Consider the following 128704-nt stretch of genomic DNA (forward strand, 5'->3'; position numbering starts at 1 on the left):
CTACTTTCAAGTGCCGTCGTTGCGCATGCTGGAGATGGAAACTTTCATACATGTATTATGTTCGATCCGAACAATGAAGAGCAGCGAAAAGAGGCAGACAGATTGAACAACCTTATGGTCCACAGTGCACTGTCCATGGACGGTAAATGCCTTTTTTTCAATTTTAAGTTCTAACAATGCCATTTGTTTCTGAGAATACGCTTTGGCTCCATTGATCAGGAACATGTACTGGAGAGCACGGTGTTGGAACAGGAAAAATGAAGGTATATATCTCATGTCTTAACCTATTCAGGTCTCTCTCTATACTAATGATCTGAACTGTTTTTTTTTTTTTGGTTATGACATGGAATGGTGGTAAGTATCTGGAGAAGGAACATGGAATAGAAGCACTGCAAACTATGAAGAAAATCAAGAAAGCGTTGGACCCAAACGATATCATGAATCCAGCAAAGCTAATTCCCCCTCATGTCTGTTACTAAAAAAACGCCTTGGTCAAAACATTTATGTGGTCACTGATGTTTGGTTACACTTAGTGAAGTAATAATAAGTAATAACAAGAGGGAAGAGATGTTGTTTGTTATGTTGTTTGTAGTATACATTGTATCTTTTGGTCTTTATACTGTTTTTCTTTTGTCTATAAACACCCAAAGTTTTTATTTAACTACAAAACAACTGATGGGAGAATATTCTTTTATCGTACTGCGTTTACATTGTCATCAAGTGGTAAACGCATAACAACAAGTCATAAAGAGGAGAAAAGTCTATTTGGATGACTTGGTCACATGAGATGAATCAGCCGCAAAACTAAGATAGCGTTTAAACCATAATTATCGCAAGGGTCCTTGAAGGGTTTTTTTTTTTTTTTTTCTAAAATAAAAAATAAAAAAAATAAACCAATCGCGGACCGCCACGTGTCGGTGGAGTCCGCAAACAGTACCAAAACCCCCAATTACCGATCCTAATTTGGTGATTTTGGAAAGTGGTTTTTAAATTTTGGTGTGATCCACGCGTCAGTGGGGTCCAAATTTTGTTAAAAAACCTTCCTAAAGACCTTGGGATTGGGATGTTCATGCTCTTATCACACTCACGAGCTACCGACTTGTGTTTTACAAAACTACCCCTTTGTTACTACCATAACCTTTCTATAAATATATTTCAGTTATATTACATGATACTTATATCCAAAAGGCTTTAACTAGAAGAGGAATAAAATGGGTTCACTAGGAGAAGAGCAGCCACAAGTAGCAGAAGACTGCATGGGTTTGCTTCAACTCTTGAGCAACGGCACCGTTTTGAGATCCAAGAGCATTGACCTTATCACTCAACAAATCCCACTCGCTAACCACGAAACCGTTCTCTTCAAAGACTCGGTCTTCCACAAACCAAACAACCTCCACCTCCGTCTCTACAAGCCTGTTCTCGTCTCTAACCGTACCATCCCCGTCGTGGTCTTCTTCCACGGCGGTGGCTTTTGCTTCGGCTCACGTTCTTGGCCTCACTTTCACAACTTCTGCCTCACTCTTGCATCCTCCCTCCACGCCCTTGTGGTGGCCCCTGACTACCGTTTAGCACCCGAGCACCGCCTCCCGGCAGCCTTTGAGGATGCAGAGGCTGCGCTTGTTTGGCTACGGGACCAGGCTGTTTCCAGTGACTGTGACCACTGGTTCGAAGGTGGACCGGGCGTTGACTTCGACAGGGTTTATGTCCTTGGCGATTCCTCCGGTGGGAACATAGCTCATCACCTTGCTTTCCGGTTTGGGTCTGGTTCAGTCGAGTTAAGTCCGGTTCGGGTTCGCGGTTACGTTCTTTTGGGACCATTTTTTGGCGGGGAGGAGAGAACCAAGTCAGAGGATGGCCCCTCTGAGAAAAAGCTAAACTTGGATTTGCTTGACAAGTAAGCTAACACATATATTTTAATTTTTCTTTAGCCGTAACAGAATATATTTTATGTGTGCATAAACATTTTAAAATATATACAAGTTCATTGAATTACTACTAGTCATGCATGACTTCATTGCTTTTAAAATTATAGCCTAACTATTAACAATATAAATTATCTAAAATTATTAATATTGAGGTATATGTTTAGATGTCGTTTTTCAGTTACTTTAATTTTTCATATTATCTTTTATGCGATGCCAATCGCTGGAATGAATTTGCCGAGTCGCATGAGAGAGACATCTAGAGTCACGGTGCCTCTTCATGAAAACACAAGACTAGATAGTACATGTCTTTATTTTATTTATTATTTCGAAAACATTTTTCTTTTTACATTACTCGAATGAATATCATACATAAAAACATTTTTTCTCTTTTAATCCGGCTATAGAGTAATTAAGAATAGTTTTTCCTTGAAAATCATTTGTTTTGAATACGCAAAACATATTACAATATGGTATATAAAATTATAATTATACTTTTGAATTTTGCCAACTAGTTCAAAGGAGTACCGATTCTCCCGACATAGAAAAACACACAAACTTTATAAAGAAAACGACTCTTCTACCAATATACTTGTTTAGAAACGTATACACGAATAGACAACACAAAGTGATATAGTACTTCATCTTTACTCTTTAAATTTTAATAAAAGAGTGAAATATAATAATAATTTTGATTGGTTTAACTGGCTAAGACGTATGATTTAAGCCCATCATATGATTGTTATGATCAGTGTGCTTGATCTATGCTATTATGTGAGGAGTGAATTTGGTGATTTGTCATATTCTCCATATTTTAGTTAATTTTGTTTATTTGTCATGTTTTTATTAAGTTTTAGCTAAATCATTGATTTATTATTAGTTTTTAGCTGAGTCAGTAATTTGTTAATTTAAAAATACCCTTAATAAACTTATATATAATTAAAAACGAATTTCATTTTAACAATATTAAATTTATATGTTATATTAAATATTTAGTTAGTTTTTCTTCTTTTTCATATTTTAATTAGGTTTTAGACTTTTAGCTACATTATTGATTTATTATTATTTTCTAACTGATTCGCTAATCAATCAATTTAAACAATACTCTTATTGAATTTTATATATAATTAAAAAAATTTATTTTAATTAGTTTTTTAGTTAAATCACTAATTTATTAATTTAAAAAGTACCCTTAATAAATTTATATATAATTAAAAACGAATTTCATTTTAACAATATTAAATTTATATGTTATAATTAAACATTTAGTTAGTTTTTCTTGTTTTTCATATTTTAATTAGGTTTTAGAATTTTAGCTAGGTTATTGATTTCTTATTAGTTTCTAAGTGATTCTCTAATCCATTAATTTTAACAATACCCCTAATGAATTTAATAAATAATTAAAACGAATTTTATTTTAATAATATTAAATTATATGTTATATTAAATAATTGATTATAAATAATATTTTATTAAAAAGGTTAAAAATTTAGATACAAAACAATTTATAATTAAATATTAGTCAACCGGAAATATTTATATAAATATATTTTCTAAACTATTTCAAAAATATGACTGTTTTGAAAATTTTAACACAAAAATAAGTATGTATTTTGATAAAACAGTATTTGATATATATAAATACTTTGATGTTTTATTTAACTAAAAACTTAAATAATAATTTATTATACTAGTTTTAGATTAATAAAATATAAACTAATAAGTATTCAGAAGATTATATCCGCATGTGCAGACTGTACAACCAGTACCCCACTATTTGACTAGTTTGTGTCGAGTTATTCAACGTTTAAATAGCTTTTCAAATACATGGATCTCCGATCCACATTGGCTATTTGAATCGGTCTTCGCATAAACAGCCAGTAGCTGGACGACAACTTAGAAAATATCTTGTATGGAAAGGAGTCGAATTAAATAAATCCTAAAAGAAATAAAAAAATCATGGCAAACAATAAGAGACCCTACCATAACTGATTATAGATGATACCAACACAGGAATTTATGATTCAAAAAAAAAAGTATAGAACCAAATTAGATCGCAGCACAAATGCTTAATCCATAGCTTCAAAAATTGTTTAAAATGTGTAAAACTACGCAAACACTAGTTAATCTTTTTTGAAAAAACTAAATATTGTTTTATGTTTAAACTTTCGAGCTTTACAAAAGTCCACTTACTGAATATTATCTAGTTTGTGTATAATTAACCGGACGAGCTAGCTCAACTGGTAACACCTCAGGCTTCGGTCTGAGAGGTCACGAGTTCGAGTCTCGGGCGGGGAGGAGTGTCCAGGGCCCGTAAGAAGGTACAGACGCAGGCTGGCTCCGAACCTAAGTGGTGGGCTGGCCGAAAGCTGGTCTAACACCTGGTTAAAAAAAAAAAAAAAAAGTTTGTGTATGGTTAATTAGTTATAGAATAGTTTTATAAACGACAGTATACGTTAGCGTACATGTACATTTAGGTCATCTTTAATTTGTGAATATACGGAGTAGTGACTGCTGGAACAAATAGATAATGAGATATCAAGAACAGTAGTGGATATATCTGGGAAGAGATAGTGCATCATGCATTATCCTGGTTTCCTTAATTATCTCAGCTTAACTTTACTTATGATTCTCCTGAGCCGTGACCATCACTACACACGATATAGATAAAACCACAATGCAAATAATAAATGTGCATATTCATTTTTGTGTTATCAACGTGGAGTCGTGATCACATATCATTCAAGTCTTCTCTCCAATTGATTGTTTCTCTTTTTTTTCCATTTGAAAAATGAGATGATTGACCCGTCGTGTTCATGGCCTATCGTGTTCATGGCCATTGTCATAAAGCCATATGCATAGTAAAAAAATATGGTATAGTCCATATCAATGTGTGTTTCAAAAAAAAAAGTCCATATCATTAATGTAAATAAAAAAGGCCTAAAGTTAACTTGTTGAAGGTTTTGGAGACTTTCACTACCAGAAGGTGCAACAAGGGATCATCCCATGGCTAACCCTTTTGGGCCGACGAGTCCTGCACTTGAATCAATTAGCATAGAGCCAATGTTGGTGATCGCCGGCGGCTCGGAACTTCTGAAAGACAGGGCCAAAGAGTACGCATATAAATTGAAGAAGATGAGAGGGAAAAAAGTAGATTACATTGAATTTGAAAACGAGGAGCATGGTTTCTATAACAACAGTCCATCTTCAGATGCTGCGCAACAGCTTCTTCGTATCATTGGAGACTTTATGGACAACTTCTCCAATATAATTTAGCACTTCGCTTGTTGTAGCTAGGTCACTAAATAAGAGTTTACATCAATTAGGCTCTTCAACCTCAATAAGTTTGCTTGGTGAATCATACATAATATAAATACATAGAACGCATATAATGTTTTTGGTTTCCTTGTATCCTTTTTTTTTTCTTTTAACATAAGTTTCGTTGTATCCTTATTCATCGTAATTAATTATCTTCTATATATGTTTCTTTTTATCGTTATGTTAATGTTCTTTACCTCTTTTCCACAAAGAGGTATACCTAAGTTTGTCTCAGTATCCTTCTTCATGTATCCATCTCGAATGGTGTATTCTTCTATTTATGATTTTTTTCATTCCATGTTGTTCTTTAACTCTTTTCCATAAGAAGTATGTCAAGTTTATCTTAGTATTTCGACATAGTAAACTCGAGAACATTTATATTTATTTACTCACACATATACCAAGTATTCACTAATATATATATATATATATATATATATATATATATTCTAGTATTTATATTGAGTGATTTAGTCAATTACATAAATATCAAGAATTTGGTTAATTCAACCATTCCTATGTTTTTTTTTGGTAAAAAACCATTCCTATGTTCGTGAGCATCGTTAGGCGTTAGGTAAATTAATATTTTCTTTCTTTGTGGGAATAAACTATAATGTAATACTTGTGAGATTGAGATATAGAATGTTGACCTGGTAAGCTTCAACATCGACGGTCCAATACTTTCACTCGGAAAGACCAGCCTTTTTTTTAAGACTTTTTCTTGGGTTCACCCCTTAGGGTGAACCTTTAGGTTCACCAACCAATAGAAAGTTGTTATTTTAGATCTAGTATCTTTTAATTAAGGAAACAAAATAACTTGCCAAATTATATTATGCTTTTAAAATAAAAAATAAAAAATTAAATAAATAAAAATAACAATAGTTCTAAAAAAACATTATTTAAAAAAAAATATTTATTTTTAAGATTTAGAGTTTAGTGTTTAAGATTTATAATTTAGAATTTATCCAAATGTTTAGTGTTTTTCCAAGGGTTTAGGGTTTACCTAAGGGTTTAGGGTTTACCCAAGGGTTTAGGGTTTACCCAAGGGTTTAAGGTTTTCCCAAGGGTTTAGGGTTTAGGATTAGAGTTTAGGGTTTAGTGTTTTGTTGACAATATGTTTAGTTTTTTTCCAAGGGTTTAGGGGTTTACCCAAGGATTTAGGGTTTACCCAAGGATTTAGGGTTTAGGATTTGAGTTTAGGGTTTAGTATTAGAGTTTAGGGTTTAGTGTTTTGTTGACAACATTTTTTTTTTTGAATTCGTTTTTTATATATTATTTTTATTTATTTTTAAATTTTATTTTGAAAAAATAATATAATTTACAAGTTATTTGGTTTCCTTAATTAAAAGATACTAGATTTAAAATGACAATTTTCTATTGGTTGGTGAATCTAAAGGTTCACCCTAGGGGGTGAACCCAAGAATAACTCTTTTTTTAATAATAACAAAGTAAATTGTTTATAGGCAACTATCCACCACTAACACGTTGAAGTTTTCCACAAACAAAATATTCAACGGTTCTTTTATAGTCAAAGTAGTTGATCACCACTTAATCCTTTATTTTATTTCTCAATGCTCTTAATCTATTATACCAAGTTTTTTTTTAGGATTTAAACACGAGGTATAAGTAAAAAACAAATTTTTGTTTCAAATTTTAGAATTTCACTTCGTACAAGTTACAAGTAATATTGTTATTTCATTCTTGATAACATCCGCATTAAAAAACCTAAGGGCATGATTATCCATGTCTCTATTTTTTTGGTCCTTAGTGTTTTTTATTATTATTTCTAGCTTAGGACAATGTTAAAGAATTTTAATGAAAATTAGGATTATTGGTGGGATTTAATGTTGGTCCTTAGGTTAAATTCATTTGTTGAAAAAGGTGAAATTCATTTGTTGAAAAAGGTGAAATTTGTGAAGAAGCAAAACTTGTATTACGTTTGATTCTGAAAATAAAACGAACCAACTCTTGGAACATTCCTTGTGCTCTATCTTCTTGTACTTATCTTTCCATGTTTTATAAAAACATTCCTGCATTTCTAGCACTTCGTGGCCAGCAAAGTTCATCACACCCACAACAGATAGCAAACTTGCATTCTGGTTCTTGACAAACTTGACATCACCAACACCTATCACTCTCATCAGCCAACCATATACATGACAAGTCTCCAATCTATTCCACTTAGCTAGCTTAACGAAGACACCACCCGGTTCCCACACTCTAACACAAAGAGATAAACCCGAGAGTCCCTTTCCCATCAACACCTTTTGCATTCTCCAATGTTCCCATGTGACCCTTGATTATTATGGTCAAGTTGTGGCCTGGTTCCAGTCAACTCCTTTCTTTTGAACTTATATTTCCATATCTTTAGCATTTTACTCACGATTTTCTGATGATTCTCTCTTCTTCCTCTTAAACACATTTGATCAAACAGCTGGTGTGCAACTAAATCAATAGCCCCCACTGACTTTTGAGCCAACTTCTCCACCGAATCCATATCTAAAATGTATGCTTGTTCAACCTTTGGAGCACTCCAAACACCAACATCGTATGAATCATTGACTAGAAGCTGTGAGCTACTGTTCTTAAGCAAAGCAGAAAGCAATTCATCAACCCTATGGCTTGGTTCCGTAAGAGAGTTTAATACCTGAATCGAATTTTTTCGGGTTTTAGAAGGGTTTAAGGGTTTCGAGAAATGGGTAGATAGAACGCCATTGTTCAATCATCAGAGGAGGAGGAAGTAAAAAAGCTCGCCAGCTGTTACTAAGGACCATCTCAAAAAACTTCTTAATTAAGGACAAATGACTTCTGTTTCTTTGTAATTTCTGTATTTTTCATTTATTTCTCAACCCAATATAGTTTAGGACTCTGTCTAAGGACACCAATAAAGATGGTCTAAGTAATATGTATATTCATCTTTGTCTTGTTATAAAATCACAGTAATCGAAAAGATGAGATAATTTGGAAAACTCGTTTAAAAATTACAAATTTAGTAATTGGTTAGTACATGAGGCAGGCAAGAAGATCAGCTGACCTGTACTTCCCGCAGGTAAAAAATACACCCCATCTAAACCAAGATCTCATCCGTCCATCTCAACCAAAAGAAACCAATCCTCGCCGTTGATTCACCTTTCTTCCACTCGAAGTTACCAAAAATAACCTTACTCGTCATTGTCACGAGACTCCATGGACGAACAAAAAAAAAACATAACCTTTTAGGGCTTCAAAAAAAAAAAAAATCCAGAGGGAAAAACAAAGACCAATTCTCTCTCTCTCTCTCTAGTCTCTCCTTCTTCTCTTCCGTTTCCACGATTCTGTTAGAGATAGAGAGAGAAGAAGAGATATTATTATTATTATTAGCTCAAAAGAATAGAAGATATTTTCCTGGGAAATTTCAACTTTCTCCCGTTCCTGGTGATTGAAAAGGTAAGTTTCTCCGCGGCGCTATCGCTTTAGATTGAGACGAATTGACTTTTCTTTACATGTGCCTTTGCAGAATTCGATTCAGCTGGTGAAATCCCCAAATTCAATTTTCAAATCTCTCTTAAGGATTTGGTTCGATTCTTACTATGTTTATCCTTGGATTGTGAAATTGGATACAATACAAGCTATGGATTTAGTAAGATGCTGTGATTGTGGATGCGATTGCTCTCTCAACGCTTCGTGGATTCGATCCGTCAAGAGAAAACACGAGGAGCTCGAGAACTACATACCTGAGCTTGACTTGGACTCGTCTTCTTCCAACGCGAAAGTCCAAATCGAGAACGAATGCGAGCTCCTGCGCGAAACCGTCACCTCTCAGCAGGAATCGATTCAAGAGCTCTACGCCGAGCTCGACGAGGAGAGAAACGCGGCTTCCACGGCTGCGAACGAGGCGATGTCTATGATACTGAAGCTGCAGAGGGACAAGGCTGAGATTCAGATGGAGCTGAGGCAGTTTAAGCGGTTTGCGGAGGAGAAGATGGAGCATGATCAGCAGGAGCTTTTGGCTCTTGAGGATTTGGTTTATAAGAGGGAGCAGACTGTTCAGGCGCTTGTTTGTGAGGCTCAGGGTTATAAGCATAGGATGATGAGTTATGGGGTTGATGAGTCTGAGTTTGATGGGGAGAGGAATGAGTTTGAGTATGACCTCCCTGCTTATGATTATCCTCCTCTTAAGTGTAGTTTGAATGAGAATCCAGATCTGGAGGCTGATGTTGAGGATGTTGAAAAGTACGCACTGACTGATTCTTCACCTCATGGTAGAGAAGATTTGAAGAGTTTGGAACAGAGGATAAGTCAGATGGAGAGCTTTACTCCGCCTCATGGTGATGTATCCGGAGGAGGGAGAACTTATTTGGAGAAGGAGGTGGTTGGTCAGAGTCCTAGGCGTCAGAGACATCTCAGGGGGGTCTCCACCGGTAGTTCAGGTTCACTATTGGGAACAAGCAAGGATCAAGGGCCTGGCTTGTATGCAGAGGGTAAGGGTGACTTATCAGAGACGGGAGATAATGAGATGGATGATAGAGTCTATACCATTGATTCTATCCATCACAGTGTATCTCAGAGTGATGTTTCTGAGCAGAAGTTTAAGGATGATGGCTATGGAGATAAATTGAACCAGCCTGATGATCATAGTGATCCTGGGATAACGAAGCTCTACGCGAGGCTTCAAGCACTGGAGGCTGACAGGGAATCGATGAGACAGGCGATTGTGTCTATGAGGACTGAGAAAGCTCAAATGGTTCTTTTGAAAGAGATTGCGCAACATCTATCGAAGGATATTATTCCTGAACGGAGATTGCCTCTGCAGAAAGCGTCTACTGTTGGAGCATTCAGTTTCATATCTCTCTTTAAGGTGATTTTTTTTCGTATGCCAATCAATGTGTTGTTGTCTTTAAGAAGCAGGTTGTGCTAATTATAGTTTACTCCTTAGCTGATTCTTGTGATTGTTCCTTGTGCAGTGGATTACATCTTTTCTTTTCTGGAGAAAGAGGGCTCGTAGAAGCAAGTAAGCAACACACAGTCTTGAACTTTGATTAGCTTTTTGCTTCACCTGAGTTTTGAGATTTGAAGTTGTATACTTATGCAAGCATCCTTGTGTTCAAAATGGTTAAATGCAGGTACATGAACGGGATGCAAGGGAGCACGATGGGGTTGCAAATGCTTCTAGAGAAGACTCCACGGATACGGCAATGGAGATGTCTTTCAAGAACGCAAGTGTGAAACAACATATCACATTCTCCAACTGGTGAATCTGAAGGCTCTTAATGTGAATATACTGGGAGTAACATCACTCTCCCATCATCATTCATATGGTTGCTGAGAAAAAAAAAATGTTTTTCTCTGTGTGCAGTTTCTTTCTTTATTTTGCATTTGCCATATATATATTTCATTTGTTGTTTGGGGTTTGAATGGGGTTTGATTATTGTCTAAAAGCTTGTTTTTTTTATACAGTAAGCTGTGTATAATTTTCCCACATTCTTGTTTGGGTTTTCTCTGGCAAAGAATACAAAACTTCCGGTGATCGGAACTTGGTGTTGTATTGAATGTACTCAAAAGTTATCGATCCTTTAAACGAAGCTACCATCAATCAAAGTTTATTTCTGTTTTTGTTTTTCAAGGTCTAATTGATTAATCAACATCTAATCAATTTCGGTTTAACCGGTTCGACCCAAAGAGATTGCCCAATCGAATTTTCTTATTCCGGTTTAGTAGTCACTCGTTAAAACCCAAAACCCTCGCCGCATAAGCTGATTGAAGCTCCGTCACAAGATGCCGAACTCGCTTCTAGCCTCCAGTCTCCGTAACCGGCGGCGCAGATCCAAATCCAAAAGACAAAAGCTCATTCAGAATCAACCTCCGTCTCAAGAGACGGCACTAACAGAGGAGGAAGAGGAAGAAGAAGAAGATGAAGGAAACGGGTTCAAGCTCAAAACTTCAGCAAAGCACGGAGTCCAACCTCTCGGAAACCTCTACTTCGTCAACAAGGGCGCCGTCAACGTGCGAAACACTGGTCTAGGCAACCTCCAGGTCCTCACCGACGAGCTCGTTCTAGAAATCCTAGCTCTCCTCGACGCGGCTCATCTCGGCGTTTTATCCACCGTCACCAAATCCTTCTACGTATTCGCTAACCACGAGCCTCTCTGGAGAAACCTCGTCTTGGAAGAGCTAAAAGGAGACTTTTTGTTCGCCGGGTCGTGGAAAGCCACCTACGTAGCGTCTCGTTATCCAAAGTCGCAGCCTTTTGGAGGAGATGGCGAATCGGTTTTGAAGATTAGAGATTTCTATTCTGATTACCTCTTCCAGAGCTGGCTATGCGCGAATCTCGAGATGAAGCGGGAGTGGCTTGAACGGGATAACATCTCCCGTGTGAGAGGCCTTTCCGTTGAGGAGTTTATTACTAACTTCGAGGAGCCGAATAAGCCTGTTCTGTTGGAAGGGTGTTTGGACGACTGGGGTGCGGTTAAGAAATGGACTAAAGAGTATCTGAGTGACGTGGCTGGTGACGTGGAGTTCGCTGTTGGTCCGGTTGAGATGAAGCTCGAGAACTATTTTAAGTACTCTGACGGAGTTAGCGAGGAGAGGCCGTTGTACTTGTTTGATCCCAAGTTTGCTGAGAAAGTTCCCGTTTTGGACTCGGAGTATGAGGCTCCTGTCTATTTTAGGGAAGATTTGTTTAGTGTTTTGGGAAACGAGCGGCCTGATTATAGATGGATTATAATCGGACCGTCCGGGTCTGGTTCTTCTTTCCATATTGATCCTAACTCGACCTCTGCTTGGAACGCGGTGATCACGGGTTCGAAGAAGTGGGTTTTGTTCCCGCCGGATGTGGTTCCTCCGGGTGTGCATCCGAGTCCTGATGGAGCGGAAGTGGCTTGTCCCGTTTCGATAATGGAGTGGTTTATGAACTTTTATGGTGATACTAGGAGTTGGAATAAGAGGCCTGTTGAGTGTGTGTGCAAAGCTGGGGAGGTGGTGTTTGTACCTAATGGATGGTGGCATCTGGTGATTAACTTGGAGGAATCTATTGCTATTACTCAGAACTATGTTAGCAGGTAAATGATTTTTTCTATACTGGCTCCTTAGTTGGATCATGGATGCCTCGTTGAAATTAATAAAGTTGACAACAGATACTACCATTAGCTATCAACACAAGTTTACAAGTAGCAAAGATTTGATGTAACTAGAATATCAAAAGTATATTAAATGTGTTTTTTATACATTATTTGGGAGTTGTCTGTGCATAGGTTGCAGAAACTGTTGATTTTATGGAATTTAATTTCGTATTTGTGAATTGAGTTGTGGTCTAATTGTGGTGGAACATTACTTGTGCAGGAGGAATCTACTGAACGTATTGGAGTTCTTGAAGAAACCAAATGCTAAAGAGCTCGTCTCCGGAACAAACGACAGAGAGAACTTGCATGACAAATTCAAGAAGGCCATTGAAGAAGCCTACCCTGGAACCATCCAAGAGCTAGAGAAGAAAGCAGAAGAAAAGAGAATAGCCGAAGAACAAAAAGTCACATTCTGGGACGCTGCAACAGATTCCAAATCTGGTGCCTTCAAGTTTTCTTTCTAAACAAACACAAACATAACTCCAAATTTTTTTTATTGTAACATTTTCTTTTTCATGAGTAACAACAAACAATCTATGTGCTCTCTCTACTCTGTTTCATTAAAGTCAGAACTTTGAATACAAATGAAACAGACCGTTATTATAAAGTTTAATCCTTTATCGTTAACTTACCTCAGAGAATGAGTAGCAGCATCGTGCTCAACACACTTCGCTCAAAACACCCGAAGCTAGCTTTACTCCAAACCTGCTCTTCCTTCACCGACCTCAAGATCATCCATGGCTTCCTCATACGAACCCATCTCATCTCCGACGTCTTCGTCGCCAGCCGTCTCCTCTCTCTCTCCTTCAAATCCACGGAATACGCATACAGAATCTTCTCCCAGATCCAAAGTCCGAACCTTTTCGTCTTCAACCTCCTCATCCGCAGCTTCTCCACAAGCCCAGAACCTAGCAAAGCCTACAACTTCTACACCCAGATGCTGAGACTTTGCATCCCCCCAGATAACATCACGTTCCCGTTTCTTATCAAAGCCTCCGCTGAGATGGAGTGCGTGAGAACAGGAGCGCAGATTCATTCGCACATCGTTAGATTCGGGTTCCACAACGATGTTTATGTGGAGAACTCTCTTGTTCACATGTACGCCACTTGCGGCTCGATCGCCTCCGCCGGTAGAGTCTTCGGAGGGATGCCGTTTCGAAATGTGGTTTCTTGGACTTCGATGGTGGATGGGTACTGCAAATGCGGGCTGGTTGATGACGCGCGAGAGATGTTCGACGAAATGCCTCACAGAAATTTGGTGACGTGGAGTATTATGATCAACGGGTATGCGAAGAGTAACCGTTTCGAGGAAGCGGTTGAGTTGTTCGAAGTGATGCAAAGAGAAGGCGTTGTCGCGAACGAGACGGTTATGGTGAGTGTTGTTTCCTCTTGTGCTCATTTGGGCGCGCTTGGGGTTGGAGTAAGGGCGCATGAGTACGTGGTTGAGAATGGGATGAACGTGAATCTTGTTCTCGGGACGGCTCTTGTGGAGATGTACTGGAGGTGCGGGGAGATGGAGAAGGCGGTTCGTGTGTTTCAGGAGTTGGATGAGAAGGATAGCTTGAGCTGGAGTTCGATTATCAAAGGCCTTGCGGTGCACGGAAACGCTCACAAGGCGGTTGGTTACTTCTCTGAAATGGTTAGGTTAGGTTTTGTGCCTAGAGATGTTACGTTCACAGCGGTTCTTTCGGCTTGCAGCCACGGTGGGTTAGTTGAAAAAGGTTTTGAAATATATGAGATGATGAAAAGAGATTATGGGATTGAGCCTAGGTTAGAGCATTATGGTTGTATTGTTGACATGCTTGGCCGTGCTGGAAAGCTAGCAGAAGCTGAGAGGTTTATCGAAAAAATGCCGGTGAAGCCGAATGCTCCTATATTAGGAGCTTTGCTTGGAGCGTGTAAGATTTATAAGAACGCTGAGGTGGCAGAGAGAGTAGGAAACATGTTGTTAGAGGCGAAACCAGAACACAGCGGCTACTACGTCCTGCTCTCGAATATCTACGCGTGTGCGGGAAAATGGGAGAAGATCGAGAGCGTGAGGGAGATGATGAAGGAGAAGCTTGTTAAGAAACCGCCAGCGTGGAGTGTAATAGAGATTGATGGGAAGATAAACAAGTTCTCCATGGGAGATGATCATCCTGAGATGGGTAAGATCAGAAGGAAGTGGGAAGAGATTTTGGGGAAGATAAGATTGGTAGGGTACAAGGGGAACACAGAGGATGCGTTTTTTGATGTGGACGAGGAAGAGAAGGAGAGTGCAATTCATATGCATAGCGAGAAGCTTGCTATTGCGTATGGTATGATTAAGACTAAGCCTGGTACAATTATTAGGATAGTGAAGAACTTGAGGGTGTGTGAGGATTGCCATACGGTAACAAAGCATATCTCTGAGGTTTATGGTAGAGAGTTTATTGTAAGAGACCGGAACAGGTTTCATCATTTTAGAAATGGATTATGTTCATGCAGAGATTATTGGTGACAATTGCTTCACTTCTTTGTTTTTGTATTTCTTTTGGAGGATCTGTGATTTTCAGTAGCACTATGTTTATTTTGTATACCACCTTTATTGCACATCTCTAATACAGATATATCATGTGATATCAATATTTTACAAATCAAAACCTACCTCTAGTAAGTTGATGGAGTAGGTACAGTCATAATACATATAAATAGCAGTTTTAGACTTTTTGTCATTTAAACATTATAGTCCATGTATATAAGCTATAGAAGAAAATATCTAGCATATTAGTGTAATGTAATGCAATTGACTTGAGCATATAGAGTACTTCCATGTAAAAACGAGAGAGGGGCGGTGCCGTCCTTTAGGAGAAGAAGCCACGTGACAAAGAGAGTCTTTTCTGTTGGTCCCATTGCCAAATGGAAAACTGATTGAAATTGTATAATTAAACATTAATAATGATTACATATCTCGTTGTGTTTTAAAGGCTGGTTTGATATTTTCTTAAAATTTTCTTAATTGGAGTTGTTTGACACCAGATATGAAAATTGTTTCTTGACCAAAATAAAACTACAACATATTATGCTAACTTCGCTATATTATATGCTATGTTTAGCAGTTAGTTATTCAATCAGTCAAAGATTAATCTACAAACACACCAGTTCCAAAGTTATATTCACTAATTATTTATTCATTAAAATTATTCATTAATCATTAGTCCTTCCGTTTTGCAAAATTGTCATTTTGAAATATTTTATTTTTGTTTCATAAAAGTCTCATTTTATGTTTGCAATTTATATATATTGTAAAATTATTTATTGCAAAATTCATTAATTTTATGAATATTTTTATTTATCCTAAACACTATTAGTTAAATAGTTATAATTACAAAAAAAAAACATTAATGCATTCTATTCATTTTTTAATTTGTGTGAAAAAATATAAAAGTGACATTTTTTTTTTTAAAAGAGAAAGATTATTGTTTATACCCTTTTTATTATTTATGTAGATTTGTTTCATTGACCATTTTATTAATGTTCTAAAGGTTTAATTTAAATTTATTTTATAATCTATATTATAATGAGGGAGTTTTTGCTCACTCTTTAGGCTATCCACGTCGGCATATTTATGGGTCTCACATAAAAATATTTTTTTGAAAATATTAATTTTATTCGTAATTATGTGTCTTTGTTGTTTGCAATTTCCCCATTGATTTTATCTTCCAAGTTTATTTCAGGTTAAATCAATCGTCAACCGTTGTGAATCTGAGACTCATCAGTCCTAACTTCACTATCTTTAGCCATTATTGCCCCTCTTAAAAACAAAATAGCAACCTCATGAATCTCTGTTCGTTCAGACGGCCACAAAAACTACGCAAATTGCTTATTCTCCATCGTTTCATATTCTTCATCAAATTTTCCCAGATTTTCAGTGTATCAACAGAAAACAATACAGGTTTGTGACTGCTTAAATCATATCAATTATTCTATGCTGCTCAAAATAATAGTCTTTTTCAACAAAATACTAATATCCTTTGAAATCAGGAGAAGAATAGGCATGTAAGTAATAATCTCTAAGCAAAGCTTTACCCTTTCGGATTCTTGAAACATTGAGATAAAACTGTGTTGAACAGAGTCGGCATTGAGTTACCAATTAGGCAACAATAGAATTGAGTTACAAGAGTTAAAAAGTGAGGCCGAGTGTGAGATTGTTGAATGGAATGCACTTCCAACACCGTGGAACACTGGTAAGCGTGTTTTGTTTGTGAGTATATACGCTAACAACTTTTGCAAACTCACAAGGCTGTTGTTGTATTGATATGTGCTTGCTTCATGACTTCTGAGTTTGAAACTTCAATTTGTTTCTTTTCTTCAGGAACTGGTGAAGCTCCTTGGCCCAAAAAACAAGAGAAGCCAAGATAAGCATTCTTAATGATGTTAGTGGCATATAAACTGGGAAAGTTAGTAGTTGTCTTCTCACAAGTTTTGATCAAAAATTTATTTGTTTAGTAATATTCTTGCTGCTGTAGGTTAACACTGTTGTTGTGGCTCCTGGATGTGGAAAAATGTCTTTGTTAAAGGCTTTATCAGGCTTATTCATGATCCATCTGTAAAAGACCTTTTCAGGTGGAAAAAGACACTGTTGTAGCTTGCTTCAGATTAAAGATATACTCGAGTATACTAGTGATTCAGAGCTTAACCCTTCAAAAAGACTGGAAAAACAGAGCACTGTTAAGTGTTTACACAGAGGTAACCATGATTACATTCACTTCTACTATATATAGAATCGTCGTGATATGTGGCTATTTACTAGAGAGAGAATGCTCGACCGTGTTACTATATAAAGAATTGTCATGCTCTGTGGCTATTTACAAATCAATGTTTTTTTCATATCTTAGAAAGATAAATAATCCTTGAAAACTGATCAACTTGACAATCGAGCCAGTGAAAGCATGGTAAGAAGTTCTATACATCCCACTTCCAGTTAGTTTTTCAGTATCTGGACTTACAACAGTATAGCTTAGCTTGGGATCACTTAAAAATACAAATAATATATGTTTGGGTTGTTTTGTTCGGGTCGTAGAGATTTATTTTTACAACTGTTTTTGATATTGTAATAGCGTTTTTGGAATTTGAACATATTTAGAAAGAGGGGACTTGGGGGAATTAATAGCAATATCAACAATTGGGTTACTCGAACATGGATCTAGGTATTAAGGATCTTGAGGTGGGTCATTCTCATGAGTTGTGGTATCGTAGAAGAGATCAAATTGACTCGGCAAGTGATTTCTGATCCAAAGAGTTGTTTGATAATCAACTGAAGAGACAGTAGCTGAAGACACGTTTTACACGGTTAGCGAAGATTAAACCAATGCTAAAAAGCAAGGCGCGTTCTTGAGTGATGGCGACAAAATTTGATTCCAAAGGAGTTGCGTTGCATTGCGAATGATGGAAGAGAAAATGGCTCACCTGGAGAAGTATACTGATGCATGGAAAGCTACACCACCAGAGCTTGAGGATCTGAATCTTTATAAACCATCGTTCATGTAAATGTGAATGCAGTGTCAATGGTGGTGTAATCTGCTGTGAAGAAGGCAAAGGAGTCATGGAAATATATCTTTCACGTCGTGACTACTATTGGGGCAATGCCGGTTATTCCGAAGCTAAAGGATTATAATGGAGCTCATGTAAAAGTGTAAACTGTGGAGGACTGTATGTTTTTGAACTCCTCGTATGTGCCTATTTTGAAGCAACTGGAAGTAAAAAAAAAGTTCTTTGCTGGGCAAGAAATGACAGAGGAAATTTAAAACTCATGTTGCGTTTTTCACACTCTTCTCGCATCGACTAGAAAAGCAGTGTCTAGAGGTAGTGTTCTCCAATGCTCGGGAACACAACTTGGAATCAAGATTCAGCATCCATAAAAAGATTAAATTTCTATCAAATATGAGGATATGTTTCTCACGTTTTTACCCAAGATTAGATACACATATTTTGATCCATTTCCACTTTGGGATTTAGTATTGACGTAGTTATACTACGTTCAAGTCCCAATTTATATATGTCACCGTAAACACCCACATGATGTTACTTATAACCTCATTTGGGCTATATGTGGTAGTTACTTAACCGGCAAACCGACCAACCTTTGAATAACATAAGCAAAAACCAAATGTTTAAACTTGAGTCACTAATAGGCAACCCAGACAATTAATAAACTCACATAACAAACAAACAAAAAACACAACTTCTAAACTAAACATAAATAACAAAGGTTTTCCAAGTTTAAAAACCACACCTTAGCTCTATTATAATACATACAAATCATGCAAAATTAATGACCACGGCAAAACGCCAAGCGCAACAAATACAACATCACATAAATACATTGACATAGAACAACAACTCCATCCACGACCCCGTGCTTGTGCAGGGACTTTGCCCCTAGTGTATAAAATTTTATAGTTCATAGTGCAATTTTAAAAAAACATATTAAGTATACACGTTTTAGTTTTTCTACATTAAACACCATTTGAAGTTAAATAAAACGTTATTTACAACTCATAAAAATACTGTAAATCCAATTAGTCACAAATAGTCCTATGTAGTCACAAAATCAAAATATTTAATTTTTGCAAATAGAATTATAAAACTGTATTATAAACATTTCATATTATTGTAAAACATAGAGAATAGTACATGTTATATGTCTAATTTGTATTATTAATTATTGTAAACGAATAAATAAAAGTAGGAGAGGGCTCGCTAAGTCGACAACTAACGTTTCAACTACCGACCAGACATTGTGGGGGAAGGACAAGGGCTACTCCTCTCTCCCCATCTCTTTGAGTCTTCTTGACTCATCTTCGCACTCGTCCCACCACGTGTATGCACTCTTATTCATCTCTCGTGGCTACTTGTCCCCACTTAGACATGTATCCTCCTGATCAAGACTATTTTATTTTGTGAGTGTGTTTACTATAGCTAATTAATATTTAACGTGGATTTTTCTTTTCCGAACGCAAATAAAAACTGGAATTTTTGCGCTATACAGGATCCAATGACAGAAATGAACAAAATGTAGGTATCAATAGAAGCCGCTTATCATTTCAGAAGGAAGAAGAAAACAAAATATTGGGTTTGCTGCATTTATTGGCTTTGTAATTTAACTCAACACATCGATCTTTTGGCAAAATCATAACATGTCCGTAGCTTTCCCGCACCACTGTACGTGACTATACACGCTGAGGCAGTACAAACATTTACACATAACGTACCAAATTAAACATTTGGCCTCACATGACAATTAATTTATTATTGTACCTTTGGTAGACGTACGTAAGTCAATTGAAAGTCTATTTTAAAGAAAATACTTATTCGAAAACTAGCATGGGTTGGAACCATCCCAGTTTTAGAAAACCAATATACACCACTTAAACTAATCACTATAAACTTTTGACAATTTTTTTTACTACAAATATACTATTCATCCTTGTATAAAATTAGGGTTTGCAACAATATCATAGTCGGGTCCTTACATATAATTATGCCTTGCAGCAATTATGTCAGAGGCGGTTAGATCCAACGTACGGTTGATTTTTATTGGTCGGATACATACAAATTTGTCAAGCTAGCTTTTTCAATTGTAAGGGAGTTGTTACTATGAAAGAAACTAATCTAGACACAAGGACAGTGCACTGGATCTAGTACCTTCGTAAGTCATTTTGTGCGGCGTCAAATTTAATAGATGGAAACAATATTTAGAGGCTATATACTCTTGCGTACTTCGAAGTATCATAGGGGAAAAAAGAACGGTCATAGTACAAGTCCTTTTTGGAGTCTTATTTCTTAGAAAAAATCTCTACTTACTGTGTCTACTTAATTGGTGACCTGAACTTTCACTGATTTAATTAATTATCATCAGTGTTTTTAAAACCGGACCGATCCGATGGTTGGACCGGATTCGACCGTAAACCGGTTATATAGCCGGGTTGGTCTAATAATTGGTTCGATCATGAACCGGCCACATAGCCGGATTATATTTCAAAGTTATTAAACCAATAAAAACCACTAAAACTATCGAAAATCTATAAACCATCCATATAAACAAGAAACTAATTTATATTTATAATATTTTATGTTCAAAATTGATTTATATTTTAACTATGCATCATGTTTACTAATATTACTTTTATATTTACATACTAAAAAAATATTAAACCATATTATTGAACCAGGTTTGACCCGGTCCAACCATATTGAACCGTGACCCAAAATATTTCCGGTTCAGCTTCCGGTCCGGTTTTAAAAACACTGATTATCATCGATTACATATGTGATGTTGATATGGTAAAGATTGCATCGTCAAGAGAATGTGAAACCTGATTTACAGTCAATGTGTCTCATTATGGTAAACTATATATACAATAAGGACTATTTTTCGAGTCACTGATTTTCTTTCTCGTTATGGTAACTCAAAAAGTGCATTGATCTATATCAACTATGTATTACTTTGGTTTCATCTCAAACTTTTTAGTGTAGGATTTCTAACAATAACTTCTTGAAAAATGATTTGACTAGCGCATTGATGTGGGTTCTCCAGCTCTATTGGTACGATTGTTTTACTAAGAGTACGAGGGAGTAGGCAAGAAATCTTAATTGGCACTTCACCTAGATTTCCTTAGGTTGATTTGGAGAGTGATTCGATCGGTCAAGTGGTCAGTAGCTACAATATCACCGATTATGTGTATATTATAGCAAACACATGCATGTGTATATTAATCTTCGTCCATACGTACGTGTCTATTAATTATTTTATATTTTAATGATTTGAGAAAAATAAATATAAATAATACATATATCAAAATATCATTTAAATTTATTTTTAATTCAAAATTTACTTTTATAATTTGAGCACTTGTACACACGTTCAAGATACAAACTTTACATATACATGATATATCATTAAGACGAAAAAAGTAGTAAGAAATAATCCAATAATTAACGCAGATGAAAATGCAAAAAAAAAAAGAATAATGTGAATGATATATGAAATTGATATAATTTACATAGATGATAGATGTAATAAATATAGAAATACATATGAAGAGTATGTGAATTATCATCAAGATTTACTGATCTTGGTGGCCTAGTGGTAGGCGGACACCAGTGAGCTAAGCGACCTGGGTTCGAAGGCACCCTACTACGGTTAAATCATTAGGTGGCCACCCGGACCCACCCTGCTACTTCTGGGGTGGAAATGACGTGGCTGCTGCGGGCCTCGAGGGATGTCTGGACCCCGGCGTAGGACCCTCGGTTAACAAAAAAAAAAAAAAAAAAAAAACATTTACGAAGATGTGAAGATAATACGTACGAAAATCCCTAACGAAAGCTAAATAAATCTGAAAACTAACTAAATAAAGAAAAACAAAACAAGAAGTTTGGGTACACAAAGCATAATTGACATGAAGAAAGCATCCAAAACCAACTTTTTATAAGAAGTGCCCTCTCCCGTAGGTAACATGAGATGCAACCAAAGCCTCGCAATATTTTCGTACATTTTCCAAGAATACAAAACTAACATGTAAAACATAACTGTCTATTTATTTTATCTTTCGTCATGGCTAATCTGATATAAGCTAATAAGGTTAAAAGGAAATTAATGCTAAAAATACAGAAATTAATGCTAAAAGTTTTGTAGTCGGGAAAAAAAATAAAAGATAAATTATTACGTCTTGATTGACACCTTTTATATATTTTTTGAAATGTCAACAAAAAACTCTTCCATATTCATGATATTTGTGTGTATATATCTATATGATAGATTGTATTTTAGTAAGGTGTAACTGGAAAACAATAAGGAATTGATAGAATGAAAAAAAATGGAATGATAAGAATGAAATACATAAAAAAAATGGAACTGGATTCATTCTATTTATTCATAACCAAATTTGTTTTGGAATCATTCATTTTTTTTTTGTGAAATTGATGGAATGAGTATTCTATTCTATTTATGTCAAAAGATGAATTTTTTTAAAAATTAATGGAATAAGGTATTCCACGTCGTTCCATTCCAAAAATTAAGAATCTAGTTGCAGCCTGAATTTGCCGCACACGTCTGCGGTTTGATTATTCAATAAGTTGGTATAGACGAAATTGAACTTTAAAAACTAATGTCCAAAAAATAAAAATAATCTGAAAACGAGATGTTATATGGAGTGGTGCATTTCTGACCATGAATTATGTACTTTGAATAGTCACATAAATTGAGATAAGTTGTAAATAAGATTCCATGTTAATTTATGGGTTTCTAATCATGAATTATGGAGGATATATATCGTACTAAAAGAGAGTCCGAAAAGATGATTGATCATTAAAAGAGCTTAACATTTATATACGAGAAAACATGCATATATATGCCCCCCCCCACGTGTACGGTCAGGATGCCACGAAACTTCATACTTAGCTGGAGACACGTGTCCGCAAACTATCGCTATTACTCGTCAAATTGTATTCATATCAAAAGCATCTGAACAAGGCTAGGGGTGTAACATTGTTTTGAATATGTTATCCAAATCTAATCAGAACTTATGTTGAAGCAAACCAGACTGCCATGTAAATTTTGACATGAATAAAATTTAAGTGCAAACAGGTTAATGATTGTGAATAATAGCGTTGATTTCATCTCACTAGAACTGAATTTGAATACGATTTTTTTGTTCATACTAATCCGTTGTAGTTCTCTGAGAGATATGTGTGTACATATTACAAACATAAATATTTTTAAAAGTCTTCGATATACTATTATATCCATGCAAACTGTTACGGCACCAGCATTAGGAGTTTATAAAGGGGGTTCACACGTTTCCCGAAAAAAAAATTATTAAAATATGCTACAGTCACGACTCTGTCTCGCAACGCTCCTTTTGCATGAACCCGGGTCGTTACTGTTCAACGGGCCCCACACCACGTGGCGGCCCGCTATTGGTCAATTTTTTTTTTTTTTCAAAAAAAAATCAAACGAAAAATGAAAAAAAAAATAATAAAAAATTCACATGATGAACTCCAACCGGGGTTCATTAATGCGGCTGCTCTTAAGGCCATGATTATTGGGGTTCTTAGGATGTAGTTTTTATTGTAATATAAAAACCGTCTCTTAACTTTAACTAAAAAAACTAAAAACCGTCTCTTAAAAGTTAAATAGCTATTGAACTTAAGGGTATTATCGTAATTGGAACTGACCCACTCATAAATGCTACTATATATAGAAGGTTGATGAAGCAGCTTCAAAAGGGTGTCACAAGTTTCAAGCCTTTACATCGTCTCTTCCACAAAAACAAACATCTTTCAAACAGTGGAACATTAATTACTTTTATCTTTTAGTTTCCGAAAGGTATTGATTCTATATCCTAATTTTAAATCTATACATCTTCTTATAGTCATTCCTGTTCTGTTTCTCTTTACACATGTTTAAGTATGTTCATTTGACATTGTTCTATACGTATATGTACATAAGCTATATATCTTGAACGTTATTATTGGTTATAAATTTTTGTTAAGGATAATGATTTATGATTTGTACTCGGCAGTTCTTGAAAAGACCAACATGTCAACAGAGAAGCCACCGTTGGCCTCAGGTTTAGCTCGGACACGGTCCGAGCAGCTATATGAGACACTGGCTGCTGCCATCAAATCACCTTTCGGCTCCATGGACGCTAATGGTGTGCCTGCAACGGCTCCGGCATCAATAAGTGGTGGAAGAGAGACGCTGTCTAGAAAATCAAGCCGGAGACTGATGATGTCGGCGTCTCCAGGGAGGAGTGGCGGAGCTGGGACACACATTAGGAAGTCTAGGAGTGCTCAACTTAAGCTTGAGCTAGAGGAGGTAAGCAGCGGCGCGGCGCTGAGCCGTGCGTCCAGCGCGTCGCTAGGGCTCTCGTTTTCGTTCACCGGTTTCGCTATGCCGCCGGAGGAAATCTCCGACTCGAAACCGTTCAGCGACGACGAGATGATACGTAAGTCGTCGTGTGAACCTTTTCTATCATCACTGTTTGCTTGTATAAGGGTAGTTTCGTCATTATCTTACGTTGTTCCCATACTGTGAGGGTGCTTTGGTCATTTAAACATACAAATAATGATACAATAATAATGATAACAACGGGTATATGATTGGTGTGCGTTGCTTTGCTTTTTTGCATGAGAGTTGGATAAATTATTTAACAGAGACGCAAGCAATCGGCCTTCTATTTTGTTCCACGTGTTCGCTTTCTCGTGCAACATATACTTTCCACCACTTGTTTTCTTTTCACCTTTTTTTGTTTTTTTCCTTCACTTTTCAAGTTGCATATTCGGTGGTGCGTACAATTAATATACTTATATAGTATGTAATGAGAAAGCATTAAAAGATACATAAATATCCTTCTTCTAAAAATAAAAATCCTTCTTGTATAAAAAGTTTCAGACTAATCCGAGTATTTTACAAACACCACACATTAACTACAAGAATACTTTAGTTTGTTAGTCCTCATGATTTGAAACCATGATTTGCTTATCTGAAAGTTATGGAATGAATACTGCAACTCGAGCCTAAGATTATCTTCAATGTATTTTGCTATTTTCATCTCTAAAATAGAAGAATTCTATAATAGATATGCTCCAATGTATTTTTTTTTAAATATCAATCTCTAAATATAGAGTAAAAAATTAGAAGAATGTTATTTTTTTTCTTTTATAAAGAAGAAAAATATAAATATCTATTATAAAAAAAAAAATAGAGGTGAGTTGGAACAATTTCACCCCTAAATGTTTATTATAGAAGTAAAAATAGTAATGAGTTGGAAATGCTCTAAGATATTCGATCAAAACGACAAAATGTTTCCAATATCTTACTATTTGTTTCTTTTATAAACAATTATACATTATTAAAATTTTGATTTTCTTAAATTGAACATTAATTAGTTTGCTTTACAAATATAAAATACTTTTGTCAAAGATGCATGCGTAAATCGTAATGGGTATTAAAAGTTTACAGTACGTTTTCGTTCCTTTCCATTATATTTAAGTCAGTCCAAGTGTTGTTTTAGGAAGTCGATGCTTTACCACTACTTATTGTCACCACTTAATAAACGCTACACTCATGCTACAATCTTGTACGTTTAGTGCAATATAGGTAGAATTTTTAAAATCTAAGTAAACACTAGGGAAACAGCGTAAATAGAATAAAACAAAACTAATATGTGATTGGTATACGTCACGTAGTGATTGATCTCTCCAACTTAACAGCTTTTTAGTAGGTAAACAATATGTGAGAAAATTCTATAGATCACTACTAAATTAGTCAAAACCGTGGGCCCCAATTAATGAGTTGTAGTGTTTGAACTACTAGCACATGCGCACCTAAACTCTAAATCTCCGAGAATGACGGTTGCTAACAAAGAATGGCCAACAAACAGTTCAATACATCGTACGTTATAAATCTCACTTACCACACCTTGTTTAGGTGTTAATATTCTCATCTAACTTTAAAAGACTCATTCACTGCTTCACTGACCTCTTTTACTTAGTTTGATTGTTAACGATGAATCACCTAACTGTTTCAGCGGACGACAATGAGGCGGGAAACAAGAAGCCTAAGTTTCAAGCAGAACCAACATTACCTATCTTTCTCAAGGTAAGACAATCATAACAATTCAGACAAGAGAAAAGAAAAAGCATTGGGGTTGTTATGTTTCTTTAGTGTTACGTTTCAAATAAAAATTGCATTGAAGTACTTGGTTGGTGGGAATGATCTCTTTTGGTACTGATCTTCTCTGTTTGCACAGGCACTGAGAGGAGATCAAAAGAGTATCACACATTTGTCTCTCTATCTCTGTGTATCTACTTTTCCACCAGGTTAAAAGTCTTGTACATAATCTCATCTTACATGACTTTTATGTACAAGACTAATTAACATAGTCTTAAGTCATGCATGTAAGAACAAACACAGATACAAAGGGGGGAATAAGTGTAGAATATGTTATAAGATTTCTGAACTTAGGTTTTGTTATCAGTGAGGTAATATCAAGACTTTTGGTTTTGTGATTTTGATTGATGCAGTTCAAGGAAGTTACATACAAGGTGTCGATAAGGAAACTCATGACTCCATCCCCTGTGGAGAAAGAGATATTGAGTGGGATAAATGGGAGTGTGAGTCCCGGTGAAGTTCTTGCTCTCATGGGTCCTTCAGGAAGTGGCAAAACAACTCTTCTTAGCTTACTCGGTGGCCGAATCTCTCAATCCGCCACTGGAGGCTCTATTACTTACAATGACAAGCCTTACTCTAAATACTTGAAAAGCAAGTAAGTATATTTTTGCCCTAAACCCTAAACTCTCTTGTATTATTGTATATATGGAGACTCAATTTTTTGCTGGTTTGGTGACAGGATTGGGTTTGTGACTCAAGACGATGTTCTCTTTCCTCATCTTACCGTGAAAGAAACTCTGACCTACGCAGCTCGTTTGCGTCTACCCAAGACTCTTACAAGGGAGCAAAAGGAGCAACGTGCTATTGAAGTTATCCAAGAGCTAGGTCTGGAGAGGTGTCAAGACACTATGATCGGTGGAGCTTTCGTGAGAGGTGTATCAGGTGGAGAGAGGAAAAGAGTTTCCATTGGAAACGAGATCATCATTAACCCTTCTCTACTACTTCTTGACGAACCAACTTCCGGTTTAGACTCCACCACTGCTCTAAGAACCATCCAGATGCTCCACGACATCGCTGAGGTTTGCTTGTTTCAGACACTTTGTATCTCTCTACTCTCTTTGATGGTTGTCTGAATCTTGATGTGTTTTGGAACAGGCGGGGAAGACAGTGATCACAACGATACATCAGCCATCTAGTAGACTCTTCCATAGATTCGATAAGCTGATACTACTCGGAAGAGGAAACCTTCTCTATTTTGGGAAATCATCAGAAGCTTTGGTTTACTTTTCTTCCATTGGTTGCTCTCCTCTTATCACCATGAACCCTGCTGAGTTCTTGCTTGATCTCGCCAACGGTAACATCAACGACATCTCTGTGCCTTCTGAGTTGGAAGATAGAGTTCAAGTAGGAAACTCAGGCAGAGAACCTCAAACTGGCAAGCCATCTCCTGCTGCTGTTCATGAGGTAATCACAGAAACAAGAAGTTAATATTGTCTGAAACCAAATTGAGTTAAAAAAAACTTAATGAAAGATGTAAAAAAAAATCATTCAAAAAATTATATTAAATTTAGCAAACAGTAATGAAATATGTAAAAAAATTCATTCAAAAAATCATATTAAAGAACTTTTTTTCTAAATTCTTTAGCAAAACAATACATCTATTGTAACAAGGTTTTTTTTTATGTGAATAAATTTAAAATTCATTAAAAAGGAACAAACTGAGTTTTAATATATGTTGGAACATTCTAAGCAGTATCTGGTGGAGGCATACGAGACTAGGGTTGCAGAACAGGAGAAGAAGAAACTATCTGATCCTGTGCCACTAGACGAAGAAGCTAAGGCTAAACTTCTGCGTCTAAAGAGACAATGGGGAGCTAGCTGGTGGGAGCAATACTGCATACTCTTCTCTAGAGGACTCAAAGAGCGCCGTCACGAATATTTCAGCTGGTTGCGTGTCACACAAGTTTTATCCACAGCTGTTATTCTAGGTCTTCTCTGGTGGCAGTCAGATATTCGGACTCCAAGAGGACTACAAGATCAGGTAGGTATCTTGATGCGCACTCCTCTCTGCCTTGTACCTCAAGAAACATGAAAATTATTTGATTTGTTGTTTACAGGCTGGTTTGCTCTTCTTCATAGCGGTTTTCTGGGGGTTCTTCCCTGTTTTCACAGCGATATTTGCGTTTCCGCAAGAGCGAGCAATGCTGAATAAAGAGAGAGCAGCTGATATGTATAGACTAAGTGCATATTTCTTGGCTAGGACCACGAGTGATCTCCCTCTAGACTTTATCCTGCCTTCTCTCTTCCTCCTCGTGGTCTATTTCATGACTGGTCTTCGTCTTAGCCCGTATCCTTTCTTCTTGAGTATGCTCACTGTTTTCCTTTGCATCATTGCATCTCAGGTATGTTCTGATTGACCAAAACCCACATTTCTATAATGGGAAAGTAAAAATCAAAATGGTGAGTTTGATTTTGTTTCATCTTTTCTAGGGACTCGGACTTGCTATTGGAGCAATATTAATGGACTTAAAGAAGGCTACGACTTTGGCTTCAGTTACTGTCATGACATTTATGCTCGCCGGAGGATTCTTTGTTAAGGTAAATTCTCTGTTTCTTGATTTCCTTTGTTTCTTGTTTTCCTCTGTTTCTGAGTTCTTTTGTTTTGTGTCCTTCAGAAAGTACCGGTGTTCATCTCCTGGATACGCTACCTGTCCTTCAATTACCACACCTACAAGCTTCTTCTCAAAGTGCAGTATAAAGACTTTGCTCAATCCATCAACGGGATGAGAATAGACAATGGACTGACTGAAGTGGTTGCACTCGTTGCCATGATCTTCGGTTACCGCCTCCTCGCTTATCTGTCTCTAAGGCAAATGAAGATCACAACATAACACTTTTTGCTCAAGAAACCAAAAAAAAATAATAACAACAACAAGAAGAAGCACTAAGACATAAAGTGATCTTGATGATCTTGATTGACACGACCAATCCGTGACAAAATATTAAGAGATTGGTCCTAATGTACTTCTTGCTTAATTAAGGTGTTGTGAGTTTGATAATGATTGGGGTTGGTGATTGGTGAAAGAAGTCTTTTGACTGGAGAAGATATTTGTTTTAGTTTGTATTAGTATATCGAAATCTAAAATGGTTCATGTTTATTAACTAGAAGAACCTTATGTGTTTGGATCTTCTCAAATCAAGTTCCAATCATTTCTAGCTTTTGTGTCTTTAATGCAAGTCTCGCCACTTTATTAAGGTTGTTGTAAGCTTGTTGTTAACCATTAACGTTGTGGTTACATGCATGCGTGTTAACGTTGTGGTTAAATCCTTAACGGCCTAAGGTTAGCTTCATTTGGTTGACAATTGGGATTTTAGACGTCTCTAATGATTAGTCTTTCTTTTCTTCAAAATTTGAGTTTTTCAGACAATGAAGCAACATGTTTTCAATAGTTTATTTCATTATTCTTTGTGAAATGAATATTCTAAATATATTTCATCACCAATGTATAACTAATTATTAAAAACACTTTTATCGCAAAGCCTTTGGTCTATTTTCCATCGGAGTTTGTCGTCTAACATGGAGCTGGAAGGATCGGAGATGGCGAAAAAGACAGTGATGTGTCTGTTAACAGACGCAGAAGGAACTCCATTAGGTTCTGCTATGTATATCCCTCACAACGTAATATCAAGTAAAGAGATGTGTAAAAAGAAATTAAGCAAATAAGATATGCATTAGATTTTCATAGTTTTCCATATATTAGCAAATAAACATTCCATTATTTAGGTTTGAGACACAACAACAAACATGACCGTCGCTTGACCAAATTAACAAAAACTCGAAATACGAAATGTGCATGGAAAGACACAACAACAACTTTATTTCAAGACAACATTAATTTTATTATTCGACGGCTGCTTCATTAGGCATCATCCACACCACCAGACTTGCTGCTCTCTCCTTCATTGGTCTTCTTCTCATCATCGTCATCAGATGGTTCCATGTTTCCCTTTCCCGTTGGGCGGAAAGAAGGTCCCCCTTATCTGAAGCCTTTGGGACATCATCCCCAAGAATTGGCTCGTTGATACTTGTAGACGGATGTTGCGTACCTAAATTACCAATCTTAAATTATCAATCTCAATCTCAAAAAAAAGAAAGATTTTTTTTTTTATCAATATCGGTTTGAGAAAGCCAGAAAGGTGATCAAGGCTACGACCTTTTTCGGTTGGGGACATGATCTGAGTCTCCAACTCCTTAAGTATCTTCAAATTACGTTCTTCTTCCTCCTCGATCTCTTTAATTCTGTTCTTTCTTTTATATTTGTGATGTTGAAATATAGATAGACATGCATGCACTTGTAATCTTATTTATAGAGAGAGTTGAGAGGATGGGATAAAGACACAAAACTGAAGTTTCTGAGTTGTTGTGTTTGAACTACTGTTAAGTGTGTGTTTTTTTGTTAACTACTAGCACATGTACCTACCTACCTTTAAATTAAAGTCCAAATCTCCGAGAATGACAGTTGTATGCTAACAAAGATTGGCCAACCAACAATTAAAGCCCACTTACCAAAAAAAAAACCACACTGTGGTTAAATCCTTTGCAGATTAAAATCTCTAATGTTAAATGCGTGTTAACCACGTCGTGGTTAAATCATTAACGGCGTTACATGAAAACATTTAGGTTGGCAATTGGGATTTAGGGGTTATAAGACTTCAAAGGAAAAGTTGGGGTTTATTTATAAATAGAGGGTTAATTTGGAGGATTTACTTAAATAAATAACTTTTACTTTTAGGGTTTATATTTATATGGCAAAGCCTTTGTCGATTTTCCATCGGAGTTTGTCGTCTAACATAGAGCAGGAAGCGTCGGAGATGGAGATGAACACAGTGATGTGTCTGTTAACAGACGCAGAAGGAACTCCACTAGGTTCTGCTATGTATATCCCTCACAACGCAGGGCATTTGCAGCTCACCAACTTGGTCAATACGTTTCTCAACAATGTATATTCTTCTATCCTTTCGAATCTGATATTGATTATACTTACCGAACCTAATATTGAAATGACTTCATGGGAAATTGATAATATCCAGGAGGAGAAGTTATCTTACAGCTTCTATGTATCAGATGAAGAGCTTCTTGTCTCAGTGGGAACTTACATGGAGAGAAATAGCGGTAAAACCCTAATAATAAGCAAAGCAGTTTGGTCTCTTATGATTCGATAGAAAATATTATCTTAGTATATTTTTATTAACACTTTGACATGAACATGTGTGGTTTAGTGTCCGTGGAGAATGTTTTGAAGATTGTTTATCGACAACAAGCTGTTTTCAGGATTCGCCCGGTTTACCGTTGCTCACAGACAATAAGTGATGGTATATATATGTTAAAGTTAATCTTGATTTTTGTATTTGAGTTTTAGAAGAGATGGTTCGAGTGATTATGATTGGCTTTTGTCTGAAAATTAGTTCATGAGGGTGAGATTCTCTGTGTTTCGTTTAGCCCTGACGGTAAGCAACTAGCAAGTGGTTCAGGTGATACAACTGTGAGGCTTTGGGATCTCAACACTGAAACTCCAATGTTTACATGCAAAGGTTCGAAACGTTTTATGCTTTTCTTTTTAATGATGTCTATATATATTTAGATTTCTTGTAATAAATATAGTTCCTGTAACGTTTGTTCAGGGCACAAGGAACATGTTCTCGCAGTTGCATGGTCACCAGATGCAAAGTGTCTTGTGAGCGGTGATAGAGATGGAAAAGTCTGTTGTTGGGATCCAAGCAAAGGAGAATTACAGGGCAATGCACTTTCAGTTAAACTCTTCTTTACTTTATAAATGTTTTGTTGGTTATGTTTTATAAATGTTTTGTTGGTTATGTTTTTTTTTGTGTGTTACTGATAGATCTTCAACTTTTTCTTAGGGTCACAAGAAGTGGATTTGTGGTATCGCGTGGGAACCAGCTCATCTTAGTTATCCAAGCAGGAGATTTGTGACTTGTGGCAAAGATGGGGATGCAAGGATCTGGGACTTTACACTGAAGAGAACTCTTATTGTCCTCAGTGGACACACACGAGCTGTGACCTGTGTCAAATGGGGTGGTGATGGAACTATATACACAGGGTGCATTTTATAATAACCTGAAATGTTTATTATTGGTGTTTTATCTTGTTAACATGTTATTGTGTGTTTGCCAGTTCCCAAGATAGTACCATAAGGATGTGGGAGATCACTCAGCAGGGTCAAGGAATCCTCAAACATATATTGAAGGTGACATTATTTTGTCTCCTAGGTCGTTACTTTAAGATAACATTTCTCAAGTTACTTGCTTCTTCAGGACCATGCCGGTTGGGTGAACTCCCTTTCATTGAGTACAGAATATGTTCTTCGGACAGGAGCTTTTGACCGCACTAGACAAGTAACATGTTCAGATGAAGAAATGAAAAAGGTAACAATAAGCTTCTGATGATTCTACTAGCTTTGCCTCGTCTTTTTGTAGCCTGATTCTGATCCTCTCCCTATATGTTTGGTAAGATTGCACTTGAAAGATACATCAAAGCAAAAGGGAAAATAGATTCTCTTGAAAGATTAGTGTCTGGGTCTGATGATTTCACAATAATCCTTTGGGAACCATCCGTTAGCTTACAACCTAAACAAAAAATGGTTACTACAGCCAGGTTAACTGGTCATCAACAGGTTACTACTAGCTACTAAACTTTTTTTTTCTTTTTCTGTTTTTTTCTTTTAACTCTTACATTTTGTTTGGTGTCAACTCAATAAACAGCTTGTAAACCATGTGTATTTCTCACCAAATGGGCAATGGATTGCAAGTGCATCGTTCGATAAATCTGTGAAGCTATGGGATGGTGTCACAGGAAAATTTATTACAGCATTCCGAGGCCACGCTAACTGTGTCTATCAGATCAGTTGGTCACCTGACAGTAGGATGCTTTTGAGTTGCAGCAAAGATTCAACTCTCAAGGTGAAATCCTGTTTTTACATTTGATAACACAGTAGAGAGTAGAACTACCAAATAAACCTCAATATGTTTGACTTTGACAGGTATGGGAGATTGGAACAAAAAAGCTAAAACATGATCTCCCTGGTCATGAGGATGAGGTATTAAACTACTTCAAAGCTCAAGTTGTTGGTTTTGCTTTTTTTTATTTACACTCTTTTCTCTCATAATTTTTCGTTTTTTTTGTTGTGTTGGAAAGGTTTGGGCTGTGGATTGGAGTCCAGATGGTGAGAAAGTAGCTTCTGGTGGTCTTGGTAAAGCTCTTAAACTATGGAAAGGTTAAAGGAAGAGTTCTTTATTCTTTTTTTTTTCTTCAAAAACACATGCACACAAGACAACATCATTAATCTGGCAAACTGAGTATTTTTATCCCACAAACACAAACTGGTTGGAACAAGAGGGTAGTAGCAAACCAATCATTGTTTCTTCAGTAGTTCTACTTGAAACTGAAGCTAAACCATGGTTTTACTCACCAGTCTTGAAGATGTGTATAAGAAAACAGACGAAGTAAACAAACTTAATGAAAGGATGAGCCAAAGATGAGTTGCCTGTTTACAGCCAAACCAAATCTCATTGTCCCTTTTTGGGACAAGAACTATCTCTTCTTCGTTTGGCTGAAACATAAGGGAAAAGACAGTTTGCTTATCAGGTTTTGAGTTTGCAGCAGCCAATATCCATTGCTTCTGCAATCCACTTGCTAGGCATGACCATATTACCACCAATAGAATGAACCGACGAACTTAGAAAGTGATTCATACTTGTAACATTTGAACTTGAGACATTTGGTCCGTATGTTTCCATCGATGAGGTCATGGTCCTGTTTTTGGGATGAAAGACTTCTGAAATCTGAGGATTGCTTGGCTTAGATTGTAAATCAGCATCTGCTTTCTTGGTGTTCAAGAAACGCCCGCCGGATCCTCTAGGACGACGCATAGCATGGAGATGGCGCGAGTGATGCATATATGGCTGCTGCAACATCACAACATACGGCAGCATATATGTGAATCGATATTGCAAAAAACAATATCAACTAGTTTTTTAAATATGGTTTACCTTGCGGCAGCTGCTAATTTTGTTCTTGAGGACAGCCTTAGCACGAGACTGGCGTCGCCTGATGATTCCATGGTACTGCTTTGAGTTCACATAGATCGTACCATCTTCTTCTGTCTCCATCTTAAGAGGCAGCATGACCCGGCCTGGTGATATCTGAGATCCATAGCCTGAAACAACTCCGTAGTACTGTTCCACATGATCAGGATGCTTTGTGTAGATCTACACGAAAATGAAATAATATCAGGAACGAGATAAATGAGTTGTTAGGTTTTAGAACATGTTTAAGTACTGCAAGAAAACTGCACCGTTGGCTGGGCAAATCCAAACTCGAAGCAGGAAGATTGCATTGAGAAAGCAACATGAGGCTTTGACACATGATCTCTTGAACTCTTTCCACCACCTAGATTAAATTAATTTAGGAAAGTTACCTTGAAAAACATTATATGATTCTGTAATGTGAAAGAGTTGCAGAGCTTTGCTTATACACACACCTTGCTCTGACTCTGTCTCTGGAGTAACGACCTTAACTCCGGCGAATGAGACAGAGGAGAGGCTCTCCGTAGTCAACGCCGGAGGTCCAAAAGCTATATTCCACAAACAAGAAGCCTGTGGAGGCGAGAAAAGCTCCCCTCTCTCCTTGCAATACTCAGTTTGCATAGCTTAAATGCTTACTGTCCAAAGTCTAAAGTAAATAAGGTGAAAGATCTGTTGAACAAGATCAAAATAGTGAACAACTAATGCTTCTATCAGCCATAACAAGATCTCCAACAGAAACTTGAGGATCCAAAGATAGAAACCTACCAAATCTTACAATAAGAAATCAATATTGGGACAAGAAAACATAAACATAGAAAACTTACACACAAGGACTCTGAGACTGAGAGAGAGAAAGCTTAAGATTCCTATGTGTTGGGAGCTATGTCGGTTCTAAAAAAGAAAGAAAGATTCAGAAAGAGAGAGTGTTGATGGGTGAACAACTAAACTACAAGTGTTATGTAAACTAATAATAGCACGCTCTACCAACCAATCACCTTCAATTTTCATGGTGAATCTTTTTTAACGTTTTCTTTTTTTTTATTTATTTATTTACTTATTAGGTGACACATAAAAATAGACAAAATTATTGCTCTTGTTAACTGTAGTAGCGTTGGCTTGACGTGCTCTCTCCACAAGCTACAATTATGATCCCACTTCATATCATTTTCATTCCCCATCTCCATTAACTAACAGTACTATGTTGTCTTCAAGTTCGGTTTTTGTTCCCATCTTTTTTTTCTTAAAAAAAGAGAGTTGAATCTCATTTTATTTACAAATTATTTTATATAGTAGCTACACAGTAACTTATGCAGTTGTTATAACGAAAGTTTCAGTGTTGAAAAGAAATTGAGAAGATTGGTAAAGAATGTCTAACTAGATTTTGATCTACCTTTTACGTTTTTATAAATATTTGTTAATAATAACATTATGTGTTTCTATATAAGATTATATAATCTATTTACAATTGTGTTGATTGTTTATTTTTTTTTTTAAATATTCATATATGTTAAAATTTATATAACCAGTTGTAGATTTATACACATAAAAGTTAATTTTAAATGTGAAAAAATATAAATATAAATTTTATTGTATAGTAATTTCTATGTAATGTATTTGTTTTCTATGCTTAAAAATATTAAAATGTTTCAAATGGCTTTAAAAGTAGTCTTTAATATTCTTCTATATTTATTTATTTTTGTTCTTCTATATATATTTAAAAAAAAATATTCTTCTATATTTTTCAAAAAATATTGGCTCAACCCATTTATATTTATCTCTACTGACAACATTAATATTTATTTATCTTTTATCTTCTTCGACTCTTTAATTTGTTTGAAAAAAAAATAAAATAAATTAAAGTTCTCTTTTATTGCCACTGGATTTCTTGGAAGATTGCCAACGACAGACCGGTAAGACTACTCTCCCTTATTCTTTCTTAATACGAAGTGAGTTTTAGGGGTTAAAATAGAGAGGATCATAGATTCATAGATTATAACTTTAGTGGGCTTTGATAGGGCCCGTCATTGGTCGGTATAACACTCTTATTTCTGATTGGTGGTCGGTATAAATTAAAATTTTCAAAAAATGCAGTGGCATGGTAATTACCATGAAATTATCTCTATAAAGTAAGAGCAGAATCCTAGTAATCATTATGTTTTAATAGTATAGATTCAAAACATAACGTAGTGAAGTCCAATACAATCTAGGGCCGGAGACTCGGTTGGGTAATAACTTAGGTCGGATTAAACTGCCCGTTTAATTGCAAAGGGAAAACATTGCATTATTTAGGTTAACAACTTAACATATGCAAACAAAGACACAAGTTTAAAACACAACACGAAACATACCAAAGCTTGACCAAAACAACAAAAACTAGAAATATGAAATGAGAATGCAAAGACACAACAACAACTTTATTCCAAGACACATTAATTCATTAGGCATCGTCCTCACCACCAGACTTGCTGCTCTCTCCTTCATTGGTCTTCATGTACTCCTCATCTTCATTAGAAGGTTCCATGTTCAGGTTAAATCGAGATCCCATATGAGTCATCCCATCGCCATGTTTTTGGACTTCTGGATTATCCACGAACCACTTGTCCATTAAATAGACACCTCCCCTTCGCATCGGGCGGAAACAAGGTCCTGGTCCCCTTTCAGGTGCAACAGCAACACCCGTAGCCTTTGGGATGATCTCATCCCCAAGAAATGGCTCGTCGACACTTGTATACGGATGTTCCGCACCTAACTCTCTCGTCAAAACCGTGATCTTCTTACTTGCATATGACATTAACTTCTCAACCTCGGTTTGAGAAAGGTCAGCAAGCATTCTACCATTTTGGATTTGGAGCATGAGATGATCCATCTCCAACTCCTCGACCACCTTCCGAGAATGCTCTAGTTTCTTCTCGATCTTCTTGGTAATGGTCTTGATGTATGACTCTTGATCATCCGCGTTCATGTTCCTCTGGTTTTCCGGTAATGCGTAAAAACGCTCGATGAGAGATTCAGCCTCCTCCTGAGATGGCCACGCCACCAGCTTACCATCATCACGGTTGAAAAAGGTCAAGCAAGCCTTCGTATCAGACAAGATGGTTAGTTCTTCAGCCATTTTCATCAATCCTTTCATCCTCTTCTGGCAAGCAATGTTTCTTTTCTTTCGATCCTCGATCCAAGCAAGCTTCAGTTTTGGTCTTGCCATGGCCGCTTTTAGTTATATCTTTTATTTGTGATGTTGAAATGTAGACATGCACTTGTAATCTTATATAGAGATAGTTGAGAAGAAGAGACAAAGACTCAAAATGGACTACTTTGGGAATGTAGTCAATTACCATTAATTTTCAACAGATTTCATATAGCAGTATGGTAAATAATAATTTGACTATGATATACCATTATTTTTTAGTCTAGGGGCGGTATTATATTCCGGGGGGCTTAGGCGGAAAAAAATTATTTGTAAAAGGATAAAAAATCAAGAGCCCAATTATAATAAATTAAGAAATCGGAGGTCCATTTATTATGATTTTTTGTTGAATTGTTTTTTTTAAATTGGGTTCGTAGGCGGTCCTTTCATCCCGCTCCCCTCAAAACTGCCCCTGACTAAACTATTTTGGTAGTGTATTAAATATATTGGTTGTTCTAATTATTAAGTTTAATGTTTATGTGTCATCATAATTTACTTGGGTTTACAATTTTCATAATAGGCAATTTTACTTAAAAAAATTATTCTTGTTAATTATTATATATTGTAAGTCTTTGCTAATTCTCTTTTAGCAAAATACTTTTAATCAAATATAAATATAGTTAGAGAGTAGGTAAAAGTGACATTAATATAAATACTTGTAATCTTAAATACAAATTGATTAACTGAACTAAAAACTTAATTTGGAATGACAAATTATATTTTGTAATTTATAAAAAATGATTACACTACTACTAAAAGTGTTATTAAGTGTCCTGCAAACATCTGCTCATTTTTCAAAATCATCATTTTTCAATACCAAGAATTCTGAACTTAAATCACAATATAAGATATTAATTTGGTTTCCTGCATTATCCGATTTTGTAATTTGTACACTCTATTTTTTTTATTTTCTGGTTGAATTAACAATGCTTGAGATTTTTCATTTAAATATGCTTTTCCAGCCATTCAGTCTTAAGAGCATCTCCAAAAATGAACTCTATTTTGAAGTTTTCAAAACTCTATATTTGAAGTTTAAAGGTGTTTTTATCCAAAAGCAAAACTTCAAACATAAATTCAAAACTATTTGTATTTTATAATATGGTCCTTATATTTTTCATAAATAATTTAAATTCATAAAACTTTTGTAAATAACTAGCACATATATAAACATATTACAACAATATTAATTAACAAAATATTATATTAAAATATAAAATTTTAAACAAAATAACTTAATTAATATTATACTTCAAGCAAAATACCATATTATTCCATAAAGTGATTTTTGTAATGCATATATAATCTACTAGTGCATTTCGAAGTAAAAATAGCTCTCCTCATTTTTAATTTGTAGATTAGTGATAAAAATTGTTGAAATCGGAAGATATTAATACTTGTAAATACATTAGATCATAACAAGAAAGTAAAAGAGAAACATAAAATATTACTAACAGTCTAATTTTTATCGATGATATTAATATTCGTGAATATATTCAATATGAACAAGAAATAATTGTACGAAAATACATCATCAACAACAACAACCATCTTAAATTACACCAAAACAAATTAGACAATATTTGGAAATTTTGAAGGTTTCGGATCAAACTTACTTGACTATTTTTTTTTTTTTGATGAAATTTTAAATTTATTGATCATCGCAAAAGAATGTATGTACAAGACCTAAAGCTTTTTAGGTTTTAAAGAATAGAGACAAAACTTAGAAAAATTAAAGAATATGTGCTTCAAACCATCTTCTCATCAGACCTTGTAGCCTTGGCTCCAGAGCATATCCAGTGGAAGTGATACGGTTCCTGACCGTTTTATCAATCAGTTTAGAAACATGATTGACAGGTCGGGCTGAGTTATTGTGCTTGCGGTCATTCCGCTCGCGCCATATATAGTAGATCGTAACCTGCAACACAAGCCGCAATAGTATGAACGTCAACATGTCAAAAGATCCCATGAGAAGATGCGCCATAGTTGTATCCCAGTCGGGATCAGGTTCTTGTCCAAACAGGTTCCCAACCACCTTAATCCAGAGCGTGAAAGTGTAGGGACACGCAAAAAATAAGTGATCTCTTGTCTCGTTAGGCTCACCACAGAAGAGACAACCTTGAGGATGGCCCCATTGACTCGTACGATGGCCAGTTGAGAGTCGATTCCTGATAGCTAACCAAGTGATGAAAGCAAACCGCGGTACACCCTGTGGGAACCAGACCAGCTTGCTCCAGACCACATTCTCCTTGCGACATCTAGTGAGATCCCAAGTAGCCTTAGATACAAACCGCTCTCCGTAGGTGTTTCCCCATTCCTCCATTGAACTCCATCTCGTACATTTTCCACCAAGCTGACCGGAAAAGCTCGAATGTCAAGAATTAAGTTTTGGATACGTTGGTCACGACAACGGCGAAATCACCAGTCTCCATCAAGAAAGACTTCACAAATCTTGGCATCTCTTCTTATACCCAATTTTTGTGTACCTAGCTCCCCAACAATATCAATGAGCCGGCCACACGGGTGCCACAGATCAGTCCAGAATCTCACGTCGAGTCCATCATGAATATTCATACGAATAAACTGCTTAGCAAGAGGGCGGTACCTCAGAAGCTTCCTCCAAGCCCAAGAGCCTATCACCGTGTCCTTTGCATCCCAGAAAGTCTCATGTTTCAACAGGTTCTGCTTCACCCAAACTTACTTGACTATTAGTGTTGTTGTAATATTTAAATATGTGTAATAATTATGTCTATGTAATTTTTTAAAAGTTTTCTTGTTAAGTTTTTTTTTTGTATATTTTTGTATATTTTTGTTATCTAAATCTAGTTTTAAATATTTTAAATCTTCTTTTAAAGTTTTATTTAATTTTATGTGTAAACTTAAATCTTCTAAACAAAACTTGAAATATTTATGAGATATAATTTTTATAAGGATTAAAATAATAAACAAGAAAATATTTATGAATTATAAATGTGATGTGTAATTGTAGGGACCAAAATACAAATAAAAATATGAAACTTCAAATTTGAAGTTTTGAAATTCCTTTTTGGAGAGCAAAAAACTTCATATTTGAAGTTATAGACTGTCTTTTGGAAATGCTCTAACATCTTGAAATTTTCGTTGGTGCAATGGTGCAATTAGAGAAGCATTATCGCATGGTTTTAGGAGGGTTTTTACCCAAAAAGCAGGGCATGGACCACCACAAAAAAGAAGAAACGAGTGGCAAAAGTCGCAGGAGAAGAAACGTTTGTTCATGGTGTTTTTACTGTTTGCGGGCTCCACTGACACGTGGCGGCCCGCGATAGATTCACTTTTTATTTATTTTTATTTTTTTAATCAGACAAAAAAAAATTAAAAAAAAAATAAGAAACCTAATTGGGTTTGTGGTATAAAGATGCTCTTAGGACATGATTAACCTCAGTCTCTTAGCCGGGATTCTTAACTTATGATTTGACATTTTTTTATAATTATTTTTTTTTACACTTTTCAGCTAAGAAACGGCTCTTATATTTCTTATCTAAGAGAAGGTTCTTATTTTTTCTTACTTAAAATCTAAAAAAATATTGAGAACCATCTCTTATCCGAAGCTAAGAACTCCAGTTAAGAGACTGAGGTTAATGATGGTCTAAGAATCTAATGCTAAAGAGAAAATTAGCGAAGACTTACAATATATAATAATTAAGGGGAAAACTAATCGATGCTGACATTAAGTATTCAAATGTTTGATCAACGTCTAACAACGTTTTTATACTTGTGAAAGGTATTATACATGACATACGCCACTAGAAGAAAACCTAATCGTATATAAATCCACCCTAGCCATAGGAAATCTATATATGACATAACTCAAATCAAAACGTTTACTCTCGAAAATTTCATCAACGTGATGACCAAAAACAAACGTTCACTCCCTTTCTCTTCAGATCAGTTATTTACTTATCCAATGGATCCAACGGCCGTGCCACCTGACTCCAACCAGTGGCTACCGGCCACAGATAGGATCGGTGGATTCGCTCAGGGGCTCGTTGTCGCCATTGGTATACTTCTTCTAATTACCACAATCACCATCACTTCTTATTGTTTAACTCGAAGCCATATCTTCGCATCTTCCCCGAGGACAATAAGACGCCGGCAAAGACAAACCGATGCAACTTCAGGAAATGGCGATGAACGGTTTCACTTCGACGGCGATGATCAAAACGACACCGTGGTGGTCGAAGTCTTAGGGCTAGACGATGAGGTTATCAAGAACTTCCCTAAGCTTCCTTACGAAGAGGCTCGTGTGGGTTATAGCTTGCAAAGGGATGCCACTGCGACGTCATGTTGTTCTATATGTCTTGCGGATTACAAGAAGACAGATATGATTAGGGTTTTGCCGGATTGTAACCATTTGTTCCACGACAAGTGCGTTGACCCTTGGCTCATGATTCATCCTACGTGTCCAGTTTGCCGTACGTCTCCATTGCCGTCTCCGGCGAAGACACCAGTCGCCGACGCTGTTATCGGTCGATAGATCTTTGACTTCGTGTCTTTTCTTTATTTACTATATTTCTATTTCTGTTGACATTCTATACCTTCAAGTTGTAAAGTTTCGCGGGTGTTATTTGGTTCGTCATACAAACAAAATTTAATGGTATATTCTTGAGACAACATGAACAGTTTAATCAGATTATAATATTTATTTATATTTGATATAACAATTATAATCTTTAGTAAACCCTTTGTTCAAATAAAAAGGTTTTATTATTTCAACCGGAGGAAGAAATTAATTATATTGATACATGACGCTACTGAATACATTAATGCATTTATGCAGTTTATAAATAATTTTCTCTCAAGTTATTACAAATACTAGATTTGTATTATTTTTTTTCAACAAATACTAGACTTTTATTGAAGCTAAACGTACGTGCTTTGCTGGTTCTTCATCAATAATTTCATGAACATTACATTCTTGTTAACTAGATTGCGTCCAAGTATGGTCCTGGTCCCCCTTCAGGTGCAACAGCAACACCCGTAGCCTTTGGGATGATCTCATCCCCAAGAAATGGCTCGTCGACACTTGTATACGGATGTTCCGCACCTAACTCTCTCGTCAAAACCGTGATCTTCTTACTTGCATATGACATTAACTTCTCAACCTCGGTTTGAGAAAGGTCAGCAAGCATTCTACCATTTTGGATTTGGAGCATGAGATGATCCATCTCCAACTCCTCGACCACCTTCCGAGAATGCTCTAGTTTCTTCTCGATCTTCTTGGTAATGGTCTTGATGTATGACTCTTGATCATCCGCGTTCATGTTCCTCTGGTTTTCCGGTAATGCGTAAAAACGCTCGATGAGAGATTCAGCCTCCTCCTGAGATGGCCACGCCACCAGCTTACCATCATCACGGTTGAAAAAGGTCAAGCAAGCCTTCGTATCAGACAAGATGGTTAGTTCTTCAGCCATTTTCATCAATCCTTTCATCCTCTTCTGGCAAGCAATGTTTCTTTTCTTTCGATCCTCGATCCAAGCAAGCTTCAGTTTTGGTCTTGCCATGGCCGCTTTTAGTTATATCTTTTATTTGTGATGTTGAAATGTAGACATGCACTTGTAATCTTATATAGAGATAGTTGAGAAGAAGAGACAAAGACTCAAAATGGACTACTTTGGGAATGTAGTCAATTACCATTAATTTTCAACAGATTTCATATAGCAGTATGGTAAATAATAATTTGACTATGATATACCATTATTTTTTAGTCTAGGGGCGGTATTATATTCCGGGGGGCCTAGGCGGAAAAAAATTATTTGTAAAGGGATAAAAAATCAGGAGCCCAATTATAATAAATTAAGAAATCGGAGGCCCATTTATTATGATTTTTTGTTGAATTGTTTTTTTTTAAATTGGGCTCGTAGGCTGTCTTTTCATCCCGCTCCCCTCAAGACCGCCCCTGACTAGACTATTTTGGTAGTGTATTAAATATATTGGTTGTTCTAATTATTAAGTTTAATGTTTATGTGTCATCATAATTTACTTGGGTTTACAATTTTTATAATAGGTAAGTTTACTTTAAAAATTATTCTTGTTAATTATTATATATTGTAAGTCTTCGCTAATTCTCTTTTAGCAAAATGCTTTTAATCCAATTAATATAAATATAGTTAGAGAGTAGGTAAAAGTGACATTAATATAAATACTTGTAATCTTAAATACAAATTGATTAACTGAACTAAAAACTTAATTTGGAATGACAAATTATATTTTGTAATTTATAAAAAAATGATTACACCACTACTAAAAGTGTTATTAAGTTTCCTGCAAACATCTGCTCATTTTTTAAAATCATCATTTTTAATACCAAGAATTCTGAACTTAAATCACAATATAAAATATTATTTTGGTTTCCGGCATTATCCGAATATGTAATTTGTATACTCTATTTTTGTATTTTCTGGTTGAATTAACAATGCTTGAGATTTTTCATTTAAATATGCTTTTCCAGCCATTCAGTCTTAACATCTTGAAATTTTCGTTGGTGCAATGGTGCACTTAGAATCTTGTGAAAGCCGTAGCTAATTAATTATGTGCCTCTCTAGGAATTTAACACACATCAGCACAAGCTTGAATAAATGCTAAAACATTACAATGAAAACTAGTATGTCTTGTTAAACCATTTTTAACGATCTGATTGAGACTAATTAATCCACAACTGTTGTTAAAGAAGTTTTGAACGGTTTGATTATCTTAATTCAGTTGTATTTTGGTGACCTTTATGGTTTTCAATAAATGAATTTAAACAATGAAAAAAAAAGTAAATAGATAAATATTTAAAAAGCAGTGAGAATAAGCAGGCAACAAGACGTCACGTACGTCATCTGATCATCTCATTCAAGCACTCAACATGCCATGACTCGATATTTAATTAATAAGCCCTATGCCATTTTCCTATAGTCTGAACAAAAGTCTAGTACGACAAATCCAACTTGTTTTGATCAAATCCACCATCGTACACTAAGATTGGCTAAAACCATGCATGCTCCAGTTTTCTACTGATTCGAGGGATTATCTACACTTTGGCCCTTTTTATGCCGGTTATATAAAAAGGTCAAATAAATCATTACAAGAAACATAGAAGTAAAGTTGAGATCATATTTGTATTTTACATCTTCCATCAATGTATTTTTTTAAAACAAGAAAACAAATCCGTTATATAGCATTGTAAGAAATGCATTCACACTATAATAGATACGTGGCAGTCTCACAATGATTTGATAATAAATATGCTAACGCGTTTACGCTATATTCAAAAATGTGTTCACGCATTTTTTTTAATATAAAACTCACATACATGGTTCCAATAAAATTCTGGATTTTTTGGTTCGGATAAAAATAGATAACGAATCAAAAGCCAAACTATATATATATATATATTATTTTTTATTGTGTACGGATAAATTAGAGCAAAATATTCATAAATTTTGATTCGATTCGTTATCCATTTTGATTTGAACCAAAAAATATAGATATCCGTAACTTTACGAAACAAATCAAATACTAAAATACAATATCCAAAAAAAAAAGCAAATCACAAATATCAATATTTTTAGGAACGTATATCTAATTCGATCTGTTATATGCATATATATATATATATATATATATATATATATGTAAAGAATTATATATATATATATGTTATATATAATATACTTTATATCAGTTTTACAATATTTTTATGAATTAAATTTATTATATTAGGTACTAGAATTTAAAAAATTAAATAATGTTTTATTTTTGTAATAAAATATTATTATTAAAATTTTCAATTATTTAAAAAAATTTTATTTGCGGATCAAATCGGATATTCTCTAAAATTCTAAAATATTTCGGATATCCGAGTCACCGAATATCTAGGGGGCTAAAGATCGAATCGACACGAATGCTTCCAAATACCTAGATATTCGATCTGTGTCCACTCCTATTACGGATACAATTTTATTTTCTTTATATGAAAAAAATGACTAATGTCAATGCCTTTTTTATTTTAAATTAATTTTAATTTTATTTTTCATGTATTATTTTGAATAAAAATATCATTTAATATTAATTAACAATATCTTTATACATTTGTCAACTATTTTTATATATTTTTTACATACACATACATGTGCACCTTGATGTGAGGACCTTGTAACTAAGTATTCACCACAACTGAAGTATCTAATTCTTTTGAAAGTTGAAATATTTTTTCTTAATACTTCTTTCACCACCGACCAAATTGTAGTGAAATTATTTGTCTTAATAATTTTCTTTTTTTTTCTTAAACTATTATCTGTTTAGAAACTATAATATGAAACTATTGGTTCGACATGGCGACTATCTAAAATTCATAACATGAAAATAAATAAATTAATATTAATTTTTGGTTTTTACCGAAAAAAATCAAAAAAATCAAACATTTTAACTGAATAAACTAAAATTAATAGTAATTTAAAATAATAGTTATATTTTAGAAGATTAAAAAAAAAAAACTTAAAACCGAACCAATGTCCAGCTTAAACAGATTTAATGTTTTTTATTAAAAATAACGAGAATAATAATCACATCCCGCGCAAGTATTCCCTACTCATTTTTGTAAATAAGGGGAAAACTAATCAATGCTGACATTAAGTATTCAAATGTTTGATCAACGTCTAACAACGTTTTTATACATGACATACGCCACAAGAACATTATATGATATCATATGCAAATCCACCCTACCCAAGAAAACCTAATCGTATATAAATCCACCCTAGCCACAGAAAATCTATATATGACACAACTCAAATCTAGACGTTTACTCATCACCATGATGACCAAAAACAAACGTTCACTCCTTTTCTCTTCAGATCAGTTTTTTACTTATCCAATGGATGCCACGGCCGTGCCACCTGACTCTGACCTGTGGCTACCGGCCACGGATAGTATGGGATTCGCTTACGGGCTTGTTGTCTCCATTGGTATACTTCTTCTAATTACCACAATCACCATCACTTCTTATTGTTTAACTCGAAGCCATATCTTCGCATCTTCCCCGAGGACAATAAGACGCCGGCAAAGACAGACCAATGCAACTTCAGGAAATGGCGATGAACGGTTTCACTTCGACGGCGATGATCAAAACGACACCGTGGTGGTCGAAGTCTTAGGGCTAGACGATGAGGTTATCAAGAGCTTCCCTAAGCTTCCTTACGAAGAGGCTCGTGTGGGTTATAGCTTGCAAAAGGATGCCACTGCGACGTCGTGTTGTTCTATATGTCTCGCGGATTACAAGAAGACAGATATGATTAGGGTTTTGCCGGATTGTAACCATTTGTTCCACGACAAGTGCGTTGACCCTTGGCTCATGATTCATCCTACGTGTCCAGTTTGCCGTACGTCTCCATTGCCGTCTCCGGCGAAGACACCAGTCGCCGACGCTGTTATCGGTCGATAGATCTTTGACTTCGTGTCTTTTCTTTATTTACTATATTTCTATTTCTGTTGACATTCTTAGACTATGCTATACCTTCAAGTTGTAAAGTTTCGCGGGTGTTATTTGGTTCGTCATACAAACAAAATTTAATGGTATACTAATTCATGTCCCGCACCTTGTGCAGATTAACATATTTATACATCTAAAAATTTTTAATTTTAAAATTTATTTTTATAAAATAATAAAAATTAAATTAAATTACATACAAATTTTAAATTATTATAAATTATAAAATTTCAATATTCATATTGGTAATCAATGTATTAAATTATGTTATTTTGTTTCATATTTTTATTTATGTGATGTAGATTTTGGATCAAATCTTTTTTATAGTAATAACTAAATTAAGAAATTTTGTATGCGATATTAACACATATTGTATTTGGACTGAAAAGAAATCGTGTGGTACAAAAAGGATTATAAAAAAATCACAAATATAAAACATTAACAAAATAACAATAGTTTAGGAGCGTTCAATCTGGTAAAACCGAACCATTCAAAACCGAACCAAACCGAAATAGAGAAAATAGTCTGGATTTGGAAGTAACGAGGATGTTATTTAAAAAAAACAGCAGTATATGAATATAGTTCAGTATATTAAGGGATCAAACCAAATAAACAAAAGAAACTGATTAATTTGGATATATTAGTATACTTATATATAAATTTTATAATAATTTGTATTTGATCAATATTTTCAATAAAAATCAGAAAAATTAGCTATAATATTAGTCATTAAAATTATAAAATGAGAAAAAAGTAATGATGATATTATAGGTAGATATTGTTAATATCTATTTATTAATTCCTAAATATCATGATAATTATATTATATATATATTAGTATATATATATCGGTAAAATAGGTTAATGTTGATTAAGTATTTTAAATATCATGATAAATATATAGATATCAAAATAAATAAATTAAATAATAATATTAATTACACTAATGATTTATCCTAAAATTATGGAAAAGATGAAAAATAAGCAAATTAACTAAAGAAACCGATTAATTCAGATATAATAATATACTTATATATAAATTTTATAATAATCTGTATTTGATCAATATTTTCAGTAAAAAACAGATAAATTAGCTATAATATTAGTTATTAAAATTATAAAATGAGAGAGCAGTAATGATGATATTATAGGAAGATATTATTAATATCTATTTATTAATCAAATGTCCTAAATATCATGATAATTATATATTAAAATATATTTTTAAAAAATATCAGTATATATATCGGTAAAATAGGTTCATGTTTATTAATAATTTTAAATATTATGATAAATATATAGATATCAAAATAATAATAAATTAATAATAATATTAATTAAACTAAAGATTTATCCTAAAATTATGGAAAATATGACAAGTAAGCAAATTAACTAAAATCATGGATAAAATGACAAATAAGTCAAATCACTTCATAAATAATTTTAAAAAAATATTAGTATATATATCGGTAAAATAGGTTCATGTTTATTAATAATTTTAAATATCATGATAAATATATATATATATCAAAATAATAATAATATTAATTAAACTAATGATTAATCTTGAAATCGTGGAAAAGATGACAAGTAAGCAAATTAACTAAAATCATGAAGAAAATGACAAATAAGCCAAATCACTTCATAAATAATTATAAAAAAATACTAGTGTATATATCAGTAAAATAGGTTCATGTTTATTAATAATTTTAAATATCATGATAAATATATAGATATCAAAATAATAATAAATTAAAATTAATATTAATTAAACTAATGATTTATCCTAAAATCATGGAAAATATGACAAATAAGCCAAATCACTTCATAAATAATAGTATAGATTCTTGAGACAACATGAACAGTTTAATCAGATTATAATATTTATTTATATTTGATATAACAATTATATTCTTTAGTAAACCCTTTGTTCAAAAAAAAAGGTTATATTATTTCAACCGGAGGAAGAAATTAATTATATTGATACATGACGCTACTGAATACATTAATGCATTTATGCAGTTTATAAATAATTTTCTCTCAAGTTATTACAAATACTAGATTTGTATTTTTTTTTCAACAAATAATAGACTTTTATTGAAGCTAAACGTACGTGCTTTACTGGTTCTTCATCAATAATTTCATGAACATTACATTCTTGTTAACTAGATTGCGTCCATCATTCTACAAAGTGAAGTGATTTTAGTGAATGTGAATACCACAATGAATGTTAGATCTTGCCAACATGAGAAAAATATAATCATATTCAGTTTTCATTTTCATGTAATTATCTCAAAAAAGTAAGAGCAGAATCCTAGTAAAGATTATGGTTTAATAGTATAGATTCAAGTTTTAACATAACGTAGTGAAGTCCAATACAATCTAGGGCCGGAGACTCGGTTGGGTAATAACATAGGTCGGATTAAACTGGTCCATTTAATTGCAAAGGGAAAAACATTTCATTATTTAGGTAAACATGCAAACAAAGACACAAATTTAAAACAAAACACGAAACATACCAAAGCTTGACCAAAACAACAAAAACTGAAATATGAAATGAGAATGCAAAGACACAACAACAACTTTATTTTAAGACAACATTAATTCATTAGGCATTGTCCGCACCACCAGACTTGGTGCTCTCTCCTTCTTTGGTCTTCATGTACTCCTCATCATCATTAGAAGGTTCCATGTTCAGGTTAAATCGAGATCCCATATGAGTCATCCCATCGCCATGTTTTTGGACTTCTGGATTATCCACGAACCACTTGTCCATTAAATAGACACCTCCCCTTCGCATCGGGCGGAAACAAGGTCCTGGTCCCCCTTCAGGTGCAACAGCAACACCCGTAGCCTTTGGGATGATCTCATCCCCAAGAAATGGCTCGTCGACACTTGTATACGGATGTTCCGCACCTAACTCTCTCGTCAAAACCGTGATCTTCTTACTTGCATATGACATTAACTTCTCAACCTCGGTTTGAGAAAGGTCAGCAAGCATTCTACCATTTTGGATTTGGAGCATGAGATGATCCATCTCCAACTCCTCGACCACCTTCCGAGAATGCTCTAGTTTCTTCTCGATCTTCTTGGTAATGGTCTTGATGTATGACTCTTGATCATCCGCGTTCATGTTCCTCTGGTTTTCCGGTAATGCGTAAAAACGCTCGATGAGAGATTCAGCCTCCTCCTGAGATGGCCACGCCACCAGCTTACCATCATCACGGTTGAAAAAGGTCAAGCAAGCCTTCGTATCAGACAAGATGGTTAGTTCTTCAGCCATTTTCATCAATCCTTTCATCCTCTTCTGGCAAGCAATGTTTCTTTTCTTTCGATCCTCGATCCAAGCAAGCTTCAGTTTTGGTCTTGCCATGGCCGCTTTTAGTTATATCTTTTATTTGTGATGTTGAAATGTAGACATGCACTTGTAATCTTATATAGAGATAGTTGAGAGGAAGACACAAAGACTCAAAATGGACTACTTTGGGAATGTAGTCAATTACCATTAATTTTCAACAGATTTCATATAGCAGTATGGTAAATAATAATTTGACTATGATATACCATTATTTTTTAATCTAGGGGCGGTATTATATTTCGGGGGGCCTAGGCGGAAAAAAATTATTTGTAAAGGGATAAAAAATCAGGAGCCCAAGTAAATTAAGAAATCGGAGGCCCATTTATTATGATTTTTTGTTGAATTATTTTTTTAAAAAAATTGGGCTCGTAAGCGGTCTTTTCATCCCGCTTCCCTCAAGACCGCCCCTGACTAGACTATTTTGGTAGTGTATTAAATATATTGGTTGTTCTAATTATTAAGCTTAATGTTTATGTGTCATCATAATTTACTTGGGTTTACAATTTTCATAATAGGCAAGTTTACTTTAAAAAATTATTTTTATTAATTATTTTATATTGTAAGTCTTCGCTAATTCTCTTTTAGCAAAATACTTTTAATCAAATATAAATATAGTTAGAGAGTAGGTAAAAGTGACATTAATATAAATACTTGTAATCTTAAATACAAATTGATTAACTGAACTAAAAACTTAATTTGGAATGACAAATTATATTTTGTAATTTATAAAAAAATGATTACACCACTATTAAAAGTGTTCTTAAGTTTCCTGCAAACATCTGCTCATTTTTCAATACCAAGAATTCTGAACTTAAATCACAATATAAAATATTAATTTGGTTTCCGGCATTATCCGATTTTGTAATTTGTATACTCTATTTTTGTATTTTCTGGTTGAATTAACAATGCTTGAGATTTTTCATTTAAATATGCTTTTCCAGCCATTCAGTCTTAACATCTTGAAATTTTCGTTGGTGCAATGGTGCACTTAGAATCTTGTGAAAGCCGTAGCTAATTAATTATGTGCCTCTCTAGGAATTTAACACACATCAGCACAAGCCTGAATAAATGCTAAAACATTACAATGAAACCTAGTATGTCTTGTTAAACCATTTTTAACGATCTGATTGAGACTAAATCCACAACTGTTGTTAAAGAAGTTTTGAACGGTTTGATTATCTTAATTCAATTGTATTTTGGTGACCTTTATGGTTTTCAATAAATGAATTTAAACAGTGAAAAAAAAGTAAATAGATAAATATTTAAAAAGCAGTGAGAATAAGCAGACAAGACGTTTACGTACGTCATCTGATCATCTCATTCAAGCACTCAACATGCCACGACTCGATATTTAATTAATAAGCCCTATGCCATTTTCCTATAGTCTGAACAAAAGTCTAGTACGACAAATCCAACATATTTTGATCAAACCCATCATCGTACACTAAGATTGGCTAAAACCATGACTCCAATTTTCTACTGATTCGAGGGATTATCTACACTTTGGCCCTTTTTATGCCGGTTATATAAAAAGGTCAAATAAATCATTACAAGAAACATAGAAGTAAAGTTGAGATCATATTTACATCTTTACATCTTTACATCTTTCATCAAGTTTTTTTTAAACAAGAAAACAAATCATTTTTTGTAAATAAGGGGAAAACTAATCAATGCTGACATTAAGTATTCAAATGTTTGATCAACGTCTAACAACGTTTTTATACATGACATACGCCACAAGAACATTATATGATATCATATGCAAATCCACCCTACCCAAGAAAACCTAATCGTATATAAATCCACCCTAGCCACAGAAAATCTATATATGACACAACTCAAATCTAGACGTTTACTCATCACCATGATGACCAAAAACAAACGTTCACTCCTTTTCTCTTCAGATCAGTTTTTTACTTATCCAATGGATGCCACGGCCGTGCCACCTGACTCTGACCTGTGGCTACCGGCCACGGATAGTATGGGATTCGCTTACGGGCTTGTTGTCTCCATTGGTATACTTCTTCTAATTACCACAATCACCATCACTTCTTATTGTTTAACTCGAAGCCATATCTTCGCATCTTCCCCGAGGACAATAAAACGCCGGCAAAGACAGACCAATGCAACTTCAGGAAATGGCGATGAACGGTTTCACTTCGACGGCGATGATCAAAACGACACCGTGGTGGTCGAAGTCTTAGGGCTAGACGATGAGGTTATCAAGAGCTTCCCTAAGCTTCCTTACGAAGAGGCTCGTGTGGGTTATAGCTTGCAAAAGGATGCCACTGCGACGTCGTGTTGTTCTATATGTCTCGCGGATTACAAGAAGACCGATATGATTAGGGTTTTGCCGGATTGTAACCATTTGTTCCACGACAAGTGCGTTGACCCTTGGCTCATGATTCATCCTACGTGTCCCGTATGCCGTTCGTCTCCATTGCCGTCTCCGGCGATGACACCTGTCGCCGACGCTGTTACCGGTCGATAGATGTTTGACTTCGTGTCTTTTCTTTATTTATATTACATTTCAACTTTTGTTGACATTCTTAGAGTACAGTATTACTTTCAAGTTGTAAAGTTTCACGGGTGTTATTTGGTTCCTTATACAAATAAAATTTAATGGTATATTCTTGAGACAACATGAACAGTTTAATGAGATTATAATTTATTTATATTTGATAGCAATTATATTTCTTTAGTTAAACCCTTTGCTAAAATAAAAGATTATATTTTTTCAACCGAAGGAAGAAAATTAATTATATTGATACATGACGCAACAAATAAAATAATATACAATAATGCACTTATACAGTTTGTAAATGAATCAGTCTCTAATTATTACAAATAGATGTCTATTTTTAACAAATAGTTTTATTTATATTGAAACTTAACGTATGTGCTTTCATGGTTCTTAATTCATCAGTATAATTTCATGAACAAATGTACATTATTCTTGTTATCTAGACTATACATTATTCTTGCTATCTACAAAGTGACGAGGTTTTAGTGAATCTGTATACCACAATCCATGTTAGATCTTGCCAACATGAAAAAAAGAATTGTATTCAAATTTTATTCTCCTTACATAAATATCTTTAAGAAAATAAGGAAGAAGAGGTCAAAACTAAAATAAATAAGAAGGTATGCAGTCAAAGTTGGTTAATCCTGATGGTTCGTTATGACGGATAATCAGGTGCAATCATTCATATCAGATAACTTCTCTAAACGAAATCTAGCCGTCCGTTTTACTGTAAAGGCAAGAATGACCTAGCTAAAGGAACGGTCACGATGACGCCTACATTCCATGAGAATATAAAAGAGAAAAAAGTATACAAAGTTACTCTGCTCCGCTCCTGGTTTAACCTCCTTTGGGCTTTTGATCATCGATCACCCCTCCGAGATTCCATCAACGATGTCGAGAATCGCGATTCTTCCTCTTCTCCTCGTCTTCTCAACGATTGTTCGAGCCACCACCGATGTCCAATACTGTGGTACCTTTGACACTCTTCCTTTGTGACGGCTCTTGTTGTTAAAGTTCGATTCTTTTTCGCTTTTCACTCGTAATTGATCGTTTCGTAGTGTCAAAGTTTCGATTTTTATTTTGTTCTGGGGAGCTCTCTGCCTTGATAGTGTGATGATGTATTTGTTAATTGCAGAGGAGAATGCAGAGTATGAAGTGAAAGTGAAAGAGGTTAATATATCTCCTAACCCTATAGCTCAAGGCGAGCCAGCTACCTTTACCATCTCTGCCACCACAGGTTACTTCTTTTTTACTTTTTTTTTTTATTTGATGCCAATGATAGAAAGATGTTTCCTTTGTGATGATAATGAATGTGTTAGTTATGATATGTGTTTTTTTTTTTTTTTTGTAATAAAGGGCGTGGGATTACGGGTGGGAAGCTGGTGATTGAAGTTACATACTTTGGATGGCACATTCACTCCGAGACTCATGAACTTTGCTCTGAGACAACTTGTCCTGTTGAAACCGGAGACTTCTTGGTTGCACATTCTCAAGTTCTTCCTGGTTACACTCCTCCTGTAAGTTCCATCCGCTTTTTGTTTATTGGTTCTTGCTACCTAATCTTGAAGCATCTCTTGTATCATATTGGATGTCTTAGGCTTAGTTTAGTGGTATTTGACCAATGCATAGAGACATTGAATGACTAGTTTGAATGTGCATATTAAATCAGGAAAAGATTGACAGATTCTCTACTCTTTTTATTTTATCTTTATAGGGTTCATACTCGCTGCAAATGAAGATGCTGGACGCGCAAAAGAAGGAGCTGACATGCATCAAATTCTCCATAGACATTGGATCCGTACCATCTGTAGCCGACATGTAGAGCAGCAATTCACTTTATTTGCCTTTGTATAAATAGTTTCTTAGATATGGTTTTTCTTTTATAGCTTCATCAGTTATGTTACTAGACCCTGGATTGCATAATCTCCATCATAGATATATAAAATACATGCTTAGGTGTTTTTTTTTTTTTTTGCTGCTTCAATCAAACAACATATCACCAGGTCTCATGGGCACTAGTCAAATGCTCGTTATGATTGACGATTTCTTCTTAACCATCATCATATTAAGTAAGCTGAGCCATATTGCAATGTGAAAACATATCAGTGGAAGCATATATGATGATTAAATTAGTTAATTTTGACTAATTCGAATTTGCTTAGCTAAAGCTGAGCTACTTTTACCAATCTGACATCATTGCACGTTTACGGAAATTGTAAAAGACAAGACAGGCATGATGATCATTCTTACCGAACCCAAAAAGAAGGAATATAAACTTCTAAAAATCAATCTACCACTCTTACCAGACCGATTTGTAATTTTAATTTTTTTTTTTCTTAAAGCTCTATAACATCTTTTTGTTTGGGTAAAAAATCATGACTAATGAGTGTTGTTGTTTGCCTCTGTGATTGAGGTCTGAGTTTTATCATCTTACATTATTGTAGCAGTGACTCATCAAAACAACTTTTTTTTGTTATGTTTCTGAATAAAAACCCATCAAGAAAGACTTTTGAAAGCTAACCCGAGAAAGTAGCTTTTAAAACCTTTTTTTTCAACCCCACAAGCTAACCAAAGAAGAAACCTGAAAACGAAAAACCCATTACGTTTTGTTTTCACCCTCGTGCCCCGATCTTATCTTTGTTTTGATCTTGATTCTTAAATTTGGTTTTTCCCCAGCAAAAGATTTTAAAATAGCAATGAAGGGAATGAAGGAGAGATTGGCGAAGAAGATCAAACTCATCACCATTGTTTCAACCTTGAAGCAAGGCCTTGCTCATCACAAGAGTAAGATTGACCGGACAATCCATCATATCAGAGACGAGATAGTTGCTGAATCTGGTCAACGCAAAGGTTGTGTTACACCAACGCTACCAGAGCTTGAGTATGTGGATGTGTCAGAACAAGAACACGATGTTGAAGAAGAAGAAAGAGAGATACTGTCGGAATTTGAAGAGAATTGCCCACCTGGAGGCGAAGATTCTGTCGTGTTCTACGCCACGGGACTGCGAGGAGTTAGAAAAACTTTCGAAGCGTGTAGAAGAGTGAGATTCTTGTTGGAGAATCACATGGTGGGGTATAAGGAAAGAGATGTTTCGGTTGATTCAGAGTATAGAGACGAGATGTGGAGGTTGCTTGGTAGGAAAGTCACCTCTCCGAGGCTGTTCATTAGAGGTAGGTACATTGGAGGAGCTGATGAAGTTGTGGCGTTGAACGAGAACGGGAAGCTCAAGAAGCTTCTACAAGGGATCTCACGTGTTCATTCGCCTTGTGAGTGTTGTCTGAACGAAAGGTTTTTGATATGTTCTAGTTGCTACGGAAGCTCGAGATTGATTGCAGACGATGAAGAGACAAGTAATATGTGGACGAGATGCAGAGAATGCAACGAGAAAGGGCTTGTTAGATGTCCTCTTTGTACTTGAATGTTGCTGTAATAACTACTTTTTTGTCTATGTTTTGTATTCGGTTCCTGTAGAATAATAAGTTGCAAACACTGACTCATGTTTATTGTTCGCATATTCAAACAAGACACCAACAAAAAACTCTGTTCTGTAGTATAAAGACTTTTGGGAGATGTTAAAGATTCTGATCAGGCGTAGTAGACTGATACCAGAGGGATGTCAACGTCATTGTCGTTGTCATCCTCACAAGCCACCACAACATCCAAGTGACGTCTGTAAGCAGGCAGTTCAACTTTAGCAACGTCTCTTGCAAGATCCACCACTCTCTTGTCCATCCTCTCTTTGTGCCTTGGGAACATACTGTTGTACAGCAGACAGCTTCCGACCGATATGCTGTACGCGTTTAGCCCTTTCTCTTTTAGCCATTTTAGCAGCTCCTTTAGAGTTGGGTTTCCTTTGATGACCCATCGGTCCCAAACAGTCCAGCTTTGGTCTTGGTGCTTCACTACTTTGGGTGGAACCGGCTCAGCTATGGAGAAGAGTGGAAGCGCTAAGTTAGCGAAAGTGTTTCTGTAGTCTTCCACTTTGTGTGCACCGTCTAACACCTTGTACAGCTCCAGGCAAACGAAACCCGTTGCCATGGCCGTTGATGTTGCGATGGCAGGTATGATTCTTCCGGCGATGAACTTGGCTTTAAGCTTGTCTACCTCCGGAACGCTGTAGTTCCTTGCTCTCATGTTGGCTAGCCCAGCGATCATATCCATGTGGTAGTTGGTGTCGTCATCCTACAAACATCATAATGTTAGAAACAGACTTTGATAAGAGTTGGGATACAAATTACGATTCACCTTTTCAAACTGGATTGGCTTCATCCTGAAGTCTGGCTGCAAGCTAAGTCTGCACCGCTCTAGCTTTGCGATTAGTTCATCGATTATTGCTGCATCATCGACTGAAGCTGTAGACAGAGTTGTAGCCTTCTCATCTGTCACAATCTTTGCGTCTTCCCTAGGCTCAAAGTTGGGGACTATCACTCTTTCCACAGCCTCGGCTAGTCCGGTTGGGGTTTTAGCCCACTCAGGAGTAGGGATTCCGAATGTCTCTGCACGCAAGATAGCAGCAGCCATGACAAAATTGGTATGGCTGAGGTCTGTTGAAGTGAACTTAAGCGGGCGAGGGAATCTCTTTGGGGCGGACCAGAATGGAGCTCCGGTACTGGTGTTAGCATCCTCAGGAAATGTGAAAATCAGCTGCTTCACACGGTTGACGAAGTAATCTTCAAACCTGTAAGCAAAAAACATGTGTTAAAAGAAGTGAAAGAGTACACAATCACGCTGAAGGGTTCACAACATCAGGGAATACCTCAGACGAGCCCAAGTTATACAATCCTGGAAGGAATTGCACTTCTCTTTCTCGAGGCACTCAACAACACGTCCCAAAGTATCCCTAGCTTGAGCATCGCCAGCACTCCTCATCGCTTTCATGTATTCATCAGGATTTGAGAGGTACGCATTAACTTCTGCTGGTGTTTTCTCAAGCAGGCCCTCGAATTCAGAGCGAGCCCATGTTAAGCAATGGTCAATGTTGTGAGGAAACGAGTGCACCGTGCACATCGGAGCCTGTTTCTCTGGCGGGTCTCTCGAAGCACCATAGTTCTCAGTGAGATGAGGGATAACCATCTGTGTGTTGCACTTAGCACCTAGAGTTCCTGACTCGAGGAGAGGCTTCTGGAAATACACACACCTTGAATCGACATAAAGCCTTGCAGTGACATTGTCCAGTGCGTTGACAACAACTGTCAGATTCTCCCAGAAGCTGTCGTCAAAGACATTCTCAGTCTCTGGTCCAACACGATTTTGAAGAGCATCAATCTTGAGACGAGAATTTATCCCCGCTGCTGCTGTTGCGGCAACTGTAGATTTAGCCTGTCCTATGTTCCAGTCTCGGAAAAGAAACTGGCGACTTAGGTTGCTCTTCTCGATTACATCATCATCGGTGACAGTTAGCTTCCCTTGAACGCCACATGACACACCCATCAAAGCCAAGTTCTTTAAGAACTCACATCCAAGAGCACCAGCCCCTACAACAAAAACTGTGGCATCCTCGAGTTTCTTCTGAAGTGTAGACCCAAATACAGAGATCTGTGCATCGTAACGGCTATTTTGTGGTCTAAACTCTGATGCATCAAGGGGTTCCTTGGGGAGCGACTCCAGCGAATCGAAGTAGAAGAACTGTACAAGGTAAATGCAAACTCATTACAAAATTACAAATAACAAAATAAATACTACCAAGGGGACATGAGACTTTTATTTAGTCCTGTTAGAGTAGATGCCAGTATAAATTGAAGAACAACATTGCTCAACAAGTGGAAATATCACACATGATGAGTGAACAGATGTACATCCTGAAAATTCAAACATATAAGAATTTACCTGAAAGATAGGATGGAACTTCCCAGAGCATGCCTTGACGACCTCCTGTCCAACAATGCCACCAAACACTGCAGCCATGGGATTCAGAACAGCCCTGGATCCAAAGGCCAAATGCCGCAATAGTTTAGAGTTGACATCTTCCAACCTTGCATCACCCAAACTCTCATTAATCTCAATTGCAATTTCCACCAGTTTCTGAGCATCTTCTTCCGAGCCAGCAAACGGGAACCGGCCTGCTTGAGACGAAAACCTATCAAGCGCCTGGAATGCTAAGTGAAGAAGAGGTGGCCGGTCAAACTTCGAAAAGTCACTAAGAAGAAATTCGCCTGGATCTCTAATTGCTTCTCTGAGAGGCTTAAAGTTCAACACCTTTGGTTGTTTAACCTGAGTCACAATCCCACCCTTCACATACGTCCCACAGCTAGTGGTATCTTCCTCAATGACAAACGAATACGGCTTGACATTTTTAACCTTCCTTGGTATTCCATCGTTTAACTCCGCCATCCCCTCGACTTCAGAGAAAACCACGAGATCTCCGTCCTGAAACTCGAGCCTCTCATCATCCACACACGAAACAAAAGCAGGGTTTTCATTGCTAACGGAAGCGATGATGCCAGAGTGCGGTTCCTCTCCATCAACATCAAGAACAGTAAACTGAGGTCCAAAATCACAAAACAACGACCCAAAGAGACCCCTAACGTCAGCCTTGATAAAGGCGATAGGAGGCTGATGGCTATGACAGTAATCATCAAACTCTGTCGCTTTCTCAAAAGATGCATCCACAAATACCACAGCCTGCAACAAAGAAAACAAACCAAACATTTATGTACATTGTACAGAAATTGAATCATAATAGTCTGAAGAGTTTGGATACCTGGAAACCAGAAAGCTGCTCTTTGGTTAACTCGCCAGTCAAAGCCGAGACAGCCACGGCATTGTTGAGTTCTTGCAGCTTGTGAACAGAAGCAAGAGCTCTATTCTTGCCAACGTCCTCCTCGGTGAAAACAAAGTTGCTAGACAAGTCCCATAGCTCAACCACGCTTTCATCGTGAAGCGTCACTGACTTCACACCAGCTAGAATAATATTCTTGGCTATAAACATGATAACAAACTCATCATCACAAATAAGTAAATAAATAACATAGTGATTGATTAATGTGCACAAAATCAACAATACGTTTTAGAGACTCTTAAAATGTGACATGCAAGATGTGATTTAACAACTAAATGAGAATTAAAAAAAAAAAGCGGTTACCAATCTCAACACCAAGGCCTTGGATCCCTGAGATGAGAACGTTGGAAGCGAAAAGCCTCCTCATAGTCTCGCGTCCGTACACGGCGAGCTGCCTGCTGTGCAGATCTTCATCGATCTCGTGATTGGTGGAGCTGTTACCAACCGCATCCACGCTCATCGGCGCCGCCGCGTCGCCGCCACCGGTGCTGTTCAGCTCGATGTTGGAGATCGAGGTGAGGATCGGCGAACCGTCGGCTGTGGACTCGGTGTGATCGATCCGTCGCTTCTTGCGCGGGGAGGAAGCGGATGCGAGAGTGGTCTCCCTTGCAACGAATGGTTCCATAGAGTAACTGAAAAATATATATATAGTGAATAAATAAATAAATCATGATGAGAGGTTCCTTAGAGCTAAAATCGATGAACGAATCTGGAGAAGAAACGAGAATCGGAGCAGAAGGAGAGGAAGAAACGGTACCGTTCGTGCGTTCGGATGAAGAAGAAGAATATCGGAGGCGATAAGCGGCGAATGTGTTGAGAGTAGAGAGAGAGAGAGAGAGAGAGAGGGTAGGCTTGGTGCTTTGTAGGTTGTGTAGAAGCGGCGGTATATGGCAAAATGGGAGAGGGCTGATGGGCTTAGTAACAGTGTGCAGTGTGAGCCTGTGTGGGTAAACCTATACGTCTCTGTTTAGTATCTTCTCGTCATCTGGTTTTTAATGGTTTGGTAAGTATGCACTGAACCAAACCAATTCTAATTTAATTTTTCAAATTATGTTCGATTTCGCTGTTTAAGATTTCAAGTTTGGAAAATGATAATCAAATCAAGTAGTTATTGAGAATAGCTGTTGAATGTTTCATATGCGTGACCTACTTTCTAACACATATTGAGGTTAATAGACGGTTTCGAAGAAGTATTCATAATAACTCTACAAAGTAGAGTGAAATCTTGTCACTGTATTGTGGAAATGTACCTCATGAACATGAACTCAGCCATTTTAGCATTAGAAAGTTTGGTGTGAGCACGTGTTTTTGGCGATTGGTAGTGGGATGCTCTCCATAACTTCTCAATTATCAGCTTTCCAATTAACACAATCTAACACGTTATGTTGATAATATCAACACTGTTTATTTTTTCTCAACTGTGATCAGTTCATTGTTAAGATTATTGGTACAAGGTCAGAAAACCAATAGTTTCTTCTTCGTTTTAGTCCTGATCTAAACAAAGAAGTTACAAAAAAAAAAGATTATTGGTACAAACTCAAATCTTTCGTCCAATGCGTGATCTTTCACCTAATTTAGAATTAGCCAAATGTTTATGATTTTCCAACTGAAATAAGACAAATTTTGCTTTAGGCATTAAAATATAATGTGCAGGGCCATGGCCTCCTTTGATGGGCCAAAATTCCAGATGACTGATAGCACTTACGTTCAGACAAGAGCCCATTGAGGTTGGATCTTCATCAGATTCCGTACCTTTTCTCTTTATCACTTTGTTTGATGTTTGCTATGAGCATCAACAGTCGCATAACAAAAAGTGGTCAGTCTGGGATCGAACATTCGTCATGCGTGTAAATATGTAGGGAATCACAAACTTCAATGTATAGTTCAGCCACCCGTACGAGCATTCAATGCATTTGAAGTTTTGAACATACTAAACTGGTTAGTTACAAAAAAAAAACATACTACTAAAGTGGTTATGTGATATGATTGGTGGCTAATACTATATTTAAAGTTGACAAAAAGAGAATTAATTACTCTGGAGGAGAGATGCCAAATTTAAGCAAAAAAGGACCCCCAAAAATGTTGGGTTTCAGCTGGCATCATCATCATAATCATCTCCCGAGTATGGGCTATTTTTGTCCTCTGCATATACTAGTAGCTATATTAAAAAAAAGGAAAAAAGTTTCTCAGCTACACGAAGTTTACTGTAATATGTTGGAAACTATCCAATCTATGAAAATGTGTCAATAACTATACGGAGTTTATGTTAATACATGCCACATATACGAAGTTAATGATTATATGGTGGGAACATCACAATCGGGTTTAATTGATTTTAATCAAAGTTCTTGGGGTCAATCTGTAATTTTATTAAAATCAATTAATAAATTATTGTTTTTATGAAGTTTATTAAACTTAATAATTTGATAAACTTAATAATTTGATAAACTTAATAATTTTAATAAACTTTAATAAACTTAATAATTTATTAATAAACTTGATTTTATTAATAAACTTAATGAAGTTAATAAATTTATTAATAAATTTAATTATTTTAATAATTTTTGGTTAAGTTTAAAAAATTACAGATTGACCACATTTATTAAGTTTATTAAATTTAATAAATTATTAAGTTTATTAAGTTTTTTTTATTTAAATTATTAGGTTTACTAAATTTAATAAATTACTCAGTTTATTAATTTAATAAATTATTAAGTTTATTAAAAACAAAATTATTAGGTTTATTAATTTAATAAATTATTAAGCTTATTAAATTTAATAAATTATTAAGTTTATTAAATTTAATAAATTATTAAGTTTACTTAAGCTTTTTTAAATTATTAGGTTTACTAAATTTAATAAATTATTAAGTTTATTAAGTTAATAAATTATTAATGTTATTAAATTTAATAAATTATTAAGTTTTTAAAAATTATTAGGTTTACTAAATTTAATAAATTATTAAGTTTATTAATTTAATAAATTAATAATTGTATTACATTTAATAATTTATTAAGTTTATTAAAACTATTAAGTTTATCAAATTATTAAGTTTGATAAACTTTATAATTAAAAAAAACTTAATAAACTTAATAGTTTAGTAAAATGAATAAACTTAATATTTTTTTCCAATTTTAATAAACTTCATAAAACAGTAATTTTTAATTGATTTTAATAAAATTAATTGATTTGATTTTAATGATTTAGGGATAAATTTTAATAAATTACAGATTGACCCCAATAACTTTTATTAAAATCAATTAAATCCGATTGTGATGTTCCCACCATATAATCATTAACTTCGTATATGTGACATGTATTAACATAAACTTCGTGTAGTTGTTGACACATTTTCATATATTGGATGGTTTTCACCATATTATAGTAAACTTCGTGTAGCTGAGAAATTTTTTTCCTAAAAAAATGAAAGAGAGAAGAAGGAGAAGAAGGTAGATAGATAGATGTGATTAAAGAGACAGACAACTTCCCACCTATCTTCTTCGCACTCGTTTTGACACCGACGCTTATCTGTTTTCATAATAAAAACCTGTTATTATCAGTCTCTTCTTCTTCTTCTTATGTCCTAATCTCGACATTAATCTTCTGTCATTTACGCAACGTCTCATCCCTTTGTTGGTAACTCCGAGACTATTCTTGGTAATGGACCACTTTTGAATTTTCTCCATACAAGAAACGTCTCATCTTCTTTCTCCCTCTTGTCGGTCACGTTTTGGTGCTAATCCTTTTCTTCTTACCCTTTCTCTCTTTTCTTTTATTCCAAAAATTGTGATCGGATCATTAAAAACATTTCAAGAAATTAACTTATTCTTCTGGTGGGTTTATACTATTTATAGCTGATTTAATTGTGAATTAATCCTTGGTTCGAGGCTTGAGATTATGCAGAAGAAACGAGAGATCTGTGAGTACAGAGATAAGCTAGACAAAACCTTGTCTTCTCCTGATCTCATCAATGAGCAGACTCTCAAATCCCTTCTCAGAAAACAGCTTTACTCCTCCCAAGGTTCTGTTCTGTTATTTTTTTTATTGTGCTTTTACTGTTATATCAATACACTCTGAGATTTTGTTTCATGTTGTTGTGGTCATTTTTGTAGAGTGTAATGAGAATATATTGGATAGAAGAACAGCTGATGTATCAAAGCTACTTACCAAGCTTAGGAGTGTTTCCATGACCGATCATCATGGAAACAGTGATTGGAAAGTATGTTTTTTCCTGTTCACATATTTATACCAGTGATCTTGGATTGAAAAAAAAAAAAAAAAAAAGCGTTTATATTGTTACAGCTGAAACATGATCTTGAAGATTGCCGTGTCATGTACCGTGAAGGTCTCGATGGGAGTCCTTTTCACACTATGCTCGTTGAAGGTTACATGGATGCCCCTATCGAAGAATGTAAGTTATTTTTCCTTTTTATTAGAATACAAAATCAAAGTTTTAGAAAATATGTAATGATCCACCACTCCCACCATCTCCACTTTTTTCTCCAACCCCACCACTTCCACCTTCTTCTCCACCATCTCCACCTTCTTTCCCACCATCTCCATCTTCTTTAAAGAGAAAGAAAGAGAAAGAGAGAGAAAGAGAGAGAGAAGAAGGAGAAGAAGAGAGAAAGCTCACCTGAGCTCGTCGCCGGAGCAACCGTGCGCCGTGACCACGTTCAGCTTGCCGCCACCGATAAACACCCTAGGTAATCGCCGAAAACCGCATTCCTTAAGCTCAGTTTCGTTTCTGTTTAGTAAATCGCCCATAACTTTCTAACCGTGATGAATCTCGTGAATCCAAGACTACCATCGTGTTCCTCTCGTCGAGACGAATCCGTAACTACCAAAAACGCCTCAATCGGAGTCCGGACGAAGCCGCACGAGCCTCCGGAAGTTTCGACTCTGCGCGCGCGTGAGGTACACGCGCCACCGCCGGAAATCGCCTCCGCCGTCGCGCCGCCTTCGCCGCTGGTAAGCTCCGCCGGTGACCGACACCGGTGACTCGTCGGTGACTCGGTCAACTCGACCGAGTCAACTCAGCGAGTCAACTCGGTTGACTCGGTTAACCGATCGGTTAGCCGGTTTAAATTGATTTCGGTTCGGTTAGGGTAAACCGGTCGGTTTAGTAAAATCGATTTCTGGTCAAAGCTTGACCGGGTTGACTTTGACCAGGGGGTTGACTTTTCCGCAAACCTTGACCAGTCTCGTTTTAAACCGTTCGAAAGGCATTCTAACTCGATTTTTCGCCCTGATTTCAGATTTAGAGTCTATTTGAGCAGCTGGAGTTCATAGATACCACTATTTCCTATTGCTAAGGTGAGGGCTATTCCGTTAAATCCCGAGCTAGTTTAGTACTACCATTATGGAAAGTTTAGTTTCGAAACATGATCCGTCTTTGTGAATCGAGTCTTGCTTGTTCATTATTGATATTGATTGTTAACTGGAATTAGGATAATAGAGGATTCAACGATTGTGTGAAATGATTGATGCTAAGAACTGCTATATATATGTATATACATAGTTATGAGTAGGGACTATGTGATGAGGGCGTGAGTTCAGAGATGTCTGAGCTTCGACGCTACGGTGTGGTATGGACGTGAGTTCAGAGACGTTTGAGCTTCGACGCTACTGTTTGGGGCGTGGTGCAGAGACGTTTGCATTCGACGCTACGATGGGCGGGGGTACAGAGACAGACTGTACTAGCGATGCTTCGAGTATATGTATATATCCTTATGAGGAGATGCGTGGTGCAGAGAGTAGCTATGTATTATAAGCGCATGAGTTGTAACGACTAGTCCTCTAGCCGAATATTGATTGTTATGTGTGGTGTAATAGGCACCGTGTTTGTTTCATGCTAGAGCTAGGCCTACATTTTAGTAGTGCTACGAACTCTGTCTGTGGTTTGCGGTTTAGCATCTCATACCTCGTTGGGCAACTCCCCTATTGCTCACCCCTCCTTCTTTCCCCCTTTTAGGTGAGACCGAAGAGCAGGAGTGATTATCGGACCGGTGTTATTGGGCTTTTGGGCTTCTATCGCTTTTACCGCTTTTATCTTTATCGGACCTTTAGGCCTTTGGACTTTTATCGTTTATGTTATTCCTATTTCAGACTTTCGGTTTATGTCGTATTTTATATTTCAGATGTTATCGATGTTGGGCTTTTAGGCCTTTTGGTACCGTATTGACTTTTATATTATGATATGAAGATTATTATTATTTGATAAAAGCGGAAATAAAATAATAATACAACTCAAATAATAATAATCTTCATATCATAATATAAAAGTAAATACGGTACCAAAAGGCCTAAAAGCCCAACATCGATAACATCCGAAATATAAAATACGACATAAACCGAAAGTCTGAAATAAGAATAACATAAACGATTAAAGTCCAAAGGCCTAAAGGTCCGATAAAGATAAAAGCGGTAAAAGCGATAGAAGCCCAAAAGCCCAATAACACCGGTCCGATAATCACTCCTGCTCTTCGGTCTCACCTAAAAGGGGGAAAGAAGGAGGGGTGAGCAATAGAGGAGTTGTCCAACGAGGTATGAGATGCTAAACCGCAAACCACAGACAGAGTTCGTAGCACTACTAAAATGTAGGCCTAGCTCTAGCATGAAACAAACACGGTGCTTATTACACCACACATAACAATCAATATTCGGCTAGAGGACTAGTCGTTACAACTCATGCGCTTATAATACATAGCTACTCTCTGCACCACGCATCTCCTCATAAGGATATATACATATACTCGAAGCATCGCTAGTACAGTCTGTCTCTGTACCCCCGCCCATCGTAGCGTCGAATGCAAACGTCTCTGCACCACGCCCCAAACAGTAGCGTCGAAGCTCAAACGTCTCTGAACTCACGTCCATACCACACCGTAGCGTCGAAGCTCAGACATCTCTGAACTCACGCCCTCATCATATAGTCCCTACTCATAACTATGTATATACATATATATAGCAGTTCTTAGCATCAATCATTTCACACAATCGTTGAATCCTCTATTATCCTAATTCCAGTTAACAATCAATATCAATAATGAACAAGCAAGACTCGATTCACAAAGACGGATCATGTTTTGAAACTAAACTTTCCATAATGGTAGTACTAAACTAGCTCGGGATTTAACGGAATAGCCCTCACCTTAGCAATAGGAAATAGTGGTATCTATGAACTCCAGCTGCTCAAATAGACTCTAAATCTGAAATCAGGGCGAAAAATCGAGTTAGAATGCCTTTCGAACGGTTTAAAACGAGACTGGTCAAGGTTTGCGGAAAAGTCAACCCCCTGGTCAAAGTCAACCCGGTCAAGCTTTGACCAGAAATCGATTTTACTAAACCGACCGGTTTACCCTAACCGAACCGAAATCAATTTAAACCGGCTAACCGATCGGTTAACCGAGTTGACTCGCTGAGTTGACACGGCCGAGTTGACCGAGTCACCGGTGTCGGTCACCGGCGGAGCTTACCAGCGGCGAAGGCGGCGCGATGGCGGAGGCAATTTCTGGCGGCGGCGCGTGTACCTCACGCGCGCGCAGAGGCGAAACTTCCGGAGGCGCGTGCAGCTTCGTCCGGACTCCGATGGAGGCGTTTTTGGTTGCTACGGATTCGTCTCGACGACAGGAACACGATGGTAGTCTTGGATTCACGAGATTCATCACGGTTAGAAAGTTATGGGCGATTTACTAAACGGAAACGAAACTGAGCTTAAGGAATGCGATTACCTAGGGTGTTTATCGGTGGTAGCAAGCTGAACGTGGTCACGGCGCACGGTTGCTCCGGCGAGGAGCTCAGGTGAGCTTTCTCCCTTCTTCTCCTTCTTCTCTCTCTCTTTCTCTTTCTCTTTCTCAAGCTTTAAAGAAGGTGGAGAAGAAGGTGGAAGTGGTGGGGTTGGAGAAAGAAGTGGAGATGGTGGGTCATTACAAAATATTTCTGCATCTAATGTTTCATTGGATTTACAGGTTTGTGCGTTTCATGGGAATCAACCCTATACAAGAAATGGTTAGTGAGTGTCTCAAGATTTTGGATTGTGAACATGTCTTGTATTTATTCAGTTATATATATGTTTTCTAGGTGGCCACAGTTTGCGTTTCCACCATTTAAGATCATACAAAGCACATGCTTGCAAAAGGTTCGGATCGGTGAACAAGTATGCTTCATAAGGTTTGTTTCAACTGAAAAAAAAACCTCATTATTTCATGTTTATTGTTTTTTTTAACCTTTGTAATCTTACATTTTGTGGGAAGAAAGGATGAAGGTACCATGGCCATTAGCAGAGAGAGAGCTTATTGTTCACTATTTCTTATTTGAATACTTTAAAGATGGCTTGGTCGTCATCCTTCTCAACACGGTAAAAAAATCAACAACCTTCTTGTGTGTGTTTTCCATCTTTCTGAAACTTTTTGGCATGATCTGAAAACGATTTTGGTTGCAACCTTTTAGATATCTGATTTAAATAGCATTGGAGTTTCATCTAAGGAGATCAACGAAGACGTTATGTCAGTAACACCTGGTGCAGTGAGGATTGATGTCGTAGGAGGATTTGTTTTACAAAAGGTTACTCCAGAGAGGAGTTACTTCAGGTTGGTGATCATGACTCATTGTAGTACTAGTGTAACATGTTACTTGTTCTTTTGGTTTATGAAGCTGCTTATGTCTGAATAATTGTAGGACGATAGGGGATATGGATATAAAGCTGGACTTTGTCCCTCCCTCTCTTATGAATTTTGTGTCTAGGCAGCTCATTGGTAATGGTTTCAGATTATATAAAAAGGTAAGAAAACCTTTGTTTTTGGTTTCATTGTTTTAATGTTTTTGTGCGGTTTTGATTGTGTGATAAACGTTTACTGACGTGAATGTAAACAGTCAGTTGCTTCGGTGGCTAAATTTGATGAAGATTACAGCAGAGCTTTAGCTGATCCGTTGTACACTAAGATACGTCAAGCTCTGTATTCAACTGATAAGGCAAGTGAGGAAGAACCAAAGCTGGAAGCCAATGAAGTGAATGGCGATAAGGAACATGATAATGATGAAGATGTTGGTGAAATTGAACATGTACACTGTAGAAAAACCGTTCCTGAGATTGAGGAGGAAAGTATTTCTTCAGAGGAGGGGAATATAAATGGGAAGACCAATGGCGACATCGGAAGACGGTTTTGCATAAGCCCAGAGATTAAACAAGCTTTAGGGACTCTAGATAGAGTGATATACATGGTTAGAACAAATACAACTCCTGTTCAAGAAGCTGAGGAGTTGTCGCCAGACAGAGGAGAGGATGACCACAAAAAGCAAGTAAGTCTGTTAGAACATTTTGAAAATGTTCCTCAAAAATCAGAGAGGCAAGATTTTTCAACCCCAACGGTCATACAAGAGACGAGCGGTTTTAGTCAAGAAGACAAGAGAGAGAAGGTGACAGGAGAAGAAGAGAGTGGGATCTTAGAAAAAGGTGGTAAGAACAAGAGCTTGGGGAGGAGAAAACGTAAGACACGCTGCTTGGCTTTCAGGTCCTGGCTCTGAAGGAAGCTCAAGTTCCTATTGTTCTGCTTCTGCGAAGAGTGTGCGGCAACATACGAGTTGATAAGGATTTGGATTGTGCTTACTTGAAAATCTAATCTTAGATGCATGATCCATGCAAAAGTTTGTGGATTCTTTTTTGTAAACTTGTTTCTCAGGAGGAAAAGATTATATACGCATTTTTCTTTTAACACCAACATATTATTTGATTAAAGACCATACTGAAAAAAACTATTACATCGATAATTTTACGACCAAAAATTCAAACTATTATCATTGTTTACTATAAATCAGTTACAATCTACTACATTTGGCTAGAGGGGAATGAGAGGAGGCACAACAACCAGTGCCAGACCAATCTTTTATATTGCCCCAATCAAAATTTAAAACTATGCCTTCATACATGTTTTATCAAAATCACAAAACAGTATAAAAAAATAATTTAAATTTTCATTAAAAAAATCAAATTTCATAATATGTTCATAAAAAACATTGATATAAAAACACTTATTGCTGAAATATAGATTTTCTTGCATTTTTCCCTGCAAAATCATCCATTAAACTTCTATAGTCAAGTTTTTCGACCATAGCAGTCTCAATTGTTATGTTTCTATTTTAGAATTAGGGTTTTAACTATTATCTAAAATATAAATTTACTAATATATTTAAAAAGTTTGACAAATATTATTATAACTAAATATGCTCAATAGATAATATTTTAACAAAATAATCTACAGATTTTCTTTTTATGTATATACTAATAATTTTTTTTTAAAATATGCCTCACTAATTTAGATGCCCTAATCCTTGGCTTGGTTGGCTTCCCGTCAAGGCCGGCCCTGACAACAACACCTCTAAGCCAAGTAGATCACCTAGCAAGGTTGATTGACAAAATGATCATGAACAAGATTACCTCCCTTGGTTACTCTCCGACGCCTAAGCTACATGGCTTGATGTTGCATTTTTTGTTTCTCATTCTTTAGAACTATAAATAAATAGGATTATACATATATTATCAATAAATTTGAAATTTCAAAACAAAAAATGAATGTTTAACAATTCTAGTTACAGTGTTAAAGTTCTTTTTTTCTTAACGCTGATTTATTATAATCTTACGATTATGATATGAGAAAGATTACATAGACGATTCGACAACCGACAATACTACCTACCTTATGAAGACCTACGCCTAACTGCATCACCTGAGCCGTCCTATGAAGATCCACGTCTGATCAGATTTACTTGCACTATGTTGAAGATCCTTTGTAAACATTTCTTCTTCTGTAGTGTGCATAATTGTTTAGTAAATTGCTCTTTTTGAGATTTGAAACCTAGATTTCCTGTAATCTGTAATAAATTGCATAGTCTGGGATTCGAACCCCAGACCTGGGTGTAAAAACCTTTAAACCTTAACCAGTAGGCTACGGTGCTTCCACACAGTGTTAAAGTTCAAAATCTTTTTTTTCTACTAATTTATTTAATTGTTTAAAAATTGTTTTTATTTGAGATTTGAAAGTCAGATTTTTTGAGATATCCTTTGCTAGTTTCCTTTTAACGAAAAGACCAGAAAATGAGAGATAAACCGATTCTTTGAGATATCGTTTGGTTTGGTTCGGTTAAACCAAACCCCGAATATTTAGCAAACCGAAATCAAATAAAAATCCCTAATTAATAATTCCTTCCACCGTCGTCGCAGAATTGCATTCTTCTAACAAGTTCCCGGCGAGTCAAACTCCTTCTCCGCCGCCGCAACGGCACTTGATGGAATCGAAGATTACGACCGCTTCTACTCCTCCAAACCCTTTCTTCTGCTTGAAATGGCCATGGGACTCTTCAAACAAACAACCCAAATCTCCAAGCGTCTGCGACTTCCAAGCCCCCTGGCTTCTCAGATCTATGCAAAGCCTCGGTTCAATCGCTCTCACCTCCTTCAACTCATTCGGGCTCGATCTAAAACCCCCAAAGAATAAGCCTTTAAGCGCTTCCGAGCAGGGAGAAGCAGAGCAGAGAGCCTTCGCGGCTGCTTTGGCCAGCGAGAAAGACGCGACCGTGCTCGAGTTTTACTCGCCGAAGTGCAGACTCTGCAACTCTCTGCTCAGCTTCGTCTTGGAGGTTGAGAAAAGGAACTCGAATTGGCTCAGTGTTACCATGGCTGATGCGGAGAACGAGAAGTGGTTTCCCGAGGTAATGGAAAAAGATGAGATCTTTGTGTGCGTAAACGCAAATACATAACTGAAGATTTTTGTGTCTCTTTGTTTGTCTGAATATGCAGCTTCTTCATTATGACATAAAGTATGTTCCTTGCTTTGTTTTGTTGGACAAAAACGGACAAGCTTTGGCTAAGACGGGTGTTCCTAGTAGCCGTGCTCATGTTATTGCTGGTATCTCTCATCTTCTCAAGCTGAAGCGCCCACCTAACGTCTGAGATTATGGTTGTGTGGATGATGATGTGTTTCTGGTGCACTATATATATCCTTGATGTTGTGGATGATTGTGGTTTGGAGGATCGAGTTTGTGGTTATGTTTCCAGCGACATAGTGAATCCTAAGTAGAGCTATTGTTTCTAAAACCCCACATTTGGGATCCGAAAAGGTGAAAATCAATTTCAGATACTCAATGTATTTACTCTTTAGGTACTCAATGTATTTACTCTGTTTATTCAAGTATCATTTAGAGAGAGTGTGTGTGTGTTTTCTAAACTGAGAGGTTCAGAGAATGATAAAATTAAAACATGAGCTTCATCCTCTTGATCTTGCATATACATGAACATGGCTTGGACTCACATGGCAGATATATTGAGATGCTCCCTCTAGAGATTCCCCATATAGCTCTCGGCTGACCAACTCAAGTATTAAATATTGTTTCTGAGCTAAAGATCACTAAAAATACGAACAATTAAGTTTGGAGGTTTTAGCTTACCCGGTATTTTTTTCTGCATGAGCTTGAGTATTGATATGTGGATTTGGGTGATATGCCTTCTCTCTCTTCTTGATATACTTCATTGTGCATGATACAATGGTCTTACTCTTGAAGAAAGCGAAGGAAAATATTATAAAAAGGTTTCTCTTCTTAACTTCATTTTTCAGTACTGCTTCTGACTTGAAGCTGAGAAATGGCAGACGTATCAGCCAGATCTGTGTTTCAAAATATCATCATAAATTTGTAAAAAAGGAAAAATAACTCTTTAACTTTACAATACATCATGTTTTGAAACAGATCATGCGTACTAGTAGTCTGTGTCATTTTGAGGTCAGCTTACTTGGGGAGACAGGAAGATGAGCTAGAAAAGCTTGCAGAGGAAACATATAAATGGGTTTGAAATCTTGAGACGCCGCCATGGAAGCTTCACAAGGGAATAAACTCATGGTTGTTGTGGGGTGACGTAAGCCTGCAAATAGGATCCAAAAGTAAGATCTCTTTTAATCAAAAGGCAACCAATTGCCAAGCAATTCATCAAGCAAGCTTAGCTCAAAAACTCATATGCATAGTACGTAAGGAAAAGAGAGTCGAACTATCAACTATAAAGATTCATCACAGAAACAAACCAATGAATTTTCCAGTAAAAAAAACAAACCAATGAATTTTTTGAGCCTTAGCCTCTCGTGTAACTTGTAGATGTGGATACGTGAGAAGCCTGCAAAGTATCATAAGTAAGCTCTATTAGTTTGCAAGCTCTATTAGAGGATTAGAAAGATTTGTTCATAATCAATTAGGAGCATCTATGCCAATTAGCATGCTGGGTTCCGGGCTTATCATAAATGAACGACCCTGAAGATCAGCTTCACTTCCGGGCTTACCATCGGCTTTTCAATAAAATAACGATCTAACGGAAAAAAAGAAAACATGTTCTTTACAATACTTTGACTTAACCAACATTAAATGGGCTCCACAATCCTTAACAAATGCACACGTGAGGAAAGAGCCCCATATGATTCATTAATTTTTAAATGTTTGTCTTATTTTTATTATTTCCAAAACGACAGTATGTTGTGCGTTTAGGAAGGAAACTTGGTCCCCAATTAATAGTTGACCGACCCTGGAGATCCTCCCTCCTCTCTCTGTGTATAAATACAATATATGATTGTGGAGTAGTCTTCTGGTCTAAGAAGATCACAAAACATAAACACAACATTCGAAAACCCCTAAGTAACTGGAAGAAAAGCGTCGCTCCATCTTTTAGCTCGTAACGATGGAGGACCACTCTGATCTGCCTTCGAGATCCATGGACGTTGCAGCAACTGCTCTACCCCTCGACGACGAAGAAGAGTATGTGTATGAGGATGCGCTGAGCGAGTGCAGTGAAGTGCAAGACGCCGAACAAGTGAGTTCCTTTTGACTTCTTTTTCATATATATATATATATATCACTACAAGAAAACATCGGTATTCTGACAGACATTCCGACGGAAAATAAAATCCTCGGAATTTCCCGAGGAATTTCTGAGGGAATTTCCTCGGAATATACCGACGGAATTCCGAGGAAACATCAATCCGTCGGAATATTCCGAGGAAATTCCGACGAACTAGTGATCGATCGATGCGTTTTTGGACATATACCCATCGATCGATCACATTGTTACGCTTTGGTCCATCATAGTGATCGATCGATGCGTTTTTGGACATAAATACATCGATCGATCCGTTTATAAAAAACATTCGAGATTTTGAAACCCCAAACACTAGTTCCTCAGAATTTCCTCGGAATATTCCGAGGAAATTCCGAGGAACACTTGATATCCTTGATCGATCGATGGGATAATCTCATCGATCGATCACATTGTTACACTTTGGTCCATCATAGTGATCGATCGATGCGTTTTTGGACATAAATACATCGATCGATCCGTTTATAAAAAAACATTCGAGATTTTGAAACCCCAAACACTAGTTCCTCAGAATTTCCTCGGAATATTCCGAGGAAATTCCGAGGAACACTTGATATCCTTGATCGATCGATGGGATAATCTCATCGATCGATCACATTGTTACGCTTTGGTCCATCTTAGTGATCGATCGATGCGTTTTTGGACATAAATACATCGATCGATCCGTTTATAAAAAAACATTCGAGATTTTGAAACCCCAAACACTAGTTCCTCAGGAAATTCTGAGGAAGAAAAGGGTTTCCTCGGAATTCCCTCAGAATATTCCGAGGAAATTCCGAGGAAATAGGGTTTTTAAACCGAAAACAACGTTTTGCGGTTTGAATAACACCTATATAACCCTTATTAAGTGTCTTACGTTCATTATGAAGTCAAAAATTTGTTCATTACCCTATAATAAACATTTTTCCGATTGTATGAACGAAATCCCCACAACATAAGAGAAACACTTATACACTTTAATGAACGGTAAAGGGAATACTTACAATTCGTTTTGAAATTTGTTATTTCATGGTTTATGCTCATCTATACAAAGAATCTTCAATGGTATGCATTACAATTGTATAAGAAATGAAATACGGCAAAAAAAAATTGATGTTTTGAAACCCCAAACACTAGTTCCTCGGTATTTCCTCGGAATATTCCGAGGAAATTCCGAGGAACAATATAAATTAATAGAAATACATGCACAGGATATTCTTTTTCCTCGAATTAATGAAAATATTCCGAGGAAATTCCGACGGATATTTAAGTGGCCGTCGGAATTTCCTCGGAATATTTTCATTTAACCGGGCAAACAAGCCGCCAAATATTTCGCGAAAATTGAAATTGAAAATACTGAGGGAATTCCGACGGAAAATATCCGTCAGACCCAAGGTTTTATAAACTCGAACCGCATCTTCTTCCCCATTTCTCTCTTCTTCCCCATTTCTCTCTTCTTCCTCTCCGGCGATCTCTCTCTCCTTCCGGCGTTCTCCACCTTCTCTCGCGACGATCTCTCCGGCGAATCCTTTCCATTCCTTTACAAATCATGTAAGGACCTTATCCCACTCTCTTAGGTCCTATTTGTTAGGTTTTTAAGTAGATTTGATGATTTTAGAAGTTTTTTGATAGATTTTTGTTAGGGTGATTGGGTAGGATTGTGATTTGTTGTGTAATAGGTTTAGAATTGTGATTTGGTTGTGTTGAATTGATTTAGAATTTTTTTTATAAATTGTTTATTATTTTTGTATTTACAAAACGTTTATATAAATTCGATTTTACAAAACGTTTTTGTATATAAATTCGATTTTGGATTTATAAAAGATGATTTCATATTTATAAAAATATTTATATTTATTAAAACTAATTTTGTATTTATAAAACATTTTTTTGATTTATAAACACTATTTTTTTTATTTTTTTATTTATAAAAACTATTTTTAAATATACAAAACGTTCTTTGTATATAAATTCGTTTTTTGGATTTATAAAAGATGATTTCATATTTTAAAATTAATTTTGTATTTATAAAACATTTTTTGATTTATAAACACTATTTTATTATTTTTTGTATTTATAAATACTATTTTGTATTTATAAAAAGATGATTTCATATCTATAAAATATTTATATTTATTAAAACCAATTTTGTATTTATAAAACATTTTTTTTATTTATAAACACTATTTTATTATTTTTTGTATTTATAAAAACTATTTTGTATTTATAAAAAGATGATTTCATATTTATAAAAATATTTATATTTATTAAAACTAATTTTGTATTTATAAAACATTTTTTTATTTATAAAAACTATTTTATTATTTTTTGTATTTTAAATATGTTTTCTATTTCAATTTTAATTTTATATTTTTGAATTTCAATTTAAAAAAATAAATTTATAATTTTTTTTTTGAATTTTGGAAATATTCCGAGGAAGTGTATCCCTCGGAATATTCCGACGACATATTCCTCGGAATATTCCGAGGAATTTCCGACGAAAAAAATCCTCGGAATATTCCGAGGAAATTCATTTCCTCGGAATTCCGTCGGAAATTTCCGAGGGATTTCCGAGGAAAGATGAATTTCCGAGGAGTTATTTCCGAGAACTTTTTTCGTCGGTATGTCGTCGGAATAGCGTTATTCCGACGACATACCGACGATTTTTTCCCTCAGTATGCCGCTGTTTTCTTGTAGTGTATATATGAATCTTAGGGTGTGACAATTGTTTTTTTTTTTTTTTTTTTTTTTGTTTGCAGAAATACTATGAAAACAGATTGAAGGATCTTGATAACGGAGATCAGGACAGTTACCCACACAAGTTTGCTGTGTCGATTTCTGTCTCTGAGTTCATTGCCAAGTATAAAAGTCTATTCAACGGCGACCATGTTGAAGACGACCAAGTTTCTGTAGCCGGTATAATTTTTTTAGCAAAAGTTTCATTCATTTAAAAGGAGTTAGTAATATATTTATTTATTTATGTTCAATCTATTTTTTTTTTCTTTTAAAATTATATTAGGACGGATAATGAGCAAGAGATCTTCATCTTCCAAGCTTTCATTCTATGATTTGAATGATAGTTGTTTAAAGGTCCAAGTCATGGCTGATTTAAGGAAGTCTGAACTAGACAAAGATGAGTTTGCCAAGCTCCATGCCTTTGCTAAGCGTGGTGATATCGTCGGTGTCACTGGTTCTCCAGGAAAAACTAAGAGAGGAGAGTTGAGTATCTTCCCACGATCGTTTACCGTGCTGTCTCCTTGCCTCCACATGTTGCCGAGTCCTGCTAACAATAGGAAGCAAGAAATTTGGTCTCCAGGACACCTAAGACATCCAGAAAGATATCTTCTTAAAGATCAGGAAACTCGTTTTCGCCAGCGGTATCTTGATCTGATGATGAACAATCATGAGATTCCTCAGATATTCAAGACCGTTGATAACATCAACAAATACATTAGAAGATTCCTCTCCCTTCTTGATTTCGTAGAGGTAACATTGTTTGTTATTATTCTCCATCCTTTTTTTTTTTTTTTTGCTTCCTCATTTTGTTAAAATTTTCTTTAGGTTTCGGCTCCAATGCTCCACGCGATACCCGGTGGAGCAGCTGCGCGTCCCTTCGTGACGCACCACAACGACCTCGACATGAAGCTCTACATGCGTATCTCGCCCGAGCTCCATCTCAAGAAGCTTGTTATCGGCGGTATGGACCGTGTTTTCGAGATTGGGAAGCAGTTCAGGAACGAGAGTATCGACATGACGCACAATCCCGAGTTCACCACCTGCGAGTTCTACATGGCTTACGCTGACTACAATGACTTGATGAAGATGACCGAAGATTTGCTGAGTGGGATGGTCAAGGAGCTAACGGGTGGTTACAGAGTCAAGTACCATGCTAAGGGATATGATAAGGATCCGATAGTAATCGACTTCACTCCTCCATACAGGTATGGTAGCATAGCTCTATCTTATGGGAAGTTGGAAACATAATTTAATGTTATCATTTTCTTGAAATTTCTCTAGGAGGATTGATATGATAGGAGAGTTGGAGAAGGTTGCTAATCTCAGCATACCAAAGGATTTGGCTAGTGAGGAAGCTAACAAGTATCTCATTGATGCATGCGGGAGGTTTGGTGTCAAGTGCGCAGCTCCTATGACAACTGCTCGTTTGTTGGACAAAGTAAGTTTCCTTTTTTAGTATGAGTTATGTGAGATATGGTTCATGCTTATTTAGTTTTAAATGCTTTGTGCAGCTTGTTGGACACTTTCTGGAAGGGACATGTGTTAATCCCACTTTCATAATGAACCACCCGGAGATAATGAGTCCTTTGGCAAAGTCGCACAGATCCATCAAGGGCTTGACTGAACGGTTTGAGTTGTTCATTAACCAACACGAAGTAAGCTTTTTTATATATATAACGTTTTTTTCATATATGGTCAAACATTATAGTTACTCTATATACTAAAACTGTTTTTATTTTGTTTGAGTGCAGCTTTGCAATGCATACACGGAGTTGAATGACTCTGTGGTACAGCGTCAGCGTTTTGCTGACCAGCTCAAGGTATATTAATTGCAATACTGATCTAGCCTCTCTCTCTGTATGTTAGTATCATTGGTTTGAAACATTGAGATGATTTTTTTTTTCAGGATCGACAAAGTGGAGACGATGAAGCGATGGCTATGGATGAGAGCTTTTGCACTGCTCTGGAGTATGGATTGCCTCCTACAGGTGGGTGGGGAATTGGAATAGACCGGCTCGCTATGCTGCTTACCGACTCCCACAACATTAAGGTCCCCTCTCCTTTTTTTTTTCTTTCGTTCTTCTGAATCCACACTAGTAAAAATACTACATTACTCATGTCTGAAATGTTGTTGTACGCAGGAAGTTATTACCTTCCCACTAATGAAGCCTCAGGCTCAGGATGCAGCTCCAGAAGCGGAGGATGACAAGCTTTAAAGGAATGCCATTGTTTCTTGAAATAAAGATAGTTTTTCTGATTTTTTCTGCTTTTCTTGTAATTAAACCAAAATAATAATAATAATAATAAAAGTTTGTATTTTGAATAATAAGTTTTTGCATTGAACTCATCTGAAAGGGTTATGTATTCACCAAATCCACTGCTTTATACTTTGATGTAATTTATCAACAAGTCTATCTGAAACAGACACCAAAACTGTTAATTCATAACCAAAAGCTTACTCCAATTAGTGCTGGTCCAAAGCCTATTAATATTCAAACCGGTACACCTAAAACCGGTTTGGTTCGACTAGAGCAAGTATATCTAACTGGTTTACGACGATCTCTCTCGAGAGAACCCTGACCTTCTCTCTCCCTTTCTCGTCACCAATGAACAGAGCAAGGAAGCTGGTGGCTTCAATCTCCACCCTTTCAACAAGACGAAGAACCTATTCTCCTTCTTCTTCTTCTACTTTCCGGACGATTTCGATAATAAACTCACAAACCCACCACCACTCGAGTCGCCGCGAATCATTTCAACCTTCTTCTTCAGCTAAACCCTTGTGCCTCCGATTTTCCGGGAGAGAGTTTTCCTCGGGATCTTCCGACACGACAAGCTCCTCCGTGTGCTGGAACTGTGGCTCCTCGTCCGAAAAAGCTGCCTTTTTGTTCTGTGACTCGTGCCGCAGCATTCAACCCATCGATGATTCCGTCGATTACTTTCAGATATTTGACCTGTAAGTAAACATTTACCGACATAAAGGTTTAAACTTTGAGTTGGATTCTATTGCTAATCGTGCAAAAGATGAGACCTTTTGAATTGGGTTTGGGTTTTTTATTAGGGAGAAGAAGTATGAGTTAGATGCTGGAAGCCTTGAAGGCAAGTACAAAGACTGGCAGAAGAAGCTTCATCCTGACTTAGTTCACAACAAGTCTCAGGTCTCTTCACGCCGTTTACTTTCTTCTTCTCGTGTTTATTTTCTTGCAATTTGCGTCTCTCTCTCTTTTGAATATGAAATTGTTTGTTAAACAGAAAGAAAGAGATTACGCAGCGGACCAGTCTGCGAAGGTGACTGAAGCGTACCGGACGTTAACCAAGCGGCTCTCGAGAGCAATGTATATCGTAAGCTCTTCACTTTAGAATGCTCTTGTTGATAATTGGTTTGGAGAAATATAGATAGGTTATTTTGAGTCTGATTAACAGATTCGTTTTGTAGATGAAGCTGAATGGTAAAAATGTCAATGAAGAAGAAACAATAACAGATCCAACCTTGTTAATGGAGGTAAATGGATCTCTACTCTCATAAAATATTAGTTCTCAATGATGATTTTTTTTTTTTTTTTTGTGAGACTGCAAACACGCTTATCAGTTACAAGTAAAAACACATTTACTTAGTTTTGTTCTATGAAAATGGTGTCAGATTATGGAACTCAGAGAGACCATATCAGAAGCAAATGATTCAAAAGAGTTGGACCAGATCCGATCTCAGGTACCTTGAACATCCTGGCTTCCTTCAGATGCTTTTTTTGGTCTTTCGTTAACTTCTTTAGCTTAGAATCTGCACAGCTTTGGGCACTGGTTGAATGTACTACACTGATCTACACTAATCACTGTGGTTTTCTTTTCAAGGTACAAGAGAAACTGAAGCAATGGTCTGACTCTTTTGTCGAAGCCTTTGAAAGCCACAGGTTTGATGAAGCTGTAAAATGTATCCAGAGAATGACTTATTACGAGCGAGCTTGTGAAGAGATTGTCAAGAAGCTATGAGGAGGACAGTACTCCTCCCTAAAGATAAAAACCATTTTTTTGTTCGTTTTTAAAAGCAGTACCCTTTGAAAGGAAACACGTCATGATAAAAGTATCTTAGCTTCATGTTACTTATATAGAACTGAAGACTTTGTAATAAGAGCATTCACGGATTCGTTATTAAGAATAACAAAAAATTGCTTTGCTCCGTTTCCATGTAAAAAGAATCTACATTGGAATGTCACAGAGAGGTCATGTAGATACCTTTCGCTGTGCTAGTAAAGCAGACTTTTTCTGTAAAACAATCCTGGCAAGGTCTTGCTTCCCTTCTCTGTTCAACCCATACAAAACTGTTCGGAAATTGACAGTACTCGGAGCAATACCCTTATCAATCATCTCAGACACAAGTCTCAGTGCATCTTCAGATTCACCCGCTTGGCACAAACAGTTTATGAACTTACTGTACGTTTTAAAATCCGGCGAAGCTCCCTTCTCCTTCATATCATTGAATACTCTCCAAGCCTCTTTCGCTTTCCCCACGCTCATGTACCCGCATATCATTGCCGTATACGTAACAACCGTAGGCTCACACCTTTCTTCTTCCATCTCCTTACACGTCTCTAGTACCTTGTCTATCTGATTCTCCTTGAAGAAGTGAACAATCAGAGATGTGTAGACATGGACGCCAGGTTTTATTCCTGCTTCCTTCATGGAGTTCACTTTGTCCATTGCTCCTTGTAACCGTCCCTTTTGCAATAGACCATGAACAATGCTTCCGTAAGTAAACTGGTCTAGTAATGATCTATCTCCTTTAAAGCTGGCTAGCTCTGACTGACCTTCCTCTTGCTTTCCGATTCGACAGAGAGCTCTTATGTAAATGGAGTAAGCCACAGGGACTGAGAAACCTATCTTGCTTAGAGAATCCAAACAATGTTTCGCCTCCTTTGTGTTACCAACTTCACATAAGCATCCCAAGTAGTCTTGGACTAGTTCTTTATCTGGAACAAAACCAGAACGAATCATCTCCCGGAATGTTCTGACGGCTTCTTCGACATTTCTGCCTTTCTTCTCGCAAAGAACTGTGATCAAACACTTGAAGGTCGAAGGCTTTGGAGACAGACTAGTATCTTTCATCTCCTTGAACGTTCTGATCGCAATGTCGGTTAGACCGGTTCTACCGTACTGCATTATCATGATCCCCCATGTGTCTTGTGTTATCACGCATCCTTGTCTTCTCATCTCGTAGAACAGGTTTCTCATCTGCTTGAAATCTTTCCCACTCCCTGCTACTTTGATGCTCATGTTGTACGCCTCGGAAGTGTGTTTGTAACCGTTTCTCTTCCCCACCCATGAGAAGAAACGTAAAACAGCGTTACCATGTATCTTGCCGTTACGGAGAACCTCAACTACTAGCTCTGGTGTGAACTTGACAGTCGATTTCTCTAGAGATTCTTGTGTTCTCTCCCAGTCTCTGGAGGAGGATGATAAGATGCGGCAAATCTCTTGCACATCCATTATGTCAACAGCAGATGAAGCTGCTGGAAGATCTGACTGTTGCACTACTTGCGGAAGATCAAGCTCCTCTTCTTGCCTTAGTTCTTGATGGAATTTGCATTTCTTCTGAAGTTCTTTGATATGTTCAATCTTCTCCTTTTCGTCATGTTTCTCCATGCAAGAGATAACCCAAGCAAACATATCATCCCTCACAGCTATCTTAGAGGCGTGCATCTGATTAAGTAGCTTTATAATCTCATCATACTTTGCTGACTTGCATAGCTCCTTCACAAAGATGGAATAAGCTTTCCACGTCGGTTTGATGCTGCTAAACACCTTCCACGCCTCTTCTACTCGGTTCTGGCCCAAGTAACCAGCAACCACGGCTGTGATAGCGACGCTATCAGGCTCAATCCCATCATCTACCATCTCTTTAAACAGCTCGTAGCCCTTTTCAAACTCCTTCTCCTTGAATAGGTGTTGCATAATCTCAGTGTATGTAGAGACTCTAAGCGAACGCTTTGAAGTTCTCATAGCCTCCAGATGCTCAAGTGCTTTAGAAACATTGTTTTGCCTAAGATACCCGCTGATAACGATCCCGTCGATATTCGAATCATCCATGTTCCTCTTCTTCATTATATCAACAATCTCCAGAGCATCCGCCATCCTACCAGCTCTGCATAGTCCTTTAACCAAAATCTCGAAATACTTAGCGTCAATACACACTTCCTTGCTCTTCAACACCCGAATCAGCTCCAGAGCCTCTCTAATCTTTCCAGAAACACAAAAACTCTTGAGCAGATAACCAAACGCGTCGTGCTCCGAAACTTCGCATATCTTAACCATGTCATCAGCAATAGACTGGACTATATCGACCTCCTCTGACTTCGCTGTGCAGTCCAGTAACATCTTGTACGTTCTCAAACCAAAAGTGATACCTTTCTCAATCATCTCCTTGTAGAACTCAACAGCGAGATCGCCTCTCCCAGCGATGCATAGAGACCTAATCATGATGTTATAAGCCGCAGCGTCGGGTTCGAAGCCGTCTTTCCTCATCTTCTCAAAGACGAGCAGGCCTTTCCCAATCTTTTTCGCTTTACCGTACACGGAGATGAGAATGGTCCATGTCTTGATGTCCTTATCACACGAGTTCCTCTCCATTTCTTTGATCAATTCCTCTACCGTATCGAGATCCCTAGCCTCCCCAGCTATGCTTAGCAAGGTGTTGTAAACTCCTACTGTGTGTGAGAAACCATCCTTTTCTTTCACCCAGTTAAAGAACCTCAGAGCTAGATGAGGAACCTTGAAGCACCTTTTGAGTACTTTCTCCACTATCTCTGGTTCAAAGCTACGACTCAGTTTCTCTAACTTGTCCTCCATGGAAAGCATGATATCGTCATCTGCTCTGATGACGCTCGTAATCTCACGAACAAGAGGACTCACGTCGAACTCTTCAGAAGAAACAACCACACCTTTGTTAGCCTCTTCGGAGAATCCCATTCTGGCATTTTCACGAACACTTTGCGTGCAAGAATCCAATGCTCCATCACTTCCCGACACGGGAAGCCTCGGCTGGTTGGTTTCGTCTGGTTTAACAGCATCTGATCCTAAAATCTCAGTGATCTCGTTAAAAAGTGAGTTGATTGATACAGCTTCTGCTTGGATCTTCGATTGGGTCTCACGGGTTTTGGATTTCGATGACTTTGAGAAAGCAGAGACGAGTACAGAGTTTCCTCGTGTTGGGTCAGTTAAGAAAGACTTTGAGCATCGAAACAAAGCTTTCATTGCTGTTTTTTTTTTTCAATCTGAAGTCAATTCTGACAGCAACTGGGAAGAAAGGGGTGAAAGAAAATTAACGGTCGAAATCGAGCGGTTAGATTATCGTTAACAAATTGCTTCGTGCATTTACGTTTACGGTGAGAAGAAAAATACAATTTACATTTACGTTCGAGAAAAAGAAAAAAAAAAAAAAAAAAAAAAAAAAAAAAAAAAGCGCTAAATCAAGTTTTTGTTCCAAACTAGCACTCAAGTTCAAAAGTCACAAAAATAACACTTAATGTTTTATCAAAAGTCACAAACTTAGGGTTTAGAGTTAAAGGGTGGAGTTTAGGATTTAGGATTTAGAATTTAGGGTTTAGGGTTTAGGATTTAGGGTTTAGAGTTTAGGGTTTAGGGTTTAGAGTTTATGGTTTAGGGTTTAGAGTTGATAAATGAGGTTTTGGGTATAAGATTTCAAATTTTGAAAAAAAAAAAATTAAAATTTTCAAAAATAAAAAAATTAAAATTTTCAAAAGATAAACTTAGAAATGTGCTATTTTGGTCATTTTAGTTTTTGAGTGTTATTTTTGTGATATAAACTTAGAAAAGTGCTACTTTGGAGATTTGTCTTTACGTTTCTCGATTTTCTTTTAATTACAGTGATTAATATAGCAAGTTAGGTGAGCAATCCCAATGACAAGCCTTCTTCCTCGTCCATGATGATTAATTGGGCTAGTTAACACAATTTTATTATTTGATTCACTTCAGTAAATAATTGGACTTGAAATTTGGTGGGTTGAGCCAGGCCCGTGCAATAGTGCAACGCATGGGTGACTCGCGAAAGCCCAGATAGCAAGCTATCTTAGTGGACTTCCTTCCTTAAAAAATAGAGTTAATATCGTGTGGCCCGATGGACCACATATCAGATATTAAACTGATAAGAACAGATACTACACTTGATCTTAGCCAAAAGGCCGAGAAAGGTATGATTTGTTTGGTCGCCTCGTCGCTTGTTTTATACCGCTTCTCATGACTTCTATGCTTGTTTCGCTAGCGATGTGGGACTCTAAAATAAAACACTCTCTTTTTTATTAGCGGGTGTTCGACGCTTAAACCGACAATTCTTGGACTCAAAGCCCAATAAGTCTTTGCTGTAGTAGCTGGGCTTCTTCTTACTTACCTTATAAAGCTGAGTGAGAGCGAGCCTCTCTTACATCTCGCGGTCAATTTTTCACCTTTAACTTTAAGTTAACTGATCTTAGATCGTGATAAAAGAAAAAAAGAAACTGATCTTAGATCATTCGATTTCGTTAAAAATAAACTGGTCCTCGCTTTGTAATGACGCTACCCAACTTTTTTTTTTGCGTTTATTCCGTCAACTCTCTCTCTCTCTCTCTCTCTCTCTCTCTCTCTCTCTCTCTCTCTCTCTCTCTCTCTCTCTCTCTCTCTCTCTCTCTCTCTCTCATATTGGATTGAAGTACCAAACGAATAATAGACAGAGCATCGATGACTAACATGGAGACAGCTAAGTTTGTGTTTGTCCTCCAGTCACAGCCACGAGACAACCCATCTCCCATGTCCATGTGAATACTTTTATATTCTACTAAAAAACTCATTATTTATAAAAGAAGAATACATTCTCCCACAATAGTAAACTCAGAGACACCTAATCATAGTATGATTATATTCTCTTACCAGACCAGATGGAAATATACTTTCCCCATAGTTAAAGCCAATGAGACCAACAACGAAACAACCGATCCTTAAGATGAAAGAAAGGTTTTGTTTCCCTTTTTTATTGATTGTACTCACAGTCAAATACACCACAAAAACAAATAAATAAATGATTGGTATAATCTAATTTACAGTATTCATAATCCAAGACCAAGTATAAAACACCCCTCAAAAGATATATATATTTAAGAAAACAAAACAAAACAAAACATCATTTTCACTCCATGGAAGATTATTTTCCTCTCTTCTGTTTACTATTCAACCAATGCCAAATCTTGAGTCAGCTGTGTAAAGAGAGAAATACATGAATTAAGGTAACAATAAACTTAAACAGACCAATGAACATTGCAAAAGGTCCTAACCTTTTCGAATGTGTGTGTATTTGGCGGGTTTGTGGATTCACAGGCATTTGCTGAGGTAACTGTCCTTGCCAATAGCACCAAGCATTCTACATGTTACTTCCAACAATTTCCCTGTTTTATTTCAGTCACAACAATAACACCATTCTTAGGTCCAAGTCTCATCACCAATTACACACTCACACTCTCATCTCTCCATGATTCTCCCCTTAGTTATTAAATTATTTTAACTTTGCTAAAAAAGCTACGTACATACTTTTCTAACAAACCATCTTGAAGATACCAAACGTGACAAGATGCTTATAGCCAGCTTATACACACACACAAAAGCCTCACACTATTTTGATTCTTGCTTGTGTTTACTATCATGGACCAAAATTCACACTTTCCTAGCAGCATCCTTAATTTGCTCGGTAAACTCTACACAGAGTCATTAAACGAAAATGTTGGCTCCTGCTTTCAAGGGCATCAGTTTGATTACTACAAAGATCTTGCATTCTCGAAACCTTAATCTTACTCTTGCTCAGATTGTCACAAAACTACTACTCTCAAGATCTCATTAGTTATTGACCTAAACCAGAACCCCAATTAGATTTGATCATGACTCACTCACTCACTCATTCAACAACTAGTGACTACTTCCATCACACAAATCAAACATCTGATCAGTTTACTAAAACCATTAGTGCTTAAACATCAAAACTTGCAAATTGTAAAACGCAACTATAAGATCAATGAAACCAAACCAAAAGACGTACCTCTTCTCTGCTGAACAACTTTCTTAACCGGTTTCTTAACCGATTCAACAATCTCCTCCACTTCAGGGAACAGAACACCATCAATCCCCTGAACCGAGATCCGACCGTCCGTATAAATATCTGGATCAAACAAATACGCCGACCTCTCGCCGTCACCGAACTTAACCGAACCATCAGCCTCCTTAGCCGCAACCTTATGAGGAAAACGCAGCGTGTCGAACTTCACCTTCCCGAATCTCCTCACAGAGTTATACATACTCTCCTCCGTCTGGTACTCAGGGATGATATGGTAATAAACAATCTGCTCCGGAGCTCCAGGCTCGCTCAGCTGATCCGCCGTCAGCTTCGCCATGGCCTCGTCGTTGGGCGCAAGAACCGTCAGCACGTAGCCTTCCGACACCAGACGACCCATCTCCGTCGCGAGCGACGTCAGATTCACGAGAATGTCCGCCATCTCGTTGTAGCCGCCGTAATGCAGCAGCGTGTGGATGAAGTCCTTGACCTGAGCCTCGCCGTCGAAGTGGTGGTGCTTCCCTCCCGGTCCCGGCGCCGGCGCCGGAGCTAGCGACGGACCTGGAGCCATCGCGGATTGGATCGGGAGCGCCGGCGGGGCTCCGGCGGGGACCGGAGCGGGTTTTTTCTTGAGACGGTTGGTTCTCGGGTCAACCTCCGGAGCTCCTTCGGGTAAGACGGCGGAGATCGACTGGAGGCTGCGGCGGCGGTTGAAATCCTCTTGGACGGAGCGAGGGATGAGAAGCCGCTCGATCCCGTGGATCAATCCGTCGGGTCGGGTCAAGTCGTCGGGTCGGATAATCTCAGCCGAATCGACCATCTTCTTGCCGTCTCCGTTAGTCAAATGGACATGATCGCTCCCTAGAGTGTCGTGCTTGACCCGACCCGACTCCTCGTTGGGCCATTGATCCGACCCGACCCGGTTGGGGATAATGTGGAACATGAGAAGCGTTTGGAGAGATTTGAGATTACCTGGCTCCAGCAAGAACCGTTTGAACTCAGGGTCGAGGTCGCGCTCTAACGCTTCGTTGCGAGGGGCGAAGATGGTAATATTGTGACGACCGACAGCTTCCTCCAGTGTCTGAAGGAGGAGAGCCTTCTCGACTAGCTCCGAGAGCTCCGTGTAACGAGAGTCGAGGAGAGCTACGAGGACGGAGTTGGAGTTGATCTGACCCGAACCGGAGGAAGGAATCTGGTTCTTCTTGGATAATGCAGATGTGGAGGAGAATAAAAGGAGGGAGAGGATGAGATTAATGGCGGCGGAGCCACCATAGATGCGACGATCCATGGAGCTCTGTTGGATCGGAAAGATTGGAACAATAATTTTTCTCTTTACTTTCGTTCTTTTTTTTTTCTGGGGTGAAAGAAGAAAGAGTTTACTTTCTTTTATTTTGTTTCTTTTAATATAATGTCTTCAAGTGTCGGCGATGTCAAGTGGAAATGTGACAGAGAGAGAGAGATGAGTTTGGTTGTGTGTCTGTGTTGTTTAGTTTGGGGGTTTTCGACCTTTCGGACCAGGCTGGTGATGGGACCCACTCATAATTTTATAATGTTTGCTGACTTTAGCTTTGAACTCTCTTTTTCTTTTCTGTAGTCGGATTTTTTTTTTTGTGATTTGGTAAAAGGAAATGATGTAGTGTATATGTGATAATAGTACTTAACTTGAAAGTGAAATTATTGTGAAGAACAATCTAAAAGGACTCATGCGAGTGAATGTGATTGTGAAGCAAGGAGGAGCCGAGGAACACGTGGCTTTAAGAGAGAGTTGTCGGTTTGGGACGTAAACTTCCCATCTAAATAGGCCAACTAGTCTGGTAAGTACGGTAACGCCTTGGGTTTGTGAACTTATGTGCGCGTAAAAGTCACGTCTGAAACAAGAAGCGTCTACCGTGGTTTCTTTAATTAACCAGGAAAAGGTTTTTGATATTCTATTTGGGCCTTCTAGCCCGTTAGGCCCATTTCGTTATAGTCCCCAGGTTTGGGATCGGTATGTGAGGGAGTCCACAAATGTATATCACAACACTAGTTGTATCTTGAACATTGATCGACTCCAGTGAGTTCATTACATCCCATGAAGACTCTCGGTCTTTCGTACTTTTCTCACTTTTATAAAGCTTACAAACGTGGTTCGTGGACTATCCTCAGCCTAACCATGGATTCAACCTTTTTTACATAGTCTATCTCGTTCTCCCATAAGACGACTAGTTATGATTTGAGCAGCAGGGAATCTTCATGATGACACCACCTTGCCCTTGCAGCCAGTTCAGGTTGCTCAAATCTCCTAAAAACAATAGTCTTTTTTCATGATTAGCATCATTTGAGAGTAACATTTTTTATTCGGTATATGGAATTTAATTCGTATATGTTTTACTAGCAAACACGACAAGAAGACAATAGAAAATTCTAAAATTAAATATCAATTGGACTTTTAATACATGGTTACTCGTTTTCAGTGCCGTCTCTTGGCCATGGCTACCTTGGCATTTGCCATGGGTCCATAGGTCTGTAAAAAAATTTAGTGTTATTTTAAAAGTCCATTTTAATCTGTTAATTTATGATAAAAGCCCAAAAATTAAGTAAACCTAATTAAGTAAACTAATTTATAAAACAACAAAAAGTTTGTATTCTCACCTTTACAATTTTTCCGTTGACAAAAGAAAAAAAAACTCTAGAACCGAAGCGGTGACCATTAGGCGTTAACAACACAAATCAAAAACCAAAAATCATATTCTATTCATCGATCTGTTAGTGGAATCCCTTTCCATAGAGGTATGTTTAATCAATTATATTTGTGTCTTAGTTTATTGTTTCAGATTTTTACTTTATTACTATTTCTAAACCCAAACTTTTATGCAGTTCTAAAATTTTCTTTGGTGGGTCTCGTTAAGTGTTTTGGCAGATCAAATCCAGGTGACTTTGTTCTTTTATTTTAAGAAGAGATGGTGTGTGGAAATGATCAAAGAAAAAAAAGAAAACGTGATGAACAATTTGTAGAATCTCAAAGAGGAGCTTTAGATAAATTTATTAAGAAAAAAAGCACAAATAGTGAGAGTTCTAGAGCAGAAACTAATGTTGAATCTCATGAAAAAGAGTCAAATCCCTCTATTGAGAATATTGACACTGATGAGCCACCAATTCTTCCTTTTGATATCTATGATCCTAGAATTTGGAATAATCTTGATAGTAAAACAAAAGATTTGTTGATTGAAAAAGAACCAAAAAGAGACATGAATCTTGAATTTCCTATTGATGAAAAAACAAAAAGACATTTTGCATATAGGCATTATTTTAGAAAGTTGTGTAATGGGGAGACAGTTGATAGAAAATGGTTAATTTACTCAAAGCATGTTGATAAAGTTTATTGTTTCTGTTGTAAGTTGTTTAAATCTCATGGAAACATAAATTTATTAGCAAATGAAGGATTAAGAGATTGGAAACGTATTGGTGATAGACTAAAAGGTCATGAAAAAAGTGAGGAGCATATGGCTAATATGAGAACTTGGAATGAATTCAAAGTTAGATTGCAAAGTAATTTGACAATCGATAAAGAATTTCAACAAGAGATTGCAAAAGAAAAAGAACATTGGAGACAAGTTTTATATAGAATAATTGTTGTTGTGAAATGTCTTTCGAAAAGAAATTTAGCGTTTCGAGGATCAAATGGGAAACTTTACCAAGATAGTAATGGTAATTTTCTAGGAATGATTGAGATGATTGCTGAATTTGATGTGATTATGCAGGATCATATAAGACGCATCCAAACTCATGAGGTACATCACCACTATCTTGGTCATAACATTCAAAACGAGCTAATTTCTCTTCTCGCATATAAGGTCAGATTTTCTATCACAAGTGTTATTAAAGAAGCAAAATATTTTTCTGTTATCCTTGATTGTACACCAGGCGTGAGTCATCAAGAGCAAATGAGTATAATTGTACGATGTGTGAATACGTCAAATAAAAATATTAGAATAGAAGAGTATTTCTTAGAGTTTCTTAAGGTAGATGATACATCGGGACTAGGCCTCTTTAATGAATTACAAAGTGCTCTTAAGTCTCTTGATCTTGATATTAAAAATGTAAGGGGACAAGGTTATGATAATGGTTCTAATATGAAAGGAAAACACCAAGGAGTTCAAAAACGATTGCTTGAAATTAATTCAAAAGCATTGTTTATGCCATGTGCTTGTCATAGCTTGAATCTTGTTGTTAGTGACATGGCACATTCTTGCGTGAAAGCTGTTTCTTTTTTTGGGATTGTGCAACGCATATACACTATATTTTCGAGCTCTACAAAAAGATGGAATGTTTTACTTAAGCATATTTCATGTTTCACGGTAAAAAGTTTGTCTAATACTAGATGGGAGAGTCGAATAAAAAGTGTAAAAGCTATAAGATATCAAGCTCCTCAAATAAGATCAGCTTTGCTAGAGCTATATGATTTGTGCGATGATGCTATTTCGAAAAGTGAAACTGAAAGTTTGGTTGATGCACTTGAGAATTTTGAGTTTTTGCTTGGTATTGTCATTTGGCATGACATTTTATTTGCTATTAGCATGGTAAGTAAGAAATTGCAAGACAAAACCATATGTATTGATAATGCCATGAAACAAGTAGCAGGCGTGATGTCTTATTTTGAGAAATATAGAAATGATGGATTTAGCTCTAGTATTAACATGGCTAAAGATCTTGCTCATGAGATGGATATTGATGCTATATTCCCCAAAAAACGTCGATGTTTTAGAAAAAAGCAGTTTGATGAAGCTAATCATGAAGAAGTAATTCAAACATCTGAAGATGAATTTAAAGTCAACTATTTTCTTGTTGTTGTGGATATGGCAATTACTTCTTTGAATGATAGATTTGAGCAAATGAGAACATTTGAAAATGTTTTTGGTTTTTTATATAATTCGGTGAAGCTTAAGTCACTTGATGTTATTGAATTAAAAAAAAACTGCACCAATTTTTATAAAACATTCTCTCATGATGATTTATCAGATGTTGATTTGGATGATTTTTTCTCTGAGTTAAGAATGTTGCAGGTGAGTTTATCTGATGAAGCAATGACACCGATTCAGGTTCTTGAGTTGGTAAAAGATATGGGTTGTTATCCAAATGTTGATATTGCTTACCAGACTTTACTAACAACACCTGTAACAGTTGCATCAGCTGAAAGAAGTTTCTCTATAAGCTAAAATTGTTGAAAAATTATTTGAGATCATCAATGTCTCAAGAAAGGTTGAACGGTTTATCTATTTTATGCATTGAAAAAGAAATTTTGGAGAGTCTGAATTTTGAATTAATTATAAATGATTTTGCATCAACTAAAACTAGAAAAAAACGTTTCATGTGATTGTTTTTCTTTTCGTTCAAGTTAAAGAAAATGCAATGAAGAAAAAATATAGAAGATATTTTTAAAAGGGTCTATATTTCGTGTTTCGCCTAGGATCATTATATTGGTTAAGACGGCACTGCTCGTTTTATTACTAGTTTATATATAGATGGAATGGACATATCAATAGTTCAATACCATGCTGCTCTTTACATTGTATCCAGGATCCCACATTATAAAATTATAAAATTAAATAATAACCTTGAGAGAGTACCAAAATAATAAACGATTATCATGCATTAAAAGTCCATACTCTTTTATAAGAATTACATGATTGATAAATTCAGACTGGAGTAGGTTTCACTCTACATGAATTTTATTTAGGAATGAACAATAAGTATAAAGTTCGCCTCACCTTAATGTTATAGAAAGACGTAAATGCATGGGATTCACCGCATACTAAAATTCACGAAGAAATGTCGCATCACAAGCTGCACATTTCTATTGTAAGACAGTTTGAAACTAAACAAAAATGTTATTGTAAGTAGGGATAAAAGAGGAAATAATTACGAGTTCAATAAATATGGGAGAGTGAAGTAGTGGCGTGGTGGTAGGAACTGAGTGAATCAATGTTTAGATACAAAAATCAAAAGGGTCCCCACACTGGAGAAAGTAGTAAAGAAAGAAAAGGACAGTTTACACGAAGACACCCACTGTGCTCTGGATTCACATGGAACCCTAGTTATTTAACTTTATTCACTTGTTTCACTCAACCTCCTTTATTATTTTACCACCTGACCTGACCTTCTCTCACTCCCTCTCTAGCCCTAAGCTGTCACACCTACTATGTAGCTATAGCACTTCTATATTCCATATCCCACGCTTCTTCCGAATCTATTGCTGAATTCTGCTCTTTATCTATATCACAAACTTAACACGTCTTAGTACAAAACCAACTCTACTTTTATGTTTTATGTATTTTAGTTAATAGTTCTGATGTGGTTTGTGAATCTTCGGTTTGTGGATGTTATTCACCACACAGTGATTTGATTCCTACTTAAACTATTCATTAGGGTAATGAATGACACGTTCCGAACTCATACACATGTCTTTTCTCCACTTTCTCATTAGTTTAAATAAACTGTATGATTTTTTTTTGTTGTTATCATGTGGAAATTTATAGAATTATGTGTAACCTACACACACAACAACGCTGCCATGGTTTTCTGATCCAATCACAGCCAACTTAGTTCATGAACCTATAGATTACGCATCTTAAATCTCCCATATAAAATTAAATCTACCTTTTCAGGTTGATTTGACTACAATATTCTATTAAAAAAATTGTCGTCAGAGTTCACTCTTCAACTAGTGGTCTACTTGAACGGCTAAACATAATTAACCTGATTATTCCTCTAAAAAAAAATAAAGATTTAGCCAAAATTAACCTGATTATTCCTCTAATACGATCTCGAGTCTTTTGATTTGTTATGATGTGAACTCATTGATCATATATACATTGAAATGGAGACATATTTATTTGAAAATTATGAACAAGATCTCATATGTTTTGATCAAACTACATTTCAAACAGTCTACACGACGCCGTTTCGGCTCGCCAGAAACCACCACTGTTAAATCTATTCCACATCTCTTTCTCTAACGCAATCACTTCGTCGTCGTCTTCTTCTTCATCATCCGACAAATACATTGCTAACTTATCCAAATCTCCATCCTCTTTACTCTCCAACGGATGAACAGCGAACTGCGAGCTCCCGGCTTTGCACAGCTTCTTCTCGCAATCTCCATTCTCCGAAACCTCCTTCTTCGACATCCCCCGTCTCCTCCGCCGCACGCGGCGAATAGCGCCGCGGCAGATTCTCCGGGGGGCCTTGTAGACGGCGAAGACGACGAGGCTCACCACGCTGCAAGGAGCGCAGCAGCACAAAGCGGCGCATCCCGCCGTCGTGCCGCCGCAAAACTCCGCCGCCGTGGATCCTCCGCCGCACAGCGTCGGCGTCGATAGGCTTCGACGGAGGCTCGGCTGTTTCCCGCCGAGAGACGACGATTCAGACGGATTCATAATTTTCCAATCAAAGACAAAAGTAATCAAACACAAATCTCACGACCGTCTTCGTCTTCTCCGCTTGTCTCTGCTCAATGTACATTACCAATTCAAATAAACAAAATCGATTTTTTTTTTTTCTCCGAGAAAATCAGGCGCTTAATCTCAGATTCCCCTTACAGAAAAAAAAAAATGGGAGAGAGACAGATACAGAAAGAAGAATCTATTACAAAGAGACAAAACTAGGAGACAGAAAACAATATTTTGCTCGAGAATCTGAAGAGTTTGTTTGGATAGAGAGTGTGTTTTAGCCTTTTAGTCAGTCTCTCACTCTCTGGAGATTCATTAAAAGGCAAAAGCTTTATAGGCAGAAATGATTTTGGGTTGCTTGCTTCGGTTATGTATGTTGCTAGTACGTATATGAAGACGACCATGATTCGTTATCAATACGTATTTATATACACATATTAATTTATTATATTTTTGGATTTATAGAATTAAGCATTATCTAGTCACATATATCTAAAGAAAACAAAACTTACCTCAAAGAGGTTATTATGTGTTACATTTAATGTTTGACACTATCTTTGAGTAGGGAGGGATACATTATTATTGTTTATCCACTTACATATTCTTATCTCTTTGATTCTTGACTATTCATTCAAAGTTGTGTAAGTAAATACCATTATTGCAAGATTATCATCACATCATCAGGATTCTTACCAGCAATTAAAAGATTTGCTAAAACATGTCGACAAGAGAAAAAAAAAAAACAATACAAAAGTAAATTAATTTAAATAGGTAAGAATATAAATGTGTATTAATTATATTATTTGACTAAAAAGAAATTCAATGTCCCATTAATTTTTTTTGTAAGTATCTCATAATAATACACAAATATCTTTGCCAAATCTTATAAAAATAGACAAATATAGAGTATAATATGGAACATGGTGGACGATTTAGATAATTTTTGTTCAAATCAAACTTGTAATCAACATTTGAATCTCTGTTTCCGGTTTAATTTATAAAACGTAAAAATTAAAAAAAAAAAAAAAAAAAAAAAACAAAATTTAAGAGGAAACAAAAAAAATGGGGCGTATAATATGTCAAAATAAATGGAAATATGAAAAATATTCGTCTGTGGACAAGGGCCCAATTATCTAAAAAACAAGAAACGACCCAATTATCTCTATTCGTGGGGGACCCCCCATCACGGTATCTACTCGATCAAGAATTATCTACCGGGCCAGCCTCCTTCAGAACGAAACGGGATGTTCCGACGTTTTCAAGAACCGTGAGGATTTCGCCATATATTGCAAAACGGGCTTGCTGGTTCTTGAAGGAAGAAGAACAATGGCACAGAGCGGTCAAAGCTGTGCCGATTACTCTTACCAACCACAAGCTGATATATAAAGTTAAAGCTTCTTCTTATCTCACTGTTGTATCTTGTATTTCTATTAAGTAAACTTCTTCTTGTATACTCATATGTTTTCTTGCATTACAAGAACGTAACTGATCTAACATTGTGGATCCTTGGAAAGCTGTAAGAGCTGGTTAATAGGGATGAGAAGACAAAATCACAACGATCCATGAAAAGCTTGGGATAACATAAAAACTGTCGTCAAAATAGAACAAAAGAGAAAGTAACCACCATGATTCCTGCCTTCTTCTCGACTCTGTCCACATCTCTCTAACATTGCTGGAGTTTTTTTTGATTAAACTAGCAAAACCGCGTTAATACATCCATCATTCTCTGGATTGTTCGTCACTTGAGCGTATTTCCCTGAAACAAATGCAAATAGAGAGTTAAAGACACGATTACGCAAAAAACTTCTGTATACTTTGATCACTTACCCCAGACAACTTTTCCAGCTGGTGTAACAAGACCAAGCTCACTCACATTGACCTGCAAATCAACTCACATAGATGAGAATCTCAAGAGATGTTTCAAGCCTTTGTAGCCCAATATGTATATATATCTTGGGACTAACTAACCTCAATGATTGTTCCTCTAGTCATGACACCAAGTGACGTATACATAGGACCGTTGGGATTCTTCTTGATTCCAATAATCTCAAGACAGAACGTGCACCTCAATTCAGGGTGAGTGACGTGAGCCTTGGTGAAACGAAGTCCAGAAGGGCGGATGAAACGCTCGTACTTTGGTGGCTTCCTTGTGAAACCAGGTCCCACAAATGTAGCTTTCGTAACCATCCTCTTCCACTGCTTTGCTGCAAAAAGGGAAAGCATATCAACAACACTCGTAAGCGACAGTCTAGCTACAAAGCAAACTCAATATAATGAGTGGATACATACTCTTCCTCTTCCCAGATCGGATCACCCTGAACATTTCATCTTCAGCCACAGGACGGACCTGGAAAAGCAAAGGGCTATTTAGTTAGCCGAGAGAGAAACTTTGAGCTTACTCATTTCTAGGAAAAACACACTGACTGAACACTAAAGCAGAAACAGTGATAAAGATCAATTTTGAAGAAAGTTTTCACCTTTGGCAGAGGCACCTCCCATTTCCCAGCTTTTTCTTTCCTCTTTTGCTTGATAGTGTTGCTAAGAACCTAAACACATGATGTCATGCACCCAAGAATCATCCTATTATATCAACTCGAAAGAAAGAAAGCAAAAAAACAAACCTTGGCGCGAGTGGTGTTCTCACGATCAAGAAGATAAGCAGGAACAGCTCCTTCCTGAACATCCTCATCAGCTTTACGCCTTGATGAACTCTCCTCGTGCATTTTCAATCTATCACGCCAAAAAATAAAAAAAACATATGTAATTAATCACAAAACACAGCACAACAACTCATGGTGAAAAATAGTAAGCAAAGGCGAGTATATATATATATATACTTACGTCTTCTTCATTTGAGCTTTCTCAGCATAGTTTTTCTTCGCAATCATCTTACCCTTTATACCTATCGACTGTCCACAAAATAGACACGAATCAACAAATAGGAAAAGCATAAATAAGTTGAAAACCAAAGATTTGATGAAGGAGTGACAACATTCTGAGCCTGTTTGGAGCGCTTGTGAACTTGACGCGCCTCCTTCTTGCGCTTGCGCTCTTCGTAGTCGAGGCGGCGTCCATGCCTCTTCTTGTGCAGCTCAATGTAATCTCCCTGCGGCTGTTTTTCATCATCATCAACGCAAAACAACAAAACAACGGAGATAGTCAGTGATCCGATACATTCTCAAGACTCTCAATAACTGAGAAACGAAAGATATGAGAATACTCCGGCGGCGAAGGACGAACCATGGTTTAGAGTTTTAGTCGGTGAGAGAGAGATGACGTTCTGAAGAGGGTTTTATAAATTGGTCGGATCTTGGGTCCTTTAATTCTAATGGGCTTTGTAATAACTAAGCCCATTACTTAAATTAAAGGTAAACTCATTTGAACATATTAAAATGGGCTTAATCATTGGTTAAGCTCATCATTAACTCTAATTATATGACACAGTTTAACTTCATATTTTTTTAAGCTATAATAAACTTTCTATTGTCCAAAAAATGGGCTTAATCATTGGTTAAGCTCTAATTATATGTCACAGTTTGACTTTATATTAGCATTGTTTCATGTTTTTAAGCTATAATCTTTCTTTTGTCCAAAAAAATGGCTTATTCATTGGTTAAGCCCATCATTAACTCTAATTATTTGACACAGTTTAACTTCATATGAGCTCTTTTTTTTTTTTTTTGTTCAAAAAAAAAAGAGCATTGCTTCTTTATTATAAGCTATAATCTTTCTATTGTCCGAAAAAAAAAACTATGATCTTTCTCCGTTTTTTTTTTTTTTTTTGGACAAACATCTTTCTCCGTTTTTGTTACTTAAATAAAGGTAAATCAATAGAAAGCAAAACCAAAGGATTGTAATATAGTTGTCTTGTCATCAAAATTGCTGCTTTTCAAAACAAGCAGAAGCAAATCACATTTCATGTTACAGTCATTGCTAAACATAACTTGTAAACTTCATTATCTGACTAAGCTGTTGGATGCAATCTTAAGCCGCTCTCCCGCCATTTTCATCATATGCTTTCCTTCTACTGTCAAGCTCGTGCTTCCAGAGGACTGCAAGGGACAACAAACAACTAATCAGTCTCCATCACATGGTTTTGCAGTTTGCATAGCGGTAAAGAGAGAGACTAGGAGAATCACACCTGCAACGAGATAACGTCCTGCAGAATCAAATCGATCTCTGACTTGGATGAAGATATTATCTTCCTAACTTTGACGTCGTTGTGCATCAGCAAGACCACAGAGACAACGCACTGTATCAAGTTCAACGAGTTTCGACCGCTCTCCCTATCTTGCACTGATTCAAGCGCCTTAGTGTTCTCACTGACTATGGACTGCATTCTTTTCAGAACCTCTTCTGTGAGTTTGGAGCTCCGCTCGAACACGAAATAGCAAGGTATCAAATAGTAGAGACATGTTTGTATGTAAAGGGAAGAGTTCTGCTTATCTTCTGGTATACACTGCATAGAAGAGATGTGTCAATCCCAAGAAAGGGTTTATTAGGAAACGAAGGGCTCTCACCTTGACTATGTCGATTAAATAACCCGGTAAGTATTCACTTAGAGTGGTTATACTGCTTTCAGAGAGGCTAGTAGGTTTAGAGTCCAACGTGCATATAATCCTAAGTATAGCACATCCGTTGTCAAACCAAGGCTTAAGATTCTGCTACAAGAACATGGATGTTATTATGCATTTAGGTGTACGTATTATCAAAATACAAACTTACAATTTGTTCGAGAAGAACTTTCTCTAGAATCTGGAGGACGAGAGAGCCATCACCCATTTTTGATAAACGTAAGCACACAAGTTCTGTAAGTGCTTTTAATGTGCCACGATGTGTCTCCTGCTCTTTACACTCCATCGAAAACTGGCCTTCCTCTGCATGAATATCAAAACCATAATCATCTCTCAAGCAAGCACAAAAGCCAAGCCTCTCATATCATTTACATATAGAATATTAGTACCTGGAACAACTTTAAAACGTGCAACTAAGGTGGTGAGGAAGCTGAAATGATCTGTGATCTGGATGTATCCAGCGCTATAGGCATCGTGGACAACTTCCACTATCCGACACAACACAGCTGGTTCAAGTTGTGGATCTGCAATACGCATTGAGTTTGGTCAATTAACTTTTTTCATCACTCTATCTATCATGAACAGAGGTGACTTTAAAAGTTGGATTCAAAAGCATATGTATTGATGAAGGAGATGTGATACTCACTCAGACAGCATGAAACTATTGATTCCAGTAGAGGAGAGCTAAAATTGTTTATCGAGAAGTAGTAAAGGAAAGCGAGAGCCAAGTCTTGGGCTTCCCTAGGGAGCCTTGCAAAGCCTCCACCAGACACATCACCTGTAAAATGTTAACATTTTACAACAAGTCCTGTTTCAGTTTAGTCATTACTGACACTTAAGAAACATGTTTTCAAAGCAGTAAGGGTTGCACCTTCTCCCTGACTACAAGGGTTGAAGAAGTTTATGATGTCTACTTCAAATGTGGGGGAAGCATTCAGACACCCAACTCGCCCAAGGTCAAGCAAAAGCTTCAAAACAGCCTGAAGAGAAAAAATACAGAAGATAAATAAGTGAGAACGTGATCCTTGTTGAATTGTATGAGTCATGGGTGTTTATCACCTGTGATGATAATGGATGTTTATCACCCAACTGATTTAGCAGCGATGGAAGTTTGTTGACCCAAACTCTCAGGTAGTTATTTACAGTAGAATCACTTTCACTGAGATAATGGATATCCCCATTCTGCAGATATTACAAGGAACACATTTATTGATCAATATGAGTAGAAAGATAGAAACAGTCAGCCACTATACCAATTAAATTTGTACTTACAGGGATAATCACGTTTCTAACTACTGAGATGCAAGCTAAGGTAAGTGGAGACTCTGGTTTGCAATCGTTGAAGGTAGAAGTAAATGCCTGGAAAATATATACACAATACCATCAATCAGATGAACAATGATGTTACTGCTAGATATAAGATAAACTGAGAAATATATGTCAAGCTCAAACTGCTCTAAGAATCTTAGACAAACCTGCAGAAGATTTTCTCTCCAGTCACTGTCCATCCTCAAAATAAGTTTTGGAATAGAGGGCAGGAGTGCAAGTAAAGTCTTTTCGTGAATAGGTTTAGGAATAGGTTTACGCTGCCTATCGCTCCTGGTGACCTGCAAAACAGATGTTAGCAAATCCTGGTGAGACGTTTTGTTCCCCTTCTAGATTTGCAAGTAAATTAGCAGTTAAGACAGAGAGACAGACATCGTAAGTAAACAAATAAATTAGATGGAATTATAAAAAGTAAAGTAGTGAGAGCTAACCTTGTCTAGTAGAGTATTTTCAATGAATACCAGAAATCTATTGCACAGGTCAGTATGAAGGTGGCTCCAATCACTTACTTCCAAAAAGATTTCTGTTAGTACACTATTGAGGATGAAGTACCTTTCATCAACCTGTCAACAAAAAATCAACTCAGCAGTGTTGTTTCTTAACTAGGCAGGGAGAACATGTAAATAACCATCTATGACATCTTAACATTGGCTAATATATATTGTAATGCATACCTTTCCAGAAAGATTGTTCTCTGGATTAAGGGGGAAAGAACCAAGTAACTTTTTTGATATAAGTGGTGCAATGTCTTGATCCAATAACATCAGAGTATCATCCTCATATGCAGGTAGACACATAGTCTGTCTTTGAACGTGCATACGGATGGAGAACTTGATTGCATGACCTATGCTGCAAAGTATATGGTGTAAACAGCTAAACGATTTCTCGTCGAATCCTCCCGGAGTATGAATCAACGGAATGAAATCTTGGAAACAGTTGATCAAGACTCCAACAATCTCCTTCAATCTCCCGGAGACATGGGCAAAACCTGCAAGAACAGATAGTAAAATGGTCAGCAACACTGTCGTCTTCAGCACATTCAAAACCAATAGACAAAGAAGACAGACGGCACATACGAGCAGATTCGTTTGCCGCATCTTGTTCATAGGCAAGCAGCGGTTCATTCTGTAAAGGTCCCAACATAAGAAAAATATAAGAGCACAAAATGCAAAATAGAAAACTGTTAGAATATGGAAAACAAAGCACATTCCCATGAGGTTGATTACTTGATTTTTCTAATCCATATGGTTCCCTTGAATCTAACAATATAGCTGCATTCTATAATACTTATTTTTCTATCAAGTTAGAGACCAAAACCAACAGGAACATATACATATTGCTATGCTACTTCATGGCATTTGGGAAAGAAGAACTTTGGAGTCATCCAGGGTGAATATGACTACATACCTCTTTCTTTGATTCAGTGTCGCTCTCATCACATGGCAACAGAGAGAGGCAATGTGCTAGCCCAGAAAGAGCTACATTTAGCTTGCTTCTGTCTTGCACATAGAAATGGTTTTTCTGAATAATATCCTTGTAGTTTTCTAGAATCTGCATGAAGTAGTAGTAGGTTGAAAAATTCAGGAACATCTTGCACGTATATAAAGAAACACAACAGCATAAACTGGAAAAGTAGGAGATACCTTATCAGCATACAAGGAGAAGGTGGGAGGGTAGTGCTTAACAACAAGGTGGAAAAACTTGAAAGCCATCAAACGAACTTCAACAGATGACTCGGCCATAGCTTTAAATATGTATGGCATCAAACGTGACACCATAGGGCCCTGGTTATCCTGAATAGATTCAGCACATAGAATAATCGGCTGTTAGATACATACACAGTGGTTCAGATAAAAATGTAAGCAAGTGAAAGAAGAAAGAAGAAAGAGAAGAAGCAATACCTCTAGACAAGAGGGAAAGATCTTGGAATCAAAAAGCAAATAAAAAGTGTCTCTCACAGACTTATCATCATCACTAAGACGTTCCCTGAGTTTATCTACGATAGCGTACTTAAGCGAGTGTAGCTCCGCAGGGTTATGCTCCAAAAGGTCTTTGATACCATGTAACGCATCTACACAACAGACCAAAACCGAAAAACATTTTTATTTTTTTTTTCAACGAAAACATGTAAATTAAAACACGAGGAAAAGGGTAAAAGGAAGATACTTTTGCGAACTTTGGCGTTGTGATGTGAAGTTTGTTTGAGAAGCTCGTCCAAGGTCAGACCTTTCTTACTTGTAGCGAATCCACTCTTGTCTGCTCCCACACTCTGCTCAGGAAGTACAATTGCTGCAAACATAAACAAAAGCAACATCAATCATAAGCAGATAGCTTTTAAAAGTTTGAATTGGGAGGAGAAAGGAGATACCTTGAGACTTAATCTCTGTGTTGGTGGCGTTCTTTGGTGGAGGTAACTTTCTCCCGAGCTTTCTCTTTATTTTCTGCCAAATTCAAAAAAAAAATCATCAGCCAAACAGTGACACGATGAAACTCGATGAAAAGTACCTTAAAGTCGATTCCTTTCTTTTGCTGCTTCTTTCCAGGAGCCTTGGAGCGAACCATTTTTTTCTTATTCAGCTGCGTACAAATCTCAAGTGAGTTAAGAGTAGCTTCTCCTGGAGCTGAGCTTAGAGAGAAAGAGAGAGGGCAGTCGCAGAGAAAATCAAAAGACCTAATAACGAACAGAGGTAGTGGCCGAAGAGAGACGACGAAATCGGTTAAGGCGTTTGATTAGTCCGGTTTAAGTAGCCGCTGTTAACCAAAATCGGCCGGCGAACGTTTTGCAGGAAAAGGAAGAAGTCAATAGGGTTTAAGATTATTTTACATGGGCTTTTTCTAAGCCCACAAAAGGACACAATTACTAGTTGTCAAAGCCTTTTAAATCCTTAAGGTGGGCTTAGTTGTATTAAGTTCCTGATGATGTATAACCAAAGATCAACAGAATCATCGATCTTTATACAAATACAACTGGGGAATAAGAAGGTTTATACTGCTGGATAATTATCCAATGCAATGAAAACTATGAGAAATGAGCTCTAAGAACAGTAGTTTGCATTTCATAAGTACAATTTTTTTTGTAGTGTCTAAACGTAAGAGATATTAAAGCAATTTCATCTATGATGGGGGTATAACGATTGATTGATTTCTTCCTAAAGCAGTATTCACTTTTTTTTTCTGACCAGTCTCGTGTTGGATCATTTAGTCCTTGCACGAGTTCATGGAATCCTTCTCTTCTTCATCCACAAAGTATGGATTGAATTGATTTATGACATGCTCGTAGACAGGTCTCTTGAAATATACAGCCTGCCCATAGAAAAAAAAAGAATGATAAGGCCAACAACGAGTTTCAAGCGCATACAAGCAAAATAACACTAGAGCCAAAGAAACTCACATGCTCAATGACTTGTTCGGGTAACATCCACGACCACACCTTAAACTCTGGTTTTGCAGTACCATCTCCAAGGAGATTTATCTCTTCCTCCTTGCCCGTGAACTTGAAAAGAAACCTGTTATAGTCAATCATCAAGACAGCTAACTAGATTAGATCCACAATGGGGGTAGTCTGCAGATTTAAGATACGTGTATAGAAGCTTAGTTTACCATTTCTGAGCTTGGCCTTTGTAACTTGTTCGCCATTTCCGGTTCAGTTTGTCCTTCACATCCCGGGGGAAATCATAAGTCAGCCAGTTTGGTATCTATATGTAAAAATAGACAAAGCTCAGTTTGGTTGATATACATAAAACCTTTGAAAAGGAAGGAATCTCGTTGAAAATATATTTAGCAATTTACTATGAGAAAGATATGTCAAAAGCGTGCCTCGGCAATGAATTCAGCAGAGGTAACTCCGGTTTCTTCTCTCAGCTCTCTAAAAGCAGCGTTTCTAAGATCTTCTCCCTCATCGGCACCACCCTGTAAAAGCAGCAAGTAGCTCATTAACCTCTAGCAAATTGATAACCGTAGAGGATAAACCGATGATTCTCCATTCTAACCTACTTTGATCAAAATCTATCATACCCTCGGTGAGCCATTAGTACAATATGGACTCAGAGAACATCAATGTCATTCCATTTGATCAAGTATAATCCAAACAACTCTTTAGCTATAAAGATAGATACTTTCTTTACTCAATGCACTACAAAGAGAGCTTTTGCTTAGTGAGAAGTGAGCTAAACAGAGCAATCAAAGTACTTAAAAACACTTCCTTATGGTAATCACAGAGAGAGAGCTATAGAGGATTCACCTGAGGCATCTGCCACGTATCCGGAACGTGAATCTTCGATGCAGTAAAAATCTGCCAAAACCAAAAACCATTTCAATCCCAATCAATCACGTAAACCCTAAATCAACTCTACCAAACTAAAACATCCTAAGAACGAGTTATAGTTGCGAGAAGATGGTGACAAATTACCTTTCTACATGGACTAACGAGACAAATGCCAACGTTTTTCCGGTAACCAACCGGCGGCGACTCAACTGTCCTCGCCGGCGGCGATAAGGCCACGGAACGAGCCACCACTAGAGGCTTCGACGCAGAGAAGGGACGTTTCGAGTATGCGAATTTAGCAGGTTTACAATAGAAATCTAGACGAACGGAGATTGCTGATTTGCCGATGAATCCAGACGCCGTAACGGCCATGGCGGCGGGAACTATTTAGTAGGCTCCCTCTCTCCCTCGCGAGTCCGCTTTAGCGATAATATCTAATTTTCTCCGAAGCGATAAAATGATATTATTACGACACTACCCCCTTTGAACGCCCAAAACATCGTCGTTTTTAGCTCTCATGTTAAAACAACACACAAAATATTTACTACAGCAGTCAAACAGTGAAAAAAACGTATGACCGGCTTACACGTCATCTCAAACCCTATTCCATTTTTTTTCTTCAAACTCAATTTTGGAGTAAAAGCTTCTCCAACTCCACTTCATATTCAACTCCAAAATGGATTAATGGTTAGAGTTACTCCATTTTGGAGTTGAACTTTTTCTATTTATGAAATGGTCATTTTAATCTTTAATATTTTTATTTCATACTTAAAATAATATAATACTCAGCAAAAGATTATTTAATAGTTTACATAAAATATGCATAAACTCATAAAAGTCAAAACTAAGAATAAATAATATAAAATAAATACAATATAATATAAATAAGTAATTTAATAATTACTTCGGTAAATTGTTTTTCGAAACTACTAAAATCGGTGAAGTATTATTCAAACTGAATATATGAGTTTTTTAATCTTCTGGGTCAAAATTTTGATTGATAACATTTGTACTTGTTGAACTTGATATATGCACAAACAATGAGATCCAATACATAATTCAAATTACAAAACAAAATTTTATTTTTTCTTTATGTTCTTTTAATGCATATAAATATTTTTGAATTAGAAAAATTGCATATGATAAAAACTGCACGGATTGTAATTGGAAGATAATCTCTAGTTCTATTTTTAATGATAAATACTTAATTTAAATAAAATTTATTTTATGAAAATTTTGTAAACATAAAATAGTTGGGTTAATTGTTAATTTATAAGTTGAAAGTACTAATAATAACTATTAACTAAATAAAAAATAAATATATTTTTTTGGAGTAAAAAATGAAATAATACATTGGTGTAAAACTCAACTCCATTTTGGAGTAAAATTTGGTGTAATATATTGGAGATGCTCTTAGAACATGATTATAAAAAGTTTTGTTTAGAATAATGGTAAAACTAATAAGTTAAAAAATTAGTGACGTTTTAATATTTGTTCTACATAGTCACGTTAAAGACACATTTTTTCTGAAAATTTTGGACCCTAAATCTGTAAGAAAGTTAAGTAATTTGTTAGGGCCTTGTGCTTTTAGCATCGTTAATTAGCACACGACCCTCAAAGCCCGGTCTGCTTGAATGATGATGGAAATGAGAAAACATCTCTATATAAAACAGATGTCCAGATTCCATTTACATAATATGATCGTAAACTACTAACAAATAGTTTTTTCCTATGATTTTTTTCATATACAACTCTTCCAGGGCCTAATTGAATCAGCTTCTAACAAATAGTTTTTTCCTATGATCGTAAACTACTAACAAATATAAGTAAACCAAAGCTTCTGATGATTTCCCAAAATAGACAAGGTTTCCTCTTCTAACCTCATCAGCTTATTAAATTAATATATATATGGAAGAAAAGTAAACCAAAGCTTAGAAAAGTTATAACTGTTTGGTGGCCAATCTTTGTTAGTACCAACTATCGTTAATTCTCGGAGATTTTGGACTTTAAGGTAGGTACATTTGCTAGTAGTTAACAAAAACTTAACAGTAGTTCAAACGCTACAACTAAGAAACTTCTGTTTTTTGTCCTTATTCCATCCTCTCAACTCAGATCCTTCCGTCTCCATGTTAGAGGACAAACTCCTATGGAAAATAGACCAAAGGCTTTGCGATATAAATATAAACCCTAAAAGTAAAAGTTATTTACTTAAGTAAGAGGGGGTTATTGGAACATAAATTTATGTGGAATTTGATGATTTTAATAGTTTAGAGGATTTTAGTTAACTAGATTTAACAAATTTTATCAAATATTTTTACATAGATTTTCATTACTTTTGTATAGAATTCTATTGATTGTTATTAACTTTTAAAGTAAAAAATTAATGGTGGTAGAAAAAAAAGGAAAAAAAATCATTTCAATTAAAGTAATTCTTAAACAACTTTTAAAAATGTTTTTGTCACAAAAAAGATCTAAAGAAATAAAATGACCAAAAAAATTAATTTCTACTTCTTACTTTATAGATATATAAATAATTAAAAAAATTTTTATATAATTTCGAAATATATGTTTTAAATTTGAATTTTTGTAAAAAAATTTGAATTATTATTTTTGAAATGTTTAATTAAAAAATACGAAAATGCTTTTTAAAACTATTTTTACAATTTTTATTTCAAATTTTTAATATTTTTTTCTATTTTTTTAAGTTGTGAATTGTATTATGTTAAAATTGTGATTTGTATATTATTTCATTCTTCAATTTGAGTTTTTGTATGTGAGTGTATTTTATTACATTGATTTCAAAAATCTTATGGGTATAGATGATATTCTCAAAATTAAGTACTATGAGTAAAAACAAAGAAAATTTACATCCCAATAACAATAGATTTTAATAGAATCTTAAAATCAATGAAAACTAAACTTTTTCAATAACAAAGGATTTTGAGTGGAATTTAAAAATCATCACTCCAATAACAATGGATTCTATTTAGATTTTAAAAATTCACAAACCAATAAGAATGAAATCTCAAAATTTAATAACTCCTCTAGAATTCTTTGGCCAATAACCCTCCCTAAATCCTCCAAATTAACCGTATATTTATAAATAAACCCCAACTTTACCTCTTGAAGTCTTATAAACCTTAAAATCCCAATTACCAACCAAAATGTTTTCATGTTACACCTTTAAGGATTTAACCACAACGTCGTTAACACGCATTTAACATTCGAGATTTTAATCTGCAAAGGATTTTCTTAACCACAGTGCGGTAAGTGAGCTTTATAATGTGTTAGTTGTTGCTGTTGGCCAATCTTTGTTAGCATTCAACCGTCATTCTCGGAGATTTGGACTTTAAGGTAGGTAGGTAGGTACATTTTGCTAGTAGTTAATTAACAAACACACACTTAACAGTAGTTCAAACACTACAACTCAGAAACTTCAGTTTTGTGTCCTTATCTCTTCCTCTCAACTCTCTCTATATATAAGATTACAAGTGCATGTCTATATTTCACCATCACAAAATAAAAGAAAGAAACTAAAAGCGACGGCCAGGGCAAGAAAAACTGATTCCCAGCCAAGGATGCAAGGATCGACGAAAAAGGCTGACGAAAATGCAAGTAAGAAAACTACCGGTAGGAAGGGAATTGCCAATTTAATGGATAAGTGGTTCTTCGCTGATCCAAAAGTTCAAAAACATGGCGATAAGACTCATTTAGCCAAAAAGGCATCTCGATTCGACCTGAACAAAAAACCATCTGATGGCGGAGGGAGCAGCAAGTAGTCCGGTGGTGCAGGCGATGCCTAATGAAGCAGCCGTCGAATAATAAAATTTAATGTTGTCTTGAAATTAAAGTTGTTGTTGTGTCTTTGCATTCTCATTTCATATTTCTAGTTTGTGTTGTTTTGGTCAAGCTTCGGTCATGTTTCTGGTTGTGTCTTAAACATAAATAATGGAATGTTTATTTGATAATATATGGATACTAGTATGGAAAAAATATGAAAAGCTAAAGCATATCTTATTTGCTGTTTTTTTCTAACACATCTCTTTATTTGATATTATAAAGTAAGAAAAAATGGCTGTATATTATGATATCAATAAATATATGGAATGTATATGTGAGCTAATGTAGTAAAAAAAATATCACATGAATGATGATGGAATTGTGAACACATCTCTATACAAACATATTTCCAGGATTCCCATTTACATAATATGATCGTAATCTACTAACAAATAGTTTTCTCCTATGATATTTTTCATATACAACTGTTCCACGTGTTTTAGGAATCATAAAAATAAGCCGGCGGTGAACATATTAGGTTTGGAGTTCATATTCTAACAATGATTACCAACAAAAACAAATCTGGTAGGATTTAATATGAGATATTTTTTGAGTATGAATGTGGTTTTATCACAACGTCCATTTGAGCTTAATTACTTGTTAGTCATCTACATAACAGACTGACACGGTTTCTCGAACAATTTTTCAGAGGAATTTCAACATCAAAAAGATAGTGATATCGCTTCCTACAAGTTCCAATCCCTACAAACAACTAAAGTCCTCATCATTTTCATACTCGCATTCCATTGAACTACTTCATGCAAACAAACCCATAATAACAAAAAAAGTAAACAGTTTAGTGGTTAGAATTAAAATAATGCGTAGCAAAAAATTCTAGAATAAAAGCAAGCAGAGCGAATCCATACAACACCTATTGACAAATCATTTTCTCCCTCTTCCAATATTTTGTAAATCTAACTAGTTTGTTCATCATGTTTTCTTTTAAATGGTTTTAATTTATCATTAAAAGCAACCAGCTAGTGAAAGAACTTTATAGAAACCTTCGTGTTTAGGATTATTATTATTGTTAAACTTCGAAAGGATACCCTAATGAAAAAACATATTACCTCTCATATTCAAGGATTTTTTAGATATATTGCTTTCATATTTTATTAATTTGATATAGTTGTTTTAGAATATAATATAGTTGAGTTGCGATCTAGTTTTTATTCTATAAATTAAATTTGCTTGACCATTCTTATTTAAGAAAGATGTAACATTTGAAAGCATCTCTTCACCTAATCTTCGTTTGAAACTAAAGGTCACAACATCTATCTTCAACACCAACTTTCCTTAGTTTTCTTGCTTTTAGCATTAAAACATTACAAGTCTTTGCTATGCTTTATTTTCTTTGAAGCTGAGAAATATTTCACATCAGACATTTTCATTATTCGAAATAAAAATTTATGAGTAGTAGAATTGAAGACATTTTGTTTCGTCACTCATGTTATAATAAATGTAACTGACATTTTCTTTTGTTGAAAAACCGCTCTAATCTCTAAATCTTCCGCGGTAAACCCCACCTCGATTGCAACCTATTAATTAAGTATAGATCAAAGATATATGTGTTCTTAATATATATTGTTATAGTTTCGTAATTTCAGACCCGGACAGGTTTGTTTGTAATGTTGTATAGACTTATTGATATTCGTATTTCAGTTTCTAACTGCTGCTTATAAGTCTTTAGTCAAGATTCGAAAACAAAAACATGGCTAGCTTAGAGCAGTCGCTTTTAAGGAAGTTTCTTGGAAGGTTTGTATGACATTGTAAAGATGACTCCCTTTACAATATCCCAAAACCAACTACCGCACTAAGGATTTTTCACATCCACACATGTATACATCTCCTTTGTTATTCTACAGATATTCACGTATAGATATTTTAGCACACGGAAAAGACCAACGCCCAGTTTATCACAAATTTATCTTAGATTAAAAAAGAAACAAAGAGGTGTTAACCAATTATGATGAAAAAATGTGAAATGTTTATTAATTCGTTGTCCTAAAAATCTAAAAAAGTAAGAACTGTGCCGCAACTAGCAAGTAACCTCTAATTAATCAAATCACCTTACAATATTAAACGGCCGCGTCACATTTGACTTTCAAAAACAAAACCGCGTTAATTTAAACGTTTTATCTAACACACACGTTATCTCTACAGTGTATATAAACCACCCCTCTTCCTCCTCCACCTAATAACATTAATTATTCCCTTTTTTACTTCCTCTCATCCTTTTTACAAATCATCACACAAACAAAGAAACTTTTTCATCGAACACATGGGAGACAGGCACCACCAGGACTTAAACGGCGCCTACTACGGCCCATCGATCCCACCTCCAAGGAAAGTCTCTCACAGCCACGGCAGAGGCGGCGGCGGCTGCTGCGGCTGCATAGGCGACTGCCTCGGCTGCTGCGGATGCTGCATCTTGAGCGTCATCTTCAACATCGTCATCACCATAGCCATCCTCTTAGGCATAGCCGCTCTGATCATCTGGCTAATCTTCCGACCAAACGCCATCAAGTTCCACGTCGCCGACGCCAAGCTCACGCAGTTCACGCTCGGCGCGGACAACAACCTCCGCTACAACCTCGACCTCAACTTCACGATCCGGAACCCTAACCGCCGCATCGGCGTCTACTACGACCAGATCGAGGTCAGGGGATACTACGGAGACCAAAGATTCGGTAACGGCAACGTGGCGCCGTTCTACCAGGGGCACAAGAACACGACGGAGGTGGGGAGTAAGCTCGAGGGGCAGGGCTTGGTGGTGCTTAACGGCGGAGATCGGAAGGATCTGGACGAGGATTTGAAGTCGGGGATATACAGGATCGACGCGAAGCTGAGGCTTAGGGTGAGGTTTAAGTTTGGGTTGATCAAGTCGTGGAGGTTCAAGCCCAAGGTTAGGTGTGATCTCAAGGTTCCTCTCGGTTCCTCTAATGTAACCAGCGGGTTTCAGTTTCAGCGGACCAAGTGTGACATTGACTTTTGATGCTAGTCAAAGTCAAATGCTATTGTGTTCGGATTTTATTTTCATTTATATGCACTTGTTTATTTTATCTTTCGATTGTTTTTCGTACATGGACTTTATGTGATATTGTTGGAGAGGTATATATGTTTTGTGTAATAATCTTTTAGCGTATGGTTCCATGTAAATAAAATAGTTTTTCGTATAAATATATGAATTATCATTTAGAATGAAGCATAACTGAAAAAAGAAAAGAATGAAGCATGACGGTACAAGTACACTAGAGAAGTATTTCTCAAAAAAAAAGTACACGAGAGAAGCGGTCAAACAGTTTGTTGCCAAAAAAAATAAAAAAATAGAGAGGCTTACTTGTTAGGATAGAAATGTCTAACTAACACACAATTAAGAAAACTTCAACCAGAGCTGAAGTTTCCGATATTTCTGGAGCTCCTTCCTTACGATAATGATGTTTGGATGGTTCTCAATAAATAGTTTTATATATTGATGCTCGGGGTGTGGATGTATTGATGTTTTATCTCCTCCTTAATCAACCTATAGAAGATCTGATTGTTCATCTGTTTTTTTTGGTAGAAAAAGATGTCCAGTTCAAGTGAGGATGATCCAAACATTGATCCAGAAGTCAGGTTTATTATGGAGGGAACTGCACGTTTGGTCGCCAAGCATGGGTTGTGGATGGAGAGCAGGTTCTTGGAGGATAATGTGAATAATAAACTATACAACTTTCTGAGGATCCCCAACCATCCTTATCTCGCTTTTTATCGAAACAAGATTGTTGAATACCGAAATGCTCATCAGAAACAATGTATCAAACCTCCTTGTTCTACTAATTATGTTGCACAGCCTCCAGTTGTAGAAATTAAGTGTCCTGAAGGGATGAAACCCAATGATTTTGGCGTTATCAAACTCACAGCTCAGTTTGTGGTGCGGTATGGGAGGCATTTCTGGCCCGATTTGGTGAATAGTGTGACTATGAACCCGAAACCCCAATTTGCCTTTATCAATGCAAGTGATTGCAGATTTAATGTTCTACTTGAGCTTGTTGATGCTTATGCTAAAATTTTAATGCCTTACTGGAAGCGGCCAGCGAGTAAACCTAACCAACATGCTTGCAAAGAAACCTTGTTTGCCTGTGCCGCTTCCAAAGGGATCTCAGTGGCGTTTCCTTCTCCGCCACTGTCACTACCTGAGGAACCAGAACCAAAGAGACAAGCTTAATAAGTCAGCACTTGTTCCAGAAGACCAGTTTCTCGTTCAACATTCGGTTAACGTTTTTTCCCTGTTTTTTTTTCTTGTTTGACTTGACTTGTAACTGATCAGCAGTCGCACATTTTCAGGGTTCTGTTACAATCAGGGTTTCTTTTCCAAACGTGAACAGTGAGCAAGTCACTGAGATCACTCTGCAGTCGTTATCAGAAAACGTGGCAAGTTTGAAGGAGAAAAATAGCTAGGAAGATCCAAATTCCAGCAAACAAACAGAAGTTATGGGGAAAAGCCGGATTTCTAAAGAAGGACAACATGTCATTGGCACATTACTGTGTGGGAGCAGGAGAAACTCTAATTATGTCTTTGTGAGAACGTGGGGAGGAGAGAAAACGCTTTCCATCTCTTATTTGGTTGATGTGGCCATGTACCGGTTTTAACTTTGTTTTCGATTGGCAGCTACTTTTGATTTTTGAAGTTTGTTTTGGATTGGCAGCTACTTATGATAGTCTTAAAAACATATATATGTGATGCTTTTCATGTCATGGTTGTTTTGGATTGGCAGATAGTCTTCAACATATTCTCAGTATGGTTATGTGGATTGTAGAATATAAATTTTCGATTGGAGTTGAGACGTAGCAGGTGGCTTTTCCTTGGGAGAATCTGTTGTTGATGAGCAAACTGAATCTCTACTCATCCGCTCCGACCTGTTTCCTTAATGCAGCTTTTGCTTTTCCGGATATGGGTAGGTTGTGTTGGGAAAATTATCCAATATCGATGAGATGAAGATGGTATTAGACAACTAGAAAATTTAAGAAGAAGACTCTTAATATTTAGGAAAGGGTTTACTACAAAGATTTTGTTTTTGGAAACTCTCTCTTACAAATATTTTCTCTCTTTGTTTTTCTTGATTCTTGGATGATTACAAATGGTGCTAAGCACCCCTATTTATACAAGTGAAGGAGCACACTCCAACAAGTTCTAGATTTCTCTAAATTATTATTTATTTCAAAATATCTAACTCCGTAACTTTCTCTCTTCTTCTACACAATTCTTCTTCTATACTTCTCCACTTTTCTCTAGATGTTTCTTCTTCTTGGACTAAGGCTTGATTATGATTTGATTAGTTTTGGGCTTAAGGAGGGAAATCCAACAAATCTCCCCCTTCCCGATTTAGCCCGAAACAGTCGCCATGCCTGTGCCTTTGCAGCAATCTTCAAACTTCTTGATCGGTAATACTTTGGTCATAAAGTCTGACCAATTTTCGTCGGTGTGTACCTTTGTGAGATGTATGAGCTTCTCTTCCAGAACTTCTCGGATCCAGTGATGTCGGATATCAATGTGCTTTGAGCGAGAGTGAAACGTTGGATTCTTTGCTAAGTGAATAGCACTTTGGTTGTCACATAGCATGTTGTACTTGTCTTGCTTTACTCTCAACTCAAGCAAGAAGTTCTTCATCCATAGCATCTCCTTGCATGCTTCCGTTGCTGCGATGTACTCCGCTTCCGTTGTGGATAAGGCAACACACTTTTGTAATTTCGATTGCCAGGAAACAGCTCCCCCTGCAAAGGTAGTCACAAATCCTGATGTTGATTTCCTTGAATCTTTATCACCAGCCCAATCTGCATCGGTGTAACCGTTCAGCTCCAATTTTCCATTGCCAAAACATAGACACTTCTTCGTTGTGCCTCGTAGATAGCGTAGGATCCACTTAACTGCTTTCCAATGCTCCTTTCCTGGATTCGCTAGAAAGCGACTCACAACTCCTACTGCATAGGCAATGTCCGGTCTGGTGCACACCATAGCATACATGAGACTGCCTACTGCTGATGCATATGGGGTAGTCTTCATTTCTTCTTTCTCTTTCTCACTTGTTGGACTTTGCTCCGAACATAACTTGAAATGTCCACCAAGTGGAGTGTTCACTGGCTTTGCCTTATTCATGTTGAATCTCTCCAACACCCTTTCAACATATCGTTCTTGGGATAACCACAAAAGCTTCTTTGGTCTATCCCGAGTGATTTTCATTCCAAGAATCTGTCTCGCTTGCCCCAAATCTTTCATTGCAAAGGACTCTCCTAGGTCATTCTTCAATGCGGCTATTTTGTTGCGATCTTGGCCCACAATCAACATATCGTCAACATAGAGTAATAATATGAGAAAGTCGCCGCTTTCGTACCTCTTTATAAAAACGCAATGATCGTTCTTGGTTTTCTTGAAGTTGTGATCCACCATGAAGGAGTCAAACTTCTTATACCATTGTCTTGGGGCTTGCTTGAGACCGTAAAGACTCTTCTTTAATCGGCACACCAAGTCTTCTTTTCCTGGAACCTTGAATCCTTCAGGTTGCTCCATATAGATCTCCTCCTCGAGTTCACCATGTAGAAAGGCCGTCTTGACATCGAGTTGTTCAATCTCCAAGTCTAGAACTGCTGCTAGACCAAGAACCACTCGGATAGAGGACATCTTCACCACTGGAGAGAATATTTCTTCAAAATCTATGCCTTTCTTTTGGTTGAATCCTTTCACAACCAATCGAGCTTTGTATCTTGGATTTGAGCTTCTATCTTCATACTTCAACCTATACACCCACTTGTTCTTCAAGGCTCTCTTTCCTTTTGGTAGCTTCATCAGCTCATAAGTGTGATTATCATGCAAGGATTGCATTTCATCTTGCATAGCTTCAACCCACTTATCTTTATGGGTGTCTCCTATGGCCTCCTCATAGCTTTGAGGCTCCCCCTCATCTGTAAGATTAACGTACTCATCTCGATAATATCTTACAGATGGTCTTGTCTCTCTTCCAGACCTTCTTGGCTCATGTTCTTCCTCTGGCTCCACTTGAACTTCTTCTTCACCTTCATCACCATTCGGATCCATGATTGGATCCCCTTCGCCATCATCTCCAATCACTTGTTCATGATCTTGAGGCTTATGAGAATCTTCATTCCTTACAACCCTTAGCTTTGGTTTCTTTGATTTGTTGATGTCTTCGATTGTTTGATCTTCGAAGAAAACAACATCTCTGCTCCGGATAACTTTTCTGTTAACCGGATCCCAAAGCCGATAGCCGAATTCGTCTTTTGGTGATCCAAGATAAATGCACTCTTTAGTCTTAGAGTCTAGCTTGGCTCGTTCATCCTTAGGTATATGGACAAACGTTCTGCAACCGAACACCTTCAAATGGTTGTAAGAGACCTTCTTACCCGACCAAACTTCCTCCGGGACATCGCCTTCCAAAGGAACTGATGGTGTAAGATTTATGACGTCCACTGCAGTCTTTATGGCTTCTCCCCAAAATGGTTTGGGTAGTTTAGCGTGAGAGAGCATGCACCGAACTCTTTCTGTGATCGTTCGATTCATTCTTTCAGCTAGCCCGTTCAGTTGTGGCGTCTTTGGTGGTGTCTTCTCCATCCTGATTCCATGAGCTTTGCAAAACGCTTCAAAGGGACCTCGGTACTCTCCACCATTGTCAGATCGAACACACTTGAGTTTTTGACCCGTACTTCGCTCTGCTTGGGCTACAAACTCCTTGAAAGCATCAAGAACTTGATCTTTTGACTTCAAAAGGTATACCCATACCTTCCTTGAATGGTCATCAATAAAGGTGACGAAATATGATGCCCCTCCATTGGATTTCTCGGACATGGAGCATACGTCAGTATGCACAAGATCAAGAATATGCTTTCTTCTCATAGGCGTAGATGATCTTCGGAAAGCGACCCTATGTTGTTTTCCGGCTAAGCAATCATGACATGGTGAGAGAGAAATACCTTTCATATCAGGAAGAAGTTTCTTGCTAGAAAGTATACTTAAACCTTTCTCACTCATATGCCCGAGTCTTCGGTGCCATATATCGATGTCATCACTTGCAACGTTTACTTCTTCCTTGCAAAGCTTGGCTTGAGTCACGTATAATGAGCCTTCTTTTCTTCCTCGAGCCATGATCAAACTTCCTTTGGTTAACTTCCATTTGCCACCACCAAAATGACTGTCCAAGCCGACATCATCGAGCTTTCCGGTTGATATGAGATTGAGTCGCATGTCGGGAACATGTCTCACATCCTTGAGAACTATCTTACATCCAGTGTTTGATGTAAGAATAACATCCCCCTTTCCAATGATCTTGCTTCTTCCTTGATTTCCCATTTGAACATTACCAAAGTCACCACTTTGATAGGTTGTGAAGAAGCTTCCATGAGGGGTGACGTGAAAAGAAGCACCAGAATCAACGATCCATGAGCTATCATCAGAGCTAAGATTACATTCTCCAACGAGATATAATTCTTCGCTCTGGTCTTCCACAATGGTGGTAGTCTTTTCTTCATGCTTCTTTGTAGGATTGAACCGGTCTGGTTTGATATTACCGGCTTGTTTGTCTTTCTTGAAAAACCGACATTCCGACTTCATGTGACCCTGTTTGCCACAGTAATAGCAAGTAACTCTCGGACGTGACTTGGATCTTCCTCGAGATTGGTCTCGTCCTCTGCTTCGGTTTTGACCACGAGTCTCTTCTCTACCTCGTCTATCAACAATGTTAGCTTCTGAATATGAACTCGAACCTCGTTCCTTCCTGCGAACTTCTTCGTTTAGAAGGCTATCAGTGACGGTGTCCATGGTAAGCTTTCCCTCCGGTGCTGAATTGCTTAGAGTGACAACTAGTGTGTCCCAACTCTCCGGCAGTGAACTGAGGAGTAAAAGGGCTTGCATTTCGTCTTCAACCTTCATATCAACTTTGTTAAGCTGATTTACAATCCCCTTGAAATTGTTCAAGTGCTCCATCATGCTCTGGCCATCCTTGTACTCCAACTTTACCAACCGTCGAACAAGAAGAGCTTTGTTTCGAGGTGTTTTCTTTTGAATCATGGATTCAAGTTTTGTCCATAATTCAAAAGCATTTGTGTAGGTAGAGACATGTTCAAAAAGAGATCGGTCGACATACTTACGGATTACGGCAACCGCCTTTCTATTAAGAATCTCCCATGCTTTATCATCCTTTCCTTCCGGCTTATCCTTCATGATGATGGGCTCATGCAAATCCTTACAATAAAGGTGATCTTCCATCATCGGTTTCCAATAAGAGAAGTTGTCCGTCGTGAGCTTGAACATGTCACCTTCAAAGGTAACGGTGGCCTCCATCTTCACTTCTTCAAAGATAACGGTAACCTTGCTCTGATACCAGCTGTTGGGAAAATTATCCAATATCGATGAGATGAAGATGGTATTAGACAACTAGAAAATTTAAGAAGAAGACTCTTAATATTTAGGAAAGGGTTTACTACAAAGATTTTGTTTTTGGAAACTCTCTCTTACAAATATTTTCTCTCTTTGTTTTTCTTGATTCTTGGATGATTACAAATGGTGCTAAGCACCCCTATTTATACAAGTGAAGGAGCACACTCCAACAAGTTCTAGATTTCTCTAAATTATTATTTATTTCAAAATATCTAACTCCGTAACTTTCTCTCTTCTTCTACACAATTCTTCTTCTATACTTCTCCACTTTTCTCTAGATGTTTCTTCTTCTTGGACTAAGGCTTGATTATGATTTGATTAGTTTTGGGCTTAAGGAGGGAAATCCAACAGGTTGAGCCTGGTATTTGTTTTCTGAGTTGTTGGCCTCAATTTGCCTTTTGAAATGGAAATCTTTTAAGGAAAAATAAGAAAAAATAATTCTAAAATAGCAGAAACTCAAGGCAAAAGGTGATGGAAAAAGGTCTTTTTCTTTTGAATGATTGTCTTTTTCCATCACCTTTTGCGTTGAGTCTCGACTGTTCTAGAATTATTTTTCCTTTTCTTTTTTTGAGTGATTGTGAAGTTATATTCAATCAAAAAGATCTTTGTTACATCAAGTGTTTTTTTTTTTAATTTTGAAGAGCGTTTTGTATAAAGAATAAGCTAATCCTGTAAAGAACGAACCAAATAACTAGCTATGGGCTCTTGAAGCAAACTAGACAACAAGTACTCCCTTGTACGCTCGATTTCCTTGCAGACGAATAGCATTTAACCTGTTTGATGCAGCGGACAAATATGTTGAATGGTCGATCTATGAACTTTAGGGTTCTTAGAGATCTATTCTTGGATCGATGAAGAGTTTCTTTCGATAGCTTCTTAAGACTAACTTCCTACTTGATGAATTTAATCAAATCGAACAAGGTATAAAGCAACAGCTAATTTATTAATTATCAAAGTCTTAATACAACTCTAGGCATAGTAAACCTATTTATATGAAAACTAAATAACCTTAAAACTATTAAAAATCATTAAAGATAATTCTAACTAATTAAGATAAATATTAAAATAAGTAATAAACTAGATAATTAAGATATATCCAAATATCTATCTGCATCATTCTCTTCTCAAGGGTTTCTTCGATCTTCTTCATGGGGAAAATCAGAAGGTAGAGGTGGGAATGGAGATATCCGAAAGTGATTTGCTAACAGGGAGGATCAAGAGTTGACACCACATGGATGTTTTTCATCGACACCAACACAAATACAACCCTGTTTGCATGTGCCACTACTTGAGGAACCAGAGCCAAAGAGACAAGCTTAATAAATCAGCATTTGTTCAAGAAGATCAGTTTCTTGCTCAACAATAAGTATTTTTTTATTGTATGGTTCCATGAAAATAAAATAGATATATAATATTTAAATTTACTATTCTCTCCGTTCCAAAATGAAACATATTTTAGAATTATATTCTATCAACTAATAATGGTTAATTATTAACTTCAAAAGAATTAATTGCATTTTTGAATTTTTATTGATTTAAAATTATGAGAAATAGATAATCACAAAAACTATGCATTTAGTATTAAAATTTAGTATGTTTTATTAATCCGTGTGAAAAATCTAAAATGTGTATTATTTTGAAATAGAGAAAGAACTACTTAGTGGTGTTAAACCTCATCAGAGATGGTAAACATGATTAATCACAATGTCAAATCAGTGACCTTGACGACTAAAACTACTTAACCATCGGAATTAACAATATGAACTTCTTGTCATTTGTCAATGTTAACAACTGTGGTAACAATAATTAACTGTTTGATAGTCATTGATTTAATGCGTCTCATTTAGCGTTGATCCATGTATCAAAAATCCGGAATCTTCTGCTTCCCCATTGATCATTTTTGTTTCTGTAGTAAGAGAACAAGCAACACTGCACCCATAGAGGATTTCTTGGAGCTTCGTTCATCCTATCACCTCCCAGCAATTTATTCAGCTTCTTGATCAGAGCTTCTTCATCAGATGGGTCGCACCCGAAAAACTTATCCTGTCATAATGGCGGATACATATATATATATATAAAAGACAATCCCTTGAAGGAATCCTTGGAACATAACATTGAATAGAATATTTACCCCTTCATCAGCATACAGAGAAGCGTGGATTCTGGCGGTTGCATCTTCTAGTATTGCTAGCAGTTTGAATTTGCCGTTCAAATCGTGGAAGTTTCTGACATCTCTAGGAAACACTTGTATGAACCGAACAACACACCTGAATTTAGCAGTCACCTGCGTAAGCATAACTAAACATCAAGTTTAGAAAGTCTTTCTAAACATTAGTTTTGCTCGAAAAATTAAGATTAGATGATAGCTTTTGGGATACAATACATTGCTATAGGTCAGGATGTCCATCAGAGTAACAAATGGAGCGTCCTCATGGGCAACCCCTAAAAATATATTACCAAAATAACCTTCAACATTATGCTAAGTGAAGTCGAAAGCTCAAGAAAATAAACTATGAGTTATAACCTGTGATTCCTGAGTGAGAAGGACTACTAATACAGCGTGTGATGGGGTTCCATCTCGATGAGAACTTCTCTCTGCACATTCTCAATTTGTAAGAAATCTTTTAAAAAAGTTTAAGAACAAATGGGCATGAAATCAAATCACAGGATAAGAAGAAAGTGTTAAGAGACAAACCTTTGAGGTGAAAAGGATTGCATTTCTCTCCTCGGTGTGTACTGCATCTTTGTAGAGGGACTAAAAGTGGCGCTCCATAACCCCATATTTACTTGGAGGAAAAGGTTCAGAAACTTCACGTGTTGACCAGGCTGAAGACACTGAATGGCCTGCTTCTCAGTAACATTCTCTACTATGATCCTCAAGACTGAACCAAAAGTAGGAAACGTGCGTAACACATGAGTGGGCAGCATCATCTCTGGTTCAACACATAAAGGAAGCCTTTCTGACCTGTTTGTAAGCCAAAACACTGAGCTCTCAAGAACCAACACATTACGTTTGGAATATTCAAAAGAAGAGCTAGAATAGGGAGAAGTACACAGACTTACTTTGCCACGAAACTGCACGGTGGCATCTCAGTTCCATCCCAAACAAAGATGTAACACCTATCTTTATCGTCCTTGGAAACGTGAACAATCTTGAAGAGCAATAAATAATGAGAAACAATGTCAAAAGACCATAATCTCCAATCTGGAAAAAAGTCCAGTTCCTTAAATAAAAAGAAAGATAAGACCAAAAACAATCAACCTGGCAATTAAGGTTTAAATGTTCCCCTTCTTTGATATCTTTCAGGGATGTGAAACAACATGACCCTACCATAAACAAAAGCAAAAAAAAAAAAAAAAAAAAATCAACCAATTGCATATGGAATCTTCAATGAACAATGCTTTACCATCGTCAAACTTATAAGTTATCATCCACTCTCTGAGATTTGATAAAAAGCTCTTATCCTGATCTCTAATCCGAAACTTAGGCGAAGACTGGTACGGTACAAACCCCTCTCCAGGCTCCCCGTTGAATAACGCAAACGACGACGACGTTTCGTTGTAGAGAGCAGTGATCTTCCGATTAACAAGCACAATCTGCGTTTTTAATAACAAAGAGACTGTCATCAATCAACAAGAGCACACGAATGGTAGTGTATGAATCGCCACCTTCACACTCGAGAGGAAGATTACATCCCCGATCGATTCGACTCGAGGAAGCGCTCGATTCGCACGAGCGATGAACTTTACAGGAAGGCCAGATCCCGAGTGCCACGGATCGATGATTTTCAACGTACATGAACAATCTAAAAACAAGTTAAAATCATCAGCGACGAAGCTATATATATATTGGGGGTTTGCGAAGGGGGTTTTGGGAGAGAGGGATTCGAGATACCAGATGCGGTGGGAAAGTCTAACTCGACGATGACTCCGATGAGGCTGATGTTGAGATGCAACGCCTTGAAAGCGTCTTCGACTCTCAGGAACTTGTAGTCGTCTCTAATCTCCATCGTTGAGGCTTCTGCAAATGTGTTTTTTTTTTCCCGACGAATGCGATAACTATCTCGGCGCCACTCTCGTCTTTAAGTTTCATAACAAATGGGCTTTTGAGGCTCGATATGAGTGTTTGATGGGCCGCCGCTACGGAATGTTTTTTCATTTTTCGAGTAGATGAGTTTTTTTTTTTAGTTTTTCTGTCTCAAACTATATTTTATAAGAGCAACATGGTAATTATTTATTTACCATGGAATTATCAAGTTACATATTAATGTATGTGATTAATAATTATTACTTAATTAAAAATATACTAAAATTCTTGAAAATTTAACCAATAATATACCAAAACTACCATTGGAATTGCTCTAACAAAAAACTCTCCAAAAGGCAAATCCTCAAACAAACATAAAAATGTTCTAAGACTACCAAGAGAAATGATTCAGATGTAATCAAAAACAGAAAACTCTAGAAATGTATAACATTAAATTTTCCAAAGATAGGTTTTTTGCTTCTTTCCCACTGTCTAATCATTTTTCTTCTATGGATAGCTCTTTTTCTCATCGTAGAAAACTTCCATAAACAAAGAAAGTCTCCATCTTCTATGTTTTCGGTGAAGAAAATAAAAGCCACCTTGTCCCCAGTCTCTTCATGCGCTGTTTTGTATAATCCAATAATACCTTCCACGGTCGTCAACTCTGAATACCACGATAAAAACTGAATGAAGCTGTTGGTGACTAGGTCTATGGATGGGCCTGTAAATACCCTCTTGGTGAAGATAAAATCGGACCACATAGGAACAGTCCCAACTACATGATGTTGCCACACCAGTTGTGCAAACTCAACATCAGCGATTGGGTCAATGATAACCAAACAATCTATTGTTCTAATATTAGTATTCTCTTTCTCATGTAGACATGTCCCTTTAGCCCGTGTATGAGAGTACTCTGCATCATCTAATAAGTCATTCCCTCGAACAAAATCACCAAATGTATTGCGATTTTCCAACCCCCATGGGCCTCACTTTCACGTTGTTAACGAGATGTTGAATGGAAAATGATTTTTGTTGGTTTAATCTATGTCAAATGTTGTAGGATGCTTTTAATGAACGAATAAAAGCAATGGCCTATCAGATCATGCAAACATAAATCAATAATTTATTAATAACGTTGATTATTGGTAAAACATATATGAGGATTGAAATGGAAAAAAAGAGAAAGAAAAAGGAAAAAAGAGAGCCAAAGGCGAGAAAACATAGATTGGCTAGATGAGTTTATATCTTACAATTGCTTTGAGTTTTTTTTTTTTTTTTGATCAAACTTTACTTCATTAACTTAAACGTTTAAAACTCCATTAGAGGAGGAGGTGTTACAACATAGGAAAACATCACAAGCCAAAGAGTTTGCCATAGCATAAGCACAACAACAAGCAAAGTGAGCATGTAAAGCAACAAAGGAAAAGATAAATGATCGAATAGCGAGTAAGATCCGGTGAACATCGTATGACCAACTCTCTGAAAGAAGGTTAGTGAGTTCTTGACAGTCTACCTTGTAGACAAGCTTAGAGATACCCGTTGATATGATCACAACTTGTGCAACCAAAAGGGTTAGACACACTGCAACAAAGGCAGAAGGTCATAAATCCGAGAGGTAAAACCTTCTAATACCGGTGAGGCTTGAGTATCCGAATACAAGTTCGTACATGAACTAATGAAACGGAAAACTTCCATTGACAACACCATGCTCCCTGCAAAACTATCACCCAAACCAAGTGAAAGATTTTGAAGGTAAGTAGGTTCCATAACGGAAAACACTAGGCTATCAAGGCCCAAACTACTTCGGTTCAATGTAAGGAAGCAACTACTATCACATTTGTTTCCCAGCTGCCATGAATGGGGAGAAAATAGCAACAACGCATCCACTGTTACAGCACAAACCAACAAAGAACTGTATATCACAGTAAGGGATTGCTCCAAGGCTAGAGAATTACCATTGGAGACTTTGAGAGTAGTGACAAAAGAGCTCAAACCACACATGAATAAAGCTGCAAACATCCTGAAACTTTGACTACTTCTCAAACAGCACAAGTGAACGAAACCTTGGACATTTACCAACACATAGAGCAAGTCAATCGCAGTGACCAAAGCTTCATAATACCAGCCTAAGAGTATATCACTTCTTATAACAAACCCAACTACCAAAGATCCACAAATCTGAGAGACTTGAGGAGAGAAGCTTGAAGGGCCAAAATATAACCTGATAGCGTTAGAAGGAGCCGGGGAAGACCATTAGATGAGACTGCATACTGCCGTAATTGAGTTACTTGAGAGAGTTACCGAACCAGACAGACAAAGGATTCGCTGCAAGACTGGTAAATCCCTCACGAGACTTGATACAAACCCGTCAAAATCCAAATCCGGTGGATCTGGAGGGTCCGGCGGGTCTGGCGGGCTCAGAAACTCAGAGCCACCGTGAACATCAGAGGAAGATCTGGAGAAAATAACTCCGAATCACAAACCAAAAGACCCATCATCAGAAAGCAAGAGGAAGAAGAAAGGAAGATGAGGAAGAAAGGAGAAGAGATTCTCACCAGCGAGCGTGAGGCTCGCCGGCGACGGCTACACTATCAAACCCTAATCGCCAAAAGAGGAGAGAGGTGAGAGCGTCGCCTAAATTTTGCTTTGAGTCTTATTATCTTCTTTTTCCAACATAAAAAACTTTCTCTTCAAATGCATAAAAATAATACAAGCTATGATTTTATCAGTCTTACAATCTATAAATTGAAGAAAAATATACAGTATACGAGAATTAAGTCATATACTATCTTTATAATATTCTTAGAATCCTACAATCTCTCGTACATGTTGATACGAAGTTATCTTTCTACTGTTCTTATAGTTTGCTCTTTTAAAATATATTGTTTTTTTTTGAAAAAAAAAATATATATATTGTTGACACTTCTTACATGTGTTTTTTTCATTTCTCCATAATATTAGATAGGACAGTCATGTTTATTTTAAATATATGCAATTACCAAGGTCCACTCCTAAGTCTTCTGCAAAGCAATATTTATGTTATAAAAAATAACGTGTTAAACTAAAATGAGGAACCCATAATGCTATCTAACTTTAGCAGTTCTTAACAAAAGTGTTCAGTACCAAATCAAATAGTTTGGTGAGTATTACAAGAAGAAAATTGCAACATTTGTACAAATTAAGAAGTGATAAAACCAGAAAGGGAATAAACCTTTTTGAGTGAAGTTCATCCAAAATCTATAATATCGATGATGGTTTAAATCGGTTGACTAAGCATCACTTTTAAGAAAAATCGAACCAACTTGTTATGTTATTGTGAAATGTGAAATAATGTTAAATGAAATGTGCTTGGATTAAATTAAAGAGAACTTTTGAGAATTTTTTTAACCAAATTTAGACATAACATGATGAGAACATTCTTATACTCAAGCAAATATATGATGCATCTTTCTTTTGAACTCAAACACTCGTTTAAGTTTATCAAGAGAATTGATATCAAATTTAGTTATTTTTTCATGGGCTTGTTGATGAAGACCCGAAGGTAATAACGCCTTACCTACCGAAAGCAACCGAGTAATTGCAACCACCATGTTAATAAGGAAACATTTTTGAAGGGTTTTTCATTTTTCAAGGGAATGTCTTGCAAATGATCCGTTGCAAATAATCCGTTTTGTTTGTTTAAAATTATTTACCAAATAACTTTTTCTTATAAGTATTTAATAAATTGATGATTTTCATGTGCTTTTTGAATAAAACTAAAATAGAAATGTAACAAGAAATATTTATTCTTGTTTCTCCTATTTATTCTCAATTATAATAAACATCTTAAGATACAATTTAGATTCACTGCAATGTGTATCATTCGAAGAAAATAATTTAGTAAAACGAAGCCGTGTAAAAACAACCTTATAAATAGTATCTAAGTAAGGTTTTCAAAAAAAAAATATAACATATAAATAAATATAGTAATTAGCTAGACTGGATATCTTGATGGAAACCCATAACTAAAAACTAACATATATATGGATTCTCAACCATTAGTATCTCACAAATCTCAACACAAAATAAAATAAATGAGTATCTCAAATGTTTAAATACCACACCATAAATATTTCAAAATATTTCATTTGAGATATTTTTGGTGGATATCTAAACATTTGAGATATTCATTTATTTTATTTTTTGTGTTAGGATTTGTGAGATACTTATGTAGAAAATCCATGAACAATGGTGTTGATCATCCTCATTTGTTAGATGATTATATCAGCGATTTAGCTTACAGCTGATTATATATTCAACACATTAGAGATACATTTGCCAAATTAATTAGTAATGGTGTATCTACTTTTATTTACTTTTTTTATGAAACCATGTCTTTCTTAATTCGTAAAAGAAAGTAAAGGATTATTCTTTATTCTACTCGTACATACAAAGAGGCTTAGGATGATCCAGATGACTCGTGGATTAGGCATTGAGTTAAATACACGAGTAAAGTATCTAGTATTATTTAAAATGTATTTATGTGTGAATACGCGGAGGGTACTATTGCTTTAGCGAGTGGAACTTTGATAACGACGCGAAAACCAAACTAGTGATTACGAGACATATCGCGAGGCTTTTAATCCCATTATACAAACAAATATTTATATTTCATTGTTCGTTCAAGTAATTAATTTATTACAGACGAAATAGAAGACCACCAATACACGACTAGTTTTGTAAACTACGTGAGTTAGAGTCGTAGAAATGTAAAGGTCTATTAGACTGATCCGATATGATCCAGACCCAGTCAGTATTAGCCGAAACAGATATATGTTTTTGGTGAGATAGACCCACAAGGCTACGACAAGTTCACCTGCAATCTTGATGAAATGTTTGTATATAAGATTTCGATCCGTGAGTCTAGTTCTGTTGAACTATTCAGATGCAAAATCTTAACAGATCTTCCAACCTGTGATATAGATCTAATCTAATCCTTCCACACAAATGTATATAAATAAAATAAAATTAGAGATCACAATGTAGATCACGTCCGTATAAAGACATAAAATGACTTTTCAAAGAACTATATAGTTATATAATAATAACATTTTGTTGGTTATAACTTATAATAGTATTAAAGATTATTTTTATAATTAATTGCTGGAAAATATGTTATAAATATATGGTAGCCGTGTTGTAGCGTTTCCAATGAAGTATTCAAACTACAAATGAGATAGCATATAAGTTTATTAATTATTAGCTAGAAAACACAAAAGCAAAATAAAAAATACAGAAACAAAAGATGAATAATATACTATACTAAAAGGGGGATATAAGCCATGGAGAGAGTGTCCACGTAGGATAGAAAAATCAACCAATCAGAAAGCCCGAAATTGCCATGTCATCTCATTTATTTTTCGTAAAAAATGAAAAAACAATGCGAAAGTGAGGTTCGAACCCGGGTTAGTATGAAATATATATAGGACAGTTACCACTAAGCCATTGAAACTTTCCTGGACACATATACAAGAACCACTAAGTATGTAATCACAAACTCTTATGTACATTTAGAATAATATGAATTCAACTTTCAAGACTCCGATACTTTGTTTTGTAAAAAAAAAATAAGTAAGTGACTAAGCTAATATATTCTTTGAAAGTGTGAGAACGTTGACAAATATGAAAAAACATAGATTTTTGTTTTCGTGACAAAGTTAAGAATTTTGTAAAAGTAAGTTTAACATATAAATTGCCAAGGGGGGTATAAGCCATGGAGAGAGTGTCCACGTAGGATAGAAAAATCAACCAATCAGAAAGCCCAAAATTGCCATGTCATCTCATTTATTTTTCGTAAAAAATGAAAAAACAATGCGAAAGTGAGGATCAAACCCGGGTTAGTATGATATATATATATGACAATTACCACTAAGCCATTGAAACTTTCTTGGACACATATACAAGAACCACTAAGTATGTAATCACAAACTCTTATGTACATTTAGAATAATATGAATTCAACTTTCAAGACTCCGATACTTTGTTTTGTAAAAAAAAAATAAGTAAGTGACTAAGCTAATATATTCTTTGAAAGTGTGAGAACGTTGACAAATATGAAAAAGCATAGATTTTTGTTTTCGTGACAAAGTTAAGAATTTTGTAAAAAGAAGTTTAACATATAAATTTTCGTGACAAATATGAAAAAGCATAAATTTTTGTACAATTTTGACAAAACAACTCAAAACATACTTCTCTAATGTCTTAATAAAATATTATTTAAGGGTGCAATAATTAAATATATTAATTCAATAAATTTTGTAATTTATAGGCAAAACAATAACACAACAAATTTTGAAACATTTGTTTAACCTATCGTTTTTTTTCATGAGAATCCAACTAAACAAGATAAAAAAACAATTAGATTTACAAATATTTAATTACCATTTTATTCAATTTTGATTAATTTCAAATTGTCATAATGTATCTTTTTTAAGTTACAAATATGAAAAAGCATAGATTTTTGTACAATTTTGACAAAACAACTCAAAACATATTTCTCTAATGTCTTAATAAAATATTATTTAAGGATGCAATAATTAAATATATTAATTCAATAAATTTTATAATTTATAGACAAAACAATACCACAACAAATTTTGAAACATTTGTTTAACCAATCGATTTTTTTTCATGAGAATCCAACTAAACAATTAGATTTACAAATATTTAATTACCATTTTATTCAATTTTGATTCATTTCAAATTGTAATAATGTATCTTTTTGAAGTTACAAAAAAATAATGTTCTTTCTTTATTACACTAGCATTATATATAGATTCTATATACACAAAATAAATATAATATAACAACATAAGCTTGCTTTCCCTGATTCATATGAAAACTTTTTAAGTTATCCACCAAAGCAAATTAATTAAATCAATGAAATTGTTAGAATACAGCAAATTAATTTATAATTTTATTTTAAATTAAATTATTTAAAAAGTGTATTTTCGTTAAAACAAAATAATAAATAAGTAAAACTGATTTGATGGTAATTTTTACGACATATATATATATATATATATATATATATATATATATATATATATATCAATTTTGTGAAAGAAATAGAAGTTTAATATGGAAAAAAATCTTAAATACAAAAAATTCTAAAAATTAACAAAAAAACTAATAAATTAAACTATGATATCACTTGAAAGCTTCTTAGACCATATTAATAAAATAATTAAGCGATAATTTGACAAATATGATTTTTTTTCCACCAAAAAGTTTATTATTAATTAATATTAGTTATTTCAAGATGTTTAAGAAATGGTAGACAAAAAAATAGGATGGACATTAATGATATATGAACTATGAATAGTACTTTGTGAAGCTGACTTAGATAACATATCTGCACATCTATTTCCTGTCCTTTTTGATGCATAAATTCAATTTTTTCAGAGCAGTTATTCCACAAAGAGATCGTATGAGATATTGTTTTGATATTCAGATTTGTTTCTTGATTGTTAAAAAGATTGATAAGTGTAAAAATGTTTCCTTCGAATATGATATGTCTATAACCGAGTCCCCAACATGAGACAAGTTTGTTAAAAAGTAAATAATTTCATTTTTCTTATATTATATAATGAATATATACTATTTACTGATAATAAAAATATAGTTATTCATCTATCACAAATATCTATGCAAATATG

At 36.3% G+C, this 128704-nt stretch overlaps 31 protein-coding genes, 1 long non-coding RNA gene, 1 other non-coding gene and 1 pseudogene across 39 annotated transcripts in view; 19 read left to right on the top strand and 15 right to left on the bottom strand.

Moving 5' to 3' along the window:
- Nucleotides 1–661, top strand: part of LOC106375474 (D-lactate dehydrogenase [cytochrome], mitochondrial) — a 3911-nt gene extending 3250 nt beyond the window's left edge. Inside the window, exons 16-18 of the mRNA XM_048767223.1 lie at nucleotides 12–142; nucleotides 220–263; nucleotides 360–661. Of these exons, the coding sequence (XP_048623180.1) occupies nucleotides 12–142; nucleotides 220–263; nucleotides 360–479 (295 nt within the window). The 3' untranslated portion in view covers nucleotides 480–661. The remainder of the gene's footprint in view (nucleotides 1–11; nucleotides 143–219; nucleotides 264–359) is intronic.
- Nucleotides 662–1126: 465 nt separating this feature from the next.
- LOC106375471 (probable carboxylesterase 15) lies at nucleotides 1127–5401 on the top strand. Its single transcript, XM_013815385.3, has 2 exons — nucleotides 1127–1894; nucleotides 4883–5401. The coding sequence occupies exons 1-2, from the start codon at nucleotides 1212–1214 to the stop codon at nucleotides 5196–5198; spliced, it is 999 nt and encodes a 332-aa protein (XP_013670839.1). The 5' UTR covers nucleotides 1127–1211; the 3' UTR covers nucleotides 5199–5401.
- A 3005-nt stretch (nucleotides 5402–8406) lies between these two features.
- LOC106375470 (myosin-binding protein 7) lies at nucleotides 8407–10764 on the top strand. Its single transcript, XM_013815384.3, has 4 exons — nucleotides 8407–8666; nucleotides 8737–10077; nucleotides 10184–10230; nucleotides 10343–10764. The coding sequence occupies exons 2-4, from the start codon at nucleotides 8851–8853 to the stop codon at nucleotides 10443–10445; spliced, it is 1377 nt and encodes a 458-aa protein (XP_013670838.1). The 5' UTR covers nucleotides 8407–8666; nucleotides 8737–8850; the 3' UTR covers nucleotides 10446–10764.
- Nucleotides 10765–10947: 183 nt separating this feature from the next.
- Nucleotides 10948–12964, top strand: LOC106375466 (F-box protein At5g06550). Its single transcript, XM_013815381.3, has 2 exons — nucleotides 10948–12277; nucleotides 12558–12964. The coding sequence occupies exons 1-2, from the start codon at nucleotides 10995–10997 to the stop codon at nucleotides 12799–12801; spliced, it is 1527 nt and encodes a 508-aa protein (XP_013670835.1). The 5' UTR covers nucleotides 10948–10994; the 3' UTR covers nucleotides 12802–12964.
- A 13-nt stretch (nucleotides 12965–12977) lies between these two features.
- Nucleotides 12978–14937, top strand: LOC106375465 (pentatricopeptide repeat-containing protein At5g06540-like). The gene has a single exon (XM_013815380.3). The coding sequence runs from the start codon at nucleotides 12978–12980 to the stop codon at nucleotides 14814–14816; it is 1839 nt and encodes a 612-aa protein (XP_013670834.1). The 3' UTR covers nucleotides 14817–14937.
- An 8627-nt stretch (nucleotides 14938–23564) lies between these two features.
- LOC106375464 (ABC transporter G family member 22) lies at nucleotides 23565–29135 on the top strand. 2 transcript variants are annotated; one of them, XM_013815379.3, is made up of 10 exons: nucleotides 23565–23684; nucleotides 23881–24306; nucleotides 25891–25961; nucleotides 26387–26628; nucleotides 26713–27052; nucleotides 27129–27437; nucleotides 27727–28014; nucleotides 28091–28375; nucleotides 28464–28571; nucleotides 28649–29135. In XM_013815379.3, the coding sequence occupies exons 2-10, from the start codon at nucleotides 23898–23900 to the stop codon at nucleotides 28862–28864; spliced, it is 2268 nt and encodes a 755-aa protein (XP_013670833.2). In that variant the 5' UTR covers nucleotides 23565–23684; nucleotides 23881–23897; the 3' UTR covers nucleotides 28865–29135. The 2 variants fall into 2 exon arrangements, with proteins under 2 accessions (XP_013670833.2, XP_022552829.2); XM_022697108.2 differs by lacking the exon at nucleotides 23565–23684 and adding an exon at nucleotides 26113–26182 and having other exon boundaries at nucleotides 24156–24306.
- A 550-nt stretch (nucleotides 29136–29685) lies between these two features.
- Nucleotides 29686–30401, bottom strand: LOC106387013. Its single transcript, XR_001277638.3, has 2 exons — nucleotides 30188–30401; nucleotides 29686–30080 (listed from the first exon to the last, which is right to left on the bottom strand). It is a non-coding gene; the product is annotated as an uncharacterized LOC106387013 (long non-coding RNA).
- Nucleotides 30402–30639: 238 nt separating this feature from the next.
- LOC106374256 (notchless protein homolog) lies at nucleotides 30640–33520 on the top strand. The gene is made up of 12 exons (XM_013814329.3): nucleotides 30640–30974; nucleotides 31065–31146; nucleotides 31254–31346; nucleotides 31440–31565; nucleotides 31656–31783; nucleotides 31893–32092; nucleotides 32167–32239; nucleotides 32307–32417; nucleotides 32504–32665; nucleotides 32754–32951; nucleotides 33032–33088; nucleotides 33187–33520. Exons 1-12 carry the CDS (start codon nucleotides 30780–30782, stop codon nucleotides 33268–33270), a joined length of 1509 nt encoding a protein of 502 aa, XP_013669783.2. The 5' UTR covers nucleotides 30640–30779; the 3' UTR covers nucleotides 33271–33520.
- LOC106374257 (nuclear transcription factor Y subunit A-10) lies at nucleotides 33312–35047 on the bottom strand. Of its 4 annotated transcripts, none has more exons than XM_048767225.1 (5): nucleotides 34901–35047; nucleotides 34532–34745; nucleotides 34346–34440; nucleotides 34041–34259; nucleotides 33312–33956 (listed from the first exon to the last, which is right to left on the bottom strand). In XM_048767225.1, exons 2-5 carry the CDS (start codon nucleotides 34695–34697, stop codon nucleotides 33633–33635), a joined length of 804 nt encoding a protein of 267 aa, XP_048623182.1. In that variant the 5' UTR covers nucleotides 34698–34745; nucleotides 34901–35047; the 3' UTR covers nucleotides 33312–33632. The 4 variants fall into 4 exon arrangements, with proteins under 4 accessions (XP_048623182.1, XP_048623183.1, XP_048623184.1 ...); XM_048767226.1 differs by having other exon boundaries at nucleotides 34532–34711; nucleotides 34901–35031; XM_048767227.1 differs by having other exon boundaries at nucleotides 33312–33953; nucleotides 34532–34722; nucleotides 34901–35022.
- A 1466-nt stretch (nucleotides 35048–36513) lies between these two features.
- On the bottom strand, nucleotides 36514–37278 carry LOC125592787 (agamous-like MADS-box protein AGL80). Its single transcript, XM_048768199.1, has one exon. The coding sequence runs from the start codon at nucleotides 37276–37278 to the stop codon at nucleotides 36514–36516; it is 765 nt and encodes a 254-aa protein (XP_048624156.1).
- Nucleotides 37279–38212: 934 nt separating this feature from the next.
- LOC106372863 (putative RING-H2 finger protein ATL71) lies at nucleotides 38213–41832 on the top strand. The gene has a single exon (XM_048767228.1). The coding sequence runs from the start codon at nucleotides 41144–41146 to the stop codon at nucleotides 41768–41770; it is 627 nt and encodes a 208-aa protein (XP_048623185.1). The 5' UTR covers nucleotides 38213–41143; the 3' UTR covers nucleotides 41771–41832.
- LOC125592788 lies at nucleotides 38990–39580 on the bottom strand. The gene has a single exon (XM_048768201.1). The coding sequence runs from the start codon at nucleotides 39578–39580 to the stop codon at nucleotides 38990–38992; it is 591 nt and encodes a 196-aa protein (XP_048624158.1).
- A 386-nt stretch (nucleotides 41833–42218) lies between the features above and the next one.
- On the bottom strand, nucleotides 42219–42797 carry LOC125592789 (agamous-like MADS-box protein AGL80). Its single transcript, XM_048768202.1, has one exon. It carries the CDS (start codon nucleotides 42795–42797, stop codon nucleotides 42219–42221), a length of 579 nt encoding a protein of 192 aa, XP_048624159.1.
- A 2885-nt stretch (nucleotides 42798–45682) lies between these two features.
- On the top strand, nucleotides 45683–47838 carry LOC106372861 (putative RING-H2 finger protein ATL71). The gene has a single exon (XM_013813127.2). The coding sequence runs from the start codon at nucleotides 45989–45991 to the stop codon at nucleotides 46718–46720; it is 732 nt and encodes a 243-aa protein (XP_013668581.2). The 5' UTR covers nucleotides 45683–45988; the 3' UTR covers nucleotides 46721–47838.
- Nucleotides 47839–49373: 1535 nt separating this feature from the next.
- LOC106372860 (agamous-like MADS-box protein AGL80) lies at nucleotides 49374–50138 on the bottom strand. The gene has a single exon (XM_013813126.2). The coding sequence runs from the start codon at nucleotides 50136–50138 to the stop codon at nucleotides 49374–49376; it is 765 nt and encodes a 254-aa protein (XP_013668580.2).
- Nucleotides 50139–51657: 1519 nt separating this feature from the next.
- LOC125592328 (putative RING-H2 finger protein ATL71) lies at nucleotides 51658–52760 on the top strand. Its single transcript, XM_048767229.1, has one exon. The coding sequence runs from the start codon at nucleotides 51883–51885 to the stop codon at nucleotides 52612–52614; it is 732 nt and encodes a 243-aa protein (XP_048623186.1). The 5' UTR covers nucleotides 51658–51882; the 3' UTR covers nucleotides 52615–52760.
- A 679-nt stretch (nucleotides 52761–53439) lies between these two features.
- Nucleotides 53440–54609, top strand: LOC106388633 (putative phosphatidylglycerol/phosphatidylinositol transfer protein DDB_G0282179). The gene is made up of 4 exons (XM_048767230.1): nucleotides 53440–53617; nucleotides 53783–53884; nucleotides 54004–54164; nucleotides 54362–54609. Exons 1-4 carry the CDS (start codon nucleotides 53539–53541, stop codon nucleotides 54467–54469), a joined length of 450 nt encoding a protein of 149 aa, XP_048623187.1. The 5' UTR covers nucleotides 53440–53538; the 3' UTR covers nucleotides 54470–54609.
- Nucleotides 54610–54968: 359 nt separating this feature from the next.
- On the top strand, nucleotides 54969–56137 carry BNAC09G49090D (uncharacterized protein At3g28850). Its single transcript, XM_013828747.3, has one exon. It carries the CDS (start codon nucleotides 55344–55346, stop codon nucleotides 56064–56066), a length of 723 nt encoding a protein of 240 aa, XP_013684201.1. The 5' UTR covers nucleotides 54969–55343; the 3' UTR covers nucleotides 56067–56137.
- On the bottom strand, nucleotides 56125–60398 carry LOC106388630 (ubiquitin-activating enzyme E1 2). Its single transcript, XM_013828746.3, has 7 exons — nucleotides 60184–60398; nucleotides 59730–60058; nucleotides 59349–59566; nucleotides 58475–59269; nucleotides 57405–58273; nucleotides 56894–57326; nucleotides 56125–56830 (listed from the first exon to the last, which is right to left on the bottom strand). The coding sequence occupies exons 2-7, from the start codon at nucleotides 60049–60051 to the stop codon at nucleotides 56234–56236; spliced, it is 3234 nt and encodes a 1077-aa protein (XP_013684200.2). The 5' UTR covers nucleotides 60052–60058; nucleotides 60184–60398; the 3' UTR covers nucleotides 56125–56233.
- A 2578-nt stretch (nucleotides 60399–62976) lies between these two features.
- On the top strand, nucleotides 62977–69145 carry BNAC09G49110D. The gene is made up of 9 exons (XM_013828745.3): nucleotides 62977–63447; nucleotides 63539–63645; nucleotides 63729–63837; nucleotides 67397–67436; nucleotides 67509–67598; nucleotides 67686–67785; nucleotides 67878–68017; nucleotides 68106–68208; nucleotides 68301–69145. The coding sequence occupies exons 1-9, from the start codon at nucleotides 63324–63326 to the stop codon at nucleotides 68949–68951; spliced, it is 1464 nt and encodes a 487-aa protein (XP_013684199.1). The 5' UTR covers nucleotides 62977–63323; the 3' UTR covers nucleotides 68952–69145.
- A 1472-nt stretch (nucleotides 69146–70617) lies between these two features.
- Nucleotides 70618–71627, top strand: BNAC09G49120D. The gene is made up of 2 exons (XM_013828744.3): nucleotides 70618–71132; nucleotides 71221–71627. The coding sequence occupies exons 1-2, from the start codon at nucleotides 70710–70712 to the stop codon at nucleotides 71371–71373; spliced, it is 576 nt and encodes a 191-aa protein (XP_013684198.1). The 5' UTR covers nucleotides 70618–70709; the 3' UTR covers nucleotides 71374–71627.
- A 1510-nt stretch (nucleotides 71628–73137) lies between these two features.
- LOC106388626 (lysine--tRNA ligase, cytoplasmic) lies at nucleotides 73138–78373 on the top strand. Its single transcript, XM_048768203.1, has 9 exons — nucleotides 73138–73269; nucleotides 76062–76227; nucleotides 76331–76797; nucleotides 76873–77252; nucleotides 77329–77485; nucleotides 77559–77702; nucleotides 77799–77867; nucleotides 77954–78097; nucleotides 78189–78373. The coding sequence occupies exons 1-9, from the start codon at nucleotides 73138–73140 to the stop codon at nucleotides 78261–78263; spliced, it is 1734 nt and encodes a 577-aa protein (XP_048624160.1). The 3' UTR covers nucleotides 78264–78373.
- A 280-nt stretch (nucleotides 78374–78653) lies between these two features.
- Nucleotides 78654–79570, top strand: LOC106388625 (iron-sulfur cluster co-chaperone protein HscB homolog). Its single transcript, XM_022697594.1, has 4 exons — nucleotides 78654–79000; nucleotides 79106–79202; nucleotides 79297–79386; nucleotides 79481–79570. Exons 1-4 carry the CDS (start codon nucleotides 78654–78656, stop codon nucleotides 79568–79570), a joined length of 624 nt encoding a protein of 207 aa, XP_022553315.1.
- Nucleotides 79507–83424, bottom strand: LOC106388624 (putative pentatricopeptide repeat-containing protein At5g06400, mitochondrial). Its single transcript, XM_013828740.3, has 3 exons — nucleotides 80275–83424; nucleotides 79898–79963; nucleotides 79507–79757 (listed from the first exon to the last, which is right to left on the bottom strand). Exons 1-3 carry the CDS (start codon nucleotides 83287–83289, stop codon nucleotides 79695–79697), a joined length of 3144 nt encoding a protein of 1047 aa, XP_013684194.3. The 5' UTR covers nucleotides 83290–83424; the 3' UTR covers nucleotides 79507–79694.
- A 629-nt stretch (nucleotides 83425–84053) lies between these two features.
- LOC125593553 lies at nucleotides 84054–84249 on the bottom strand. The gene has a single exon (XR_007329456.1). It is a non-coding gene; the product is annotated as a U2 spliceosomal RNA (small nuclear RNA).
- A 782-nt stretch (nucleotides 84250–85031) lies between these two features.
- LOC106388623 (fasciclin-like arabinogalactan protein 17) lies at nucleotides 85032–87738 on the bottom strand. Its single transcript, XM_048767232.1, has 3 exons — nucleotides 86114–87738; nucleotides 85359–85469; nucleotides 85032–85280 (listed from the first exon to the last, which is right to left on the bottom strand). Exons 1-2 carry the CDS (start codon nucleotides 87411–87413, stop codon nucleotides 85396–85398), a joined length of 1374 nt encoding a protein of 457 aa, XP_048623189.1. The 5' UTR covers nucleotides 87414–87738; the 3' UTR covers nucleotides 85032–85280; nucleotides 85359–85395.
- Nucleotides 87739–88505: 767 nt separating this feature from the next.
- On the top strand, nucleotides 88506–91511 carry LOC111203656. Of its 2 annotated transcripts, none has more exons than XM_048767231.1 (2): nucleotides 88506–88894; nucleotides 88982–91511. In XM_048767231.1, exon 2 carries the CDS (start codon nucleotides 89065–89067, stop codon nucleotides 91318–91320), a length of 2256 nt encoding a protein of 751 aa, XP_048623188.1. In that variant the 5' UTR covers nucleotides 88506–88894; nucleotides 88982–89064; the 3' UTR covers nucleotides 91321–91511. The 2 variants fall into 2 exon arrangements, with proteins under 2 accessions (XP_048623188.1, XP_022553316.1); XM_022697595.2 differs by having other exon boundaries at nucleotides 88572–88626; nucleotides 89866–91511.
- A 1525-nt stretch (nucleotides 91512–93036) lies between these two features.
- On the bottom strand, nucleotides 93037–93540 carry LOC106369533. The gene has a single exon (XM_013809676.3). The coding sequence runs from the start codon at nucleotides 93538–93540 to the stop codon at nucleotides 93037–93039; it is 504 nt and encodes a 167-aa protein (XP_013665130.2).
- Nucleotides 93541–94976: 1436 nt separating this feature from the next.
- Nucleotides 94977–96861, bottom strand: LOC106388622 (ribosome biogenesis protein NSA2 homolog). Its single transcript, XM_013828737.3, has 9 exons — nucleotides 96793–96861; nucleotides 96545–96664; nucleotides 96394–96461; nucleotides 96174–96282; nucleotides 96030–96098; nucleotides 95842–95899; nucleotides 95521–95756; nucleotides 95380–95431; nucleotides 94977–95308 (listed from the first exon to the last, which is right to left on the bottom strand). The coding sequence occupies exons 1-9, from the start codon at nucleotides 96793–96795 to the stop codon at nucleotides 95241–95243; spliced, it is 783 nt and encodes a 260-aa protein (XP_013684191.1). The 5' UTR covers nucleotides 96796–96861; the 3' UTR covers nucleotides 94977–95240.
- Nucleotides 96862–97388: 527 nt separating this feature from the next.
- Nucleotides 97389–102224, bottom strand: BNAC09G49190D. 2 transcript variants are annotated; one of them, XM_013828735.3, is made up of 20 exons: nucleotides 102124–102224; nucleotides 101958–102029; nucleotides 101821–101893; nucleotides 101619–101741; nucleotides 101354–101523; nucleotides 101096–101245; nucleotides 100860–101003; nucleotides 100529–100577; nucleotides 100127–100440; nucleotides 99884–100015; nucleotides 99602–99733; nucleotides 99399–99485; nucleotides 99186–99308; nucleotides 98998–99106; nucleotides 98773–98904; nucleotides 98516–98650; nucleotides 98278–98429; nucleotides 98073–98216; nucleotides 97694–98011; nucleotides 97389–97604 (listed from the first exon to the last, which is right to left on the bottom strand). In XM_013828735.3, exons 2-20 carry the CDS (start codon nucleotides 102012–102014, stop codon nucleotides 97509–97511), a joined length of 2640 nt encoding a protein of 879 aa, XP_013684189.1. In that variant the 5' UTR covers nucleotides 102015–102029; nucleotides 102124–102224; the 3' UTR covers nucleotides 97389–97508. The 2 variants fall into 2 exon arrangements, with proteins under 2 accessions (XP_013684189.1, XP_013684190.1); XM_013828736.3 differs by having other exon boundaries at nucleotides 98073–98213; nucleotides 101958–102215.
- Nucleotides 102225–102374: 150 nt separating this feature from the next.
- Nucleotides 102375–104193, bottom strand: LOC106388619 (nudix hydrolase 27, chloroplastic-like). The gene is made up of 6 exons (XM_013828734.3): nucleotides 103861–104193; nucleotides 103693–103743; nucleotides 103269–103361; nucleotides 103053–103147; nucleotides 102844–102958; nucleotides 102375–102755 (listed from the first exon to the last, which is right to left on the bottom strand). Exons 1-6 carry the CDS (start codon nucleotides 104086–104088, stop codon nucleotides 102651–102653), a joined length of 687 nt encoding a protein of 228 aa, XP_013684188.1. The 5' UTR covers nucleotides 104089–104193; the 3' UTR covers nucleotides 102375–102650.
- Nucleotides 104194–109660: 5467 nt separating this feature from the next.
- On the top strand, nucleotides 109661–110733 carry LOC106388618 (NDR1/HIN1-like protein 3). Its single transcript, XM_013828732.3, has one exon. It carries the CDS (start codon nucleotides 109835–109837, stop codon nucleotides 110546–110548), a length of 714 nt encoding a protein of 237 aa, XP_013684186.1. The 5' UTR covers nucleotides 109661–109834; the 3' UTR covers nucleotides 110549–110733.
- A 388-nt stretch (nucleotides 110734–111121) lies between these two features.
- Nucleotides 111122–112139, top strand: LOC111203657 (annotated as a pseudogene).
- A 6457-nt stretch (nucleotides 112140–118596) lies between these two features.
- On the bottom strand, nucleotides 118597–121047 carry LOC106384115 (protection of telomeres protein 1b). The gene is made up of 10 exons (XM_022715576.2): nucleotides 120876–121047; nucleotides 120650–120786; nucleotides 120388–120577; nucleotides 120243–120307; nucleotides 120044–120132; nucleotides 119676–119945; nucleotides 119505–119575; nucleotides 119364–119422; nucleotides 119112–119264; nucleotides 118597–119023 (listed from the first exon to the last, which is right to left on the bottom strand). The coding sequence occupies exons 1-10, from the start codon at nucleotides 120988–120990 to the stop codon at nucleotides 118820–118822; spliced, it is 1353 nt and encodes a 450-aa protein (XP_022571297.1). The 5' UTR covers nucleotides 120991–121047; the 3' UTR covers nucleotides 118597–118819.
- Nucleotides 121048–128704: the final 7657 nt, after the last annotated feature.

Source organism: Brassica napus, chromosome C9, assembly GCF_020379485.1.
Source record: "Brassica napus cultivar Da-Ae chromosome C9, Da-Ae, whole genome shotgun sequence".
NCBI lineage: Eukaryota > Viridiplantae > Streptophyta > Magnoliopsida > Brassicales > Brassicaceae > Brassica > Brassica napus.

What these genes read in the sequence shown, in the direction of transcription:
- BNAC09G49190D (XM_013828735.3), bottom strand. Translation starts at nt 102,014, where the DNA reads ATGGTTCGCTCCAAGGCTCCTGGAAAGAAGCAGCAAAAGAAAGGAATC. An exon ending in CACAGAGATTAAGTCTCAAG is followed by an intron (nt 101,742 to 101,820) that starts GTATCTCCTTTC and finishes TTATGTTTGCAG; the next exon opens with CAATTGTACTTCCTGAGCAG. An exon ending in CCCTTGTAGTCAGGGAGAAG is followed by an intron (nt 98,905 to 98,997) that starts GTGCAACCCTTA and finishes AACATTTTACAG; the next exon opens with GTGATGTGTCTGGTGGAGGC.
- LOC106388618 (XM_013828732.3), top strand. Translation starts at nt 109,835, where the DNA reads ATGGGAGACAGGCACCACCAGGACTTAAACGGCGCCTACTACGGCCCA.
- LOC106384115 (XM_022715576.2), bottom strand. Translation starts at nt 120,990, where the DNA reads ATGGAGATTAGAGACGACTACAAGTTCCTGAGAGTCGAAGACGCTTTC. An exon ending in TCTTCCTCTCGAGTGTGAAG is followed by an intron (nt 120,578 to 120,649) that starts GTGGCGATTCAT and finishes TTAAAAACGCAG; the next exon opens with ATTGTGCTTGTTAATCGGAA. An exon ending in ACATCCTGACCTATAGCAAT is followed by an intron (nt 119,265 to 119,363) that starts GTATTGTATCCC and finishes ATGCTTACGCAG; the next exon opens with GTGACTGCTAAATTCAGGTG.
- LOC106374257 (XM_048767225.1), bottom strand. Translation starts at nt 34,697, where the DNA reads ATGCAAACTGAGTATTGCAAGGAGAGAGGGGAGCTTTTCTCGCCTCCA. An exon ending in TTGGATTTGCCCAGCCAACG is followed by an intron (nt 34,260 to 34,345) that starts GTGCAGTTTTCT and finishes ATTTTCGTGTAG; the next exon opens with ATCTACACAAAGCATCCTGA. An exon ending in AAATTAGCAGCTGCCGCAAG is followed by an intron (nt 33,957 to 34,040) that starts GTAAACCATATT and finishes GTGATGTTGCAG; the next exon opens with CAGCCATATATGCATCACTC.
- LOC106388622 (XM_013828737.3), bottom strand. An exon ending in GGGAGGTGCCTCTGCCAAAG is followed by an intron (nt 95,900 to 96,029) that starts GTGAAAACTTTC and finishes TTGCTTTTCCAG; the next exon opens with GTCCGTCCTGTGGCTGAAGA. An exon ending in AGCTGGAAAAGTTGTCTGGG is followed by an intron (nt 95,309 to 95,379) that starts GTAAGTGATCAA and finishes CATTTGTTTCAG; the next exon opens with GGAAATACGCTCAAGTGACG.
- LOC106369533 (XM_013809676.3), bottom strand. Translation starts at nt 93,540, where the DNA reads ATGAATCCGTCTGAATCGTCGTCTCTCGGCGGGAAACAGCCGAGCCTC.
- LOC106388624 (XM_013828740.3), bottom strand. Translation starts at nt 83,289, where the DNA reads ATGAAAGCTTTGTTTCGATGCTCAAAGTCTTTCTTAACTGACCCAACA. An exon ending in CTTTACTAGCACAGCGAAAG is followed by an intron (nt 79,964 to 80,274) that starts GTATCTACATGA and finishes TACATTTTACAG; the next exon opens with CTTCATCAAACCTGTGGCTT. An exon ending in CCATTGCTTCAGTTTCTCTT is followed by an intron (nt 79,758 to 79,897) that starts GTACCTTGAAAA and finishes AGGATGTTCAAG; the next exon opens with GTACCTGAGATCGGATCTGG.
- LOC106388626 (XM_048768203.1), top strand. Translation starts at nt 73,138, where the DNA reads ATGGAGGACCACTCTGATCTGCCTTCGAGATCCATGGACGTTGCAGCA. An exon ending in CCCTTCTTGATTTCGTAGAG is followed by an intron (nt 76,798 to 76,872) that starts GTAACATTGTTT and finishes AATTTTCTTTAG; the next exon opens with GTTTCGGCTCCAATGCTCCA. An exon ending in GACTTCACTCCTCCATACAG is followed by an intron (nt 77,253 to 77,328) that starts GTATGGTAGCAT and finishes AAATTTCTCTAG; the next exon opens with GAGGATTGATATGATAGGAG.
- LOC106372863 (XM_048767228.1), top strand. Translation starts at nt 41,144, where the DNA reads ATGACCAAAAACAAACGTTCACTCCCTTTCTCTTCAGATCAGTTATTT.
- BNAC09G49120D (XM_013828744.3), top strand. Translation starts at nt 70,710, where the DNA reads ATGGAATCGAAGATTACGACCGCTTCTACTCCTCCAAACCCTTTCTTC. An exon ending in ACGAGAAGTGGTTTCCCGAG is followed by an intron (nt 71,133 to 71,220) that starts GTAATGGAAAAA and finishes CTGAATATGCAG; the next exon opens with CTTCTTCATTATGACATAAA.
- LOC106375465 (XM_013815380.3), top strand. Translation starts at nt 12,978, where the DNA reads ATGAGTAGCAGCATCGTGCTCAACACACTTCGCTCAAAACACCCGAAG.
- LOC106375466 (XM_013815381.3), top strand. Translation starts at nt 10,995, where the DNA reads ATGCCGAACTCGCTTCTAGCCTCCAGTCTCCGTAACCGGCGGCGCAGA. An exon ending in ACTCAGAACTATGTTAGCAG is followed by an intron (nt 12,278 to 12,557) that starts GTAAATGATTTT and finishes TTACTTGTGCAG; the next exon opens with GAGGAATCTACTGAACGTAT.
- LOC106388619 (XM_013828734.3), bottom strand. Translation starts at nt 104,088, where the DNA reads ATGGCCGTTACGGCGTCTGGATTCATCGGCAAATCAGCAATCTCCGTT. An exon ending in AAAGGCCAAGCTCAGAAATG is followed by an intron (nt 102,959 to 103,052) that starts GTAAACTAAGCT and finishes TGACTATAACAG; the next exon opens with GTTTCTTTTCAAGTTCACGG. An exon ending in CCGAACAAGTCATTGAGCAT is followed by an intron (nt 102,756 to 102,843) that starts GTGAGTTTCTTT and finishes TTCTATGGGCAG; the next exon opens with GCTGTATATTTCAAGAGACC.
- LOC125592789 (XM_048768202.1), bottom strand. Translation starts at nt 42,797, where the DNA reads ATGGCAAGACCAAAACTGAAGCTTGCTTGGATCGAGGATCGAAAGAAA.
- LOC106388630 (XM_013828746.3), bottom strand. Translation starts at nt 60,051, where the DNA reads ATGGAACCATTCGTTGCAAGGGAGACCACTCTCGCATCCGCTTCCTCC. An exon ending in AGTTCCATCCTATCTTTCAG is followed by an intron (nt 58,274 to 58,474) that starts GTAAATTCTTAT and finishes TACCTTGTACAG; the next exon opens with TTCTTCTACTTCGATTCGCT. An exon ending in AGCCAATCCAGTTTGAAAAG is followed by an intron (nt 56,831 to 56,893) that starts GTGAATCGTAAT and finishes TGATGTTTGTAG; the next exon opens with GATGACGACACCAACTACCA.
- LOC106372860 (XM_013813126.2), bottom strand. Translation starts at nt 50,138, where the DNA reads ATGGCAAGACCAAAACTGAAGCTTGCTTGGATCGAGGATCGAAAGAAA.
- LOC125592788 (XM_048768201.1), bottom strand. Translation starts at nt 39,580, where the DNA reads ATGGAGGAATGGGGAAACACCTACGGAGAGCGGTTTGTATCTAAGGCT.
- LOC125592328 (XM_048767229.1), top strand. Translation starts at nt 51,883, where the DNA reads ATGCAAATCCACCCTACCCAAGAAAACCTAATCGTATATAAATCCACC.
- LOC106372861 (XM_013813127.2), top strand. Translation starts at nt 45,989, where the DNA reads ATGCAAATCCACCCTACCCAAGAAAACCTAATCGTATATAAATCCACC.
- LOC111203656 (XM_048767231.1), top strand. Translation starts at nt 89,065, where the DNA reads ATGGTGTGTGGAAATGATCAAAGAAAAAAAAGAAAACGTGATGAACAA.
- BNAC09G49110D (XM_013828745.3), top strand. Translation starts at nt 63,324, where the DNA reads ATGCAGAAGAAACGAGAGATCTGTGAGTACAGAGATAAGCTAGACAAA. An exon ending in TCAACCCTATACAAGAAATG is followed by an intron (nt 67,437 to 67,508) that starts GTTAGTGAGTGT and finishes TATGTTTTCTAG; the next exon opens with GTGGCCACAGTTTGCGTTTC. An exon ending in GTTTCAGATTATATAAAAAG is followed by an intron (nt 68,209 to 68,300) that starts GTAAGAAAACCT and finishes GAATGTAAACAG; the next exon opens with TCAGTTGCTTCGGTGGCTAA.
- LOC106375464 (XM_013815379.3), top strand. Translation starts at nt 23,898, where the DNA reads ATGTCAACAGAGAAGCCACCGTTGGCCTCAGGTTTAGCTCGGACACGG. An exon ending in TCTAAATACTTGAAAAGCAA is followed by an intron (nt 26,629 to 26,712) that starts GTAAGTATATTT and finishes GTTTGGTGACAG; the next exon opens with GATTGGGTTTGTGACTCAAG. An exon ending in TGCTCCACGACATCGCTGAG is followed by an intron (nt 27,053 to 27,128) that starts GTTTGCTTGTTT and finishes GTTTTGGAACAG; the next exon opens with GCGGGGAAGACAGTGATCAC.
- LOC106374256 (XM_013814329.3), top strand. Translation starts at nt 30,780, where the DNA reads ATGGCAAAGCCTTTGTCGATTTTCCATCGGAGTTTGTCGTCTAACATA. An exon ending in TCAATACGTTTCTCAACAAT is followed by an intron (nt 30,975 to 31,064) that starts GTATATTCTTCT and finishes GATAATATCCAG; the next exon opens with GAGGAGAAGTTATCTTACAG. An exon ending in GATGGAACTATATACACAGG is followed by an intron (nt 32,093 to 32,166) that starts GTGCATTTTATA and finishes TGTGTTTGCCAG; the next exon opens with TTCCCAAGATAGTACCATAA.
- LOC106375471 (XM_013815385.3), top strand. Translation starts at nt 1,212, where the DNA reads ATGGGTTCACTAGGAGAAGAGCAGCCACAAGTAGCAGAAGACTGCATG. An exon ending in AACTTGGATTTGCTTGACAA is followed by an intron (nt 1,895 to 4,882) that starts GTAAGCTAACAC and finishes AACTTGTTGAAG; the next exon opens with GTTTTGGAGACTTTCACTAC.
- BNAC09G49090D (XM_013828747.3), top strand. Translation starts at nt 55,344, where the DNA reads ATGAAGGGAATGAAGGAGAGATTGGCGAAGAAGATCAAACTCATCACC.
- LOC106388633 (XM_048767230.1), top strand. Translation starts at nt 53,539, where the DNA reads ATGTCGAGAATCGCGATTCTTCCTCTTCTCCTCGTCTTCTCAACGATT. An exon ending in TACCATCTCTGCCACCACAG is followed by an intron (nt 53,885 to 54,003) that starts GTTACTTCTTTT and finishes TTTGTAATAAAG; the next exon opens with GGCGTGGGATTACGGGTGGG. An exon ending in TTCCTGGTTACACTCCTCCT is followed by an intron (nt 54,165 to 54,361) that starts GTAAGTTCCATC and finishes TTATCTTTATAG; the next exon opens with GGTTCATACTCGCTGCAAAT.
- LOC106388623 (XM_048767232.1), bottom strand. Translation starts at nt 87,413, where the DNA reads ATGGATCGTCGCATCTATGGTGGCTCCGCCGCCATTAATCTCATCCTC. An exon ending in AGTTGTTCAGCAGAGAAGAG is followed by an intron (nt 85,470 to 86,113) that starts GTACGTCTTTTG and finishes GAAATAAAACAG; the next exon opens with GGAAATTGTTGGAAGTAACA.
- LOC106388625 (XM_022697594.1), top strand. Translation starts at nt 78,654, where the DNA reads ATGAACAGAGCAAGGAAGCTGGTGGCTTCAATCTCCACCCTTTCAACA. An exon ending in TACTTTCAGATATTTGACCT is followed by an intron (nt 79,001 to 79,105) that starts GTAAGTAAACAT and finishes GTTTTTTATTAG; the next exon opens with GGAGAAGAAGTATGAGTTAG. An exon ending in TCTCGAGAGCAATGTATATC is followed by an intron (nt 79,387 to 79,480) that starts GTAAGCTCTTCA and finishes TTCGTTTTGTAG; the next exon opens with ATGAAGCTGAATGGTAAAAA.
- LOC106375470 (XM_013815384.3), top strand. Translation starts at nt 8,851, where the DNA reads ATGGATTTAGTAAGATGCTGTGATTGTGGATGCGATTGCTCTCTCAAC. An exon ending in GTTTCATATCTCTCTTTAAG is followed by an intron (nt 10,078 to 10,183) that starts GTGATTTTTTTT and finishes TTCCTTGTGCAG; the next exon opens with TGGATTACATCTTTTCTTTT. An exon ending in AAGAGGGCTCGTAGAAGCAA is followed by an intron (nt 10,231 to 10,342) that starts GTAAGCAACACA and finishes GGTTAAATGCAG; the next exon opens with GTACATGAACGGGATGCAAG.
- LOC125592787 (XM_048768199.1), bottom strand. Translation starts at nt 37,278, where the DNA reads ATGGCAAGACCAAAACTGAAGCTTGCTTGGATCGAGGATCGAAAGAAA.